Genomic DNA, 144,179 nt, shown 5'->3' with positions numbered 1-144,179 from the left:
GCTCCTTAGTCAACTCAGGCCTGCAGCAACTGGGGGAATGTTTAGGGATGCAAATGGTGCAAGGACTGAGGATGGCTAAGCAATTATTGATCCAACATCTGGAAATGGAGGAAGGTTCTAAATTAGTCATCTCTTGGCTAAGAAACAATACACCAGGACCTTGGATTTACAGGCAGATATGCAGGGAGATTTGTACAATAGATAACGAAGTTGGAGCTTCTTTTAGATGGGTTAGAAGAATGGCAGATTCTTTGGCCAAGCAAGAGGTGAACAGTGAACAATTATTTTGGGCTGAAATTGGGGTGAATTAAAAATTGAAAAGGGTGACTGGGGAACTTCCTAGCTTTATTGTACTATCTCATATTTTAAAATTAATGGAATTTTCTGTTGCTGATCAAAAAGGAATTAGACTCTTGATAATACAAATAGATTCTTGCTAGATTCCTTTGTGTTGGATCATGTTGTATGTGGAATAAATAAAGACATATTTGAATAGAGTCCAGACATTGTGAAGCTTTTCCTCTTTTAAGTTTGGGACAGCAAAAGCTTTGTCCTCCATTGTTAATGATCAAAAATAGAGTAGCTGAGTTACCTGAATGGAGAAGCTAGCAATCGCTTAATGGCATTAACTGAAAGAAAACAAATCATCTCTGAATGAAAAACCATGCCCAGGGACTGTGCCCCCAAATCAACTCTGCCAATCTGTCCAGTCTACTTGCCTCCCTAGCATTGCTGTCTACATGAAAGTTGGCAACCTTTTTATATTATGGTGATCTGACTACACTAGTACACTAAAACCAAACATTGATTTTCTCTACCGCAAGTCACAATTCCTTTTCTTTGCTTTTCTTTTCCTTTTGAGATGACTGTATTTACAAGAATATTGTGAAAGAAGTAGTCCTCAATACAACACAACCATGAAGTGCTGACCATTTGTTATTAACTCAAAATACAGAAAAGTTGAGTCAGAGCATGGATTATATAAATAGCATTTTTTAATAAAATTTTCATATAATATTATTCCTGTCATTACAGTCTTTCAGGCAAGAAATTCTGGAAAGGTATTTCCTATATCCTGTGCTATCTCTGAAAACACTATGTTAAAAAGGATTATTATGCTGGGTGACCTGTTAATTTTTCTTATGCTATCGTTTGATGGAAACAACCTATTATCATTTGTGTAATGATATCTTGTCCGCAGAAGGCACATCGAACTCTCATTACTGCACAAATTGAGCTGAAGCCCCCTCCATACTCACTGGTAAGATAGCAAATATTGCCTAGCTTTTATTAATTGGAAATCAAGGGAAAAGTTTACACCCATCAGCTGAAATTTCATGACCTCAGATTTCTCTCTTACAACTCTTGTTTTACATCTAAGGTTTTAGTTAGTTTGCATGTGTGCATATGACAGAATTCTTTGGAACCACATATGAGCCGTGAGATACTGGAATACCATTGGGGAAAGCATCATAGAGGTTATGTGGAGAACCTAAATAGGCAAATTGTAGGAACTGAGTTGGATGGAATGACATTGGAAGATATCATAATTGCTTCGTACAACAAGGGTGATTTCCTTCCTTCTTTCAACAATGCCGCGCAGGTATGTCTCTCTTAAGAACATTGCTATTGTTAGGGTCTTTGTCACTGATCTTGATGGACTCCTGGGAGAACCATCATAATTTTGTTTGGGAACCAGTTCTATTTGACATTTTTTCAATCTGAATCCTTTTTGATGAGCTATGTACTACTTAAATAAAGTATAAGCATGGATGGGTGAAGGATTCAGTCTACAGACTTCAATATTGCACTCCCCAATCATTTCTACAAATCCTAACTAGTTTAGGAATGACTAGGTTGATTTTGACCATCTTTACAGTTGTTCATTGTGGTAGTCTTCATATTTTAGTTATGCTTCATTCCATAGGCCAATAGGATTGATTTTCTTCTCGCAATAGTAATCTAATTCATGGCCCATTTGCAGGTATGGAATCATGAGTTTTTCTGGGAATCCATGAAACCAGGTGGGGGTGGAAAACCATCTGGGGATCTTCTTTATCTTATTGAAAGGGATTTTGGTTCTTATGAGAAATTTGTTGAAGAGTTCAAGTCAGCTGCATTAACACAGTTTGGTTCTGGCTGGGCTTGGCTTGCCTGTGAGTTGTTTCCATTATTTTGTAGATGATTTCTTTCTTCTTTTTTAGTTTAATAATCTACAATGATATAAGTACTTTGTATCCCAGATAAGGCAAATAGACTAGATGTTGGAAATGCTGTAAATCCTTGCCCGTCAGAAGAGGACAAAAAGCTTGTGGTGGTAAAGAGTCCCAATGCTGTGAACCCCCTTGTTTGGGATTACTCGGTGGGTATGCAACTTTTGCATTGATGAATATTCATAATTGTGATAGTTAGGAAGTTTGGAACCTTCAAATTTCTTTGTGCTACCCTTGTTAACAAAGGGCTGGGAGTTGGTGTCATGTTAAACAAGGACTGGGGTGTTATTGATAATAGAAAACCCATCTACCAAGAGACTCAGCTGTGTCACATGAGCAGGAAAAGGATACTCAAACACATCCATTCTCTCCAACAGTGGTTTGAATCAGCTGTAACCATCATCACAGTGAAGCTTGTGACACCAATAGTATTGGGATAATTTAGTGAGTCAGTATTCAATTTCAGAACATTGGGTTGGTTGTCCTAATATTATGGAGTGATCTCATGTATCTCCTGTAGTTCCTGTGACTGATGACAGCAGATATAAGCTCCTTCGGCGACATCTCTAAACGATACTGCTAACATTGTTTCACCCACAGCTCAGAACTTTTCAGGAAAAAACCATACTAAAAATTGTTTAAAGTAGTGTAGAAGATTATTAATAAAATCTTCTTTTAATGATAAAAAAAGTAGTGCAGAAGACTATAATTGGAACGTTGTTGTCTGCCATAAGAAACTTACATGATATTTTTTTTTGTCACAGCCACTTCTCACTATTGACGTTTGGGAGGTAATTTGCTCTTGCTTATCAAGTTCTTGAAAACATAATGATTTCTATTTACTTTTTATATTTTATTGCAATCATAAGTCTTCAACTAATCACTAATACCACATGGAATTTCATTTGTCTGGGCAGCATGCATACTACCTTGACTATCAGGTGAGTTACAATTATTTATTCCGCAATAAAGTAGCTTGCTCTTCCACGAAAGAAAAGATATGGTTCTGTATTCCATGTCAAGCACGAGTTTAACAAATGTACATTTGCTTCTCTTCTCACAGAACAGGCGAGCTGATTACATCTCAGTCTTTATGGATAAACTTGTAAATTGGGAAGCAGTTAGTTATAGACTTGAGATTGCAAAGTCTCTTGCAGCTGGGAGAGAAAGAGAGGAAGAGAGAAGAAGAATAGAAGAAGACGAGGATAGAATGGCAGACAGTGAAGCCATAGAGATGTACTTGGATAGTGAAAGTGAAGATTCCGAGACCGATTAACTTGGTTTGTTCCATAGGTCCATGAGTAGGTTAATCACTGGTACATCGGCATCCTTTTTCTACTACAGAGTTTTGGGTAGTAACATATTTATGTGACAAATGTGGAAAACTATTAGTTGATTGTCTTTAATGGACAAATAGCACTGTTTGCATTATTGCATCAGCAACGTTTTCCCTGTAAATTATCTTCCAAAATTTTGAGTCAAGAAGCATATCATATTTCCTTCTCAGTTTTACTGGGATTAAAGCCTCCAAGGAGCTTATTTTTTCACTTTAAATCAATATAAAGCAATTTCTATCCTCAAAGACATGAAAAAGAAATGCATGCAGCCAGGTCAAAGAGAAGTGCCTGATGAAAGCTCATAGGTATGCCAAAATTTTATCCTGGGATTATTTTTCTTCATTTCTCTAATCAACCCGAATCCCGAGGCTATAGTTGGTTTGGTAGAAAATAAGAATGAAACAGAAACACAGCCTAAGTGAAAGAATAATAAATAAAATAGTAACACCTTTGACTCTAGCACAGTTGGAGGATTGCAATAGCACATTAAGGTGGGTAAATTTTTTAGCAACTTATTGGGAAAGTCTACTCCTAGGTTGATAAGTTAATTTTTCTAATAAAGGTTTACATTAGGCAGCTCATTTCTACCAACAGAAATGATGTGCAGAATGCATATTATATCCAATTAAAGATGAAATGGAATGGAGATGGAATAGAGGGCTCGAAAAAGGTTTATATTAGTATGCATTAACGTATTTAGGTCCTCCATTTCCAACTACTCACTCAGTGAATAAATATACAGCGCTAGCTGGACTGGGTCTGGTCCAACTCTGGTGGCAGGAAGCCAATTCACCTTATGAAGTGGGAAAAGTTTGTACTCCTAAAAATAAGGATGATTTAGGCCTTAAGAACATTGCCTGAGTTAATGAAGCCAACCTTGCAAAATTAGGTTGGAAAATCCTAACTGATAACAATTTGTGGGTCAGAGTAATTAAAAGTAAATATCTAAAAGCAAGCAAGTTTTTGGATGCTAAATGCAAGATAGGTATCTCATGGGCATGGAGAGGTATCCTTGCAGCTAGAGAGCTTCTTATGAAGGGTTTGGGCTGGAAAATTGGCAATGGTTATTCAGTGAATTTTTTGAGAGATAGATGGAATGGAGATAAAGCTACTGCAGAGTTGGTTCCTCAAGAAATCATTGGTAATGAGGAACTCCTAGTGAGTGATGTGATTGATCAAGAAAAGAAAATTTGGAATAGAGTCAAAATATGCAATCTTGTTACTTATGATATTTAGATGAAGATCAAAACTATTTTCATCCCATCAAATTCTAAAATGGATGAAGTGGTGTGGTGGTATAATGCTAATGGGAAATTTTCATCAAATTCTGCCTATAGATTGAAATGTGATAGTATTTAGAACCCAATTGATAGGCTTAATTGGAAAAAGGAACATTTGGAAGCTTAAGTGCCCATCTAAATTTCAAGTGTTTTTGTACCTTTTGTTGAATTATCGGCTTCCCTTTAAGGCTCTCCTTAGATGGAAGGGGTTCAACATTAATGGTGAATGTGATGTTTGTGGTGAAGAAGAGGATGTGGATCATGTATTTAGGAAATGCCCTATTGCTAGGAGTTGTTGGGGAATTATTCTCCCAACTATTCAAGGGCTTGATGATCAAGATAGATCCTTAAAAGATTGGTGGCTGGACCTTTCAAAGAATTTGTTGCTTAAAGGGATTGGCAAAAGGAGAAATGTGTTTCCCTATTATGGCATTTGTGGAAGAGTAGAAATTTGAGGGTTTTTAAGAATCTTTCGCCTCCTCATTTTAAGTTCATTGATAAGGTCCTTGACCTGCTTATGAAATTTCAAGAATGTTCAAATAAGATTAATGAGGAAGGTTTAGCCAAAGACTATAAATACGTAAGGTATAATCCCCCGGATTTTGGTGAGATTAAAATTAATTTTAATGCATCTTAGATGGAGGTCGGTATGTGCACCATTGCAGCTCTTGCTAAGAATCACTTGGGTGCAGTTTTGGTTATTAAAGCTTATAAATTGGATCTTACCTCCATCACTAGGGCAGAAACTTGGGATGCCTGGGAAGCCCATAATTTGGCATTGAATTTCACAAATTTTCCTATCGTAATTGAGGGTGATTCCAAGATTGTGATTTCTTGTCTTAACAAGTCTAGTCCGTGCACGTGGAACCTGAGTATCATTCAAGACTGCTGGGAGCTCAAAAAGAGAAGCGGGAAGGGGATCATCTACAAGCATGTTTATCGAAAAGCAAATTAGGTTGTGAGTTGACTGGCTCACCATGCTCATGAAGCCCAATTGACGGGTGATAGTTGTGTATCTCTGAATCTTTGTAAGTTGCCTTGGGCTTTTGCGGTTCTGTTCTAGTGATTTGTGGGGATGTGCTACCCCCCCCCCCCCCCCCGAAGCGGGAAGGGGATCATCTACAAGCATGTTTATCGAAAAGCAAATTAGGTTGTGAGTTGACTGGCTCACCATGCTCATGAAGCCCAATTGACGGGTGATAGTTGTGTATCTCTGAATCTTTGTAAGTTGCCTTGGGCTTTTGCGGTTCTGTTCTAGTGATTTGTGGGGATGTGCTACCCCCCCCCCCCCCCCCCCGGAATTCGTTTCATGCTACATATAAGAAATTGAAACAATTGATCAGTATACTCAGAACGTCACGCCTTCCATGTGGACATAAATTCAAGGAAAGGCAATTTCCAAACTTGTACTTGAGATTTCGTTTCGGAACATACTGAAATAGTTCATGCTAAAACTTAAAAAAGAAGTTGTGCTTTCGTTTCAGTTGTAACCTCATAAAATGGGAGACAAGTTAAAGCCTCCACCTGTGAGTTCTACAATCCAAAAGAAGAATAAAATCTTTCCTCCATTTCTTGTTTCAGAAATTTATTCCACTCCCTAAATATCAGTATGATAAAATCTAAACAAAGGGAATACATCATCACGTATTCAAGGAAAATGAATATCACTTGGAGATCAGGTCTGGCTCAAGATGGTAACAGTCACTGAAGCTGATGAAACCAGAGAAACAACAAATGAAAACGCTGGAACAGCAGGACTACTACTAGCCCGTGAGTGCAGAGTTGAGAGCACTGTGGACATCCACCCCAATTTGGGCTTCAGCCTTTTCCAAGTCAGTCGTAGCTGTGCTAAGCTTCTGGGTGAACTCCGCGAGGCCCTTTTGAACCAAGGCTGGGTCAATATGGTCAATAGGAACGGCTTCTACGGCAACTATGTCTGCAAAAGAGTTTGCATGGATGAATGCAAACCCACTGCTGAGAAAGTACTTGGTCACATCATTCCCTTCATGTACAGATAGAATTCCAGGCTTCAGCTCAGCGATGGTGGCTACATGACCAGGTAAAACACCCATCTGCCCAGTTGTTGCTGGGATTATGACCATATCTACCTGAAAAGACAAAAAAATAATAATTGAATGCAAGGATGTTGATGTTACCATTATCTAGATACCTAATATTTGTTGCATATTAGAACCCTAGGTGCCCATCTAGAAGACTATAAGGCCAGGTCCATACAAGTATTCTTTGGGATCCAACCTGACGGTACTGTGCCGGAAACTGCAGCAAATCAGATTACCACTCATTTTCTTTCCTCATGCTCACCCAAAAGAAGTCAATTAACTTGGATTGTTGCAATCATCAGGCTAGTATGTGGTTCCTACCTGATTGATAGAACACTGCATGCTAGAATTATTTATATCAAATTCCAGCAAGTCCCAAGGCTTGCATACATCAAAATTTTGATTCAGCCAAGTCAAGCAATGAAAATGTATGATTCTAACTTCATTCAACTATTAATATGAAAAGAAACTCATTTAATTACATGCAAAATCTGTTTAATTGAATTTATATTCTTCCCTAGTTATATATCAAAAGTGCATCTTACCAAAAAATGGACACTAAAGATTGATTTGATGACATTCTGAAAGCCTTGATGACATCCAATGTTTTGGAAGAACATCATTACTTATTGAGACCGCTAAAGGTCAAACTTGACATTTCCAACTTGCATTCAGGTATAGTTCTAGAACTATTTCATGCAGCGATTTTATGCAGTAGCTGTGCAAATGCCCCTTTTGATTCATTAGCCTTTAAATATCATAACCAACAAAGTTTCAAATAGATCAGCCTTTTACACTCCTCTAACATGATAAAACAACATTATCCTCCAAGATGCTAACTTGTCTTTGACAGGTGCACCAAGGTATAACCTCCAAGTGACAAAGAATTCAAAAGGGAGAGGCATTTTATGTTCCTTAATGTTGGTTGATTTGTTGTCGAACCCTCTATAATCAGTTTGCAATAGGATTTCATGTCATAAGGTGACATAATCATCCTCCCTTGGTATACAAATAGATAAATAAATAGGTATCAACTTGATGAGGTGAAGAACATAACTTTGTGTTGTAAGAGGCAACTCAACCATCACTTCCTTCACTTCCTCTAGTGTGCCACTGGAAAGTATTCAGTTTCAAGGCCCTTAACCAAAGAAATATTATGTCTATAGACACTTCAGAGATGCTCCAAATCTTTTGAGCTTTTTTTTTTCCTTTTTTTTTCTTTCAAATTTGATTCTCTAATGCTCCCAATCTCATTGGGAGGGGAAGGGGTAGTGAGGAAAGCAATTGAACAATTTGAGAAAAGTAGAAGAGAAAAACAAAACAAAAAGAGTTTTATTGGAGAAGGGGGTGAGGCATGGGAGGAGAGAGATGAGGGGGGGGGGTTGAAAAAGGAATAGTTGACGAAGAATAAAGGGAGAATGCTAAAAGCTTAGAGGGAGTAGTTTTGGAAATTAAAGTTGAAGTTGAAGCTAGTATCATTGATGGTTAGGGGCCTGGGAGATGAAAGAAGAGGAATGGTTGTAAGGAATGTTCTGAGATAACACAATCTAGAGGTAGTGACAATGCAAGAATCAAAGTTGGTGCCTTTTGAGTTGAGAATGAAGAATTAACACTGGGATCCAATAATGGGGAATGGGCAGAAGTGAATATAGTGGTTTATCAGGAGTGTAGTTATCATCTGGGATCCATGGGTCCTTAGAAAGTCCGGAGAGAAGTTGGGAATGTTTTCAACTTTAATTTGCTTCCAAGTGGTAGAAGGGGAGTGGAGGTGAGGGCTCACAAATGTGGAGGGTTGAATAAAGGAGTGAGTGTGGAATTTTTGCAGACGGGGTCCTAGTTTTACCAGATTTTAGTCAAGTATTCAAGAGTCTGGGGATAAGCTTGGAAGTGTAGGGGTTTCATATGTGTAATCTGGATGGTCTGTTTTTAATTTGTATTTGAGATGGTTTTGTTAGAGTAGCTGGCATGTTGGTGTTGCCTTAACACCTGGATAGGATGTAATATTTTTGTTGTGTTTAATGAAATTTTATTTTAGTTTTGCTATAAAAAATGCTCCCAATCTCATTCCTTCATCACTTTCTGTTTACATAAAACATAATAAGGGCAAGAATATAATTTCCCTTCTAAGAGACAACTCCTTGTGCATCCGTAAGGCCATATAGTCTCAATGGCCCTCCAAGTTTTTCCAGTTTTAAAGTTATTTTTTTTTTTTTTTAAAGTCCATTCTTAATCATCATGCCCTGATTTCTTGCATCTTGAACATTTGAATTGTACCATCACAATTCACATCTGATATTTTAAAATACAGCATTCAACCCAAAACAAAAGTCATCAAGAAAACTGCTCAGAGATTCCAATTAAAGAAGCAAAATTGCAAAAGTGCTTGGAGTTCACCAAACATTGAAGTGTCAAACCTAATTCAGAGGAAACCATTTCTTTAAGTGGGTTAGTATAAGGTCGCCTTAGTTAATTATCATAATGATCCATTCAAAGGAATCATCCAACCTTCTCGAGTCAGAAAACCTACGAGTCTTAAACAAGCCAAGCCCATTCAGTTGAATAAAGGATTTAACATGAAATGTCAGGTACGTATGTTCATAGGGTATACATAAATTGATCAAAAAGCAAGCAATGGTGTCATCACTATTCAAGGAACCAGTTCCACCAATTAGGCAATCATAGAATTGGAACCAAACTTTTAAACCTTAAGATTCAAGTACAAAAGAGAATTAAGTCCAGAAATTCTACACCACAATTAAAGGTAGAATGTACTACATTGGAGAATCTGAATGCCAGGATATCCTACATTGTCCAATTGAGAAAGGAGAAACTAACTAAACGACAATCCCGGAAAACCCCAATAACCAAAATACACAAACAAGGTTCCTTTGAGAAATCCAAAACCCTATAAAGGAAACAATACCAAATTCAAACTTCTCTTAAGTACTCAAATCAGAATCCGTCTTCTTAAATCAACCTACAACATCCATAATCGCGTAATGGAACAAAAGAGATATAACATTTTAAAATTAATTGAAAAACATACACAGAGAAACAGAGATCCCGGCTTCATTATCATCATAAATATATTCAATAACAACGAAGCAAGCAAAATAAAACATGGAAAACAAAATCTAAAAATCCAATTAAGGGAAGCAATGAAAGATGCGATCAATCAATAAACTGACCTCCTTGGTTGAGAGCTCGGATTGGTAAGGAAGAACGAAGTTGACAGTGAGCTTCCCGGGAATCGTAGAGGGCGTCGGCGGCCGAGGTTGCATGAAAGAGAGGGGAGTCTTAGGTGGGTCGATGTTTGGGATCACTTTCTTCCACGCCTCCACAAACGAAGAATCGACCGTCTGAGCCGCCGGGAGATCGGTGGAGAAGGATCGAGTCCTCATCATGGAGGTGGCTCTAGCCAGTAGGCGAGGCGCTTGTCGAAACATGGTCGGGCGGGTCGGTCGCTCGGCTGCGCTCGGTCGGACTCGCTGACGAGATTGAGAGAAGGTGCTGTGGCTCCGCTGCGCTTCTGCGTTTCTCTCCTACCTTCTTTACCCCTAATGACCCAAATATGCTTTCGGGAGCGCAGTTTAGCAGTTCAGAAGTATGAAAGGCGCATTTTAAGCACGATGATTATTTGTCTATTTGATTCGTTTATATTCATATATTGTAAAGAGTCGGGACCGTGTGATTAGCGGTGGATCGGTTTGCAATCGAATTTTGAGTTGAGTCCGAGCATGATATATAGGCTCGTTTCCTAATCGGAGTGAGTCCGAGTCATGTGCAGCTCGGTTCGTGAGGTTTGTGAATCAATTCGATAAATAAATAATTATTTATTATATATAATATATAATAAATAATTTTTATTATATAATAATATTTTATATATAATATTTTTATTTTTTATGTTAATAGTAAATAATTTTTATAATATTTATTTTTTGTATGTTATATGTCTATTTTTTATTTTATATGTATAATAATAAATGATTTTTATAATTCTTAATTTTTTTGCATATAAAATAAAAAAATATTTTTATATGTATATTTTTTATTTTTAGAAAAAAGAATTTGGCTTGCAGTCGAGAGTTCGATTTGAGTCGAGCTCAAACTTGTAAACTTTAAATGGAGTCAAGTTCAAGCTCAAACCTAGTACAGTTTCAGCAAGCCAAATTCGAATAGTCAAGCATTCAGTTTGACTCAACTCGAATCCACTCCTACATGCGATGCACCAATTTTATTAATCGAAGGTGAAGTCAAATGAGAGCAATCGGCATCGTGAGGTACACAGATTTTATTAAGCAAAATTGAAGTCAAATGAACCAATGAAATTAACGTAAAAATATAGATGATCATGAACCAAGCTGAACCTGAGTCACCCAACTGATACGATCGTTGGTTTGTTCTAGCTAATGGGTGGCTGAATTGGTACAATAGTTGGTTTCTTTTAAGTGGGACTTGGAATTGAACCTCAATATCACCCATGATTTTGGGGTTATGGGTACAAGGGATGGACTACCTATTGTATAGTGTAATGAATAATAAATAAATAAATAAATAAAAGATCACAGGTCAAATTTTAATAGTGTATTAATAGTTTTTAAAATTGGCTGGCCCAATCCATGCCCCAAGCTTCTAATTATAGGAAAAAATATAAAAAAATTTCATCTAAATATCATGTATAATATTTATCATTTATGTATATAACTTCTAGGGTCAAATTGAGGGATTGTTTAGCCTAGGCCTAACCCACATAATGAGTAGGCTTAGAGCGGATCCAAGTTGGGCCTAGCCTAGAGGAAAATAGTTGTGTAAGCCTAAAATTTTGCAAGTTGGTTAGGGTCGTGAAATTGGAGTGATGACAATAACCAAGAGATGTGATTAGGGTGATTTTGGAGTTATCTATAGTACTATTAAAAGTATAAATGAGGTGTGAAACTTTTCATAACTAAAGTACTTATATTTGTGAATTTAGCTTCTCTTTAATTGTTAGTGCTGAAAACGTAATTTCAATTATTACTTTTTACCTCATTTAATCATTTCTTATTAAGTCTTATATTTAAGGTATTAATTCTCATTTTCTCTCATTAAATCCTATATTTAAATTATATTTTTCACTGTTCTACTAATTAGATCTATATTCAATACTTTTAAGAATACAAAGTCCATGGTTTTCAAAAACCAACTGAAAAACAAAACCATTATTCCATCCAAGTGGTGACTAAGAAATTCAATAATCTAAATCAAATCAATTAACCCATGATATCATAATTAAGTATTAAAAATTTTAAACTAGAAATAAATATAGCAAACTACGAAAAAAAAAAATAGAGAAAATTTAGGCACATTTCTGATATTTTACATTAATCAAATTAAAGTAAAATATGTGTGATAAACAAGAATTTCTTTTATTGACGATGAAAGTCAGAAACATATTAGCAGAGAGGAATTCAAAAAGGAAGATATGGTGGGGGAGAAGTGTTGTTTTAGCGTCATTGGGAATATTCTAACTGATAAAAAGCTAAGGGTAAAAAGAAGCTTGGAGAGGGCTCGAAATATGGTGAAATTGATGGAAGATACAAGGCGAAAATGTTAAAGGGAAGCATCTATGTTTTGGCTTTATAGTGAAGAAGATCAACGGGAGTTTATGAATAGATAACCATGGCTTATCAAGGAATACCTTTTGATGGAGCGCGATCCGGCTGGTCTTAGTTGTCCGCTGCCTTGCTTCCGAACGGGGTAGCAGGGAACCTGAAACGGAGGAGATGGGAAAGTTTCGGGGGGAACCCGGTGTGGAGGCTCCGAAGCTCAAGTTAGAATCCTTCAAAAGCAAGGTAATACCAGATAGCGCAAAGTTTGCATACCTCCGTTGTCGGGGGGCAGGGGGCTCTTATAGTCACTTCGTGTACTCGTCTCGAGGCCCTTGTCAGATCGGGTATGATTACCCTTGTGCTTGTCAATTCGGTCGTCGTCCTTTCTGTTGAGACAGAACCGTCACTGCCTAACTGTCTAACTGGAGATGACGGTGTCAGTGGCGGTGGCAGGTGGCCGTTTAGAGTGCTGCTGCCAAACGTCAGATCCCAAGTCAGTCAGGCGTTGCGCCCTCAGGCACGGACTTCCCTAGTGTCAGGCATGGTACGACTTGTTTGGTTTTGGTGCCCAGAAGGTGATGCGAAGTGCTGAGCAAGGCGGTCTTGAGCTCGGAGGTATCTATAGGGCAGGTCAGTTCGGCGAGGGATATCCCGAACTGTTACAAGGTGGGTCAGTTTGGCGAAGTGTATCCCGAGCTGTTACAAGGTGGGTCAGTTCGGCGAAGTGTATCCCGATCTGTTACAAGGTGGGTTAGTTCGGCGAAGTGTATCCCAAGCTGTTACAAGGGTTAGTTCGGCGAAGTGTGTCCCCTTGTTCCCGCCTAGGCTTGGCCCCTTTTGCCGAGCTGTTGTTTCTGCCACGTGTCACATAATAGAGAGGTCGGGCCAAATCTTCCTTCATCACCTTTTACTGTTAAAAGGAATGGGAGCCAGATTTGAAGCCAAATGCTATTATCAATAATAAACTAAAGATGTGGGTGAGAATCTTGAAACTCCTAGTGGAATGCCTGACAAAGGCCATTGGGGAAAGCTTAGCTAAACACATGATTATTAAAACCGGATCGGATCGAACGATCGAACCGAAAAACCGGGAACTGGTCAGGTGATTGGTTTCATTTTTCCCAAAAATCGGATTTCTCCCCAATAGAGATAGATGTTGGTCTCAGAGGTAAGCAAGGTTCCAAGTTTTTTTGTATTTTCCTACATACGTTTGGAATGATCTCTTGTGTTATTACTATGCTAAGTCTATCAATTATGATACTAAGTGTAGTATAGAAAAATTAAGTTAGGGCAAAAAGTATATAAAATTATTTAAAAAACAAGAAAAAAGAATTGTTTTTTTTTTTTACTAGGAGAAGGAAAGAAGTGCCTGGTCCTTAATTAAGTTATAAGCAAATCAAGAAAAAGAGCATCAAGGTACAAAATTAAAGAATTTTTTTTTTTTGTATATAGGGTAGGGGAGTATTATGGTGGATTTATTAATTCAAGATCCTACATGGTTGTTAGCATTTTATATGAATATGGTATACTCAAATGGGTGTGGGGGAGCTTCCCACAGTTAGAATGATAATCTTCAACCAGAATTGCCAAGGGTTAGTTTCTCCCTTGATAATATGAGTTTTAAAAAGAGCCATTAGAGATTTAAGGCCAGGCATCATATTTTTTATTGAAACAAAATGGTCCTTGTTGGTCTGTAAATAGAACCTTAAATTCTTAAGGAGGTGGGGCTATTGGGGTGTAGATTCGATTGGGTTGTCTGGAGGTCTAGCCATTTTCTAGCTCCATGAAACAAAGTTAAAGATCACAACAGCAAATGAGAGAGTAATCTAAATAGCTATATCAGAGAAAAAACATTCAAGCATGGAGAAACTAATAAGAAAAAAGGGTATTTTTTTGGAAAATTGGCAAAATTGGGCTAGCAATATTCATGATTCGTGGGTCTGCATTGGAGATTTAAGCATGGTGATTAGGAAGATAAGTGTGGAGGTAAACCTTGTTTGATATCCAAGATTACAAAAAATAGAAACTTTTTGCTGAAGGTTGGTCTAGAGGAAGTAGAAAGCTACTATGGCCCAATATCCACTTAGTCGAATAACAGAGATGGGATGGAAAAAAGTTAAAGAAAGGATTGATATGACTTTAGAAAATAGGAGATGGAAAGAAATGTTTGAGGAGGGTAAGGTGATTTGTCATGTAATTGGGGGTTTAGATCACATTCCAATACTACTTGAAACAAACCCTATTAAAAAGAGATGTAGACAGCCTTTTAGATTTGATAATGTATGGAGCGGAGCACTCATGAGGATTGTGCAAACTTGATCTTTGAGCATGGTCAAAAGGAAATTACAGAGACAACCAATATGCAATTGTTAAAAAATGCAAGTTATGGGGAATTTGGTTAAATGGAACAAGAGGGTCTTTGGTAAAATTCAGGATAGAATTAAGGCTACTTAGCTATAGCTAAGTGTGGAGAAGTCAAAGATTGGATGCTTTTACAATCATGTTAAAGTGAACTGAATGAAGATTTGAGAAGAGAAGAGATTCTTGGGGCCCATAAGTTAAGGAAAAATTAGCTGAGGTTAGGACACAAAAAAATACTTGATTTTTTTCATGTCTCAACAATGAAAAGAAGAAGTGGAAATAGAATAATATCCCTTAAAGTGGAATTTAGAAAGCATTGTTGAATATTTTAGTGAAATTTATAAAGTATTATTAAGCTCAAGTGATACAAGGGGAATTCTTGAAAAGGTAAATAAAGTTATTAAAGAGGCTGGAAATGTCACTTTGCAAATGGAGGTGAGTGAGGATAAAATTAGATTGGCTCTCTTTCAAATGCATCCTTAGAAGGCCCCATGACTCAAAATATTAGGACATTGTGGTGATGATGTTTGCAAGGCCATCAATGAGTTCTTTCAATCTGGGAATCTAAGTAGAGAGATAAATAACAGCTTCATATCTCTTATTCCTGATTGCAAGAACCCAGAAACAACCTCTCAATCCAGGCCAATAAGCATGTGTAACACAATATAAAATAATTGCAAAAATCTTAGATAGCAGGGATCAAACATATTCTAATGAGAATCATTCCTGAAAACCAAAGTGCTTTTTTGCCTGGTAAATTGATAGTAGACAATGTCTTAATTGTTCATGTGATTCTAAACTTTATGAATACTACTAAGCAGGAGCATGGTCAATAGCATTAAAACTAGATAAGAACAAGGCTTATGATAGAGTAAAATGAAATTTCTTTAAGTAATGATTAAAATGTGCTTTGGTCAAACTTTTGTGAATTCGACCATGCAGTGTATTAGCATTATAAGTTACCAGATTTTGGTGAATGGTAGTCCAAGAAATAATGTTTTTCTCACCAAAGGCCTGATACAAGGAGAACCCCTTGTCCACTTATTCCTAATTTGCTTGGAGGTGCTTTCTATCTCTCTTCAACACCTTCATTTGGAGGGTCATATTTCTAAAGTTAAACTAAACCGAAATTTTCCAAGTATCACCCATCTCTTTTTTGTAAATGACTCTTACATATTCTTAGGAGTTGACATCTCAAAAGGTTTAAAGACCGTTGAAGCATTAAAGGAGTATGTATCCCCATCTGGACAATGGGTAAACCTGTAAACCTCTCTAAGTTTGAAATCTTCTTTAGTTCAAGTCTCCATATGAAATCATAAAAAATTGTTTATAGGGCTTTGGTCTCCCCTCTCACATGGAAAGGTCAAAGCAGGAAAACCTAAAATTCGTATGTGAGAGAGTTGAGGATAAGGCCCTAAGTTGGAAGCAAGGTTCAAAATATCGATACATCCATAAAGGCTTATTGGAGTGTATCAATAGTTGTTTCTTTATTTTTTTAGTTTTTATTTATTTATTTTTTCAAATCTGGTTAGAGGAGTAAGTTTAAGGTCCATCCACTCCAATGAACCAACTTAAGACCCCAAAACACCCTTGTAGGGGGGTATTGGGAAGCCCCCGATATGATACGCATTGGTCGATACGGTCCAAAATGTATTGATATTTTGAACCTTGGTTAGAAGAGTGCAACTCTATCCCTTACGGGAAGGAGATAACGATAAAGGTGATGTTAACAGCCATTCCAACTTATGTTATGTCTTGCTTTCTATTCCCTAAAGGATTATATGACTTTTTAGTTAGAGCTCAAAGGAAATTCTTGTGGGGGGAGGAAGAGATAAAAAAAAGAATAAAATAAATTAGGTCAACTAGAAAAAGTTTCTGGTCTATGGGTGTTCCCCAACCTTTCAATAAAGCCTTATTAGGAAAGCTAGCTTGGAGATTTTGTGTTAATAGTTGCTTGTGGGCTTAAGTAATTAAGGAAGATACTTGTCAAACAAAAGTTTCTGGTCTATGGGTATTCCCAAGCGGTGATCTTGGGGTTTTAGAAGCTTTTTAAAGGGATGTGCTAAGGGAGGGAGCTTATTGGCAGATTGCAAATGGTGAGAACATTAGCATCGCATCTGGGATGACCCATGGCTAATAGGAATTCCAAATTTTAGACCTTTTGGTCCTATTGTTAATCCAAAGTCGAGGGTACAGAATAGAGGAAAGTTAAGCCTCCTATTTAGCCAAGAGATTGTGATGGTATTTGTAATATTGGGGTTCCCCATGTAGGAAGAATGGATAGGTTAATTTGGTTTTTGGATCCCAAAGGCAGATTCTCAGTTAAATTTGCTTACACTATAGCTCACAAGCTATCTTTTTCAATTGGATCTCTGAATTCTCCCCAATCAAATATGGAAATGTTGTTTAAATTGTATTGCAATAAAGAAAAATCTAGCAAAGATAGGTATGAATGTGAGTAATATCTACTGAATTTGTTAAAAGGGTTCTGAATCTATTGCTCATACTCTATTATTTTGTGACCATACTTGCGCATTCTGAACTGCTCCAGCTCCTACTTTTGTGAATGAATCTTTTTTATTAGATTATATGAAAGTTTTATTATGGTGTATATGGAAACCAAGAAATGAATATTCTTTCAACCATGTTAGTCCTAATCCATGGTTCTCTATCATTATGGCTGACATGGTGGTAAAGTGAATATAGCTTCTCTCAACTAGAATTGGAAAAATCTATTTGGAGACCAATGATATCTCCAGTATATCTTTTTGGGATAGGCCTAAAGCTGGTGTTGTTAAAGTAAATGTTGATGGAAGTATTATTTTGAATGAGATGGTTCAAGGACTGTAGTGGTTCTTTTTTGAGTGGCAAAATGGTCATTGTAATGCCCCATCATCAGCTGAATATGTTGAGCTTTATGGAATTAGGGACTGTTGTTTTTTGGCTAAGGAGTTGGGATTTCAAAAGTTAATTGTGGAAAGTGATGCGAAAAATGTTATTAGTGCCATCCAAACTAAACCTTTACTAATATTTTATTAGTTTAACCAAATCGGATGATATTAGATTATATAGGGGTGGATTTATATTTGATCCAATCATAGACAGATCAAATTGGGAACACCCTTAATGAGATGGGAATTTAATTTAATTCAGATGATCCAATAGCATTTATTTTTTGATACTTTTTTTAAGAACTTGGTTGAGCATATATGTTCTATTTGTGATACAGGCTGGATTTTACACCCTATTTAATTTAATATAATTTAATTGATCAGGGTCAGGGTTTTCGGGCCGGGTTCTTGGACCCAACCAGTTGACATCCCTAGCCCCTAGGGGTAGCCATCTCCCAAACCCCTTTTTGTCTATCTACCATGATAGTTAATTTATCAAGTTATCATAATGCTGAATCTAAAACTTCAATTACAACTATGGATGCAATTTGGGCGGGCCCAACATGAATCCAACCCAATCTAACCGAGTTTCTTACATAATTTGGGCTTAAATTTTTTTGTTGTGGGCTGGATCTGGTACGAAAATTTCTAACCTAATTTAGACTTGGGTTGAGGCTCAGGTAGCTGGAATTTACCTCAACAAATATATACATATATGCATTTTATTTGTGTAAAAATACATTTTTTTTCTAATTAAACTCTTAATACCACTATATGTTTGTCCCCATCAGGAGAAAATGGTGGGAATGGGCTGCTAAAAATCCTGCATTTTCTTGGGGCAATTGAAATATAATTTGAGTTTAAAAGGTTTTGAAAGTACTTAAATCTATGTGCATCTAGTATGTACTCGTTAGATCATCTTTTGACTTTGTATAGATGCCATTAAGTTGGCTTAAAAATTGGGGTTGTCAATGGGTAACAGTCCCAGATTAGGGGTGATCTAGTTTGGAATTGGTTTGCGCATTTATTTATCTGGTTGAAACCATACCTTCCCCATTGACAGCACCATTGAAAGTCGGTTCAAGTTTAAATATCAGTGGCTTTGGGTGATTATTATCAATGTGAATAGGAGTTTAACCAGTACATCCGGTTTAATTAGACTGCACATACTAATTTTGCATCCGTTTGTTTGTAAATATAATATGCATTTATTTACATGATGCAAAATTTGCACTACTTTCCTTCTACCTAATTATCTTTCACATAAGTGGGGATCACATGGATTTACTTCCTACCTTATTCCTCTCAAACAAATAATCTTAGCCAACCTCCATTCTCTTTCATCTAAAGTGGGAAGCACATAATCTTCCTATTCTTAAAACAAACAACACAGAGTCAAATCTAAAACAAAAACAGACCAAAATCTATACTGGATCCATTTGCACTCCTATGCATTTACACCAGTTTCATTTTCATTACAAACACATGGAGTCTTAGAGATTTTGTATTTTTGGATGCCTTGTGGGCCTATACCTCTGCAAGTTGATTGCCAGTGGGCCTATGGGCCTGCACATGCATCACCGCCACCACTAACCCACCAGTAGCTCGGTATGGTACGCATTGGCAAAATGATCTAAAATAAGAATCCATTGGTCTTGGCAGGCAGGCAGCCATAAAGCCTATAACATGATCACATAAATTTGTGATCTAAATTGATATATGTATATAGCTAAAAGTCTATAACATACCCATGATAAGGGGAAATTTAACAAGAAGAATCAAACGGGTCTAAAGCTCTATAATTTAATGGGTGCAATCATACCAGCATTAATGCATCGAATTCCATTAAAATTCCAAAATTAAGTATATTTGATTGAGAGTAGTACTAGGGTAGATAACCCCTGAGAAATTCCCGCATCGAATTCCATTAAAATTCCAAAATTAAGTATATTTGATTGAGAGTAGTACTAGGGTAGATAACCCCTGAGAAATTCCCGTATTATACACAATTTTTTTCCATAAAAAAAAAAAAAAAAAAAAAAAAAACTCCACAACTTACCATCTATCTTATGGGTTGGAGTATTGGAGCACACCATTAGATGAGTCATGTTTAGAGAGGTTGAGTAATGAGTTCGGCAAAAATTGAGTTTTTTAATTATTATTTTTGGTATTGGTGATACAGCCCTAAGCCCCATAGGGGAAGCGACCATTGTAGAGGTGCAACTTAGGCAAGTTGGGCTTTTCGTCAAAATTTGAATAGGCCCAAAAAATGTAAAAAATTAAATGCCCATTTGGCAAGGGAGGACTTCGTTCATGGCAGTCCAAGTTGCGCGCCCCATACAGGAGCCCCGGAAGGTGTGTTACTGCATAGTAAAAATCCAGAAAGTTGATTACGCAAATAGGAGGCTACAGGTAATTTATCCGAATGTGGGTGCTCTACAACCATTGGGAAGCCTTTCTCTTCGATACTGGGACCTGTGGGTTATGGGCCCACCACGCTTCCACTGCGCCATTTTGATTTGTTATTATATTCCGACAGAAAATATACTTCAAAGTACAACTCACATAGTCGAATATTCATTCTAGTCTTGTCTGATTGCCGAGACGGCCTCTACTAATTAGGATCTAAGGATTTTCAGTGACGATTAAGAAGGAAATTTCAATTTCATTGGAAATGCATTATATTCAATGTATTCGCAGTTGACTTGACGATCAAACCTTCGACCCAATAAGCATGTAGGCAATTGATTCCATAAAACTGCTGAATTGGTCAATGACATATTAACTCAAATGGTCCAATTGTCGATCCGTTCAATACATTCACATCGTTTAGTCTTTTTTATTTTAGTTTTTTTTTTTTTAATTTTTAATTTAGGAAAAATGTCCGATTAGTACCTATAATTTGGGTCTAATGCCACTTTGCCCCCAAACCTTAAAATGCAACAATTTAGTATCCAAACTTTTAAAACTTGACAATCTAGTACTTGTCCTTAACTACCAGGTAATTAGTCATTAAGTGACATTTGAAAAAAAACACAAATGCCCTCTAAGTGTTATTTAATTTTCTTTATCAACTATCTAAACATTGACAAAAAATTAGTAGTCTCAAATCTTTACCTTTTCGTTCAAGAAAGTTGGAGTCATGTTTGAGTGGGCCAACATTTTTAAATAGAACAGACAAGGATTTGAGACATATTTTTTTTGTCAATGTATGGAGGGTTGATAAAGAAATTTAGATGGCACTCGAAGGACATTTGTGTCTTTTTCAAATGCCGCTTAACAACTAGTTAACAACACATACTAGATTGTCATGTTTTGAAAGTTCAAGGATTGGATTGTCGCATTTTAAAGTCCGAAGACCAAAGTGGCATTAAGCCCAAAGTATAAGGTACTAATCGAAAATTTTCCCTTTTAACTTATTTGTTAGAATGGGCCATTCATTTGAACATCAACCAAAAACAAGTGGCCATAATAGTTCCAATAGTTTTTTAAAACATTGATTAGACTATTAACTGAGGAGGACCACAGAAAACAACTCATTGTGGATTCAACGTATTGCATATTTAAGCAACCATAATCTCTATCAGTTCGACCTTACAAAAGAGCCAGCCTAGACCAAAAAACAACTTAATCGTTGAGACTATGGAATCTGATGGAGTGCAATCCGGTCGGTCCTATCTGTCTACGATCTTGCCTCTGACTGGAGCAAAAGGTGCCTGAAACGGGGGAGAAAGTGAGTAGTCTCTGGGGAGGAACTCGGTGAGAGTGCTCCAAAGTTCAGGTTAGTATTTTCTCAAAGGCAAGATAAAAAAGCAGATGGCGCAAAGCTATCATGTACCTCCATTCTTGGGGGGAAGAGGGCCTTTTATAATCACTTCGCGCACTCACTCCCAAGCTCCTGTCAGGTCAAGTATCATTACCTCTGCACTTCTGCCAGTTCGGGTGTCATCACCTCTACACTTCTGCCAGTTCGAGTGTCATCACCTCTGCACTTCTACCAGTTCGGGTGTCATCACCTTTGCTGGGGCAGACAACCCCACTGCTCTCTTTGTCAGAGCCATCTCTGTAATTGGAGGTGGTGGTGGCAGGTGGCCGTTGAAGTGTGGCTGTCAAGCGTCAGATCCTAAGTCAGTCAGGTGCGCCGCCTCAGGATACAGACTCCTTTGGTGTTAGGTACAGTTGTTCAGTTCGACAGCCTGGAGACGAAGTGCCGGAGTGGTGTGCGAGGTGAAGTCTTGAGTTCGGATAGAAGTGTGACCCGAACTGCCCTAGGGTGGGCCAGTTTGGGTTGTTGCCCTTTGCGCTCCTCGTAAGGCTCGGGGTCAAAGGGAGAGTTCGAGCTCCTTTTGGGGAGCTCAGACCACTGGTTCCTCCTCTCGGAGCTCACGCCTTGAGCGCACTGCCATGCTGAGTTATCGCTCCTGTCATGTCAACCTCAGTTGCTTCCACGTGTTGGGTGGCCAAGAGGTTGGGCCAAATCTTCTTCCATCAATTGCCCCCCACTCCTCGCACTAAGGGCCTTGCCCTAGTGCGGGGAGTTCGCGAGGTAACGGGTGGATTTGACCCGTACTTCAAACCGGTTGACTGATGGCATGAAGTGTGTGTACGTCAGGAGATTTTTGGATTCCTTGAGCGCCAAAAAGTCAGAAAATGCGCCAATCCGTCTTTAAATGTTGGGAGATGTGACAACGGGCGCTTATTTCAAATTCAAGAAACGCGCCACTACTGCCTTCAATACTGGGGGACGTGCATCGACGACGCTTCAGTTTCCAAAGATCTGCGGCCAGTCACGTCTCGGTCTTAGGAGGCATGCGATCAGCTTGATCGTGAGCCGTTGAATTTGCCTCGATTAGAGCCGTTGGTTTTCGGTCACTATGGGTATAAATAGTGGGGGACCCCAGTCGCTTTCCATCGCCATTCTCTTGCATTCGCCTCTTGAGCTCGCGACCAAGTTTTAGCTCGCGTCAACCTTCCGTAGTTCGTTAGCTTTTATCGGGTGAGTCAGTACTTTCTTCCTGGTTTTCCTTTCCTCCCGATGTCTAGCTCGGATAGCTTAGACAACTTCTTGAGGGGGTCAGATGCAGGTTCCACGAACCTAGCTACATCCCCTAACAACCTTAGTGAGCCCGAGGTAGAACTCGAGGGAGAGCTCGAGGAAGAGTTCAAACCTGTAGGCCGAGTCTAGACCTGTTCATGGGCTGGGCCAGGCCCGGCTCGGGCCGGGCTTTTACTCTTCATTAACAAAAATATGTTAGGCCCGAGCCCGGCCCGACCAACGGGCCTACAACATGGGCCTGGCCCGATCAACGGGCCTACAAAATGGGCCCGAGCCCGGCCCTAATAAAAAGTTCGAAGCCCGAAGCCCGATCTAATAAAAAAATTAGAAAATTTTCCTATTCAATAATCAATATAAATCAGAATTTATTTACATTAAAAAACTATATAAATTCAAAATTTATTTATATTAAAAAAAATATATACAAAGAAGGGAAAGAGGATGTGGAGAAGAAGAATTCAGTTGAAAAAAGAAGGGAAAGGGGTGAAAAAAAGAGGGGTATTCAATTAGGGTTTTTAGGTTTATTTATAGGTTAAACCAGGCTATTTTGGCAAATTCCGAGTCAGGCTCAAATTTATTGCAGGTCGGGCTTTTTGGCCCGAGGTTAAGCCCGCGGGCCTATATAGGTGTTCAAGTCCGTCCGGGGACCGGGCCGGCCCGTCGGGCCACCCGGCCCATGAACAGGTCTACCTGAGTCACCTCGGGTAGTTTGGCATCCTTCTCCTATCGAGGTCGGACGTTAGACCTGCCTGGGGAGTATACTTACCTTATACCCTCGGGCTTCTTCCCTTGGGAACACGGTCCTGATGAGATCGTGATATTCCAGGAGCAGCTCGTCACCGGCCTGCGCCTACCTTTCCACCCTCTTATCGTCAAGGTTATGAACCACTTCGGTGTCACCGTTGGTCAGCTCCACCCGAACTCTATCCGCAATTTGGTTTGGACTATCTCCCTCTTTTGCGAACACATTCTGCCTTTAGACCTAGAGATCTTCTCTTCTATTCTCATGCTTAAAAAGCAAGCGGGTCCCCTTCCCGGGTGCAGGCGGGCGTACTACCTGTCTCTTCGCTCTGGGTTCAAGCTTTTACATGATCTTCCTAGCAAGGTCCCGGTGTGGAAATGAGACTACTTCGTGGTACAAAGTGCAATGGGGTGGCCGTTCCAAATCGGGTGGGGGTTGGTTGTCCCTGACTCCGGTGTTACGCTAGATAGGGAGACGACGAAGGGCCTCCGGGACTGGGCTCGACTCGGGCTAAAATGCCACCATTATCTGACGGAGGCCAAGCTCATCCAGGCCAGCCTGAGTTCGGGTAGGTTCCTTGCTCAGAGGCTTGCCTTTGTTTTGCTTTCCATTTTTTCATTTTCATGATATCGAGCTCTTTTTGCAGGTGTGATGGATGTAGAAAAGACTTGCGGTGGGAACCTGTTTCATGCCATGAAGAGGAGGAAGCGAGTTGCCAAACAGGCTCGTGCTGAACTTCCTCGAGATGCGGAGCCCGAGGTACCGAGCTCTTCGCTAATGGATCCGCCCAGGGAGCCCGAGATGTCCCTTCCAGTACAAGAAGCGGCAGGGGCCCCTTACGCTGAGGCTGCTTATACGGGGGCTCCTTACGCTGAGGCTGCTTATACGCGGGTTGGGCCTTTAGGCTCGGGAGACCAAGGCGAGTTTAGGAGTGTGCTATCGCCGAACCACGCTCTTCGAAAAAGTAAGGAGGTCGTTTACCCTAAGGAGGTCGTGGCGTGGGCCGAGCTTCCTTTGAACCACGTAGCCAGGCGTGCTGCCTCTTATGCCATGGTGGTAAGTCAGCGACTCCTTGTCATTACCTTTCTCGTTATTACTCTTTTAACGTTGTCGTTATTTTTCTTTTTGGTAGGTGAACTCCTCCATCCATGCTTTAGCGGCCCAAGCGGAAAGGAGCTTGAGGCGGGCATGAGCTGCCGAAGAGGCTTCTTGTGCCGCCGAAGTGGCTTCTCGTGCTGCACAGGCCAGGCTGGCGAGGTCTTAGAGAGATACTGAGGCCCTGGAGTGGTGGTGAAGCACATGGCGGATCTGAGGCTAGACTTGTAGCATCAGGTCGAATACCTTCAGGAGGATATTAGGGAGAGGACTGAGATCTTTTCTCAGGGCATCGAGGATGCCAAGAAGAAGGCCATCAATGACTATATCGCCTCGCCGCACTTTGACGACTCGATGGTGGGCTCGTACAGAAGGGGTTTTAAACTGAGTCGATGGATGATCAGGAACACGTACCCCGACCTTGACATCAGCGCCATAACTACTTCACGCATTACTCAGGAGATGGCCAACGAGACTGACAGTGAATCGGATTCTGAGGACGAGGCAGGACCCTCGGGTATCATTGAAGTGTCTTCCGAGGGTGAGGAAGATGTACCTCTAGGCCTGTGAGCTCACTTCTGTTTCTTTTTTTTTTTTGGAATGTAAATAGTGTATTTTGTAATGAAATGTTCTTTTGGTTAAGTGTTGTCGTATTTTCCTTCTTTGTCGAACTGATTATATTGTCAGACTGTTGGAATTAGGGCCTAGGGCGGATTAACATAATAAGGCTATATGCCCGAACTGGCAATATTGTTATGTTGAGAACCATACTTGTGTGGCCGCTTTCAACGTCAACACTTGGCCCCCGATGATGAGATATTGAGGTCCTTATCAGCTCGCTGTTTAGCGCTTTGCCTCATCAGCTTGGTGCTAGCATTTTGCCTTTGCTTGCGCCACACCGAGGTCCTTGGTAGTGACTTAGTCCACCTCGCTCGGTGATTTATAGGTAGTATCATCTCAAGTTGATGACGTTCCATGCTTGGGGTACTTGTTTGCCCTCTAAGGTTTCGAGCTCGTATGCTCCCTCGAGTGCTCTCTTTACTCGGTAGGGCCCTTCCCAATTCAGTCCAAGTTTGCCCACACCGGGTTCAAGTGCCATGATCTTACGGAGAACTAGGTCACCGACGTGGAAGTTCTGCTTTTTTTACTCTGGCATTGTAGTACCGAGCTACTCTTTGCTGGTAAGTTGTGGTCTGGATGTACACGAGGTCTCTTACCTCATAGAGTAGATTGAGGTTGGTACGTAGCTTGTCTCCATTTGTCTGATCGTCGTATGCTTCTAGTCGTAGTGTAGGTATTTCGATCTCCGTCGGGATTACCACTTCAGTGCCGTAGGTGAGGTTAAAGAGGGTCTCTCCCGTGGCAGTTTTTTTCATAGTTCGGTGAGCCCATAGAACACTTGGTAGCTCGTCCGCCCACAACCCTTTAGCTCGGTCTAGTCACGCTTTCAGCCGGTGGAGGATAGCTCTGTTCATAACTTTTGCTTGACTGTTTTCCTGCGGGTGTGCGACTGATGTGAAGTTCTGATGAATCCCATATCTTGGCACCATTCCTGAAATTTGATGTCCTCAAACTGCTTCCATTGTCGGAGATCAGTACCTGAGGTAACCCAAAGCGACATATTATGTTCTTCAAAAAGAAGTTCTATACGTTTCAAGCTGTGACTGTTGCGAGAGGTTCAGCTTCTACCCACTTTGTGAAGTAATCCACCGCCACCACTAGGAACTTCCACCGGTTGCTAGTGGGAATGGCCCCAGGAGGTCAATGCCCCATTGCGCGAAGGGCCATGGACTAGTGAGATACTTGAGGTCGGCGGCAGGGTGATGGTGGATATTAGCATGCTTCTGACACTTATCGCATCTTCTAACAAGCTCGATGGCCTCTGCCTTCATCGTTGGCCAGTAGTACCCTTGTCGAAGTGCCTTCTAGGCGAGGACCCTACCCCCCAAGTGTCCGCCGCACAGACCTTCATGAGTGTCACGGAGTACGAGCTCAGCTTCGGCAGGTCACAAGCAATGCAGGTAGGGGAAAGTGTAGGATCGTCGGTACAACCATTCATCTATTGTGACATATTTGGCTGCCTGACGCTGCACCCTTCTGGTTGCATTGCTATCTGCAGGGAGGGGCCCATCTAGCAAGAAGCTCGCGAGTGGGTCGATCCAGTTCGGCTCTGCTTTAAGGACGGGAGTGACCTCCTCTGCCCCCCCCCCCCCCCCCCGAGAATGCTAGGCTGAGGTAAGTCCTCTATGTACACGGTTCTCATGGCGTTGTGACTGGTGCTGGCTAACCGGGACAGGGCGTCGGCCTCAGTGTTCTCTGACCTCGAGATTTGCTTGCTGAAGTGTGGCTGAAAGTTGAGCAGAGCCTCCTTTACCTTTTCCAAGTAGGTGATCATAGTTAGCTCGCGTGCTTCGTATTCGCCCATAACCTAGTTGACCACAAGCTGGGAATCACTGTAGATAACTATGTGTTTCGCTCTAACCTCTTGTGCTAGGGCCAGCCCGGCTATCAATGCCTCATACTCTGCTTCATTGTTGGATGCCGTAAACTCAAAGCGTAGCGTGTATTCCAATTTCGTGCCACCCGGGCCATGCAGGACTATTCCAGCCCCGCTGCCCTGTTGGTTCGAGGAGCCATCTACGTGAAGGATCCAGGGCTCCTCATCACAGTTCACGTTTGGCCTAACTAGGAGAGATGCCACCCTGGCTGCTACCTCATGGGGTTCGAACTCTATTGGCTTGGGAGCTCCAGGCTCACCCGAACTGGGGATCTCGGGCTCAACCGGCCTGGGGACTTCAGAGCTGAACGTGCACTCGGCGATGAAATCTGCTAAGGCTTGGGCCTTAATAGCAGTTCGTGGCTTATACTGGAGGTTGTACTTGCTGGGCTCGATGGCCCACTTCGTCAGCCGACCGGAAACCTTGGGCTTGAGTAAGCCTTGCCTCAGAGGTTTGTCAGTCAAGACGATGATAGTGTGAGCTTGGAAATATGGGCGGAGTTTCCGAGCTGCAATTATCAGTGCGTATGCCAACTTTTCTATCTGCGGGTATCTCGTTTCTGCTCCCTACAAAATTTTACTAACATAATAGATGGGTCGTTGGACCCAATCTACTTCTTTTATTAGTATCGAACTGACCACCTCGTCGCTTGCCAAGAGGTACAATTCTAAGACATCGCCCTCCTCCGGTCTGGTTAAGACCGACACACTAGTGAGGTATTTCTTTAGCTTTTTGAATGCGAATTGGCAGTCTCGGGTCCATTCGAACCCTTTGCCTTTAATTGCCTTAAAGAAAGGCAGGCAGTGGTCTACGGATTTGGACATAAAGCGGCCCAGGGCGGTTATGCGTCCATTCAACCTTTGGATCTCCTTCAATTTTTGGGGCGGTCTCATGTCTATGATTGCCTTAATCTTGTCCGGGTTGGCCTCAATGTCGTGCCGGTTAACGATGTGCCCTAGGAACTTGCCCGAGGTGACACCGAAGATACATTTGTTTAGATTGAGTCTCATTTTGAATTGTCTCAGCATTTGTAATACAGAACACAAATCGTGTATTAATTCATGCGAGAACTATGTCTTGACGACCATGTCGTCTACATAGCACTCTACTTTGTGCCAATTAAGGGTTGAAACAGCTTATTCACAAGCATTTGAAAGGTTGCCCCAGCATTTTAATCTGAAGGGCATAACCTTGTAACAGTATAGGCCGAACTCTGTGATGAACGAGGTCTTTTCCTCGTTGGCCGAATCCATTCTGATTTGGTTGTAGTCAGAATAGGCATCTAAGAAGCTCAACAACTTGTGCCCCGAGGTCGCATCTACCAAGCGGTTGATTCTGGGCAGTGGGAAGCAGTCTTTTTGGTAGGCCCAATTCAGGTCGGTGTAGTCGACGCACTTGCGCCACTTGCTGTTGGCCTTCTTTACCAGAACGGGGTTGGCTACCCAGCTCGGGTAATGGACTTCTCTTACGAAGTCGGTTGTGAGAAGCTTTGCGACCTCCTCATCGACTGCTTTCCATCGCTTTGGGGATAAGTTGTGTTTCTTCTGTCTAACGGGCCTAACTTCTGGATCGGTATTAAGTTTGTGAGTTATAAGGTTGGGGTCAATACTGGGCATATTAGTCGCGGACTATGCAAAAATATCTAAATTTTGAAGTAAGAAACTTACCAGTTCGGATAGTAGAGGTTCCTGGATGGAAGCACCGATCTGTAGCATCCGAACTGGGTCTGCAACTGAAGTTGGGATCGTGACCGTTTTTTCTATGGGAACAACTCGTTCTTCACCTTGCTCTGTAGGCCGCTCCAGTTCGAGGTCGTCGGCCACCTTAGTTTTTCCCTTCAGGGTAGCAACATACCTCTTGCGGGACTCGAGCTGATCACCCCGCGCTACTCCCACACCAAAGTTTGTAGGAAATTTCATTGCCAAGTAGTAGGTGGAGACCACTACTCGTAGGACATGAGTGATTGGCCACTCTATTATGGCATTGTATGGGGAGGGGGTCGCGACCACTAGGAAATCGTGGTTAAGTCTGACCACACAGGGCCATGTGCCGACTTCCACAGGTACTGTCACTTTCCCGAGGGGCCTGACTTTCTCTCCGCTGAAGCCCACTAGAGGAGTGTTTGCGGGCTTCAACTCGCCTCCCTGTAACTGAAGCTGGTCAAACGCTGACTTGAATAGAATGTCTGCCGAGTTTCCTGAATCAACAAGCACGCGCTTGACTTCGAAGTCGTTGATCCTTAGTTTTATGATAAGCGCATCATCGTGGGGGTAGTGGACCCCTCGCACATCGTCTTCCATGAAGAAGATCGGTTCCTCCGTCTTCGGCTTCTTCGGAGGGTTCTGCTCTTCTCGGGCAACTTCACGAACTGACGCTCGGGCCGCTACTGAAGTATAACCCGCTACTAGCGAACTTCCCATTATCACGTGGATGATTCCCCAAACTGGCCTCTCTTCTGGAGGCTGTCTTTGCGACTGTTCGGCCTGCCTGCTACTGGACTCGGGAGCATCCTTACCGTGCTCCCCTTTCCGATCTGTCTTATTATTATTATTATTATTATTATTATTCATTATTATTATTATTATTATTATTATTATGCTGTACAAAATTTCTTAAGTACCCGCGATGGATGAGTTCCTCTATCTCGTCGCGGAGATTATTACAATGTTCGGTACTATGACCGTGGTCTCTATGGAATTTGTAGTACAAGTTCTTGTTCCTCTTGTTTGGGTTCCCTTTTAGGCGAGCTGGCCACTTCACATATGGGGCGTCTTTGATCATCATCAAGATCTCAGCCCGCTTCGTATTCAAGGGCGTGTAGTCTGTCCGACCTACCATGGGAGCTTGGAACGGCTGGTTTGATTTCGATGCTCGAGCTGGATCATTTGCTTGATTGGGGAGTTCTTCTCTCTTTCATTTTTCAAACCCGCCCCCGGTCCTTTGGTTGATCTCCTCTTCGATTCACATGAACTTGTTCGCGAGCTTAAGGAACTCAACAATGGTTGCGGGTTGGTTGGCCACTATGTGCCACTTGAACTCTTTGTGTGTCACCCCCATCTTTGCCGCCGCGAACTGAATTGCAGGGTCCAGGCGTGGGATCTGTAGGCATGCGTCGTTAAATCGGTTGATGTAGTTGCGGATGGGCTCCCCTTCCTTTTGGACCATGCTGAGGAGGCTCTCCTCGGTTTGGGGGCACCGCTTGCTAGTGACGAAGTGCGCGGTGAAGACCTGCATGAACTGGGCCCAACTCCTTATTGACTCGGGGGCTAGGTTCCTGTACCAGGTGTGAGCCACTCCTCTAAAGGTGGTAGTGAAGGCTACGCACATACAGGACTCGCTGGCCCTAGTTAGGTGCATCTGGGACTGGAAGGCATCAACATGGTCGCTGGGTTCAAAGGACCCATCATACTTGTTGAGTGGGGGGAGTTTGAAATCTTTGGACATAGGAACTGCAAGGAGTTCTGATGTCAGGGGGGAAGGGACTGAGAGGATAGGGGTAGCCTTTACCTCTTCTGAGCTCGCTTCTTCTTTACCTCGGAGCTCGGGCAAGATGCGGGTTGCAGTTCTGTGGCTTTTCCGACGGCGCCTCTACTGCTATGAAGGCATGGCGTTGGCACTGCTTGCCTCGGTGTTCCCAAGCTCGATGGGTCTGGACTGCTGGAGGTAGTCCGCGGCTAAGGCGCTGAACCGGTTTTCGATGTGTAGGGGCCCGTCTTGAGAGCGTCGAGGTGATGCTGACTTGATGGATCGGGTTCCTGGTCCGCCGGCGCGTGGCAAGGCGGGGGCAGTCGCTCTCTCTCTCCTGCCAGGGGATGAAGCCTGGCTTCTAGAGGGGCTCCGAGCCTGGGAGGCCCGAGCTTGGGAAGCCTCCTAGTGGGGGCACCCGTCTTGAGGGGAGGGCTTGGCTTGCCTAACGACGGGGTGTCGAGGTGGGAGTTGCGGCTGACTTTGAGGCAATTGGGGGAACTGCTGCTGGTAGTGGTATTGGGATACATGGTGCAACATCTACTACTAGTAGATTTGATGTTATTGAAGCTGCTGCATTTGGGCTTGGATGGCCCGCATGCCATGCACCAGGTCATCGAGCTGGTTCTGGCTAGTTGTCGGAGGAACAATGGTTGGTTCAGCAAAAGTGGTTTCAATAGAGGGAGGAAGGGGGACGTTTATGGCGGGAAGATTCACGGGCGCCATTGTTCATGGCGCATTCAGGCTGGGGATCCCATCCATCGAAAGGATGATGGTGAATTGTCCGATGCACACCACGGGGACTTGAAGTTGTTCCCCGGTGGCATTCATCTCCGTGCTACGTCCGGCATTGCTGGAAGAAGCCATGGGTGTTGGGGTTTCTTGGAAAAAAGATGCTATGAAAGTTTTAGAGGGAGGCTTTTAGAAGCGTTCCCACAGACGACGCCAATTGATGGAGCGCAATCTGATTGGTCCTAGCTGTCAACGATCTTGCCTCTGACTAGAGCAAAAGGTGGCTGAAATGGGGAAGAAAGCGAGTAGTCTTCGGAGAGGAACACAGTAAGAGTGCTCCGAAGCTCAAGTTAGTATTTTCTCAAAGGCAAGACAAAAACCAGATGGCGCAAAGTTATCACGTACCTCCATTCTTGGGGGAAGAGGGCCTTTTATAACCACTTCGCGCACTCACTCCCAAGCTCCTGTCAGGTCGGGTATCATTATCTCTGCACTTCTGCCAGTTCGGGTGTCATCACCTCTGCACTTCTACCAGTTCGGGTGTCATCACCTCTGCACTTCTACCAGTTCGGGTGTCATCACCTCTGTTGGGGCAGACAACTGCCACTGCCCTCTTTGTCGGAGCCGTCTCTGTAACTGGAGGTGGCGGTGGCAAGTGGTCGTTGAAGTGCGGCTATCAAGCGTCATATCCTAATTCAGTCAGGTGCGCCGCCTCAAGATACAAACTCCTTTGGTTTTAGGTATGGTTGTTCAGTTTGGCGACCTAGAGACGAAGTGTCGGAGTGGTGTGCGAGGTGAAGGCTTGAGCTCGGATAGAAGTGTGGCCCGAACTGCCCTGGGGTGGGCCAGTTCGGGTTGTTGCCTTTTGCACTCCTCGTAAGGCTCGAGGTCAAAGGGAGAGTTCGGGCTCCTTTTGGGGAGCTCGGACCGCTGGTTCCTCCTCTCGGAGCTCACGCCTTGAGCGCATTGCCGTGTCGAGCTGTCGCTCCTGTCAGGTCACCCTCGGTTGCTTCCACATGTTGGGTGGCCAAGAGGTTGGTCCAAATCTTCCTCCATTAGAATCCATTTAGGGGGCGTTCTTTTTTGGGATTTTGAGAGGGGGAAAGTTGGTCAATGGGATTTTGGTTCCCATTGGCCAAGAATCCCATGTTCTTTTTTCAGATTAATGTGGGGACTAGGGAAAGTATCACTTACCCATCTCCTAGGTGGGAAAATAACTTTCCCACTTGGGGGGAAAGTTTCCAACACTTGAATGGGACAAAAATGCCCATTTTAATAATGATATTTTATGGATCACCACTATATGTCTGCTCAAATGGCCAGTACCACCCTTGTTACAATAGCTAAAGTCTTTTCTACATTTTTAGCAAATTGCTCTTTTTCCCTTCCCTTCAATATTCTCTACTTTAAATATTTTCCAAACTAGGCTACTCAACTTAGCAACCCTCTTTTTCTTTCCCCTAGTATCAATACTAGGGGTGAAAGTTCTACTTTCATCAATATCAATAGCAACAATGCTAACACCATCATGATGTGATTGAATATTATCAACAGTGAACATGTTGGAGAATCAGTTTTGGGAAGAGTCGACCATTTTTTTTTTCAAATTCTAAAAAGATAAAAATTAATTTAATTGGACTTACCTGGATTGTCGATTTAGAATCCCAACTCGATTTCAACGGTTAAAGCCTTTCAATGTCCAAGCCTTCCAAATTGCTAACTTGAGATACTTGAGCAAGCATTCTTCTTGTTGAAACGTCAATAAAGATGGTACTTGAGAATTGAAGAATCAGACAATCAACCAATCAGAGTTACTCAGATTGCAGAGAATGTATGAGTATGAGAGAGAGAGAGAGAGAGAGAGAGAGAGAGAGAAGACATTAAGACAATTGTTGAATTAGTGTGATGAAATTGGTGGAGGATAGGGATATTTATAGGAATTAAACGTAATTCAATAACTCAAAATACCCTAAAAACTATATGTTTTTTAGTTGTTGGGAGGGGTATTTGGTCATTGTAAAGTTATCTATGACTTTACCTAAAAAGCCCCCCTTAAACTAGTTGTTATATAGCTATTGGGGGGGCATTTGTGTTATTTTTCCCCCCTCCATAAGCAAAATACATAAATACCCCCCATATATAGCTATTTATAGTCGTTAGGGGGTATTTATGTAAAAAAACCCCCAAAAAGCTAAAACTAGCCGTTGGGAGGGTCCCAACAGCTAGTTTTCGGACAGGTCGAGCGTGGCTTGCTACGAGCCCTACGGGTCGTGCTGGCCTATGGACTACAAACCCCTAGCCCAGTATGACATGGACCATTATGCCAGGCTTGACATGGCCCACAGGCTATCGTGCTGTACCGGAATACAAGCGACATAACCCGATTTACACCTCTAACTGCCACTACTAACCCACCAGTAGCTCGGTATGGTACGCATTGGCAAAATGATCTACAATAAGAATCCATTGGTCTTAGCAGCCACAAAACCTATAACTGATAAATATGTGATCATATGTTGATGTACTTATATGGCTAAAAGTCTATAACATGCCCATGATAAGGGAAAATTTAACAAGAAGAATCAAATGGGTCTAAAGGTCTATAATTTACTAGATACAGTCATATCAACACTAATGCATCAAATTCCATTAGAACTCCGAAATTATGTATAACTAGAAGAGAGTAGTATTAGGATAAATGACCCTTGAAAAGTTCCCATATTACACCCAATATTTTTCCATAAAAAAAGCTCCACAACTTACCATCTATCTTATGGGTTGGAGTATTGGAGCACACCATTAGATGAATCATGTTTAGAGAGGATGAGTAATGAGTTCGGCAAAAATCGAGTTTTTTTAATTATTATTTTTGGTGTTGGTGATGCAGCCCTAAGCCCCATAGGAGAAGCGGCCACTATTAGGGTGCAATTTGGGCAGGCTCGGATTGGGTTTTTCGTCAAAATATGAATAGACTCAAACAATGTAAAAGATTAAGTGACCGTTTGGCAAAAGGGGGGACTTGGATTTGTGGCGATCCAAGCTGGGCCCCGTTTAGGAACCCCAGAAGGTGTGTTACATTTGGTAAAAATCCAGTAAGGTGATTATGGTATTTCACTATTTCATACACAACTTGGGCAGGCTACTTTACGTAATTTATCCGAATGTAGGTGCTCAACAACCGTGGCCAAAACAAACATATAACAAGAAAAAGATATTGGGAAGCCTTTCTCTATCAGAGCCAGGTTTCGATCCTGGGACCTGTGGGTTATGGGCCCACCACGCTTCCGCTGCGCCACTCTGATTTGTTGTTAGTTTCAGACAGAAATTTTCTTTATTAAAATTATGTAGCTCAATTATTTGTCCTTCACGGTTCGTTCCACTTAAACGATCAGACCATTCGATCCAGGAATCGTTTTGGCAATCGATTCAGTTTTACTTTAAATCCAGTCTTTCGATAAAAACTGTTCAATTGGTTAATGACTCGTTAACCCAGGTAGTTGAATTGTCGATCCATTCAATATTTTTTAGTATTTTTTTATTTTAATTATTTTAAAAAATTTTTAACTTAGGGAAATTTCCCGATTAATATCTTATACTTTGGGCCTAATGTCACTTTGGTCCCCCAAACTTTAAAATGCAATAATTCAATACCCAAACTTTTAAAACATGATAATCGAGTATCTGCCATTAACTACTTGTTAATCAGTTGTTAAGTGGCATTTGAAAAAGACACAAATACCCTTCAAGTGTTATTTAATTTTCTTTATCAACTACCTAAACATTGGCAAAAAATTAATAGTCCCTAATCTTTATCAACTATCTAAGACTTGAAGGGCATTTGTGTCTTTTTCAAATACCACTTAATGGCTAGATAATAATTAATTAACTTCAAGTACTAAATTGTCATAATTTAAAAATTTGAATACTAAATTATCGCATTTTAAAATTCGAAAACCAAAATGACAATAGACCCAAATTACAGGTACTAATCGAAAATTTTCTTTTTAATTTATTTGTCAGAACGAGTCATTCATTGAAATATGGACCAGGTGGCCATAATGGTTCAGTTTCGAATCGTTTTTTAAAACATTGATCAGAATCTTAATCGAGGACCACAGAAAACAACTCACCACGGATTCAACGTATTGCATATTTAAGCAACCATAATGTCTATCAGTTGGACCTCACAAAGGAGCCAGACAGCGTAATCGTTGAGACTATGGAATCCATTTAATTGTGTGTCCTGATCCTGGTACTAGGGACACGTGACAAGCAATTGGGCTCGAGCCATTTCATGGGTCCAGTGGCCCAGGCCCAAAGGGGGCCTACCCATTAAGTAACGTTTAATATTTAGTCTAATAAAAGCAGAGGGTACCATCACAAGTCATAACTATAGTAATAAAAGAACTACCTAATGTTTTCATCACATCTTAATCTGATTATTTAGGGATATAATGGTTATGTCGGTATCATTATTGTTTTTACCTAAAATGTTTTGGGTTGATGAATACAAATTGGTACAAAATTTGTATTGTTACATTATATATAAGATTCACTTCAACTAAAAAAATGTATACGTTGGACTGATTATTAATGTTTATAATTTCTTTTTTTCGCTACAATGACATTTATGATTGAAACATTATTTGATGTTTCAGATAAAAATAACAATTTATATTGATTAAATTAAAATGTTTCCGGTAAAAATAACAATAGTAAAAACACAACCCATACTAGAAACCATAATATCATCACAGATGGCAATATGGATTATTTGTTCAAACCTTTCATGGATTGGGCCTTTTGGGTAATGGGCTTCGGCCCATCTAACGGAATGACCCATGGGATGAATATTCTTGACTAGATATCCAAAGCTCCCACCTTGGACATCCCCTCAGATTCCAATTAGGACCACATTTCTTGGGATTCTAAGGCTATTAGTTCAATTTATTCCTAGTACAACGTACCAACTGATGCCTACCATCTTCTGAGGCATGGACACAAGCATAGAAATATTTAATTAATTTTTTAGACAACTTGGTAAAATAATCTTCTTAATCTGAACCATACAGATATTAAGCCCATGTAGAATACCTACCGGATTGGGATCCTAGCGTGATCAGATAACTATCAAATAAATAAAAATTTTTACAAGGTTTGGTTTCATTTTCTTTTGACTGTTGGAAAATGATTCAATCTTGTAGTTGTTTAGAGTCATCCAATTAGATCAAAATTTTGGGAGACAGAATTCTTTAAAATCAAGATTATGAATTGAATACTTCTGATTATGGAAATATTTATATATCATGCGACATTAATGCAGTGTTTAAGGTACCAAACAAGGACTCCCTGGCTTCTGTTTGGTATTGTGGCGTTTATCTGTCATTGTGTTGAAAAATAGTCGTGAGTGCAACACATGCCATTCTTTTATATATATATATATATATATATTTTATATATATATTTTTTTTAAAACAAGTTTGATAAAAATATGTGCTGGGTAAGCAGTTCGGTGGTGTTTGGTTCACCAGCATGTTTGTGGTGTTTTATTTATCTCAGTTCTTGAATTTAAGTACTCTGATCCACTTAAATAGCTTATAGAAGTTATTCTTTAGATGGAAAATCAAACATGCTTTTTAAGTTCAATACTGATGGTAATCGTTATGAGTAGAAGAGATGTTTATATGTGATAATCAAACAACCCCTTAAGAATTTACTGAAAAGAAGGCATCCTTAGGTTGTGTTTGGTTTGAAAGAAAAGGTAAGGAAACCTATAGAAGGTTTGATCGAAAATGTTTAACTCTTTTTGGCCATTTGGTCAGCTACATGAACTCTTTTTGGCCTTTTGGTTCTGTTTAAAGTTATATACATTGTCAAACTGTTAAGCTGTTGACCCCTAAATCATTTCTTATCATTTCTATTCATGTCGCTTTTGTTTACTATTAGTTAGGGGTGGCAATGAGTCGAGTTTTTCATGAGCTGCTCAAGCTCGGTTCAGTTTCAGTCGTGTTCGAGCTCGAGCCCAATTCAGTGGCTCGATTGTTAAACGAGCTGAGCTCGAGCCTAGAGCTCGTGAGGCTTGCGAGCCAGCTCTCTCTCTCTCTATATATGATATTTAATATATATATAATAAAAATAATATAATTATTAATTATTATAATTCTTAATTTTTTAAAAAAGTGGTATAATAATTCAATACTAAGATCGAGCTTGATACTATTCGGCTCAGTTCGGCTCAAATCCACCCCTACTATTAGCCATTTTAACCTTTTCACTTGCAACAAATTACTTTATTCACACGCCGAAACTGATTTTTGTCTCTCATTTTATCACTTATTAGAACTACTTTTAAGTTCTTAGGAATGATTTTAACCGATACCAAATGCCTCATCATTGGTTCAGGTTACTGATAACTCAATTCATTATTTCCTGAGGCTTTTGTGCTAATGTACATTGCCTTGAAAAACAATGCCTATATTTGCACCCACATTTTATGGTTTGCTCTCTCTTTTCAATATTTTTAATTTTTATTTACGCCCATATAAAAGTATATGAAAGTAAATTTCCTTTACTTTGTTTTATTTGCTTTTGCAGTGCAGATGAAGCAATAGTACAAATGAAAATTGAGCAATAAAAAAAATCTGATCAGCAGAAGCCAAAAAGTAGAGTTGCAATGGCATTACCCTAGCATTATCCGGAGTTGACGAGCTGAGACGAGGAGTTTAGTAACTTTAGTTGATCTATAATTGAATTATATAAAGGAGGGTGACATTTAATTAGAATAAAAAATGATTGCGTGAAACGAACGTTAGATTTGAAGGGCCAGCTTTTCTTCTGTCGTTTTACTTCTATTTGTTTACTTATTTTAAGGAGAGGAAGCTTTGTAAGTACATATCCTCGACCAAGCATTTGATTGAGGGATCATGGGAGTCCTATAATCAAATCAAAACCCTAGCTAAAAACCCTAGAAGGACAATAGAGAAGACTATAATTTATTAAAACTAAATTATTCTCATGCTAATCATGATTAGTGTAGATAGGGTAATCAGGGTGTAAGATAGCAAACCTTTCTTTATTAAGAGAGTGTTTGGCGCATCTTTTTTGCACGTCTTTCATATCATTAAAAGCTCAAAAGATCAAAAAATGTTTTTTTTTTTTTTTTCCTTTTTTGATGTCCTATAAATCGAAAAACCCAAAAACGAACGCATGAAAAAACCAAAATAGCCAGAACCCAAAAATCGGGAAACTTAAAATGGAGCTTTTGGTTTTTCTACACTTACAAGTATGGTTTTCAAAATCGGACCAGAAAAACTGGTAATCAGTTCCGTTTTTCCAGAAAATCAGATTTTTCTTCAAACCCGTTGATTTTGGTCAACAAACCACTGACTCGAGTAATTAATCGTTTGAACCATTTGAACGGTTTTGACCATTTTTTATTTATTTTTATCAGAATAGACCAACCCTTGACTGATTTATTCTCTGAATCAGTTTTAAAAACCATGCTTACAAGCCTTCCAATCTATCTTTTAGCAGCCCAGTAGACGAAGATGCATATCAAACAATTGATGCTTGAAGATAAGATCTCAAAAAGCTTTTTTGTTTGAAAGATATATTTAGAAAGAATTGCCAAACAACACCTAAAATAATATGATTTGTATATTATTATTATATTGTCTTGCAGTAAAACTAATTTTTGTTATTAATGGGTATTCAGGCCTTCACTAACAATTAAAAGCTTAAAAAGCTTCTTGTGCCGACAGAGCCCTAATCATGATCTTTGAAGCATGCCTTGAGTGCAACAATTGGGAGAGAGAGAGAGATGGGATAGTTGTGGACCTTGTGGTGCTATCATCATATGCGTAGAAAGTGGGAGGTGGGGTAGATGAGGGAGGTACTATAATAGTATAATACCACGAGGGTCTACCAGAACAGGAATGCAAAATTCTATGCCCTCTGCCTACCATCAGGTAGCAATCCGGTGGTGATAATTCTCCATCTTTTGTTTAATCCCATTGCAATTATTCAAATACCCTTTTGCACCTCAACTAGTTGATATATTTTTCTGACACGTGACTATATAAGTTTAAACTTTTTTTTTAATTTTAAAAAAATAAAATGTGACTTGAGTCTTTGTTAAAAAAAATGCATTAAAATATTTTCAGTTGAAATAAAAAAGTGGCCCCCATAGTTATCTAAAAATTTATTCTCCTGCCAATCTGAGTTTCCAATTCAGTCCAAATAAAATTTAATAAAAAGCAAATTATTTAATCTAGTGTAAAGAATGATAAAAAAAAGCAGGGAACTTGTTCAAATAAAGAAACAGAAATGGATGCCACGTGGCAAAATCAGTAATCTTCTTAGATTCCTAAATTTTATAATCCTAGACAAGCAGTTGCTCTGTCCTGAGAGGAGATAATTGGCTAGAAATGGCATAAGGCGACAACCATTGGACTGGTATCAAATTATCAATGAGAGATATGACTATGTGAAGTAGATTCCAATCTGACGATGCAAAATGCCTCCTGAAAAAGAATGAATGTGGCCAAAGAAGATCTTTTGCAAATTTAAATACACCAGGTCGGTGTATTTTAACATGAAAAGTTAAAAACTGGATTCAATTCGAATAACATTGGTTGCTAAGGCCCATCAACGTTCAGACTCCCCAACTCCATGCACAGATAGAACTTGGAAGTTTTCTACCAACTCCACAGCTTCCATCACATCTGCAACCTTCGCGCAACACAGATGCCTGCCTCCACCAAACCCAACCCAACACATTAATCTCTCTGTCTTGCCTTGAGAGTCAAGCTTTCCATTGGTGGCTTAATGGCCAAGGCAATGGTGAAATTAAACTAATTAAGGGGTTTGGTTTGAATTTGGTTGAAAAGAATTTGTTGTAATCTCAGTCAGTTCTTGGAATACTACCAAATGACCATATCTGGGGATTAATTAATTTAGATTTAGAGATGTTTCTTTCACTCATAACTGGTTCAAAATCAATTCATTCACGTTAGATAGAATAATTGGTGCCACCAAAATCCCAAGTATAGGACTGGTCCAATTCTTTCAAATTTGTTTTAATTTATACTGGTCCAACCCAAACCTGGTCATTAACACGTATTTTCTTATCTTCTATCAATAGATTAGATATTTGCTCAATCCAACCCAATTCAATATAAATTCATTATGAATGAATCAGGTGCAGTTCAATTCAATAAACATTTTAGACCATTAAGTCTGAATTTGTTCAATTCAATTCAATGTATCTTATTGGTCCGTCTAATTCATCCAAATTGATTTTGGTTTGAATGAGGTCCAATCCAAAACCAGTCCATTGACACCCCTACTATAGATGTCTTCTATATTAATCTCAATTTACTTTTTGCCCATTATTTGATTGAAAATTTAGCCACACAATAAATCAAATTTGCAGTTTGTCCAAAAAGTAATCCTCGAGTTCTACAAACATCATTTAGAATTTTAGTTCAACCAAATGGCAAAAAGTAGTCTATAAGCAGAGATTGGTCCAAGTAGTTCTGAAAATTCACAAAAGACAGCACTTGATATCGGCAAGATGAGTACTTCAGTTATGACTTTTAACTCTTGTTTGGGAATGCCTATTTTTAATCATTTATTGAGAAAAAAATGTTTATTTTAGGAGAGGATCACACCAATAAAGACTTATATGCGTTTGGAAAATAAGTCAGAATTAGTGATTTTTAAGTAAATAAGGAAATAAGCCCATTTTGAATAAGTTCAAAAATTTGGCTTTTTAAGCACTTTTTTAGAAAGTGCTTATTGCATTTCTGCCCGTGTTGGTGTGCCATGTAATTATTAAAATACCTACACTACTCCTCTTTGAAAGAAGCACTTTTCCACCTAACACTCACAAGTGTTTATATTAGGAATAAGCACTTCCAAGCAGGGGAAAAAAAAACTGATTCTCTTGTGAAGAAGATAACTGTTTTCCTAAAGTATTTAAATTAATTCTATATAAATTTAGTAATTCTCCCACAGACAAATACAAAATATCATCCTCAAGAGCATCACAAGCACTAGAACTGATTCTCCCACTCGACTTCATTTGGTATTTGTGTAGCCCACACTAAGGCTATGCTTGGTTTGAAGGAAAATGCAGGAAAGGAAGGAAAAGCTTCTATTTTAATTTTCATTTGAATTTTCTTTCTTTTTTTTTTGGGGGGGGGGGTGGCTGATAGTTTGAGAATGCGAATGGTTTTGTTTCTAAAATGAAAACACAACCATGTCAGCAAAAAACACATTTTTGCTGATGTGGCAGTTGTTTTTTGGTTTAGAAAACAAAACAAGTTGCATTGTGGAACACCCTTAGAGAGTAGAGACTTGAAATATTAGTCAACTTTAGGGTCCTTAGTCTTTGTTTTTATTTAATTTAATTTGATTATCAGTTTGAAAAAAGAAAGTTGAAGTCAAGTTCAAAATAAACGAAGGGGTTCGTTTTCAGTTGTCCAAACATTAGAAATAATTTAGGTGGGCAAAGAAATATTAGAGATTGCGTTTGGTCTTTATTATATTATTATATGCCAAGACTTCTTGTGGAAATTTGGTCTTACCAATAAAAAAAATGGGGTTTTCTTCTTATCTTTGTGATAGGGACATAGGGCCAACATATTTGTGAAAAAAATTCTCTCCCCTTTTCCTTTTACTTTCCTCTCTCAATGCATACCCGTTTTCTTTCACCATACTCTGTTTCATTAGGCCTTTGTTTTAAATAATATTTATCCAATACATATCTTTAGAATTGATTCGAAATCATTCCAATTCTTAAACTAAGGGGATGTTCACCAACATGGTTGGTTTTATTTTGCCACATCAGAAAAAAAAAAACATATTATTTTCAAAAATCAAAATCAAGGTTATTATCAAACACCCCCTAAAGATTCCTTCAATGCTAAAGCCGAATTATTGAACTGAAAATCTCGGTTTTGGTTTTTGGATAATTCAATTCGGTTAATTCAGTTTTTAGTAATTTCGGTTTTGGTTTTCAGATTTAAAAATTCGGTTAACCGAAAAAATCAAATTAACTAAAATTCATTATATAATATATAATATGCTATATATATAATATATATTAATATATTATATATATTGTATTATAATGAAATAGAATTCCATAATATATATTATAGGTTATAATATATAACATTATATATTAATTAAATCCAGTTTTTAACCGAATAAAACGAATGCTCACCCCTAGAATTTAGAGAGGAACACATGTATGCAATCTTACCCATGCAAATATATAGAAAAACTATTTCCAAGATTTAAAACTTGATCATCCAAATCCAATTTCCTACTTATCACGACAATAAATTAAGAGAACTGCTCAAAATAAATTTTGAAGCTGCTATACATACCCTAAACACCAGCCACAAGGAATGTCTATTTAGTAATAAAATGAAAATGACGTGGACCCACAAGATTCCTCATAGTTGGTACTTAGGGCATTTTTAGAAGCCGTAGATTTTCTCTTCTGGTAACACAAGCATTGATAGTCATTTGAATAAGATCAGAAATATTAGGTACTGTCCTTTGTCGCTTTTTATTGGATATAGGGCAATCCCTAGCATCACGGGCCCTCTCCATCACAAAGAACAAAACATAATCATTAGATTTTATATAAACATAAATAGGGGATGGGGTTAAAAGGTGTTACATCTTGCTCAGGGTGTGGTCTTGTTTGACCTAGCTTGATGAGAGTATTCATAGAAAATAAATAAATAAACACAAACACATGATGATGTAACACGAATTTTTCCGTGTCGATTTTGAATTCTAACAATAAAACTGGGTTCTTTTCTCAAGTTAGACCAAAAGTATTTACTAAAAACTTAATCTCTAATTTCTCTCTCCCTTTCATTCTCAAACCATATATTTGTTATATACTCTTGTGCTTAATTAAGATTTACCGTCTGGGTAGACACAAAAATTCAGCGTGGTTTGATGGATAAAAAAAGGTCAAAAAAAAATGTCTTTTAAGGTCTGTTTGGTTCATGAGAATAAGGATCCGTAATTAGAATTGAAATGGTCCAATCGGTTTAGTTGGACAGTATCTAAATCTCATTTCCATTCCTGGAATGATACCCCCCTCCCCATGGGAATGGGAATACTGATTTCAATTCCAATTCTAATTCCTGTCTGAAGGAATAAGTCATTCCGATTTTGATTGCAATTCCAATTATGACTGCAAATCAATTAGTAGAAGTGATATTGCTTTTAAAAAAGGTAGAGGAAAAGAAAGAAAAGTAAATGGCTCTTCTATTCATGCTAACCACTAATCAATAAACAACCTATCAATCCTATCAAACAAAAAAAAAAGGGATTGCTCTCAAAAGTCTGCTCATCTAGTCTCTATGATTACTGGGGTGCTTTTCCTTGAAAGTTTCTATTTATATTAATGAGAATTTCTCTAACATTCTTCTAATTCATGCTTGCTATGTTTAGAGAATATAGAATGACAACATGCTTTCCATGAAAAATGCCCATCCTCTCACCCTCCTGCCTTGTGCCATCTTTCATCCAAATAATCCTTTTCCACCTGGAAAAGTATTACCCTTGTCCTTCATCAATATCAAGGACATTATTTGAGTTGTGTGGGGTACAAGACCTAGGCTGGTTTATTTTCCCAACTGGCTTGCCATGTTTTTGATAAATGTAGCCATAAGAAAAGAACTTAACACAGACAAAGCTCATGATCATGGAAAAGGACAAAAGACATGTGGCTAAATGGGACATTGAGGGTGATTAGGATTGGACTGTGTGACCCATCCTCCATAGAGCAACAAAGCTGCCATTGGGACCGATCAAGCTCAAGTTGCATTCATAGTATGTGCCTTTTAGATAATCTAAGTCTAAACTGAAAGACCTAGTCAGGAGAAGAGATTGCAACTTTTCACCCATCAAATTATGAGCAAGCAGTTAGGGAGGGAAAATCTCCTTTTGTGTGCGTTGGAATTGCTTTCATCACTCCAATTATACAAAGGTAGCTAGGCTGTCTGTCTTGTACAACTGAAACAAACGACAATCATTTGGGGCTAACTAAACAAGTTTAGACCTTTATGAGTCAAACCCTAAATTATTACCCTAATCACCAAACTTAATCCTTGATTTAGCTTGAGTAATGCTTCAGAGGCTTCCTTCGTCTCTATCTGGAGATCTAGACTCCAACCAACCCTACCAGCATCGTAAGGAGTTAAGGACCCCCCCCCCCCTCCCTTTCTCTCTCTCGTCTCTAAATGGGATTTTGCAAGCAGTAGGGGCTTTGTTTGATGTACTTGTCATCATCAAAGACAATTAGGTGAATGGAAATCGAATGGCTAACAAGCATTTGATTGTATATGAGAGGTGGGGCCAGGCCCATTAAATGTCCTAGCGTTGTATCCCCATCGTTTGAAGGGAAACTAGGTGTCCACACCACATAAACCACTGTGGACTGTAGCTTGATGGATGATCACAACCAAATGATTCCAGATAAGGTGCCTTTCACCAAAGTTTCCTTTGTTTTTCTTTTCTTCATCTTTCTTTCTCTTTTTTTTTTTTTTGGCCCATTGTCGCCTACACTAACACACCCAGACCCAATTGGTCATCTCCCACAAATTCTTCTTCAAATTCAATTCAGAAGAGCTCTGCTATTAGTACATATCATGGGCTGGGCTTGGGTTGGGCACCCTCTCAACAAAGAGAAAGAGATATCATTTATATAGTATCCTATCCCATTCCCCATGGGCGCATATTAGCGAGGCCTCCCCCCCTCTTCGTTCTTGGTTGTTCATTCATTGATTCATTCCCACGGCCACCAACCAAACAGCTCTAAAACCTTTGCATTCATGTCTGACTGACGCACTGTGATTTGCCCGTACAACTCATACAAGCAGATGAATCGGCTATCTTCAGTCCTTAGCTCTCCAACGTTCACGGCACGTGTCGCCCAGTTAATCGACTCGTGTTAAAACATCAATGAGATCGTCCGTCTCAATTGAATTCATCAATTGAATACAGCATTTAAACCCCGCTCGTTGCCCAACCTCATTTTCTTTGTTCTCTCTCTCTCTCTCTGACTGAAACTGAAGTTGATACTGGAGCTGTGTAAAATCCCAGCGCATCTTAGCTCCATCCTTTCTCTCTCTCGCACTGAATCCTCGGTGCAGCTTAGCGTCTGATTCTCGAGCCCTAATGGCTCGCCGTCTTGATCTCCTGGTTCCTCCTCCTCCTCCTCCACCACCACTGCAGAATAACCCAGGAGGAGCAGTTACAGAAACCTTTCGTTATGCTCGTAGTCATGGTGGCGATTCTTCGTCGAGTAATGTGAACCCTAGCGTTCTGATAATCTCTCTCATCATCACCTTCGTCTTCTTTGCTTCGGTTTCTATCCATCTCCTCCTCCGTTTCTGCCGCCGCGCCTCTTCTTCCGACGAGGACGTCGTCGCATCCGCGGAGCCGCATCCCGTTCCTCGCGTCTCCAGCCGTCAGGTGTTGCCGGAGTACCAGTCGCTGATCGACTCTCTCCCTCTCTTCACCTTCGACTCTGTCACGGGAGTACGCAGCTCGTCTCTCGCGGCCGAGTGCGCCGTTTGCCTGTCGAAATTCGAGCCACACGACCTTCTCCGCTGTTTGCCTCTCTGCTTGCACGCCTTCCACTCTCAGTGCATCGATAAGTGGCTGTCCTCAAACCAGACCTGTCCTATCTGCCGCTCTGCAATCCATGTCTCTGAATCAGAGCTTCTGTCGAAGTTGTCGTCTTTATCTACCGGTGGCGATAGTTTCCGGATTGAGATTGGGAGTGTTAGCCGGCGGAGATCACCGACGGGACCACCCAACGAGTCTAGGCGGTCATACTCGATGGGATCGTTTGATTACGTGGTGGAACAGGAGTGCGAGGTCGTGGTGTCGCCAACACACAGACGAGGAGCTTCAGAATGCATTTTAAGTGGGAAGGAGAAGGATGGCAGAGGCGAAGGTAGGGACGGAACAGCAGCCGCAGCTCCAGCTCCTCCTCCGAGTACGCCTGCGCCAGAGCCGCCGGGATCTGAAGTAGCAGCGGAGGTGGCAAGCGGGAGAACTTGGCTGAAAGACTACGTAGACAGATTAGCTTCTTCAGCATCGTCATCATTCTCCTCGCGCACTCTTTCGTTTCGCCTTTCCGGAAGATTCTTCACTGGAAGCAGTCGCCGCAGCGAAGTTTTCACGGGAAGCAGTCGCCGCAGTGACGGTGGCGCCGCTGTTTTCGGTGGCGGGAGCTGGGATTTGGAGGGAAACCGGGTGGGCGAAGAGATCACTAATTTTTTCCGGTGGTTATCGGGGGTATGATTCGTAGTTTTCATCTCAAAGTTGGGGCAATTTTGGAGAGAACAAAAAATAATAGAAATGGCCTCGGATCAGGCGGTTTTATTATATCTGTACAGGGAGTTAAGTTGGAACCTGAAGCCCGGAGCCTGGAGGTTAGAGCCAACCGCCAAGAGGGACAATAAAGTTCACAGAAAATGCCCTCGGGTATGAGACCTCTCCCTTCCTACTACAATGGATATTTCCGTCATTTTTGTCTAAGATTCATGAGCATTCAATAATTTTACGGAAATACCCCTAGAGGACAGAATTGTATTTTGGAATTTTGTAAAAAAGTTGCTTGTGATAATCAAACGGTTAAGATTTAAAGTTTGGAATATTAGATGAATCATCAGGGAGTTGAAAGTTAAAACCTAAACCATCATTGGGCATTTAATTGGAGCGAGTGAGATGTAAGCGAGGGACCGAAAGAGGAGAGAGAGAGAGAGAGAGAGAGAAGTGTGGATGGATGGATGGATGGAGAATGTATTAATGGGCGCTCATTTATGACAAACCAGCGATAGCTGGCTTCAGCACGTGACATTGACGTAGGTGGCATGACCATGATCGCTTGGGGTTTTATTGAAGTGTTTTTGCTTCCTCCCCCAAATGGGTGGTCCTGGTCCACAGAGGAGGTCCCTAGCCATTTGTATCGATCCAAGTTATCAAATGAATGCCAGTGAGTCATTTCTTTTTGTGTTTATTTCAGTTCTGGCTCATATTAATTGACACCAACAGTTTTGGTCCTTTTGGATGGAGGGGCACCCCTTAATCCACGCCCTGGTTTAATTTGAGCAAGTTTTTTTTTCTTGGTATATTGATTTGTGCATTTAATATGTGATTTCTTATGGTCAAGGAATTAAGTATATATTGATTGATGAAGAAATTCTGATGTCAGTGGAACCATGGTATGGGTGGTCAATGAAACTTGTATTGGGGATTGGGATCTGGTCAAAAGAATTAACTATCTATTGATTTGATCCATTGGCCTTTCAAAATCAGCACCATATAAGCTTTTTTTGGGTTTAATGGTCAATTTTTTTTTTTTTTTTGGTTAGAGACGGACTTTGTGTTAAAATAGTCATTATGGTGTCTCACTTTAGGTGGTAGTTTTGGTTTAATTTATCCCATTGTATAAAAAAAAGTCATAAAACATTTTGCCTGCCGTGTTAGGGTGTAGCTTCAACTTGATATTTCCTGCTCTGGGAAGCAAAGTCTCAGAACCTGATTAATGTGAGGCTGAACATGGTGGCATGGATGAAAATCACACAATTTTTCAATAAGCAACATTCAAGTACAAAACTACAAATACTGGTGAGTTTTTCGAGAAGTTATTTATTAGGGTAAATGTATTTACCCGTGTTTTTATTCAAGTAAATAAAACAATGGACAATTTTATTCCGTCAAAGTGGTTGTAATTTTCTTTCTCTATGGAAAAGTTATTTATCATCTAAGAATATGGGTTTAACTTACCTAGATAAATGATGCCCGAAAAAAATAAATTTTCAATAGATTCCACATAAATCAAATTTTCTTCTCGAACAGATTATAAATATAAACATGGGTTTGATTTTTTAAGTCAAAATATTGCAAATTTATTTGAAACATGGTACCAAACACGGGTCTTCTCCCCCATCAAATGTAACTTTGTGTATAAATTAATTGCTAGTTTTGATATTGGATTAAGTTGCTTCTCCCCCATCAAATGTAATCTATTCCTATTTAATGAACAAAACTTGGAAAATGGGTTCTTTTAACCACTTTAGTGGGAGTTTAAATCGGCTCCCCACAACGCTTTACAGCGTATTGAGAACATCTCCCGATGATGATATCATCATTTCTGGTGTTATCACCGGAAGATGTTCTCAAAACACAGCAGGAATGTGCTGTTGGGGGGCAATTGTGGGGGCTGATTTGATCTCCGGTACTATAGAAATTTGGAATGAAACTTTGATATGGGTGGATCATGAAATGCATCTCAGCATCTGAATCATTCTCCACAGTCACTGTCGTCTTGCCTTCTCTATCAAGTCTTCAGAAGGAATGCAAACGAAATATCGAGTGAATTAAGAGGAAGTTGAGACTATAGTCAATCAACTCTGGAACTTATGCATCAAGCTTGGGGGTTGGGAGACATCTCTATCAATCAACAAATAATTTTTAGTAAATCCGTCAATAGTTTTGGGATATTACTCGAATCTCAAAATGGGAGACTATTGACGTTCAACTAGAGAATGGTCAAGAGATTAATTAAAAAGTAATTCATTTATAGGCAAGAATAATCCTAGATTGTCCTGTTTGTCCAAGTAACTTCCTGGAAATTAAATTGGCAAATGCCGTTGTTATTGGATAAGTATTTCTCTATTAAGTTGAAATTATATGAGAAAATGAGGAAATATAAATTGCCCACTCTATCAGTACTAGCTATGTGTTAAAAAAAAAAGCTTCTGTTTTTAGCTGAACAGAATTTAAAAATAAGGTTTAAAGTATATTCTTCTTAAAATAGAATTTAAAAATAAGGTTTAAAGTATCGATATATATCGCATTGTATCATATGTATTGTATTGGTATTATGTATATCAATATTTTAAACCTTCATTAAAAAGTCTGGTTGTTTGGACGAAGTTACCCAACAGATAAGGTTCTTTGCTAAAAGGTTCGACTTTATTCGCAATTGTTGGGATATCAATCAAGACTCCTGCAATCACATCAGTCTATACAAATATACAACTTCATACATAACATGATCTCTCTCTCTCCCCTTGGTAAAAAGAAAAAAAGGAAGTTTAATTCATACATAAGATGATTTCTCCTTGTCAAAAGAAATTTAATTCTGATTCTTAATGAACAGATAAGTTATGCTTCTTATTGGGTAAGAGAGATAAATTGAGCTGTTTGTCAGACAATGTACATTCTTACATGCATACATACAATATAGATGTCAACTCATAAATGAAAAGAAAAAAAGAAAAATCTATCTGCAAAACTATTAAAACACATTTAATTCTATGAATACCCAATTGGTCTTCTCTAAGTGCTTGCTTCACATCATTAGAGAGATGTGCACCACCATTAAAAGCCTGATTCATCTCTGTATTACAAGGCTACTAGCCTCTTTTGCAAGCTCCATTACCTTTGTGAAAATTATACATCACAATGTCAATCATCTCCCACCTAGTATCATCAATCCTATATATCCAGACCTCACCACAAACACCAAGGTCTTTTATACCTATTTCCAATCATAGAAACTGTGGCATATGAATACAAACAAATAACAACAATTTTTTATTAACAAATTTACATGTGTTTTGCACATGGCCATTTTAAATGATGATAGTGATGATAATAACAGTGTTTCTACTTTTTTTTATACATTTTTTATTTCTATGTATATAAAAATAAATTTTATTTATCACATTTATTTTTGTTTAATATGATGAATATACAATATTAGAGATGCACTTAAATGTTTTCTACAAAATTAATGCATCTTTTCATTTTATTGTGTTTTTTCTTCTTTTTTTTTTAATTTTATTCTTTAATTATAACATCGCATGTTTACACATTTGGCCCAAAGGTTGAACTATTGACTTTCCACCAAATAGGAAAATAATTTATTTTTTTGGTTGGTTTTAAATTTTGTGTTTCATTTCCATCAATAATGAAAGTAATTTTTTATGGCACTTATTATTTAATTTGATTAATACAAAAAATATCAAAGATGAGCTCTTTTTTTTTTGTATTCATTTCTATTTTATTTTTATTTTTTATTTAACTATGATATAAGGGGTTGTCCCATTTGACTTACATCATTAAATTGCATATCCACCACCTTGACAGAAAAATGGTTTTGTTTTTTGGTTAAATTTAGAAATCATGGGCTTTATATTGTTAACAAATGTATTGTTCTTTATTTTTTTATAATTTGTATTTATTTCTATTTTAAAACTTTATTATTTGACAATGACATCATGATTTGACTCATTTGACCGGGAATAATTGATTGCATAACCACGACCTTGATTGAAGAATGATTTCATTATCATTAATTTAAAAAAAAGGGCTTATATTGTTAAAAATATTTAATGTAGTTCTAATTAGTAGTATTTATTAATAAAAAATACCTTAAATATAATATTTAATGAGATAGCATAAAAGTCAATAAATTAAACATAAGACTTATGGGCCTTCTAAAAAACATAGGACTTAATGATAGGGAATTAAATGAGTCCAAAAGTAGTAGTTCAAATTACATTTATAGAGCTCAAAGTTAGAAATGAACTAAATTCAAAATTATGGGTGTAAGTGGCCATCTTAAACCATAAAACATGGCAAGACTAAATGATGGGAATTTCTAAGAACATTAGCTGCACCACTATGGGGCTTTAGTCAGCTCCTACCATGGCCAGGCAAATGGGTTTTATATCTAAATCCTAAATCTTAAACCCTAGAACCTGAAACCTAAACTCTCTACCTAGAAACTGTAAGGTGTCAACTAGTGGGTTGGTAAGGTCTTCTGCTGGTTGTAGGGGAGATTCGGAATCCAATCCTGCCTGCACCTGGATTGGGGATGGGCTACTCCTTTGTGTAGCCCTTGAAAAGAAAAGAAAAAAAAAAAAAATCTCTTTACGACTGTACCCATAAACCCTAACTCTTAGATCCTAAAATTTAAGTGTAAAATGCATTTGATCGGATGCATGTCCGACGACTGGGTAGGAGCCAATATTTTCTCACAACTAGAGCCAGGATTACCCTTACAGCAATAAAAATATTAGTGTTATTGATTAAAAACCAAACAGGGGCTAGAACAAGAAACTCTTGGGGGCTTTTTTAAAAGCCTGACTCTGCCGCCTCGGGGTAATTAGTTTAATTTCCTGCAACTCCAGTCCTTCGCTTTGCAGACGAATTCCGAGAGAGGCAGGGAGAAAAGGGGGACAAAATGCTTCCCGTTTTCCTCGTTTTTCCGTCGAAATTGGAATATGATGCTACCACAGTGCTGTCGATTTGACACTTGGGATTTTACTAGTGATTTTGCAGAGGAAACTGCGTAAGCATCTTGAGGATTGTGTTATTGATAAGCATAAAAGCTAGGGAGGCTTCTGTGTAGTTTATCGACAACATAATCAGGCTAGGCGATATCTTTTACAGCTTCGCACAACTTGCCCCTTATTCAATGAAGAGATACCTCGGAACCCACAAGGCTCAGGGGCTTCCGGATGGGAGCTTATGGGTAGCTTTCCTCTCAACACAAGCAGATTCGTCTGGGATTCTGGGAGTTAGCTATCAATTTCAGAGGTACTCTGAGTCTCTGACAGTGGAATCTATCAGCGAAGGATGGGGAAATGTTTGTCGTTGGGGACCAACATCCATGTGCAGCCTTCACTCTTCACCCCCCTCAATCTTCTAAATTTTTGTTAATAGTCTGTGTTGGGGTTGTCAATTGCAAAGCAGACTGTTAAAAAAACTACAGAAATTTGGCAAAACTTACATTAACAGATCACGGAAATTCTCCTGGTTCATTAAGAAAACATGGCAGCAGTGACTTCAATTTAAAAAGGTGCACTGTTGTTCAGTAGAGCTCAAACGTATGGCCAATGAAAAATGAATGGGTAGTGTATTGGGTGGTACAGATTCTCCATTAAAGCTTGAACTTTTGTCTGAAAAAGAGTCCTCCTTTGTATTCTCCATCTGTCTACTTATTTCACTCAGCTTTTCTTGGGGCTCTGGTAGTGGCAGGTGCTGATACTGTTACAAACTGAATGAAGAGAATTCAACATGATAATGAATGCTTTTGAATAGTTAAGAGTTAAGACACTTAGGCCCTGTTTGGTTTGCGGGAACAGGGGTTTGGAATCAGAACCAGAATGGGTTATTCTGATTCCAACTGTTTGGTTGGGTGGAATCAGAATCCCATTTCTATTTCTGTTGGAATGGCATTCCCCATTTGAGGGAATGGCCATTCCTTACCCCTCCCTTAGGAATTTCTATTTATTTCAATTTTCATTCCCATTTTTATCTGAACCAAACAGGGAATAGACCACTCTAATTCCGATTCCAACTGTAAAACAAACGGACCCTTACTGTATCACTGTATGGATTATACGGGTGGTCTGGAGGAAATTTCTTCACTTCATTCCAATCTTTTAGACTGGGTGGCCATGCTTTTTTAGTCCAGCTTCTACATCCATTCTGAAGCCTCTGAGTCTGGCATGCTATGATGTTCCCATGCAAAACAATGGGCCAGGCGTAGTAGCTCACGGGTCTGGAGTCTCTGGACCAGCACATAGAGATTACGGACTAATTATCTCTGTTTGGCCTGGTCCAGTCTGATGAACTCCACAGTCCAGATTTCTTTGGCTAATGCTGCATAGAATGTGTTTCTTCTGTTTCTATTGCAGATTCTGATGGTGGGCTCTTTACAGAGCACAATGGGGTGGGAGTGTGGGACAAGATTCCTTTAGTTGATTTCAAATAGGTGGGAATGGGATTAAAGCTGAGATGAGTTGAGTGTTCTGCTGGTAATCATCATCTGTCTTATCCACCTAAGTGGGTCAGTAGCACCTCTCCTATATTCAATTCCACACTAAGGCATAGTTCCTGTTCATGAATGAACCGACAGATCTGTCCTCACTACCTGAACATGGAATGTTTTTGACGCTTTCCTTGTTCAGAGCCTTAAGTACCAAGTCAGTCATTTCTTATCTTTGATGAATATTGATTGATCTTGATTTTCCATGTCCTTTATGTTTAATTGTGATTTTCCAGCCAAGTTTTTTATGAGCTATTCCAGTTTGTCTAGGAAAAAGCTCAATTTTATTTGGACTAAACTGAGTTTTGAGCTGAGCTTGAGCCTAATATATATATATGCTTGTTTATTAATCAAGCCTAGTTTGAGGCTTGAGCCCAATAAAGTTAAGCTCATGAGCCTAATTGAGCTTTTACATATATATACATACATACATACATACATACATACATACATACATATATATATATATATATATATATATAAAATAATAAATATAAAAATATTATATATATAATAACTAATTTTTATAAGTCAAATAAAATATTTTTTTATATATACTTTTTATTTTATAAAATGTTTGACTCTCAATCGATCTTGAACCAAGCCAAGTTCAAACTTACGAGCTTTTGACTCGAGTCGAATTCAAGTGCAACTCTCTAGCTCGAATTGAGCTCGAGCCAGATAGTTTATTGGCGAACCAAGTTCGAATAGCCAGATGTTCAACACGGCTTGGCTCGAACCCACCCCTATTTGCCATAGAAAAAAAAGGAAAAAAACAGAAAATGAAATCCATATAATTAAAGTAGGGAGACGCTCAAGGCATGTTTGGTTTTCTCATTAGGGCCTTATTCTTTCAATTAGGCAAGAATGGGAAGAATAAATTACATGATAGTGTTTAATTACAAAATTCTAGCCATGGGTCTTACTCATTTTAGAATAAAAAAATGAGCACATGGTATAAAAGTTGAGGCAACTTGCATCAATAAAAGTATTAGTGCTCCATCTTAAGACCGTCAATATAGATTTTTACCAATGGATGGCTGACAATGTGAAAACTTATGCCAGTTGACATCGGTGTTAGCCATAAGTAATAAAGAGTTATACCAACGGTTTTTGAGACCTAGACTACAATTTAGAACCACCGTCACAAAGTTTCTTTGAAAAATGAAAATGGGCAAAATGATGCTTGATTATATGTTATTTTAATATATTTTATGACTTTCTTAGCATCAAGGTTCAAATTTTCGCAATGTATCGGCCCATATCAACTGACATATAATTTCAATAAAGACTCAATACATGAAACATATACAAGACCCAATACAAGTCGATACATTACCAATTAATAACTCTCCTTTCTTTTATTGCTAATTATTTCAATTAATTACTCTCCCTCTCTTTCTCTCTCATTAATTAAGGGGGCGTTTTTTTTTTTTTTTTTTTGATTTTGAGAGGGGGGAAAGTTGATCAACGGGATTTTGGTTCCCATTGACCAAGAATCTTATGTTCTTTTTTTCAGATTTATGTGGGGACCAGGGAAAGTTTATTTTCCTCGATATCACTTACCCAGGTGCGTAAATACCCATCTCCAAGTAAGTTATACCCATTTCTTAGGTGGGTAAATAACTTTTCCACCTTGGGGAAAAGTTGCCAACACTTGAATAGGACAAAAATGCCCCTTGTGATAATGGATTTTTGTGGCTAAAATGGTCATTGTCTTGTTTGCATGGAAAATAAAAGAACATGGGTAAATGCACTTACCCGGGTAAATCTTTCCTAGAAAACACTTACCCGGGTAAGTGCATTTACCCAAATAAGTAACTTACCAAAAAGCAAATAAAGCCTAAGGGGAAAAGATGAGTTTTCATTAATTGACTCAAATATACCTTGAACTTCTAAAAAGGACTTAAAGATACCTTGTAAAACAACCCCATTTGACTTAAACCCTCCATCAATGAAATATGTAAATTCATTTAAATTCTATTTTGCCCTTTAACAAATCAACCTTGTTGTTTGTGTATCTGTTCTACTATTTGAATAATAAGATGGCCTTCACTATTTTATTTGAAAAATTAATGATCAACAGTTAGCCTGGAAAATAAGTGTTACAAATGGTGCAAATTCATATCCATTGCATTTTATGGCATCCGTTAGAGGAATCTACACGAACAATTCCATTTTTCTTTTAAGTTAGTGTAGGTGCTCTTTAAGCATTATGGCTCATATAGAACCAAAACCTTTCAATTGTTAAATCTATTTCTTTTAAAGATGCATTTGCTTTTCGATCCTTATTTCTGTTTGGGCTTGTCATTTCAAATCTTCTTCTAGCTTTGTATATGTATAGCCAATATCTACTGCTGGTAAAATATCAAACATCAAATTCTGTATAGACAAAATTTAACTTGAACTGGGTAGGGCTGATTAATCAATCTCAAGATCTATATTAAAGCATCTCCTACCATTCTCGCTAATGGTTGGAGGGGAAAACGTGATGTTTTGTATTATTTTCATTTGCGTTCAAATTTGTAATCTTTTTTGTTCTTTTTGAAAATTTGAAAGGAAATGAAGGGTAAAAGAGTCACAATATATCTTTACTTCATTTTGAAAAACTCAGGGTATGTTTAAGCCTTTTACCCTTACTTTAATTACTCCTTTTCTCTCATTAAATTGCTGGTCCTTCTGATTAATTACTCTCTCTCTCTCTCTCTCTCTCTCTATTAATTACTTTACTTACTCCCTTTCTCTCATTAGTCTTTCTTTTATTGCTAATTCTTCTCATTAATTACTTCCTCCTAAATTTTTGAATTTAAATTTCAAATTAGGCATGCCACTTTAACGCCCAAATCTATTTTGTTGCTTACATTTTATGCATTTTGATCCTTAAATATTTTTTTTTTCTTTTTAATGGATGTTTTGGTCAAGCCTGAGAACAAAACCCGGGCTATTCAATTGCACAACTGCCTATTCAGTTCAGCAAATTAATTTCCTTTTAGCTAGTTTTAAATAGGTGCTTATTGCTTCCTTTAAATTATATTTTTATATTTTCTTTATGAAACCAAATGCAAAACATTTTTTAGTTTCTTATCTATTGTTATTTTTTATATTTTGTGTTATGTATAGCATGTTTTCACTATACTAATGAGTATTGTGTATATATCTATCTATATTATCATTTTGGTTGAAAAAATTGAATAAAATTAAATTCGTAACCAAACATGCTCAAAATTTATTCTCATTCATGCCACAAAAAGAATTCCTTTCTCTGAAAAAAAGGTAGTTTATTCGTAACAATATTTTCTCATTCTACCCATTCTTATCCATTCTAGAATTTTATTATTAGAAAGAATGAACAAAAATGAGAATTTAAACCAAACATGGCCTTAGGTGACGATACTCTATTCTCTTTCTAATGAAACGTTATTTTTCTAATCTTTCATTGGAAATTTTGTGGAATTTCTCTCATAAATGGTATTTGCATGTTATCTATCCCTGATCACATGGCCAATCTTCCCTTTTTTTCCCAAGTCCGTATATTTCCTCTATTAAAGATGAAGTGAGAGGCTTAAGCTTTACCTGATACTATATCTCTTTCAAAACCGATTTTAAGTATTCTTGTCTCTCATCAATGAGACAATGGTCCATAGTCAAGAATCAAGATGGTCCCTTGGCACCACTCCAAATAGGAGGCACGGGATCAAACTCATGGAACTCTTCATGGTATGGCCAGTGAGCTTCATCTTCATCCTACTCTGCCCCATCCCCACCCCTCTTCCCTTGCAATGTGTCCTATGTAATACCCCAAAATGAAGAGGAAAAAAAAGGGGGTTTTAGAGGCCATCATAGGCCAAACATATGTTTCATCAGGTGGAGACAACCCCAGAACATTAGTGGTTCGTTTAAGACTTGGAAGGATTGAGCCTCCGGCAGCTAGGGATGGTCAAGTAATTCATCAATTGTTATAGAAATCTACAAAAAAGACAAATGGGAGGTGGGGCCCAAATTTTGCTTAAAGAATGTAAATACTGGAAAAGTCACTTTAGACTTGTAAAGTAGAATGAACTGGTATACTTTACAACCAACTGGTTTGGACAGATTAGAATCAATTTGTGAAAAATCAAAAGTTTGGGGACTGGGGTAGGTGATAGGTCAAATTTTCCCAAGGTATAGAGCAGCTTTTTTGTGAAACATCTAGGAGCCTGTTGGGAGCGCTTATGGTTCTATGCTAATTCAACAGAAACACAAACTCAACCAGGAAGTCAAATTTTTGGGGCCATGTAAACTTATTTTCAGCTTTTTCAGATTTTTATCAAGCAGGCCTCTACCACTTTCTGAGTTTCTTGGCTCATACAACGACAGAAGCCACTGCATGAAAGCCCTCCCAAATGGGTACCAGATAGGCGTACTCCCACTGTATTTTTGTTACATTGAAACCCTACTTGTTTTTGTCTCGGAGAAATATACCATTATATTGGATTGGATCTAATTATGGTACAGTTCGTTTCCAGACACTGCCCAGAGGCCAGAACAACTGCACTAGTGGATTCCAATTTAATATACAAAAAGAGAAATACCGTTAAGCTAAAAGTTAAAACAGTGGAGCTTCAAATGAACAAGTTTACATAGTTTAAGACCAAAAACCAAAACCTGTTCATTCATATCATGCTCAGGCAAGCTAAGATCATACAAGTTTAAGCCCAGTATGGTTCTGTATTTAATCGACCTAGATGATCTTATGCCAGGCAGCTCTGATTCCTTCTTCGAACTCAGTCACGCTCGCTTATGGCTGTCAAGTGCTCATCAATCTCCTCAGTGGGCAACACTCTGAATACAGGATTTTCTTTTCTCACGACTCCCACCTACAAATACCCAAACGTCCCAGATGATTGTCCATAAATTTCTCAGTGAAACCACAAACATTAATTTTAGACAATATTCCATGTTCTTGCTCCCTTCTGCATGGTACTAGTTTGAACTTGAAGGCATTGGGGAATAATCCAATCCACCTGCCCCCATAGTTATATTGCACATATGAGCAATTAAACATCTCCCAACTCCCAAGTTAGTCAGTAAGTGAACTACCAAAATAAAATCTCCAAAAAGCGTGATTATTTGAAACAGCACCTTGGCCCATGTACTGGCCCAATAAGATAAAAGTTATTCCTGGATCTTTAGCCCTGGTTTCCAGGCCTTTGACTTTAAATACATTATATTATAAGTATATAATATTTTATATTATGTGTCATTAATATATATGTATGCATGCATGCATGCATGCATGTACTTATGTATGTATGCATATTAATTATATATATAATATGGGGTTCAACTATGATACTGGAAAACTTGTAATCAATCAACCAGTAACCGATCAGGTGGTTTTCTATCAAATTCACAGGAGGATTTGGTAAAATCCCTTCTGGTATCATGTCTTTCCGGCAGCATAGATTTTTCCTATAATATAATATAAACATAAATACATATGTATATATTGGGCCAGGCCCAGCCAAAAAATTCCTGAGCCTGATGTGGGCCCAGTGCCAAGCCAAACCTGGAAATTTATGAATTTTTTTAGTCATCTTGCTTCTTCTAGTCCCCAAGGGGTGGCTCTACAAATGAAAGAAATTTGGAGCAAGCCTACCCCACCAAAAATCCAAGCTTTCTGCTGGACCCTTTTCCTTGGTAAGGTAAATACTTGCGACTTGCTGCAGAAAAGGAGGCGTTCCACTAGCCTCTCTCCTCATATGTGTTGTTTTTTGTAGGAATAGTGGAGAGTCCCTCTCCCACTTATTGATCTCCTGCCCATTTGTACGTCGTATTTGGGAATTTTTCTGTTCTCTCTTTGGTTGTAGATGGGACCCTTCCCAAGAGTTGACAAACATTTTCAATCCTAACTTCTTGAGTAAACCAAAGAAGAAAGGGAGAATTATGTGGAAAGTTACCAAAGCGACTATTGCTTCAGGAGTATGGGAAGAAAGAAATAACAGAAAATTTTGCTGGAAAATCTAGAACTTTGGAAGAGGTCATTGACAGCATAAAACTGAGGGTCGCATTGTGGATAAAAACCTTAGACAGTTTTCAAGTTTTCTCTGTAACTGACATCCAAAGGGCATGAAAAGAGAGAGCACAGTCCTCTAGGGGCCAGGAAACTATTAATAGTTGAGTGGAAACCACCAGAGGTAAACAAAGTGAAACTAAATTTTGATGGAAGCTCTATGGGCAACCCAGGAGTGGCACGAATTGGGGAAGCAATAAAAAATAAGAATGCAAGATATTGGCTCTATCTTCAGGGCCAATTGGTATTACAAACTCAACAAAGGCTGATTTATTGGCATTATTACAGGGCCTCGAATTGGCAAAGTAATTGGGTTTCCATCAGGTGGAAGTGGAGGGGGACTCAAAAGTTGTAATCTCTTGGGCAAAATGTAATAGACATGTCCCATGGACCCACAAGCATATCTTCAGAGAAGTGAAGAGATTAGCAAAGGATATAAATGCTGATTTTAGGTGGATCAGGAGTGCAAATGGGTTAGCAGATACTTCAGCCAAACAAGGGGATACAAGGCAGCAACTATATTGGGACTCATTGTAACTTGGGTTGTAATCCTTGGGGATGACTATTGGGTCATCAGTCTGTAATTAACTCCACATATTTTAATTAATGAAACAATCTTTTTCTGATAAAAAAATGTGAACCAGGCTAGGAATGTGCACCCTTAGTTTCAGGACCAAGTCAGATATTTGGGACCATTTTCAATCTTGTTTTTCCATGGGCAGATTCATGGTTTTTTTTGATAAAAAAAATGAAGGAAAATGTCAAGAATAAGAAAATGATGCAATTGTCAAGGACTAAAATTTGATTGGTACTTGGTTTTTTTTTACCAGAAACAGTCAAGAATTATAATCTATTTGTCTTTCAGTTCACTCCTCTCACTTTTATTTGTTTGTTGATTGATTCCTCTCAAAAGCATATATCAGAATGCAGGATCAGTCAAGAAACAAGTAAAACCAAGGTGGATGAACTGAAAGAATGAAAGAGATTTAATTATACAAAGGAAAGGGGCTCCAAGTACGGGTAGTCATTGAAACGAAAGATAAGAATCTTTCATGGACAAGTTTTGTCAGAAAGCTTCCACTAACCCCAAAATCTCAACAAATTCTTGCTGGTAGAGAAGTAGAAAAACAACACTAGGAGATTTGAAAGCATTATCAAGTATCAACTAAAAGTAATAAAAGTAAACCAGGAAATGGTTGAAAAATCTGTGACAGAAAGCTAGAGACTTGTGCAAGTGCATAAAGTAAGTTAATGAGGAGTCAATAACAGCATGGAATAATAGTGGTACCACAACATGAGCAATGAAAAAGCTGCTTATGCTATCAGTGGTTCGAATGACCAAATGAGAAGTGATACCTCAATTTCAGTGGCCTTGAAATCCTCTTGTAGAACCGACTGCAGAGCAGAAATTGCAGTCTACATAATAGAGGAAAGGTGGCAAAGTTAGAGGATTGAATGAAACTAACAAATATATAAAACTTGACAATTAACTACCAATTGGAGGTTAAATAAAGTAACAAAAATCCTCTGCTACAGACATGTTGATCAATCCATGCTTTCTTGTCTTACTGTGTCAAACTCCCAAGTGTTAGATCTGATCCCCATGTCCATGTCCATTGGAGATGCGTAAAAGACCTATAGGTAATACATGTAGAATTCCATCAAGAAATATTATGTTTACCTGTACTGTTTCCTCATAGGAGAATGCAGGATCATTCTTCATTTTTTTCTCCAAAAAGTTAATTGCCTCTTGTTCTTTTAAGCCAACACTTGTAGCCTGATAAATGAAGTAGGTAAAATCAGAATATATACTAACACACACATGTGTTGTGTGCATATATAGACTAATTAAGATCAGAATAAGGTCAAAATTATGAGATCAAAATTAAATCAGAATATATACTAATATACACACACAAAAAAGTGTGCATATATAGATTAATTAGATCAGAATAAGGTCAAAATTATGAGATCACCCTAACTCAAGATAATTAAACATTTTCGCAGTCATACTATTAGGTAGAGGAGATTGCACTATAGCTAAGGCACTCTCATTTCTTCATGAATTACGCTTGCTAAGAAAAAAATGGACTGTAGTACAAAGGAAGTTCACAAGTGATGATAGGACAGATGTGAAATGTTAATATGCCTTTTTTATATCTCGTTCAAATGAATACAAAGGTAAGCCAACTCTCTAGCAAATTCATCAGCTACAGAAGAGGTAAGGATGGGAAAGCTATATTGCAATCCTTCTTTCAAGCTCAGGATAAGACTCTGTATGTCATTGGGAATTCAAATATGAGCTTCCTCAAGTCTCTTGTCCTGTTCTTGGGAATGACTATGTACTTTTCTTTTACCTTTTAATAAAATCTCGTCTCAAACTAAAAAGAAAGTGTTTTAAAATATGTATGAGGCTTACACCTTGAAGTGAAGTACAACTTTGAGTCTGACACCCAAAAATATAAGCCACATTCCTCATAAGTCACTTTTAGATGTGTGCATCTGTGTACATTTTTCTTTTTTTGAAAATAAATAAAAGGGAAATCTTATTAGAAGAAGAAAAGAGAGGAGAATACAAGAAAGGGTGATAAGATATCACCTACCAAAAAAGACAGTAAAAAACTAACTCCCTCCTGCCATCCATTAATAAGAACTTCCAAAGCCCCTACACAAATCTTCGAAGACATCAGAAGGCCTCCTTACAAGTCCCTCAATACATCCAGAAAATTCAATCTCACCCAAACCCAGAAACCAAAAATAATACTCCGCCCTGTAAGAAGCTGAAAAAAAAAATCTTCTTCCCTCGATTAAGCCTTATTTAATGCAGATTCCTTTTCTAATTCCATGAAGATTTTCTTTGCAAAATGCTTAATGGACCTCTGTTTCAACGATTTTTTTCCAGATCAACCTTCTTCCCTACGTTTCTCACTTTATCCAAAACTACCTCACCCTCTTCCTCTTGGTCTTTATCAATCTTTTCACAACCACTTTCCCCTCTTCAAATTAATTTCTTGAGAATCTGAAGCCATCTCCCTTAAGCTCCTCCTAGAATCTTCCTTCGAACTATCAAGTGAGTTGATCTTCTCAGTACCTTTCTGAATTTTGATTTTCATCTTCACCCCCTTCTTCTTATCCCAGAAGGCCATCCTTCAAATGATAAAAGAATTCAACCAAATGTCCATTGCTTGTACCTTTGTATTTCTTCAAATTTTCAAGCGTGTTGTCACCAATATTAGCCACTTCAATTCCATTCCCCAATCCATTTCCATTCCTTTTCCGCCCCAAACTCTTTCTACCTCTTCCCCTTGTTGAGCACTACAGACAATCTCCAAGCTTGTTGAAGCATCCAAATCTGACATCACTAACTCTGGGGCTTCAACATGAGAACAGTCATTCAGTGCCAGATCTATCAATTCCAAACTTACCATATTCCCTGAAGAACCCAAAAATGTTTCTTCACCATGAAACAAACGCTCATCCTGATGCATAACCCCCACCCCATCTTGCTTAGGCAGTCAGATTTGTGCACTAACCAGGGGCTGAGCCAGTAATTTTTTTTATGAGGGGAGCCAAAACCATAGGGAAGGCATGGCTCCCTGGGTTCTCCCCCCCCCCCCCTGGCACTGGCCAATTTCATGACGAAGAACTCATCCTACCATCTTCCACTGCCATCACTTCTTCAACGTTTTGAACAAACCTAGTGACGACCCATTCCCATCATCCTTCTCCTTTCCTTTCTTTGAAGCTAAAACCTTCCTCTGGTTCTTGAACAAGATTCCTTTCACCCCCCTAGCTTTGTATTACAAATTCCGTTCATTTTGTTTTCAACAAAAAGGCGATGGTCGACCAATATAATAGTACCTCATCACATCCCTAAAATGGTTCATCTGTTCCTTAAACATATCACGTGCATATGTGTACATTTTAATGTGCATCTGTATGCCATTGTACTTATATCAACATTTTTCTACTAATAATTCAGGGAATTTATTCATAAAGTGAAAAAGAATGGCATTTTCAGAGGTCAAGGATTTGGATTCTAGCTTGAATAGTTGAATACATCATGTAGTATACTTCAGATCAACAAATTATCTTGTTGAATCCCCAGCTAGGGAAGGATTTAATGGTACCCTGTAATGGGATGTGTATCCCCCAAATTAGGAATGGTTTTTTATTTCTATTGGGGCTTATTGTATATTGGGGCAAGTGGCAGAGGTGCAGCTCTTTTGCACAATAGCAGGGGGCTCTAAATCTCTTTTAATATCTTCATACATTCTGAAGGGTGCAACTGGTTGTAGCAGAGACCTTGGATCAAATCCCCCATCAGGGTGGGGGATGTGGGAGGGGGCTTTGATTTGGGTTCGGGCTTCATACATTCTGCACTATAACTCCTATTACTGATTCTAAAAAATCTTGATCAGTTACTGATCAGGGGAAAAACAAACCAAAGAAGCATCATGAATATCACATCTTAAGTATAATAACAGAAAGAAACAATTCCACAGGCACCTTATGACCAAAAAAGTGGCCAGCTGGATCACATTTGAAGAGTTGAGGCCCATTTTCTTCATCAATACCCAAAATCATAGTAGCTTCAAAATGCACAGATGGAAAGGAAAAAGGAAAAGAACAGAAAGATATATTAGAGACAGAAAATTTCAGATTAAAATAAATTAATCATTCGCATAATTTATTAAATGAAGTTTTACAATACATGCATATACATACAGACAGACACATAGAAAAGACCAAAAGCATACCTACTCCAAAAGGTCTCATATAGGCATGTTGTGTATAAATTTGTGATTTGTCTGCAATCCTGCATGCACACTGGGGGATGTCAACCAAAGCCCATCAAATGAAATTGCACTATATCCCCCTCTCCATGCTTTTATTATCTTTCACAAGTAAATGGCACTTCATGGATGCGGGACACTAGCAACAATGGCCAAGAAAAGATGTGTTGATTTGGTTTGGCTTGGATAGTTCTGCAAAGCTTTTTTTGTAAATTATTTACATGCTTTTTTTTGCCTGGAGATGGGGCGCATAAAATGGAGGTATAGCCATAATAATAACAAGCACAAAAGGAAAGAAGGAAGACAAAAACAAATTACAGTGTGTGCGTGTGTGAGTTTGTATCTTAGTCCTGGTCCAAAACAGGACTACAGAGGGAAAGGAAGCTCATGAGCCAACAAAAGAACATTCAATAAATCTAAACAAAGGACCAGCTATTTTACTGACTTCCCTCCTAAGTTGAAGATTAGATTAGGAAAAATCTATGGTGCTGGAAAGACATGATAACGGAAGGGCTTTGACCAATCAACCCCACCCCCTAATGAATTCTGACAAATACCACCTGATTGGCCACTGTTGGTTACATGTTTTTCCAGTATGATGCCTTTCCGGTATCATTGTCAAACTCTGAAGATTAAGATTGTATGTTTGGTCCTTATCATCAAACAATGTAAAATTAACTTGATCAAATCATATGAAGGCAAGAAATGGTTCAAAAGTAAAGTATAGAATAAAACCTATTGAAGACGAGAGACAAGGAAGATAGGAGGGAAAAGGACTTAGATGATTCCCAAGAGAAGGAGGTGGTTAGATGAAACACATCTTAGGTTTGTTTTTCATTGGGAGAGAGGAGTATGCAAGTAAAGCCTTTAAAGAGCTTGAAGAAAATAGAAGCCAATTCCTGAATAAGAAAGGGAGGGAGACAGGGAGTTAGGAGAGGATTGTAGTTCTAATTTAAAATAATAATAATAATAAAATAAAATAGTTTGTTGAACTAAAATAATCGATGGAAGAGAAGGTCAGGGTCTGGGATGAAGGTGAGAGTTGGGTACTTGTCATTGGTATGGTTCAGCTGTAAGGGTGGTTTTTGTAAACTGTTTTCTTATTGTGGGTGATTTCTTATCACTTCTTTTGTACTCTTTCTCTTATACTTAATAATTTTTTCTCTATTTATCACCAAAAACAAAATTAAGAGGCAGTTCACTCGTTTTTTTTATCAGCAACTGAAAGAATTTATTTAAGCTTTAAGAGAAAGAGATTACAACAAGAGGTTGTTAGGAATAAAACCCTTTACAACAAAAGAAGTCCCACCACCCTTTTAACATTGAGCCCAAAACAAATGATGTCTATATACTCCTTATTTAGCTTATCCATCCGCCAACCCATTAGTGGACCTCTCCTAACCCATCTTACTTGAACTTGCACTTGTCTTGACAGCAACTTGAACCAGCAGAATTCATTTCTGAATTTCCATAATGCCCCTTTTGCACCCCAACAATAGCAGCCATGGATTCAGCTCTCACTGAATCACCCTGATCAATAGTCCCCGAAAACAAACCACAAATTTTCCTACTAACATCTCAAATTACTCCTCCAATCCCAGAGGATCCTGGATTATCTAAACTACTTCTACCAAAATTAAGTTTCATCCACCCACCAATTGGAGAAGACCATCCATACCTCCAAGAGCTTTTGTTTCCTAGAGGAAGAAAGGGCAATCGACTCCCAGTTTCAAAAAAAGTCTTTCACTGAAAAGTCTGAACATAGTTTCTAAGTCTTCACCCAGTATGCTGTAATAGTCCCCAAGATTGCCTCCTTATTTCTTTCTCTATCCTCAAAGATTTTTTCCTCTCCTCCCAAACTGTCACACAACTGCTGCCCTTGCACACTTCCACAAGATTCTACCTCTTCTCTTTGTGCTTCTCATAAAAGATGGGCTAAATAGTCTTTCCAAACTAACAGGAGGGATTCACCTGCAACCAAAGAGAGAGAGAGAGAAACCATTCCTAAACACAACAAGCAAAGGGACAAGAGATTAAGAGGTGGAAAGCACTCTCACCATTCAACTTACACAAGATGCACCAATTGGGAGACAAGCATCAATTTGGCCTTTCTTTTGCAGTAGATCACATGTATTGATGCACCCATGATAAACATCCCAACAAAAGGCACTGACTTTTGGACGGATAGGGGCATATCAAACTTCTTTCACAGGAAAGGAATGGAAAGAGAAAGTGGGTAAGAGAAAAAGGGACTGAGAGAACAAACCCAACTATGATCCACTGAATCATCAAAAACAAGGTCATCCAAAATATTCAATAGGTTTGCTTCTTTGTAACTTACCCAGGTAAATGTTTCTTGGGTAAGATTTACCTAAGTAAGTGCACTTACCCATGTTCTTTTGATTTCCAGGATTCCTAGGTAAGTAACAGAATGACATTTATCCATATAAAGCTAATATAAAAATTGGCAAAGTTGTCCCATTATGCTTTATAAAATTTCCCCCTAGGCGGGAAAGTTATTTGCACACCTGGGAGATGGGTAAGTTTTACCCGGGGAAGTGGAGCTTATTTTACCGTGGAAACCATTAGTAAATGAAAAAAGAACATTGTAAAGTTGGTCAATGGGAAAAAGGTACCCATTGACCAACTTTCCAAAGCTTATTTACTGGTAAACAAACGGGGCCTAAGGATTGAGAGGAAATACAAAGAAGGAAACACATCTTTCAAGGGGAGATTCACAACCCACACTCATCCCAAAATCTAACCATCCCTCTAATGACGCTATGATGATTTGGTTGCTTTAAAAGGAATATGGTCTTGAATTTAATTTTGGTGTTAGATCTATTGGCAGACAAAGCTTATCACGTTATCAATTTGTGGCAAGTAATAAGGTATACTTCATTCGTTTTTTTTTTTTTTTTCGTTGGGGGGGAGGCAATTTCATTGGGTCAAGTTGTTTTAGCCTTGGAGGTTGCCTATCTGGTCCTTGGAAAGAACAATGGACTAAAATCCCTTGCGCCTTGCACTTTTAAAACACTACTATGAACCTAAAGTTGGACCAAGGCTTTGTTGAGTTCAGTTGACCTCCATTAGTAGTTAACATAATTGTCTAGTTAGAACTTAGAACCATTTGTCCGAGTCATTCATGTAGCCTACAAGATGCCCTAATAGAACTTCATAGGAGCCCGATAGTTGCCAATGTGTGTGTCATACCATATTCAATTTAGTACGAATATCTAATAAGTAAACATGGGATACATACAAAAGAGGAGTTAGACATGGGAAAAAAGTGTCTTGGTTAGATTTATGTAACAATCTCTAACAGTGTTATTATTATATGATCGGGTTGCAAATGAAAGCATCTTTATCATATTCAGACTGTTGCTTAGTACAACTTTTATAGTAATGATGGAGGTCATTTTCTTGATGAAACTCATATCTCCTTTTTTACAGGTAAAAGAATGGAATTTTATCCATATGAGCTATAAAAAAGAAGCATCTCCCCATAAAAGAGAATGGTACAAGCTGATCAGCCTATGCATGTCATCAAATGAAACTTATATATCTTCTCAAACAGTTCTATACATCTTTCAATAGGGATGACAATTTTCCCTATAAAACCAAGGCCCTGCCCCGAATAGGGCAGGTTTTCCCCAATCTTAAACTGGGACTGGAGGGACGGGGAAAATATTTTTGCCCCGAATCAAGGGTGGGACAGGGACAGGGTTTGCATATAGTTCCACAAACCCAGAGGTAAATTATTAAAATATTCCTAGGTTTAACATTAATTTTTAAAATACCCTTGAATTTCCCCCAAACTCCACAAAACCTAGGATCCCATAATCACATTTCTAAAATACTCCCAAATTCCCATAATCCTATTTCTAAATACCCCTGAAATTTGATGTATTTTTAGGTAGTTTCTTCAAGGTGGAGAAAATTCAAGGACTCCCCATCCCCAATGGGGGAAGGGTGCCCCGCCCCACCACTAGGGACAGAGTGGGAATGGGATAGGGGATTCTGGGGGATAGGGAGGGGGTGCCCCGCCCCGTTGCCATTTCTATCCTTCAAGTTTAATTGTTTTAGGCTCTATTTAGGAATCTGGATGCAAAATTAGAAAATTTGTACAATATCTACACCCTATGAGGCAATTATAAAATATCACTTGACCAATACATCCACAAAGCAATGTTTTTTGATCAGCAATGACAATCAAATTAATATTTTTTAGGCAATGATAAAGTACCACTTGGCCAACACATCCACAGGCATCTCGTATCCATATCTAAAACGAAATTCTGCTGCTTCATTTCTTGCTTGTTGAACTAAAGTCCTTGCATCAGCTGGAAATGATAGTAGAATCATTAGTATAATAGAAACACTTCAAGTCACTAAACAATACCCACTACAAATATACTTATTTGAACCCATTAATAATAGGAAGCACACAGATATTATTGGTTGCTTAATCTTTTGTTCATGTATGCAACCTAATACTTTAGTCAGACAGGTCATAGTTTTTTAAGGGAGATAAAAGGCAAAAAAATGGAGGGAAGAGGGAAAAATAAAATAAAGAAAATACAAACACAAGAATTCCTGCCTTAAAATAGAAGGGGAAGCAGAATGACCTAAACGAAGACCAATTATAAAAAGAACACAAACTCAAAAACAGTGTCAAGTGCATGACAAAAAAAATATGCACTAGGGGCAATTTGCGGCCAAGGCACAAGGCAAGGCAAGGCGCACACCTTTTTGAAGCAAGGCGCAAAAATACAAAAAATGCCAAAAATGCAAAAAAAAGTAAAAATATATACATTAAACATAATATTAGTAAAATATAAACTTAAATTTTAAAATAAATATTAAAAAACTGTCTAAAATTAAAATACATAAACACATAACATGCAAAGTGCATTCAAATGAAAATTTATAAAATAAAACCAAACATATAAAACACTTTCAAACATGTAAAACCCACAATTTCTTTTTTTTTTTTTCATTAATTGCATTACATCAAATAGCTAATGTGATGTAGAACATCTTGCACTCTTGATTCTATGAGCCACCTTTGTACCAAGCCCTTTAAGGCAAGCCCAAACAACTCTATGTTAGGGTCTTAAATTCTTAATCCTTCCACAGACACACAAAAAAAAAAAAACGATTTCATAATTTTAATTGCTTTTTAATGGTTTGTAATTAGTGGTTTTTCTTCTCTTGGGTTTATCATTCTGCCTACAACTTCTTGTTGTATATGCTTTTTTAATCTTATCAATAAATAAATTCTGCATTGCTGATTGTAAAAAGTTAATTGCCTTTTAAGAAAATAATTTACTAGGATTAATGACTGAACAAATTAGCAAATAGGGGGTGGGTGCCGCTATGTTGAAAAAAGAACAAAAAGAGCAAAAATAGGTGCACGCCTGGGCTGAAGTGCAAGGCAGACCAGGCATGCACACTTTGAAAGTGCTGTGCCTGGGGCTTAGGCAAGACGCATACCTTAAAATGCACCTCACCTAAGTGCCTAGTCACGTCTCAGGCATGCCTTTTAAATCACTGCTCAAAAATAACACATATTGCCCCAGGATTTCAGCTCAAAGGGTAGTTTATATTACTAATAAAAATAAATAAATAATCCCCAATACAAATTCTTCCTCAAAATCCTAACCCTGGCTAGACTGTTTGCAAATGAATTATTAGACAATGAAACTCAGATCAACAGGAATGTTCGCTTTGGATGCCAAAGTTCTATATTCCCTAACATGTCAAAATCACAATTAGCTATTCCTCTGTGAAAAGAATGGCACTCGATTAGTCAAACCTTCCCATGTGAGAATAGCATCAATATGTAGATCTTAGATTAATAGGTGCTCTTACAATTCTAAGATCTGTACTGATTTCTTTTCTCTGACTTTTTATTTTTTTTATTTTTTATTTTCTATATTTCTTCTTCTTCTCCCTTTTAAGAGGTTCACGTTAAAACAAGTGCAGATACTCTTCAATCTCGTCTTACTCCTACTTTTGCCCAGGAATGTTTGACCACAGACTTTTGGCATGATTTGGTGCATTAGCTCCGCTATAGTTCACTTGGGGTTCTCTTGTTACCTCTTATCTCAGTAAATGCATACAGACTACTTTTATGTGTTTTCACTTCATTTCAGCCCTGCTATTCGTATCCTCTTTATGAACTATAATTGAAGAGGAAAAACAGAAACGCATGCCAATTAAAACAAAAACATTGTCGTTTATATACCAACACTCCAAAATTCAACCATTAAAACCAGATGGGAGTGGGGGAACAAGTTTCACAACATCTCTATCTCTAAAACCTCCCAATATATACTGCGTATTTAGACAGCATCATTACTCAAAGAAGCTAGTTATGCAGAAAAATATAAGGAGGAAACCTGTCATTCCGGTGGCTAATAATCCAAGATATTTGGTAATGGGAAAAAGATGTGTAACACTAGTTTGGTCCAAAAGCTTATCCTGCATCAGAAACCGGGAACCAAATTAGGCACAACAATTCCAACTATAAATTAAAGAAATTTCGACATAATCTGCTAATTGAACCCACCGGGACCTTCTTCTGTGTGACAACGCATACGGAATCCTTTCCACGGACACCAATCGAGGTGATCCCAGAAGCCTTAACGGCCTTGAAAGCGTACTCTGTTCATCCATTCAAAGACCCACATAGCAAAAATTTCAATTATTGCGCTCTTGGGGTTGGGTGGAGGGGCGGGGGGTCGGGAGGACCTAGAAAACCTCGTCAAAAAGCATGTAAACAAATCAAGCAGTTCCGTGATGCGACAATTCAATGCAGATCTCAAATAAAACCAGAGAAAATCCATGCGTCTCAAATATTTGGGTACCGTAATTCTTTCAACCCTTTTTTAGGGGAAATGTCATAAGATACTGCAGTGGCGGACGAGAATACTTACCGACTTGAAAGAGACGACCTTCGGGGGAGAAGATCGTTATATGGCGATCATAACCACCTCCACTTCCACGACTCATAGTTAGGCTCTTCGATCGTTACACAGAGGAAATGCAGAAAGTTTTCTAGTTTTCTGTTTCAAAGACGAAGGCACCGCTTGGTTAAACTTGCGCACCAAGAAGGCAAGAAGCCAGGGAGAAGGTGGTGACAGGCGAGTATTTGAGTAAGCTAGTAGAGACAAAACTTGGGCCGTTGTGGCCCGTGGGCAAAGGGTTTAAGCAAAATAAGTTGACCGATAGCCCTAATTCTTAGTCCTTACTCCGAAGTTTAATTTATGCTGTCCAGGCCCAGGCTCCCGGCTCATATTCAGGGTTTATGAAGATTTTTGGTAAAAGACTTAAACCTCCCCTGAATTTCCATCTTTCATATTATGTCTAATGGTGATAAAGAAAATGATTTTTTTGGTAGAAAAAAAATGATTAATCTCTCTCTCTCTCTCTCTCTCTCTCTTTTTCTCTCTCTCATTACGGATTTTGAGTCTCCCTCTTTGATGGAGCTCCTTGGCCTTTCGAGCTTCCCTGTCTACGTTGTTGTCCGGCGACCTTCGATGGCCCTCTTTACACTGTTGTCCGAAGGAGAGCATATCTCCTCTTTGAAGATTCCAACGACCGTTCTGTTTTGCCCTCTCTTTCCCTATTTCCCTTTCGAGTTTCCCTGTTTACATTGTTGTTCGACGACCTTCGATGGCCCTCTTTACGTTGTTGTCCGAAGGAGAGCCTGTCTCCTCTTCGAAGATTCTGGCAACCTTCCTGTTTTGCCCTCCAAGATTCCAGCGACCTTCGATGGCCTTGTTTACGCTGATGTTCGAAGGAGATCCTATCTCCTCTTTGAAGGACGGTCTCAATGGTCCTGTTTTGCCCTTCAAGATCCATGGCCCTGTTTTGGAATCCGAAAGAGAGACTACCTTGTCGTTTTCCGGCGACCTTCCAGGGAAGTATGATCAATTATTTTTGCATGATGGACACGCGTACTACATGCTGCATAGATATTATCGATGATAAATCTGATAGATTATGTCCTCCCGTCACTTGCAGCAGTTCTCATCCAAGAATTATTTTGATGTATTTTTTTTTCCATGCTCGACTGGGATTAATAGTATAAAGTGTTTGTCTCTTTGTATTTCAATGGGATTTTTTACTGTATTGTTTTGCATGCTCGATTGGGAAAGTGTCTGCCTCTTCGTATTTCAGTGGGATTAATTGTGTAAAGTTTATGTCTCTTCGTATTGCAGTCAGTGTGTGATTGACTTGGTGAATAGCCATTATAATTTCATTTCCTTGGCAAATGGTTTTGTTTGTTGATCATTTTCTATATATACAACACTTCCTTCTTATATGAACTTCATACTACTGTAATCATCATTCTCTCTTTCCTCTTCTACTATCATTTTACTCTTTTGGTATTGCCTTTCACTATTCTCCTTTTATCTTCCTCCATTTCCACTTTTGTTGTTTGGGTTCTCCTGGTACTGCCTTTTACTCCATTGCAATAAAAATTAGGTCTGCATGTTACTAGATAAAACATTTAAGTCTGTTATTAGATACAAAACTCAACAATTTTATACTTCAAACCAAGTTTTTTTTTTCTATACTGATATTGAACTCTAATATTTATGACGTGTTGTCTTGTCTTTTCTGTGCCAAGCCTTCCACTGTTCACATTGCATCAACCTTCCACTATTCCCCTTTCTATCTTCCTCTCATACCATTAGTGTCGTTTGGGTTCTTCTAGTACTACCTTTTACTCCATTGCAACAAAAATTAGGTCTTTATGTTCTGTTTCTATAAATTTTGTCTAATTTTTATTGCTTGCTACACAAATACAATCATGCACTATACTGTTGACACTGTGCTACTCCCAAAATCTTTTACTACATTGTAATAAAAATTAGGTATGTTATTAGATACAAAACTCAACAATTTTATACTTCAAACCAAGTTTTTTTTTTCTATACTGATATTGAACTCTAATATTTATGACGTGCTGTCTTGTCTTTTCTGTGCCAAGCCTTCCACTGTTCACATTGCATCAACCTTCCACTATTCCCCTTTCTATCTTCCTCTCATACCATTAGTGTCGTTTGGGTTCTTCTAGTACTACCTTTTACTCCATTGCAACAAAAATTAGGTCTTTATGTTCTGTTTCTATAAATTTTGTCTAATTTTTATTGCTTGCTACACAAATACAATCATGCACTATACTGTTGACACTGTGCTACTCCCAAAATCTTTTACTACATTGTAATAAAAATTAGGTATGTTATTAGATACAAAACTCAATAATTTTATACTTCAAACCAAGTTTTTGTTTTTTTGTACTGATATTGAACTCTAGTATTTTTTATGTGTTGACTTGTCTTTTTTGTGCCAGCCTCATTGAAGATCACATTGCATCAGCCTTCCACTATTCTCCTTCTATCTTCCTCTCATTCTATTCTTGTCGTTTGGGCTTTTTTGGTACTCTCTTTGACTCCATCGCAACAAAAATTAGGTCTCTGTTTCTATAAAATTTTCCCAACTTCTCTTGCCTGCTACACAAATACAATCATGCATGAATGTTCTATTTCATAACACTGACTAATAAAAATAAGATATTTTCTCCCCCACAAGAGAGATCTATATCTATCAAGGAATAAAAGTATCAATTGGTATAAACTGATAGGCATTGGTTTTTGCTCCATAAAGTGGAAAGTAACAGGTAATATTGGGGATGACCTTTAAAGGTAGCCTTTTTTTTTTGTTTGGACTACCTACTTGAACAGAATTTTAAGTAGGGACAGAAAATAAGGCCTTTTTTGTTTGTGGAAAATAAGGCCTTTCCTCCTTTTATAGGTAGAAAAAATGAGAATAGTTTAATTATAGTCATTTGTCAAAGTAAAATTCTATCCAAATAATTATTTTGTCCAGTAAATACTTTGTCTTTTCCTGGGATTTGCCTGGTTTCTCTAAAAGAGATGTACCAGTCAATCAGGAAAAAAATGAATAGTTAAAAATTTGAACATCCTAAAGAATCATTTGATGTTACATTGTAGATTCAATTGCCATAGATTATTCCCATGAAGCCAATTAACCACATCATCATTTGTACCTTGTAAAATGTTGAACCACTCAGTTCAAAGATTTATGGTAAGACAAGAAATGATGCAATTCTGAAAATTGAAGATAAATTGTTGTACTGCATAAAAAGAGTTGAGCAACATCGACATTTTAATGCATATGGTTCAAAAGAGACCCATAAAATTTTGAGATAGTTTCACATGGTTAGTTGGAGTAGTTCACAAGTTTGCTGAACGTAGTTGTGAAATCCTCATGTTCGTTGTCAAAATTTATATGCTAACAAACCTATTCACTTGGACCAACACCATGAGGGACATCCAAAATTCTCCCCAATAGCAGAGTGATAGTTGTGAAATCCACTTATCACTCTCTTTTCTTAGATAAACGATATAAATTGTTGAGATAAAGTACAAGGAGACCAGGAGAGTAATACTACGCTTTTTTTAGTGCTACAAGTCACTATTATACATAGTATGGATAACATAAAATTGCACATCTTCAGGCCTAGAAATTAAATTGATTAACTAATCCTGCAATCTATGGGTCATTTTTCTTGTTGAAATGGTGAAATCTTGGACTAAAATCTGAGAATGATTCAAGAATGAGAGCTGAAGCTGTATAAAAAAAAAAAAAAACATCCGAAGTTAAGTCCAGGTAGTATAACTGGAACTAATATTGGATAAACAAAAAACCTTGTTGCCATGCCAACCATATTTTCTTACCATCCAATAAAAAGCTTAGAAAATGATTATGTTTATACCATAGGTCTATGTTACCCAAGTAAAGCATATGCAGCTAAATGAGGTTTTGGACATCAGATTTACCCTAAAAAGTTGAAAATAATCAACACAACATGGCACCAATGTGTAGGTATCTGATACATCGAAGGAAGGTACAAGTGTTTGAGTGTCATGATAAAAGTTTGATTTATGAGGTAAGGCTTTCATAGAGAATACTCATACTCTCCACATAATGATGGCAATTATGCATAACTATTGATAAAATGCAATCAAATTAGAACAAAAGAAAAAAGGAAATTATCTCATTGCTATTTGTAACGTTGCTATATGCAAAAATATGATATTAATGAGTTTGGTTTGAAGGCAAAATGTATTGGAATTAATTGAGTGAAAAATAACTTGCATGTGTAAATAAGGGAATATTTACACACCATTATAGTGAATATTCAGAATTAATTTATATAAAATTAGAGAGTGGAAGGCCTAACCAAGAGGGAGAAGTTGTCATGGAACATTGCTCCTATAACAGTTGTTCGGTGTGTATGGTGTGTATAGATTTATAGTTGATAATTGAACTCCTTTTAAAAACATATGCAATGCTATCTAAACTTCCAAAAATCAAAAGAAAAAATTTAATTAGAGGTAGCTAAAGTAGACTAAGGCTAAGAGTCAAGCTGTCTTGCAGGATTCGAGTCTTGCAAGTCATTGAAGGAGAGCTATGCAACGTAGGAGCTGTCTTGCAGGATCCCAGCATAGATGCGGATTCAAGTCCCACTACCATTGACATTGAAGGAGATCTATGTGTGATGTTGTGTTATTCCCAAAAATGACAAAAAAAGAGAATTAAGGCCCCTATTGGGGACCCAAGCGTAGGTATAGATATAAAAAAAAGTGAATCACCAACTATGCAGTGTAGGGGGGAAGAATTTAAGTTTATGGTTGTGCTATTATGACTTTTGAGAAACTAGTTGTGGTCTTGTAGTAACTAAATATGATAGTGTTTTTCTTCATGATGACATGTGATCCTTTAAGGTATGTTTATTAAGGACTTTTTATATGATGGAAGGCTGCATCTTCCCTCTATTTTGTAGATAAGAGGGGTGGGGTGAAGGAATCATGTCAATGATGTTTCTGTCTGCTATGTATATAGAATTCCACCATCATTGCAACCACCCCTTTGCTTGTGTTTGGGTATTTATACTCACGTGTCAGTGACATGCCAATGCCTTTATTCAGGCAACCCATGTATTATCATATCTAACTTGTGAATGGTTATTCTCAATTCTCCACATGGCTATTTGTTTGTATGTGATACATCATTTAAGGCTCTTCTAATTCTACTAATTAAGCTCTTCACAAATAATCCGTCCAAATGTTTTACTTGGTCTTAAAATCTACACTCCTCTTTAGAATATTGGCTTATTGGTGTAGAATTATGTTGCACACTACACAAATATGCAATACTTTTAAATTGTGGGCTGACATCACTCATTTCTCATGGGTTGACGTCACCTACATTTCTTTGAGTGGCAAAAAAAACTTAGCAATCATTTAAATTTATTTCACCCATGTGGAAGCATTTCCATGTTATTTATCAAATTTAAATTCTCTGTGTTTCAAAAAATATGTTATTCAATATATCTTAAACCTGAAGGTACCATCTGCCACCGCCAACTTAAGTTCTCAGTTTGAAGGGAATTATGTTCACCTTTCTACACAAAAATTTAGTAGTAATGTGGTAGAAAAATGTCTCAAGGTATTATGAGAGGAGAATCGGTCACACATCATTCATGAATTGCTCTCATTGCCTCAATTCGAACACTTGCTACAACACCCATTTGCAAACTATGTCATTCGGTCTGCTCTAGGAGTTAGCAACGTTTGACTATGAACCTGCGTTTGATTTACTTATTTATGTAGTCATTGGCATTTGGAGTGAGATGAGTATTTTTGAAATTTCTTTACCCTTTTTCTCTAAATCTTTTTTGTAAAACCAAGGTCCTCTCCATGCTTCCTTGGTTGATGCAATTCGGCTCCATGCATCCATCTTACGCACCAACCCATATTGCAAGAGGATCTTCTCACGAGCCCTTTCGAAGAAGTGACATGCATTCTTGTGGTGGTACGAAGTGATGTTGTTCTCCATTATTACTAGCATAACTTCGTTATACTACAATTTTCTATCTATGGCTACCAGATTTAGAATTCCCAACTACAAAGAGTCTTGTGTTGATAATTTGAACATGATTGGGATGATTCAGGTTGCATAGGCATGACTTCCATGTTTTTGTATAGTGTAAAAAGAAATAAGCAATTTCGCTTTCATCTTCTTAATTTTGGATACACAGGTGTATCATTCTATTGTCCTAGTTATCACGATTGTGAATTGTCATCTTTCAAAAATGCAGTGGCCACTGCATGAGGTTGTACGGTGTGGATAGTTTTTTTGGTTTTAGCTTACCAAATGCAGGGGTATGAATTTATTGATGTTCTTGATTTGCTCCATTCATTGTCTGACCTGAATGTATGGCAGTTCTTTAGAATGTAGAAACAAGAAGAAATGACCCTTACCACCCAAGGTTCAAGTATTGATACGCACAATACGCAATTTTCATGTATCATGCAATTCAAAGGGACAACACACATAGATATGAATTATTTTAGGTTTCAAGCTTTGAATCAAACCATCTATAGGAAGTGTATTTTTCTTTGAATATGGCCATTTATTCCAAGTCACTGTAATAAAGTGGAAATTATACACATGTTTAAGAAAACATTTTACCTTCCACTTGTCCTTGCAACGCAGGGCCTCTCCGCTAGTATATCTCGGATTAAATTTGAAATTTACCTAATTGTAATTAATAGTCATCATTTTCAACTTTGAACTGTGAAAACCTTACCATCGTTTTGCTACATCCCATTGCCGCTGACAGAGCTCTGGTCACGTCTTACATGGGACTATTTTCTTCTCTATGAAAACCAATACCTATCTCGATAGTCAACTTAGATCGTCTCTTATAATTGAAGTTGCAAGTTAGAGATTGAAGTTACACAAGTTTGCTTTTCTCTTAAAAGTTAAAGATGGTTTATTATATTTTGTTTATCCATTGTTAAACTTAAAAATTCATTTTTGTACTTTTATCTTTTATTTATTATATCCATGATCTTATGCATGTTATCGGAGGACAATTCAATTTCAGAATGGTCCAAACGTAATCTTAATTTGAAAACAATAAACAAAGTTTTACCGTTTTTTATTGCGTATACTTGAAATTCAAATTACTCTTGTTTATTTTTTGTTATACTTTATTTACATTAATAGACGAAATAATATTTTATTGAGATGAATGGGCAATAGGTATAGCTTAGAATGTTAGGGTTGTAGAGTTGACCCCCATGTGTTCATTAAAATGTGTACACTGGTTACTCTACCAACACCCAATTAGCCTTCCACCCCTCATGCATGCACTCTAACACCCAATGCCCACCCCCTTGCTCGCACGCAAGCTCAACCTACCCACCCAGCCATGTGCCAGCCCGCAAGCCCCCCTGTGTGCACATGCTCAACCCCATGTCCCATACCCTTGCCCAGCCCCATGCCCCACACTACTTGCCTAGCCCACTTGCCACGCAACCCCCTTCCCCCACCATACACCATAAAACCCTAAACCCTAAATATATACTACACACTAAAACCATAAAACATAAAACACAAGGCACTAAACCATACACTAACAAGTGTTTGATGTAGGTATCTATTGAATTTGCATTGGAACAAAAGCAAATGTGTATGCATTCAATGGATTTGAGTAGTAATAAGAGTGTTTGTTGTGTGCTTTCAATGAACTTGATATGTAATATATGTGTTTAATTGGGTTGGCATGGTTTTTATCTATTGAGATAGCCATTAACTTTGTGGTACCCTCTCTGTCTCAATCTTGTCTCTTCGCTTTAAATTCTTTAATTGATTAATTGATTTTCAAGCAATATTTTTGAGTTGGGAAGGAATTTGTTTGTTTTTCACTTTAAATCAATGTTCTTTTTTCATGTTGAAATCGAGCTATTTACCATCAAAATTAATAAATTATTACATGAACTTAATGCAATGAGAAGTTTGACATATGGTTAGTTTTTTTTTTTTCTTAGGATTGAGTTAGACGTGGAATGAGGATTTGTTTTCACTTTTTAAATCACTTTCTTTTGCAGAAGAAAATGGAATTTGGTGCATGCTTTTTTTTTTTATGCTTGGTGGTGGATGCTTTGAAGCGAAAAGAGTCTTCAATATCTTGGGTTTTTGATAAATAGAATGATAGTGATTGATAATTTTAAACTAGATGATGGTGGATATTTGATAGCCATTGTTGGATTTCTTACAATTTTTTCTTTATTTGACTTTGCATTAATGAAATTTCTTATGCAAGTGTTATTATTTCAAAAATCTGTTGTTTTATTTACAAGTGCAACATGGAAAGGAAGCTTGGAGTGAATTTGTTGTGTCTACAGGTTACACTAAAAAGAAGTTAAAATGTTTGGACATTGTCCAGTTGGGTTGGGTTGACTACCTACTTGGCTCTAAGCATGCAATCAGCTTGTTGTTCAAAAAAATTGTCATACTGTTTTTGTTTGAAGCCAAAATTATAGCTGATTTTTTAATAGAGAAAACTATAGCAGAATATGTTTTTGATAGAGAAAACTATAACAAATTTCTTTAGCAGATTTTCTTTGCTTCTAGGTGGTGCAACGCTCCACCTTATTGCTTCTAGTTAGTTGTATCTTTGTTAATAAATATTTTTTTATTATTATAAAAATGTTGGGAATACACGGTTAATTAAAGTCAGTATTAGGCCTAAATAGTAGCCTACTATTTTGGATTGGGCCTAGGTATGGGGCGGGGAAAATCGAGGATTTTCCATACCTAATGGGGATGGGGATGGGGATGGGGTAGAGAATTTAGGTAATGAGGCAGGGACAATGAGGGGTTGCTCTACCCCCATCCCACTTCATTGCCATTTCTGATATAGTGACGATTATGCCATTGCTTACCCCCAGGCACCCTATACTAGTCTATCCAGGGCACTAATTAAGTAATTGTGTATGCATTTGCTCCATACATACTCCTTGATATGATCCAATTCATTCATGTAACTGGCCTAAAAAGCACTAACCCTCCATCCACCTTGCGGAAACAATATTTCCTTTAAAATGAATAGAATGATCAATTTAACCTCATGCATCAACTCAACTAAATCCATTGTGATAATCTTTTTTAGCCTATGCTCAACCATATCCAACTCTACATATTTAACTTGATTTTTTGACATACTGAACAGTGTCATAAATAACTTCATATTATGATTGCCCATAGAGAGATCAACAAACCTACCCTTCAAGTTAAGTCATGTGATTAGAGCTATGTTTTGCTTTATGAATGGGATGCTTCTCCTATATAGGTTAAAACAATAGGATTTAGAGTCCAACAACTATAGTAGCTCACCAAGCAAGACATTTTCTACAACCACGTGCGGTGCATTTAAGAAATGCCCAAGCGGGGTCAGTTCAAGTAATGCTTTGTGTTTGATCTTCAATGCAATTCTAACTATCATGTCCTTGAACCATTTCATTGAGGACCTAGAACCAACTTTGTTTCCTACCATAACCTGCAATGAAAAAACAAAACAATATTATCTCCAAATTTACTCATAATCATAATGAAACTTGTGTTTAAAAGGAAACAATTATGGCACATCCCTCTTGGCACTACCACTCCAAATCATGCAATTAAAGCACACTAAAAATCACAACACCCAATTCAAACCAATTGCATTATTAAAGTCTATAGACTTGTTCTAATCCTTTACAACCCAAGCATCAATAAGAGATATTATCAAAATAAAGAAAAGTGAAAAAAAAAATATAGATGGGTAGAGCTTAATGATATGACTTACCTTTATTTGCCTTTAACTATTTACTATAAACTATCTCTACCTTGCCATAACTTAGAACTTGTACCATATGACATACTCCAAGCAAGGTACTAGTCATTTCTAAGCAACAATTGCCATACTTGCCTATCAACCACAAATATTGCCATTCTATCCAAAACAATAATTCATTGGTTGATTCCTAGGCAACATCAACAATCATTCATAGATGCCATGTTCTCACACTTATAGAATTATCAACATCCAACGATATTTATCACTTTCAACAACAAGTGCCACGGGAGCAAAAATTTATTGCTTTTGTTGACATGGAAAGCAGTGGATTTTGTTTTATAAAGCAAAACCATCAACACCAGCAACCCCCCTTAAGTTATTGAAGTTGAGAGTCTTGAGACCTAACATAGCATTGCTATGTCCATCATGCCATCAATGCACATATCAATGATTTCCAAATCCTCAAAATCACAGATTCTTGCGGAAACGAATGTGATAAATAGATCTCAACAACTCAACCAAGCAACCATGCATAATCCAAGTTTGGGCTATAACCTTGTTACATATTATAAGAATGTCCGTGTTATATATATTTCCAATATATTGTTAAGTTGAGATCTCTTCCCAACAAAAACCATTCCAATGCTCTTCCAACATGATCGGTATCTACACATCTCACCATGAGATTGGGATCCACCATGCATGAGATGTATGGTCATAGATTGTGTTGGAACCAGGGATGGCAATTTTCCCCATTTCCCAAATGGGGTGGGGGTAGGGAAATTTTCATCCCCGTCAGTAGGGACGGGGAGAGTACTCCTTGCCCTATGGGGCCCCCGATTCTAGTCCCAAAGGGATCCCTACTTATATATATGTATACGTGTATGCTTGTATCTATATATAGGGGTGATCACAATTCAACTGTGGGCTATTTTTCAAATTGAACCGATCTAATCGGTTTTTTAAATACCCAAATCGAAACTGAACCGATGCAATCGATGAACCAGTTAGCTGGTGGACCGGCTAATTATGCTTCAATTTTTTTGGTTTTTTATGCACTTAAAATAAATAAATAAATAAATAAACTAAAATTGTTGTAGTCAGTGGTTGTTCTCGGTGCCGATGGTTACCATCAATGCTAGACTGGTTAGTATCGGTGGACCGGTGGTTGCTGTTGAGTGTCGTCTGAAGTGAGAGCTTGAGACTTGAGATATGGTGCCTGGCAGAGACACTGAGAGGAGAGGTGAGAGAGAGAAAAGAGATACAAATGGCGTTGTTGGCAAGGCGGTGACTGGTGTTGCCTCCTGCTGTGCTATTGGTGGTTGGTGCGGGCCGCGCGATTGCTTGGTGGTTACTATCGAAGAAGACAAGAAGTTAGAAGAGTTAAGAGAATTGAGACCAAGACGTAGAGAGGAGAGGTGAAAGAGAGAGAGAGAAGAGAGATATAGATGGTGTTGTCGGCGAGGCAGCGATTGGCATTGCTGCTTGGTATTGCTGCCTGCCATGCTGTTGGTGGTTGGCACAGGGCCGCGCGGTTGCTATCGAAGAAGACAATAAGTTAGAAAAGTTAAGAGACATCTAAGAGAGTGAGAGAGAAAAGCGAAAAAGAAACTGAGAGAGAAAAAAGAGAAGGGGCAGTTTGGGCTCTGGGGAAAAGACAAGACTGCCAATTTTCAAATAAATAAATCGGTAGGCTGAAAGTCTCTCAGGCCGCTGAATTCGATTTTCAAAAAAAAATTAATAATATATAATATTATGCATATATTATTGCATATATATCGGTTGGTCCAGTTAACCACCATTTTTTTAAATGGTTAATCGAAATTGAACCAAAACTATCGATCTTTTAAGAAAATTGAATCGAAATCGAATTGACCGGTTCGGTTGACCAATTTTTCGATTTGATTTCAGTCATTTTTTTTGATCGGTTCGGTTTTTTGGCTTTTTGCCCACCCCTATCTATATACATATGTATAATATTTTTAAGAGAATTTTTCTTAAACTACCCCTATTGTTTAGCTAATTAACAAACCGTATCCTTACTGTTTAATTATTGTCTTAAACCAACCATATTGCTTTTGACAATTGACTAGCTCTACCCTTTCCCTTAGCGTCTATTAGTGTTACGTCAAAATCCATACACACATGACACTATGTGACATAATTTTTTTTTAAACACAAATTTACCCTTCATCCCTCTCCCTCCTCCTCCTCCTTCACTCTTCTTCCTTCTCTTCACACTTTCAACACATGGATGAAGAAAACCACTGATATCAGAGAACACAAAACAAATCAACAAAGCCGAGTCGATTCAATAGGATCCAATCTGATATCTGCATTAGGCAAATTTCTGAAGCCTGTAATAGTAAGCTTCTGCCCTTATGCTGTGGCTATGACAGATTAAACTGTAAATATCAGCCCCTGTTGATATTAGGGGTACAAATCATTTCATTTTCACAAGAATAGAATGAATTTGGAATGATGGCTTAACCTTTATTTTATCTTAAAAGTTGGAAGAGGATTGAGACTTGACACTAGGATTGAGGAAGACTGATGGAAGCTTGGCGGTCAGAGTTCTAAGCATAAAAAGTCATAATAGAAAAAGGGTCGGCAAAGGCGAGAAATAGAGCTTTCAGCAAAGGCCCAACTAGGAAACCAGGTGCTAAGAGGATATGCTATTCGTCATCCCTAAGACCTTGGAAGATTATTTGATGGTCTCTATGGAGGATTGAATAGGGTTAGGAAGAGACAAGGTCTTGGGTCAAGCACTGATTCTAGTGATGGCAATACAACAACGATGAGGGGCAACTGTTGTGCCGTCCCCTGTTCCACTGTCAAGAAGAATGAATAACGAAACAAACTATTTCATCAAGTTTGTAGAAAGACAGGGAGAAGAGGAAAAAGACCCCTTTCTTTTGCATTAAATAGAGAGCCAAGCTTTCAGGCTCTGGCAACCGGAGGTAGAAAGGGTTTGTCGGGGACAACTTTCCCTGCCTACGGTCTTTCCTGTTCGACTGTACATACTCCATCTCTCTTTCTCGACTTGTACTCTCTTTCCCCTTTTCTGGTTTCATTTTGAAAATTTGAAGAAAAGAAATGGGTAAAATAGTCGTTTTTGTCTTTCCATTAACAAAAGGTTTCGGATAAACGTCAGAAAACTTAGGAATAATCTAGGACAATATTGTCAATTAGCTAAATCATAAGGAAAGAAATGGGTAAATTTTAACTATTTTATTTTTAATTTGGTATTATAGAAAAATACAGAGAGTGGGGGGTGGGGGATAACCTTGTCCCCACCAATGAGGATATGAATAGGTCCGATAGGAATTTTCACAGGAACGGAAACGGGGCCCACCCCATTGCCATTCCTAGTTGGAACAATTCTTTTGTTGAGAGAAGATAATTTATCAATGCTAGGGAGAATGCAAACAAAGGTCGAGTAGTTTTGATACCATTTGATAAGAATTAATTTGTGTATTGAAAATGACTTCAATCATGGAATTCAAGAGGCATTCACACTCAATTTTTTTTTTTTTAATATAAAAAATGGTGGATTTCGGTCTCAATTTTGTATTTATACCTATCACAATTATTAACTCATTTGGCAAGAGCACAAAATTATTATTACAAAACAACTTTGCATTTTTATGAATCACACATACGAATTTGTATTGAACATTTCTGTATTTGTAGCTTTGTACCTTGCAGTTAATAGTCATGGACTGGTTTCGGGTAGACCCGGATCTTCCATCCACAAGTCACAAGACTCACAACCTAATTGAGAAGTTGAACCTGAGGGGCTGAAACCCTCCTCAAGGCATTTTCCCTCTCGCCCGTTTGTGGCAGGGGTTGAAGCCATCTCTCTCCGTCATACTGAGCGTGGCCACATTTAACTCCTTTTGATGATCAGAGACTCTCATGGCGCCACCGCCATGGCCACTGCCACTGCCACTGCCACTGCCACCGAAACCTCCTTCTTTTAACGTCTAAAAACAAATCTGCAGGGTTCTTTCTCCATTTCTGTCATCTATGGATTTGAGAAGAATCGCTACTTCCATAGAGCCCAAACACACACCTCTGGTCTTATCCTTCATCCGTTGCTCGTCTCGCGCCACCTCTACCTCTCAACAGCAATATCCTCAACAACAACAACCGCCACCGCCGCCGCCGCCACCATACGATCGGAGTATTCTAAATAAGGTAGCTTCAATCCTTTCAAACAAGTCTCTCGATACCTCCAAATGTAGAGGAGTCCTCTGTCATTTGTCACCACATCATTTCGATCGTCTCTTCTTTGACATGCGAGACTCTGTGAACCCTAAGACTGCTCTGAATTTCTTCACATTTGCATCTCAATCACTCGGTTTCCGTTTCACGGTCAGATCTTATTGCCTTCTAATTAGTCTGCTTGTTGGATCGAATACCATTGTGCCCGCTCGGTTGCTTTTGATCCGTTTAATAGATGGAAATGTGCCTGTTATATTTGACAATCAAAATGACAGGCATCTTGAGATTGCCCGGGCAATTGCTGGTTCGAGTTCGACAACTTCGGTGTTTGATTTGTTAGTTCATGTATACTGCACGCAATTTAAGAATTTGGGATTGGGGATTGCGTTTGATGTGTTTCAGTTGCTGACGGGTCACGGTCAGTTTCCATCTTTGAAGACATGTAATTTCCTGTTGGGTTCGCTTGTGAAGGCGAATGAACTCGAGAGTAGTTATGAGGTTTTTAGGATAATGTATAAAGGTCTCTCATTTGATGTTTACTCATTTGGAATTGCAATTAATGCATTCTGCAAGGCTGGGAAAATTGAAGAAGCTACCAGGTTGTTTTTGAAAATGGAGGAGTCGGGAATATCTCCCAATGTAGTTATCTATAATACAGTTATTGACGGGTTCTTGAAGAAAGGAAATTTAGAGGAGGCTTTTAGCTTCAAGGAGAAAATGGTTAACAGTGGTCTGAGCCCTAGCCTTAAAACTTACGGTATTTTCATAAATGGTCTGATGAAATCTGAGAGGTTTGAGGATGTAAGCTGCATTTTAAGGGAAATGTCAGGGAAGGGAATTTCTCCAAATGAAGTTATTTATAACACAATAATTGATGGGTACTGCAAAGTAGGGAATTTTGAGGAAGCTTCAAAAATAAGGGTCGTGATGGTGTCCAAGGGGATCTATCCAAATTCAGTAACTTACAATTCACTTATTAAAGGTTTATGTAAGGTTGGTAAGATGGAACAAGCTGAGAGAACTTTGGAGGAGATGTTATCTGGAGGGGTTTCCATAAATCCTTTTGCCTTTAATTCAGTTATCCACTGGCTATGCATGGAATCTAGGTTGGATTCTGCGCTTTGTCTCTTTAGGGAGATGGTGCTGAGGAATTTAAGACCCAATGATGGGATTCTGACAAAGCTGGTCAGTGAGCTTTGTAAAGGGGGGAAGCATTCTGAGGCAATCAATGTTTGGTTTAAGCTATTGGAGAAAGGGCTTGGAGCCAATACAGTAACCTCAAATGCTTTGATTCATGGGCTCTGTCAGTGTGGTAATATGCAAGAGGCAGTTAGACTTCTGAAAGAGATGCTTGAGAGAGGACTGACACTGGATAGGATCACATACAACACACTCATCTCGGGGTGTTGCAAGGAGGGGAAGTTGGAAGAAGGGTTTAAGCTAAAGGAAGATATGGTTAAGCAAGGATTTAAACCAGATATCATCACATATGGTGCACTGTTACAAGGGCTATGTCATACAGGCAAAATAAATGAAGCTATTGGTCTTTGGGATGAGTGCAAAAGAGATGGCTTGGTGCCTGATCTTTCAATGTACAGCATCATGATAGATGGATTTTGCAAATCTAAGAGAGTTGAAGAAGGGCAAAGTCTCTTCAATGAGTTGGTTAACCAAAAGTTGGAGCTGAATTCTGTTGTATATAATACCTTAATTGGAGGATACTGTAGAAACAAAAATATATTGGAGGCCATTAAGGTTTGCAATGAAATGAGGAATAAGGGTATCAAACCAACTGTTAGGACATACTACTCATTAATACATGGGATGTGCGAAGTTGGCCAGGTTGAGGAAGCTAAGGACCTTCTTGATGAGATGAGAAAAGAAGGCTTGACACCGGAAGTTTTCTGTTACACTTCGCTGATTGATGGGTATTGTAAGTTAGGAAAGATGGACAGAGCTAGTAGCATTTTGCTGGAAATGACTGCATACAGAATAGCTCCAAATAAGTTTACTTACACTGTTATGATTAATGGATATGCTAAGATGGGTGACATGCAACAAGCAGCCAAGATTCTAGGGACAATGGTGGAGAATGGTGTTGTTCCAGATATTGTGACATATAACATATTGACATACGGATTCATCAAAGGAGGGAAAATAGAAGAGGCTTTCAGAATATGCGATCAGATGATGCAAAGAGGCATTACATTGGATGAGATTACGTATACCACATTGGTTCATGGTCTGTGTAGTTCAGGCTTTTCAAGAGAAGCTACTCTAATATCAGAAGGTATTATCAAGCGGGGTCTGCTTCCAGAGAATGCTAAGCCAATTCAGTCCATTAATGAGCCTTCCAAACTTGAGTAACAATCTCCGAGTAAAATCTTGACCTGCTAGTGGAATACAAGGATTTGCTAGATTTGGAATTTCAGATCTATGTTAACAGTCTCAGTGGGTTCTCAGGCAGCAGCAGAGGTTGATTTCTAAAGCTAAAGATGAACTTCTGCAAAATAACACCTTGCAAGGAAGCCCCATTTTTTAAGTGGCATTTTCTTGTACTCAGTCTGCATCAAATATTTGGTTGCACTACTGAGTAAAAAGGTATTTATTACATTTCTGTATTCTATATTCCATAGACTAGATCTTATGTCGTGTACTTTGCCTTGTTCTTTTTGCAGGCAAGTTGTTTCTTGACCTTGCATGGGTTCTGGCTACAGAAGTATCCTGTTTATGACTAGATCTTTGCTTCTATGAGGTACTTTTTATTGTTTTTTGTCTCGCAAAGTCTCTGCTTATTTTAATATTTGTTTAGTATCTCCTTGTCATTCTTGTATAAGAGTGTTGTCCCAGAGGAAGTGAGGTTTATATCCTATCCTAGGCCTGATGCATATCTCTCTCTTTCTGTGCCTTTTTCTTGCTTTTATCTTGGAACTGTAGGCTTTGTATTTGATTTTACTCAAATAGTCAAATGCATATACATCCTCAGTACAGCCTATATGAGGCACAATATATATTTGATAAGACTCCATTTGGGAAGAGTGCAAATACAAAAATGTATGGTGCAAATACAAATATGTCTAGCTGATAAAAATGCAAAGTTGGTTTAGTTTTGCAATGATAATTTCATACTCTTGCTAAACAATTTTTAGTTGTGATGGATGGAAACACGAATTCCAAGACTTGATATACCTTTTTTACAGTAACCAACTTTTCAGTGGAAAAAAAGTTTGCATCCATTTTTTGGATGTAGACTTTGCTCTCATTTTGAGCGCAAACATGTTTTGGAATTCATGATTGCTATCATTTTCAATATTCAAATGCATTCTTATCAAACACCTACAAAACTGAACCAGAGTGCATTAATGAATCAAACCGACATTTGCACTCTTCCCAAACAGAACCTAAGAAACTGATACTGCATACACACTTATAGGCCTGTAGGGGATACATACTTTTCAATCAGTGTTTATATAGGATACTTTTATAAAACCATACTATAAACTTGTAGATATTAGAAGTCTAATTAAATTATAATCATTAAGAAATAATGATACATAGCTTGGAAAGCTAAATATAAAACTTAAGTCTCAGTGTATTAAATAGGATACTTGTACCTGTATCAATGTGCTGGTGGAGGTGATTAGGTTGGGAGGGGTGACAATGGATACCATTGTGGGTCTTTCATCTTCCCCTACCTGTGTTTGTTCAGAAGATGAGGGACCTGGTGCAAGTAGGAATTTGAATGCCAGTTCTCAGGGAGCAGAGGGGGAATCAAATGAAAAGGAAGAAGTGAATGGGATTGGAGTGCCATGACTTTCTCTTGATGACAAGGTATTGCAATGGTTGGTCGAAGGGTTCAGGGAAGGGTCTAGATTAGTTCTTGTTTATAGAAGGGAGGGAACTATGAGGTTGGAAGGAGAGGAAGGGAAAGAGGAAGAGAAAATGAAGACTACAAGTGATGAGGAGGATAGTTTGGGGGAGGTGCAGGTAAAGAATGGTCTTTATAAGGAAGCATAATTTTCAATGTGCCAATGCGAGGCTAGGCGACAAGGCCTAGTTGCCTAGGCGATGGATTTTTTCAAGTAAAAATGTGTATCCTAGGGTAGTTCCCTCGATTCCATAATCATATTTCCTTAATAAATTGTCCATAATTTTCATGAGAAAAGTATAAACTTCATGTTGAAGTATAGAAAATCAACATATTCCAACATATTCATGAGAAAAAAAGAAAAAAGAAAATAAATTTTAAAAAATATAAGGGCTGAACCCCTATTTCTGTTATAGGAAAAGAAGAAAAGAAAAGGTGGAAGAAGAAAATTGGTATATAGTATAGACACACAAAATTAGTAAAGAAAAAGAAGTAAATGTGTTGGTTAGACAACATTTTAAGTTCTTTCTTATTGGTTCAGGTTTTGAAGTCTTTCAGGGTTCAATACAACATTTAGCAATGTTTGTGTTGATTAAACCCTAATAAATAAGAAAATAATAAAAAGAAATTAGTATATAAACACACGAAATGAATATTTTAGTTTAGAAATGCCTATTTTAAAATTATAACCTCAAAAAATTAAGAATATAAAAGTTTTGTCTCACACACAATAGAAAACTGCTTGGCGATTAGGCGAGGCGAGCCTCCAAGGGCGCCTTGTCGCCTAGGTGTCACCTTGACAACTATGTAAGGAAGCGGAGGAAAAGGAAGGAAGCAAAGAGATTGAAGTAAACAAAACAAGGGGTCTACTAGAGAAGAAAATACAGAACAACACCTTTAGAGGATGGTTCAGAAATGGAAAAGGTTGAGGATGATGAGGTCGTGCTAGATGAGACTCATGTAGTTGGAAGAAATGCCGATTTGGCAATGGTTATTGGTAAAGAGATGAGGTAAAGGGTATCTGGCAAGGAGATCCCCTATCACCTTTTTTATTTTATTTTTTGATGAATGCCTATCACCTTTTTTATTCACCTTTGTTGCCAAGGTCTTTAGCAGATTGATTTCAAAAGCTGATGAGATGGGCATAATTAGGGGATGGAGAATAGGAAGAGAGGAAGTGGTGGTCACCCACTTATAGTTTGCAAATGATATTATCATTTTTTGTGAAGCTGAGGGAGATCAATGTGCTAGAGACCAAAGACTTTTAGTGAGGCTTTTTGAGAAGGTGACAAGCTTAAAGGTAAATCTGAGCAGAAGTGTGGTAGCAGGGGTCAACATGGGTCAAGAGGAGATAGATATGTGGGCTAGAGAACTAAGGTGTGGCTCAAGCGACTGGCCTTTGAAGTATTTAGGACTCCCTCTTGGTGCTAAGTGTTAACCCTAGATCTTTGAGTTTTTGGGATCTAGAAGTGGAAAGATTTGACAAGAAGCTCTCTACCTGGAAGAGAAACTACATTTCATTAGGGGGTAGGATAACTCTCATTAAATTTTAGTAAACCTCCTGGTTTATTTTCTCTCAGTGTTTGAAATGCCTCAGCCCATTGTCAAAAGATTTGAGAAGATCATGGGATTTTTTGTGGGACTTAAGGGAGGAGAAGAGGGATCATCTCATTAGATGGGATATTGTGTGTAGAGGGAAGAAGAAAGGTGGCTTGGGTTTGGGTAGGATTAAGGATAAAAATAGGGCATTATTAGGCAAATGGTTGTGGAGATTCCTATGGGAGACAAATAGACTTTGGGCAAAAGTGGTGACTGGCATTCATGGGCTCTTTGAGAACGGGTGGGATGCTGGGGTCTCTAGCAGGGCTTCTAGAGCTGCACCATGGAAAGCAATCTACAAGATCCTTTCACTTTTCCTTAATAACATCAGGTATGATCTCAACTTGGGAAATAAAGTAAGATTTTGGGAAGATCTCTGGGTGGGTGAAAATCCCTTGAAGATTACATTTCCTTCTCTATTTGCTTTATCATCTCTCAAGGGTAAACCTATTGCTGACTTCCTATTCCCTTCTCCTTCACTTTCGGGGTTTGGGTGGAATTTGGGTTTCTGGAGAAATGTCAAAGATTCAGAATTGATTCATGTCTCCAACCTCCTTTTGCTGGAAGGGGTGTTCCTCGACGGCACTAGAGTAGACACTTGGGTGTGAACTGGTAATCCCTCAGGGGCTTTTAGTGTCTCCCCCTTTTTAGAAGCCTTGGCTGCCCCTCTCTCCCTCTCAGCTTCTTTCCCAGTTAACGAAGTTTGGTTTTGTTTTGTTCCCCCAAAAGTGAGTGCTTTTTGCTGGGAAGCTTGCCATGGTGCAGCACTTGCAATTCGATGCAAAGGAAAAGACCTAGATGGTGAATCTGCCCTTCATCTTTTTATTTCTTGCCCATTTGCAGATTATATTTGGGATAGAATTTTTGCTCTTTTTTGGATGCATGTGGATTACTCCAAGGAGTTTGGTAAGGTGAAGCACAAAAATGGATGGAATATCAAAACAAAAACTTAGTGTGGCTGGCTTCATCCACTGAATCGGTGCTCTAGAAAGAGGCTCGTAGGGAGGGAGATGAGAAGGTTGAAGAAGAAGAGCTGCGTGGCAAGAAAGGGTTGGAGGATTCAAACAAGAAAAGCACTTTCACTAAAATGGAAAAACAAATGCTGGAGAAACAAAAGGGTAGCATTCAGGGGGTGGGATTTTCGTGTGTGGAAGTAGTGAACAGTCTGGAGGGTGGCAGGTCCTTTGCACAGGTTGTAACCGGCGCCAATCTGACTTGTTTGAACAAGGAAAAGGGGTTGGTCCAAGGAAGAACCGAACCGAGACCTGTTAAAACCAAACCGAGCCTGGGGTTGGACGTGCGTGACCTTCTTAAAAGTCACGTGAGCTCGCGGGTGTTTAAGAATGGGCCAAAGCAAAACCCATGTGGACTGCTAGTGGTATTTTTAAAGGCCCAAACAAGTCAGTGGGCCCGACCCAGCTTGTTAAAAAGGCGCGTGAGCCTTTAATGAAACACATGACTGGGGTTTTGACTAAGATAGACAATGGTTATGGTCTATCATCGTCCCCAGTCGCTAGGCAAAAGGGGGAATGCGCGCAGCGCCAGAAACCAGAAAAGAAGCGGACTTTACAGTGGGTCTCCTGACGAAGTCTGAAGGAGCTTAGCCCCTTGCGAGGCTTCTCAGAGAGGCCGAAGCCAAGTTTCACTAGGGGAAGAACTGAAGAGAAGAAAGAGAAGATTGAAGGATGGGTGCAGTGCAGTGAAGGCGGTAATGAATCGGAGGACCTTTCTGTTGATGGTCTAGTGTGGGAAGTGTAAACGATGAAGGCAGCTGTGCTGGAGGTGACATGGAAGGGTGGAATATTGTAAGATTATTTCAGGGTGAAGACTGCAATCGGCTTATCTCATTCCCAAGACCACAGAGTGTGCAAGGTTTATCAGAAGGGGAAAACCGGGAGAACCGGAAGCAGAGTAGGAATACGCCATCTAGGGGTGACCCAGGGGTAGAGTGGAAAGATCACCAGGTTGACCAAAGGACAGAAGTACTTCCCAACCAACTAAGGTTTACCAACCTCCGGAACAAGAGAGGGAGGCCGGGAGCAGTCCTTTTCTAGCTTGTCCATCAGTCCCAGGTAACCTTGTGATTTCTGTTTGTGCTACTAATGTGTCTCTTGTGTCTTTGGTTCTAGATTCCGTTCCTGTACCATGTCTTGTAGCCCATGAATATGCAGCCGAGCTAGTAGGCGAGCTCTCTGAGGAGGGGGAGAGGGGAAGGAAGGAATGTGGGAAGGTGCGGGAAGAAAGGTATAGGAGTGGAAAAGTGTGGGAAATCATTGAAAGAGTGTTTAAGGAAGTGGAAGGGAAGCTGATCTAGAGGAGGGAAGGGGAGGAAGGAAGAGAGGAGGGGTTAGTGGAGAGGAAGAAAGGAATGAGGGTAGAGATGGAGAGGATTACGGGGAGAAAGCATGGAAGGAGGGAGGTAACATTAAAGGGAGGAAGGTTGGAGAGGAAAGAACTGAGGTGGGACTAGAGGAGAGGAAGGAAAGACAGGTGGACAGAGATGAAGGGGATTCTGTAGGAAGGGTAGGGGTGGTGGAATCGGTGAGAGAAGACACGATAGCAGAATTTGTAGGGAAGTTGGGCTGTAGGCTGGAAGATTTGAACGAGTTGAAAGAAAGTTTGCAGAAGAGGAAGATGCAAATCATAACAAAGAAGAGGAGGTTGAGTGGAGTAGAGAGATTAAAGAGAGATGTAGAAGGAGATAAGAAGCTCGAGGTAAAAGGAGATAGAAGGAAAGGGGTAAGTAGTGGGTAGGTGGCAAGGGGTTTTTAAAAAGAAGCGGAATGAAGATTCTTAGTTGGAATGTGAGGGGGATTGGGAGTGCGAAGAAGAGAGCAACAATAAAAGAGGTAATAAGACGGTATGTCCTAGACATTGTGCTGTTGCAAGAGTCTAAGAGAATGGAGTTTAATGACAAGTGGGCAAGGAGCGTATGGAAAGCCAGGGGGATTAGCTGGGTGGCGGCTCCATCGTGGGGTGCTTCCGGGGGGATTGTAACAATGTGGAAGAGGGATGTGGTTGAAGGTCTGGAGGAGTTGATCAGAAAGTACTCGGTTTCCATGAAGTTTAAGCAGCAGGAGGATGATTATATGTGGGTGCTCACAAATGTTTACAGACCGAATGACTACAGAGAGAGAAAGGAGCTATGGGAGGAACTGGCTGATGTTAGAGGGTTGTGGGATGGGCCTTGGTGCATGGGTGGGGATTTCAATGTGATTAGATTCTCGGAGGAGTCCAATAAGGTTAACCAGAGGGTGACAAAAAGCATGAGGAAGTTTAACAGTTTTGTGGATGCCTTTGAGCTTAAAGAGATTCCCCTAGCACATAAGGCATTTACATGGTCAAATCTCCAATCTAGACCCATTTGCTCTAAGCTGGATAGATTCCTGTTCTCTTTGGATTGGGAAGAACATTGGGGAACCTTGGCTTCTAGAGCTCTCCCAAGGGTGACCTCGGATCACTGGCCCATAGTGTTATGTAAGGAGGAAAGAAGGTGTGGAGGTCCTACCCCCTTTAGATTTGAAAATATGTGGTTACTTCATCCAGGGTTTCCTAACAAAGTGAGGGAGTGGTGGCATGAGTGTGGCCCGCTGGTGGAGTGGGAGGGGATGAGATTCCATAAGAAACTACAATTCTTGAAAGCAAGAATCAAGGAGTGGAATTTGATGGAGTTCGGGAGGATAGAAGAAAGAAAGGGAGACTTGATGAAGAAGATTGAAAGCCTTGACTTTAAAGAGGAAAAGGGAGAATTTGGAGAGGAAGACAATGACCTCAGGAGAGAATTGAGAAGACAGTTAGAGGATTGCTTGCACAAGGAGGAAATTAGCTGGAGGCAAAAATCTCGGTGTAAATGGTTGCAAGAGGGAGATAGAAACACTAGGTATTTCTACTCTCTAGCAAATGGCAGGAGAAGGAAGAACTTTATCTCCAAATTGGAAGTGGATAGAGTTGAGTTAGTACAACAAGAGGAGATTGCCAGGGCCTGTGTGGAGCACTTCAAATCTATTCTAAGAAGGCCTATGAGTAGAAGGGTGTGGGTAGAAGGTTTGGATTGGCTAGATGTAGGGGTGGAGAACAGGAGAAGGATGGAAAGAAGCTTTAATCTAGAAGAGATCAAGGAGGCTGTGTTTTCTATGGATAGAACAAAAGCTCCAGGGCCGGATGGGTTTACAATGGCTTTTTATCAAGATTGTTGGGATATCTTGAAAGATGATCTCTTGCGGGTGTTTAAGGAGAGGAATTGTCAATCCGGGTGTGAACTCTACATTTATAGCCTTAATTCCAAAAAAGAAAGATGCATCCCACCCGAAGGATTTTAGGCCAATAAGCTTGGTTAATAGCTTGTATAAGATCATTGCAAAAGTGTTGTCTTTGAGGCTGAAGAAGGTACTGCCAGATATCATTGCACACTATCAAGGAGCTTTTGTGAGTGGAAGACAAATTACAGATCAGATTTTAATTGCTAAAGAGAGTGTGGAGAACTTTAAGAGGGATAAGAAGAAGGGAGTGGTTTGTAAGCTGGACTTGGAAAAGGTTTATGACTTGGTGGACTGGGAGTTCTTGAGGAAAGTCTTAACTAAATTCGGGTTTGGGGCTAGATGGTGTAAGTGGATCATGGGTTGTGTCCGGAATTGTCATTATTCAGTGCTAGTGAATGGGACAGTGGTAGATTTCTTTGCAACCAGTAGGGGTATAAGACAAGGAGACCCCCTTTCTCCTTTCTTGTTCATTTTAATTGCGGAGGTTTTGGGGAAACTGATTCACAGAGTAGATTCTAGGGGGCTCGTTAGAGGCTGGAGGGTTGGGAGGGTGGGATCCCCCCTCACTCACTTATAGTTTGTTGATGACACGATTCTGTTTTGTGAAGGCGGTGATGTAAGGTTTATCAGAAACTTAAAGTCGGTGATACAACTGTTTGAGCAAATGTCCAATTTGAAGGTTAACCTTGGGAAAAGCTGTGTAGTGGGGGTGAATTTGGAGGAGGGAGAGATCAGGGAGAGTGCTGAAGTGCTGGGGTGTGAAGTTTCGGGGTGGCCTTTGAACTACTTAGGATTACTATTAGGTGATAATCCCAAGAGAGAGAGTTTTTGGAACCCGGTGATGGAAAGGTTTGAAAAAAGATTGGTATCCTGGAAAAAGAACTACCTCTCTTTTGGTGGGAGATTTATACTAATTAAGGCCACGCTTGCTAACTTACCCATCTTTTTTATGTCGGTGTTTAAAATCCCAGTGAAGATCGCTAACAAATTAGAGAAGATAATGAGAGATTTCTTGTGGGAGCCTGGAGAGAAGAGGGATCATAGAGTTAGCTGGGAAATAGTGTGTAGGAGTAAGTTGTGTGGTGGTTTGGGGCTTGGGAGTATTAGGAGAAGGAATATGACTCTGTTGGGGAAGTGGTTGTGGAGGTTTCCTATGGAGAAGGAGAAGCTATGGGCTAGAATAGTGGAAAGTATACATGGGCTGGAGCACAATAGATGGGACGTTGGAATCAGAGCTAGGATCACAAGCAATTCTCCTTGGAAAGCCATTCATGACCTGCTACCAGTTTTCTTCCCTAATATCATGTATGACTTGAATTCCGGTAACTCCATAAAATTTTGGGAACAAACCTGGGTGGGGAGCGCCCCTCTAAAGGATCAGTTTCCGTCTTTGTATGCTCTTTTTGATTTGAAAAATGAGCCGATCTCGTCTTTCACCACCCCGTCCTCTTCCACTTCTGGGATTGGGTGGAACTTGGGTCTAAGAAGGGATTTGAGGGACTCAGACTTCGACTGTATTTCGAGCCTTCTTGCACTTCTTGATAACATTGTTTTAGACCCCACTAGGGCGGATTCTAGAATTTGGACACCTACCCCCAATGGCATTTTCTCTTGTGCTTCGTTCTTCAAAGTCTTAAGTCAGTCCACCAGTCCTACCTTGTCCCCTTTCCCTGTTGGTGAGGTTTGTTGCAGAGCTATACCTCCTAGGGTTGGTAGTTTTTGTTGGGAAGCCTATCTGGAAAGAATCAACACTGGTGATCTACTCCAAAAGAAGAGACCCAATATTTGCTTGTCACCTCAGTGGTGTGTTCTGTGTAAAGCAGATGGGGAGACTGGTTTTCACCTAATGGTGTCTTGCCACTTCGCGAGGTCATTGTGGGATTGGGCTTTCTCCTTATATGGATGCAACTGGAATCCCCCTTCAGACATGCAGGGCCTTTTCTCCCCTTCCTTTTTCAGGTGGCAGTTAAAAAGGGAAAGGACAATGTGGAGAGGACTAAGGGCTGCAGTATGTTGGACACTGTGGGAAGAAAGAAACTCCACTGATAAAAAAAGGCTGGGGTTATTCTTCTTATGTGGAGAGGATTTTGCTAGGAATGCTTTCTTGGAAGTGGAAGCTGATTTTGGTGGGCTATCAAAGGCCAATAAGGATATAGTAAGTTCCAGTGTTGGAGCTTGAAAGGGTGAATAAACGGAGATAAAAAGATTGGTGGAGGGGAAGGCTTTGTGAAAATAACATTTGAAAAGTTTGAAAAAAAGAAATGAGAGGAGAAGAAGAAGAGGGAAGAATATTTAGAAAAAATAAAGGGGTGGGATGAGGAAGGAGGAGTGAGAGGAAGGGTTGGACGAGCTCAAGTAATTTGGGGGAGGGGGAGGAAGATGAGGATTCTTAGCTGGAATGTGAGAGGGTTGAGGGATGGAAGGATGAGGGAGAATGGGAAATAGTAAGGAACTTGTTTTGAAGCTTTAAACCAGAGGTGGTTTAACACATTTGTTAAACTTTGATATGTAATTGAAAAATGAAATATGGGGGAAGAGGGAGGAGAGTGGGTGGAGCTTAAAGCTTTGGGTCTGTTAGGGGGAGCTGTAATTATATGGAATTCTGGGGTCTTCAAAAAGGCTGGGAAGGATGTTGCAATGTTCTCAGTCTCAGTTTGCTTACAAGAAGTAAATGGGGGTTGAAGATGGGGTTTAACAAATGTGTACGGGCCAAATGAGGAGGGGGAGAGGGAGAAGATGTGGGAGGAATTAGGAGGGATGGGACAAAAGTGGGATGGGCCTTGGTGTGTAGGTGGGGACTTCAACATGGTAAGGAGAAAGAATGAAATGAAGGGGGGAAGGGAGAGAAGAATTTCTGTAGGTATGAGGAGGTTTGAAGAATTTATAACCAATAATGAGCTGATTGAACCACCATTGGTTGGAGGGAGGTTTACATGGTCGAATGGCCAAATTCCAACCATTCTCAGAAGATTGGGCAGGTTATGTGGGAGAAGTGGTTCAGGAACCATTAGGAATCCATGTAGTTTCAATTCCTTTTCAGTGTAATTCTGTTAGCAGATGGTTTGTCATCTAGACAACAAGTATTTTGAGATGTACTGCATTTTTTCAATTTAATGAATTTCCTTTTTATTCTTCAAAAAAAAATGATAAAAAGTTTGGTGAGGGTCATCCTAACGCAGTTAAAAGATTTAGGCTTAAAAAATTCAACAGATTTGTGCCAGTTTTGAAGGTGCTTGTAAGATTGAAAGGGGGCCTATTTGGGTGTTTGGGATGGAAGTGGAGAGGTTTTGCTAGTTTGGGTTTGATTTGTCGTTGTTTGTTTGTTCTGTTTGTGGTGATTTCTTATCACTGTTTGTAGTCCTCTCTTCTTTCTTAATAAAATTTTTCTTTATTTATCTTAAAAAAACTTGTAATCAAGCACTATTGGGAAATGGGTTTGGAGGTTTGGATGGGAAAGAGAGGGTTTATGGAGGGGGGTTATTTAATTTGGGTAAGGAAAAGGAAGATTAAGGGGGCATAGGTCGAGTTGGGCCGCGAAAAAGAAAGTCTCAAAATTTAATATTTTGAATTTAAGGGTGGGCCCACTTTCGAGCCAGTGAAAGGCCAAACCCATATCAATATGAAGAAAAGGATGTCACTGGGTCCAGTTTTATTAGATCCTAGTGGAGGTTTTTTTTGGGCCAAAATTTGGGCCCATTAAATAAGTTGGAGAAGGATGTGTCATCAGGGTCGCGTGATAGTGGTCATGTGATGCATGATCCATCTTTGACTAGGGACTGAAATAATCGTCCATCATGATCCCAACTTGAGTCTGGCTAGCAATTGAAGGTATCTTCTTGTCTATCATTGACAGATTGTCTTTCCAATGGTTTCCAAAGCCTAGGGCTGCCACTGTTGCTTCCTCTAGAAAGGAGGATGATCGGCCGAATGGCCCGAATCCCAGGTATGTAAGGATTAAGGAACAGATCAGAGGATGATGATGATGACGATGACAATGGATGGGTGGACTATGACCAATTGGAGGATGAGTATAGTGGTTTTGATTTTGAAGCCAATTCATTAGAAGAGAGTTTGGAATAGGAAAACGGTTGTAGTGAATTTGGAGGAGGATTTGTGTGCTGACATCTTGTTTGTTGGAGAGATGAAATGCAATCAATAGCGCCTCATCTTTGATTTTTTTTATCAATGGCCTCATCTTTGATTCTTTTTTATCAATGGCCTCATATTTGATTCCAATGGCAAATGGTGTTGGTTGTCTCCAGGCGGAGTTTGTTGAGGGTGTTGGGGATTGAAACCAAATTCTATTTAAGGGGAAACCAAAACCATATTCTAATATTAGATAGGGTGTCCGTAAGAGTTTGGTGGAGGCTAACTTGAAGTCAAGTAGTGGGATAATGAGAGAGGATAAGCCACAGAACAATGGGAGTAAACAGATTGTTGGTGCTACTGGTATAAATAGCAAGCTCCAATCTATTGCACAGGAAAGTTGTCTGGCCACGCGTAAGACAGTTGAGCCCCCCTAATTTCTCAATCTAGGTAACCTTGTGAATTTTGGTTTTGTGACTAACCCTTGCTCTTGCTCTTTGACTGATGCCTCCTCTCCAGGTTCCCAGGAGACTTTCACACTGCAAGTTGAAAACAGGGTTGTGAGTGAGGAGGAAGTAGTTGTGGAGGAGGAGAAAGGGAGGAAAATCTGGAAACTGATAGAGAGCTTTTTTGGAGGAAACGAAGAGAAAAGAATTAGAGGATGAGGCAAAGTCAAGGGAGAGATTAGTAGAAAATATTGTTGGTGCTATTAATGGGGAATGCTCTGGGGATCCTAGGGTGGAGGGTGGTGTTATAGAGAAGGAAAAATCAATTGCAGAATTTGTTGATAAATTGATATGCAAGTTAAAAGAGCCAAGTAACTTAAACACCTTGTGAGGAAAAAGAAGGAAGTGGGTGGGGGAAGGAAAGGGGGTTTGAGAGAGGTTGAAAGACTGAAAAAAGATGTAGAAGGGGATAAAGAATGCAGTGGCAGAAAAGGAAGGGTTAAGGGCGACAAGTAGGGAGGATTACGATCAAGGGCCTTAAAATTGGGTGAAGATGAATTGGTGGGCAAATTTACATCTCAATAAAATTTAGACAAGTTACAGATGGCTTTGAATGGGTGTTGATAAATGTATATGGTTCCAATGGATATAGGGAAAGAAATGAATTCTAGGAGGAATTGGAGGACATTAGAGGGTTCTGGGGTGGGCTGTGGTGTCTTGGGGGGTGCTTCTAATGCTGCTAGATTCACTGAAGAGACTACTAGTCCGAGACAGAGAATAAGCACAAGTATGATGAAGTTCAGTCAATTTATTGAAGGATGTGAGCTTAAAGAGTTGCAGTTGGCCTACAGTAAATTTACTTGGCTAATTTGCAGTCCAATTCGATTTGTTGTAAACTAGATAGATTCCTTTTCACATTGGATTGGAAGGAGCTTTGGGGCAACCTAGTTTCTAGAGCCCTACCTAGGATCACATCCGACCATTGGCCTATTTCTCGTTTTTAAGGAAGATTTGGGTGGAAGAGATCTGCACAATTCAGGTTTGAGAATATGTGGCTATGTGCAATTGGATTTACAGAAAAAGGTTAAGGAATGGTGGGAGGAAAGCAAAATTAAGGAGCTCAAAGTCAAAATTAAGGATTGGAACGTCCATTGGTTCAGGATACTTAAGGAGAGGAAGCAAGATCTAATTAGTAGGAATTGAGGATCTAGATGCAAAAGAAAATTCAGGCACGTTTGAAGAAAGGGATAGAGAAGAAATGTGGTTTTTAAGGAGACAACTGGAAGATCTTTTTCTGAAATAAGAAATTAGTTGGAGACAAAAATCAAGGAATAAAGGGTCCTGTACCCATGACTTCTAGTTGCTTCCTAACTTATGAGTTTATGCCAAGGCTGTCAGTGTCCTTTTGCATGAATGACTTGTATGTACACATGTAAATCAAGGGTGATAGTAGATCTCTCTCTCTCTCTCTCTTGTGTGTCAAAACATCATTGGTTCATGTTATCTTTCTTTTTCTACTACTTTAATAGGACGAACTTGGTTCAATCAAGCTTAAAATGGACACTTAGGTAACATTTGGAATATAAGTAGAAGTTATCAAGGTTTTGAGGAAGGTTGAGTTGGAATTAAACACTAGAGGAAGTTCCAGCTTCTTGGTTGAAGTTCTAACTCCAACTAAAATCCAATGTTACACCTAATGGGTTTGATGCTGACTCAACATCTACAGAAGCTAGTTCCATTTCTCAATATGCTTCCACTAATATGAAAAGAAACCATGTTTTGCAGGCTGTAGGATGGACAACCATCGTACATCTGGTTTAGCTTCTGCTACTGCTGCCACCATGCCACTACTACTGCCTTTATTTTGAGCAAGGTAATTTTTTTCCTTTGATGATTAAACTTTGAATTATGCTTCTCTTTATTTATTTATTTATTTACTTTTGCACACTGAAATAGTTCTTTTCAGTCCAGGGATGGGGGATCTGATCGGCATCTCAACAAAGATGGCAAAGTTATATCTGCTGTATTGATTCATATTGTGACCTCAAAAATTGCAAACATGTGGAAGAGGCAACTATTATATGATGAGGAAGAAGATCACTTCTTTTTACTCATTTAAGCCTAAGATTGGAAGAAAAGTGTGTTGCAGTGTATATCTCGACCAAACTGCAAGGTATTTGATTAAAGCAAGAAATGTATGTGTTCCAATAATGATTGGTGGTTGATCTGGCTATCCAAATTGTAATTCCACAAGTTGCTACATTATTCTCTTTGTTTTCATTTCTTTGCATTTTGGGAAAGGCAAAGATTTTAAGATGTAGAAGGAAGATCTTAGTTTACCATGCAGTGTAATGCCCTGCTGTTGGGAAGTGTATAATGAAAAAAATGTCATTCTTTTACTGCCTTAACCGGAATGGGATAAACAACTCTTGGGGTAGCAGCAGGGCACATGTTTACGGTTTACCAGTGGGCTGTCTGATTGCATGGAAAACAAGGGAAAACGATTGATTTTCTCAGGAAATGAAATCCAGTACGAAAAATTGAACCTTCCTAATTTTCATTTTCATGGTGTTTGACTTTACTGTAAATGTAAATCTAAGTACTTGAGAAATATCTGGGTGTTGTGAGGTTTGAATTAGGGATGCAACCCTTTTTGGAAAGTTAATTTATGGGCATGAGGAAGATTATTTTTCTTTATCTAAGCTCATTCTGGAAAGTGGAAACATTAATTTTTTTTCCATGGCCACTTTATATGCAACCACACCATAAAAATAGTATTGTCTGTGGAAGTAGTCCCTTTTTTATTTTTTTTCATTTCAGAGCATTCAAATGGAGCCGTGATGGACTAGGTAGTAAAAGTAAACTTTTTCTGGCCTTGTATACACACTATCTCCGAGTCTCAATCTCTACTGAATCAAAACAACTTTTTATGTCATGAAAAAAAAACTTAAAAAAGAGTTACAAATGGTATGTATAAACCCAAATTCAATTTTTTTATTAACTCTATCCATTTATAAATAGGATCAAATAAAATCCGTCCCAATCTTATCATACTTGATATCAAAGTCCAAAATATTGTAATGCATGTAGATGTATATTGTATGATACTTATTAATTTTTTAGTCCATCTACACACTGAATACAAGGAAATAGGAAATAATGACACGTGGCAGTTTTAAATAACATTAATATGTAAGTATTAGTAGTAGTATAATTAGCCATCGACTGAAATTAATATAATGGAAGGGTATCGATGAGCCCTTATACTAATAAATAAATTTTTAAATATCCAACATACTGATACTTTCAATCATGGCTGATATCCATATAAAATTAAGGACAAACTACATAGTAATGCTCAAGTCCCTCAACTTTTATTTGCAACTGAGAGATACCCTGTATATTTAGGTTTCAACACTCTGCTCCCATTTTTAGCATTCTATATTTCTATCAGTTTAACTTTTATGAGATCATTTTGCATTTTTGCCTTTTCTTTATTGTGTCTCTTGGGCGGTTGGGCCTAATAAGTTTCGAACTTTTTTTTCTCTACATTTATTCTGAACTTTGAGAGAGAGAGAGAGAGATATGATAAAAAATGATGAAAGAGAAGATAGGAAAAGAAATAAAAGCCTTTTTGAGCTGGAGGAGAGGGCAAAATGGAGTCTCGATCTGCTCCTCACACTGCTTCTAGCCACACATTGGGAACATCTCCCATACTTTATGTTGTTATTCATAAGGAGATGTTCTCAATACACAGTGGAATAGAGCTGTGAGGTTGGTGCCAACTCTACGAGGAGCAAATGATTTGGCAAAATGGTCTTAAAAAATGAAAATAGCAAAATAAATAGAAGATAAGAAAGGTTTAAAACATGGGTAAAATGATTACATGAAAGTTCAAAGATGATAAAATGCTTAAAGGAACAATGTCAAAAGTACAAGATTTTCTATGACAAAAAGAAAGTTTTGGGACCTAAGTGACACTAACTCAAAAGTTTAGGGTTATTTTCAGTATTTTTGGCCCTAATGATAATTTATATTTATTAGTATTGATTTAAATGATGTATATTTATTTAAGAGCCTTTTTTTCCTTGTATGTACTATCAAATTAATTTTTAATCCATTTTATTAATGATATATAATATTCTGATCATTCTTAATTTATTGCATTAACTCTTTTGAATATCCTAATCAAATTACAATCCGATATAATAAGATTCAGATCCAAATACTGATATTGGCATTTTGATCATAATATATCCGGTTCAATCCGATTCGTTTGCAACCCTTCTGTTGTTGGGGGACTATAACCAGATTTATTACTCTTCAAATCTGGCGCTTGATCCATTAGGATTTCGGAGTCCAAAATGGCATGAGCTCCGAAATCTCAAAATAACAAAATTGCCCTCGTAATCTCGACCACAATTCCACAAAGAATCTTTCGAACAGGAACCGGCGAGCGGACCACAAATCATCTGCTTGTCAAATTGAAATTGCAGTAGCGTGCGGTTCACGCATCATAAACGACAAAAACAGAAGCAGCGCGTGCATCGCACGTAAGTTCTATTCCCATCATCTTGCTTTCTCTCCGGACCTTGGCCTGAAAAAGAATTCTCAGACACGCGAAGCCGTCGCCGGCGAGGGAGACGGAACCTAGCACCCTCGAGGTGTCTCTCTCTGTTCGTAATTTCCTGGAGGGTTGTTCCTTTTCCCCGCTGTAGTGGAATTAGACCTTACATTCGTTTGATTGCGGGAACAAGATTTCTTGGGTATGATTCTGTTCGGGTTTCCGCGGATTGGCTATCAGAAGCTCCTAATTTGATGTTTGACCTATCAGTTTCAGAGCAGAAAATACAGTTTATCCGGGTGCAGGGTCTGTGAGTTGTGGATTTCAAACAACCCCCCAAACCCTATTGGGTTTGCGGATAAGATTGTGCGGAAGCCAAGGTACAATTTTAGTCTCTAGTTGTTTGTTTATTTATTCATTCTGTTTCAGATTTCAATTCAATTATGTCGCAGTTGAGTGTGACAAAGTCAACAACCACTCTGTACCTTTCAGTTAGTATCTTTTAAGGAGATAAAATTAGCTTTACTTTGAGAACAAAATATAAGGTGAAAGGAGCCTGATAACTGAATGTAATCAGTGGCCTTAGTTTTGAACTTGTTTATTCGAATATGGTTGTTTGTGGAGTCATGTGGTCTGCAATCTCGTATGTACAGTTCCTATTTGTCTACTCTGTGTTATGAGACCCTCCTTATGTATGATTGTATGTCATTTAATTTTGGTCTTGTTATATCCTGCATATATTATTTGTTATGCCATTTTCAAAACTATGGATGTTCACTGTGTTTCACTACTTATTTTTTCCATACTTTTTTTTTGGCATAGGACAGAGGGTTCTATTGATTCAAAGGTTGAGGTTTCTACATGGAAATAGACCTTGAAGTAAATGCAGATGAACATGAAATGGAAGACTCTAGATCTAATGGATTTGGAAATACAATGAGTGAAGGAGAGACACAAAGAGAGGATGAATTGGCGTTGAATTTTCCATCTGTTGATCATGCTTTTGCTGAAGAGGAAGAAAATTTTGAGCCTTGTAAGGGAATGGAATTTGATTCTCATGAGGAAGCATATCTGTTTTATGAAGAATATGCTAGGTCATTAGGATTCACAATCAAGAAGAAGAATACCCGGCGTTCAACTCTGACAGGGAAGTTCATTGATGCACATTTTGCATGCTTTAGACAAGGAAGCTATCGTCAAAAGGGTGAAGCTGTTAACCCACGACCTTCTCATAGGACAGATTGCAAAGCAAGCATGCATGTGAAAAGAAGACAGGATGGAAAGTGGGTTGTGCATAATTTTGTAAAAGAGCATAATCATGAGCTTTTGCCTGCTCGAGCATTTTTCTTCCGACGGCGCAGGAGCATGAGTCTAATTAGCAAGAAAATTTTAGATATTTTACACATTGCCCAGATACAAACAAGTAATGTATGTGCTATGATGTCCTCCAATCAACACAGTGGATATCAAAGTGTTGATTGTCCAGAGGACATTAGGAATCAAATGGATAAAGAAGGGCGTTTGGCTATAGAATCAGAGGATGCACGAGCTATGCTTGATCATTTTATGCATATGCAAGAGGAGAATCCTAACTTCTTCTATGTAATTGATTTGAATGATGAACAGCGTTTGAGAAATGTTTTCTGGGTTGATGTTAAAGGAAGGAATGATTATTTCAGTTTTGCTGATGTGGTTTATTTTGACACTACATATCTTGCAAAGAAATATAAGGTTCCTTTTGTTCCTCTTGTTGGCTTGAATCATCATTTTCAGCCAATATTGTTTGGATGTGCTTTACTTGCGGATAAGGCTAGACCAACGTTTATTTGGTTAATGCGTACATGGCTCAAAGTAATGGGTGGTGTTTCTCCAAAAGTCATAATTACTAACCAAGAAAAAGCTGTGAAGGCAGCTGTTGCAGAGGTCTTCCCAAATATACACCATCAATTTTGTTTGTGGCATATATTAAGGAGTGTTACTGAGAAGCTTGGTCATGTAATTGAAAGAAATAAAAACTTTATCGAAGAGTTTAATAATTGTGTTTTCAGGTCATGGACAGAGGGCGAGTTTGAAAATCAATGGTTGAAAATGATTGAAAAGTTTGAAATTCGAGAGGATGATTGGATTATAACATTGTATGAAGACCGGAAACATTGGGTGCCAGCTTATATAAAAGATACTTCTCTCGTCGGGATGTCAAGCACCCATCAATCTGAGAATATAAGCTCTTTCTTTGACAAGTATGTATACAAAAATACCCCATTGAAAGAATTTTTAGTGCAGTACAAAGTTATTCAACAAGACAGTCATGATGAGGAATCTAAAGCAGATTTTGATACATGGCATGGGGTACCTACTTTAAAAACTCATTCACCTTATGAAAAGCAAATGTCAACAATCTATACACATGAAATATTCAGAAAGTTTCAAGTTGAAGTTTCGGGAATAGTTGCATGCCATCCTAGAAAGGAGAACGAAGATGGGACCAAGATAATATATACAGTCCTCGACTATGAGGCACAAAAGGAATACATAGTGGCCTGGGATGAAACAAAGTCAGAGGTGTCTTGTTTGTGTCATTTGTTTGAATATAAAGGCTTTCTTTGCAGGCATGCAATGATTGTTCTCCAATTTTCAGCTGTGACTGAAATCCCATCTCAGTATATATTGAAACGGTGGACAAAAGATGCAAGGAGCAGGCATGCCATCGGACAGAGATCTGAGGAAGTAGACTCCAGGGCAAAACGCTGCAATGATTTGTGTCAGCGGGCCATTAATTTGGGGATTGAGGCTTCAATATCTCAAGAGAGTTACAATATTGCAGTTCAAGCACTTGAGGAAGCTATAAGAAAATCTACAAAGGTAAGTAACTCTATAAAGTATACCACAAAGCCCAGCGCATCAGCAGCTCATGGTGGTTTTGGCACTGACGAGACCATGCAAAGGCCGGTATGTTCAACTAATTATTATGATCATTGTGGAGTTGCACAAAATTGTAGTTTTCCTGATAATATGTTTTTCAAATATAATATAGTAATCATTGGTTCTTACACTGTGTTTCCACGCATGTAGGAGCATTTAAGTTCAATGATGCCAGCTTGTGATGACCAGTATGACATACAACAGAGATTTTGAGGGTTGGTACCACATGCTATAACTATGATATAATTATTAAGAAATTTTGTTTTCTGTCCATATGCAATACTTCTTATATATTAATCTCCATTTTTGTTTTTGGGATTTCACTTGTTACAGGGATGATTAAATGCAATTCTATTAACACTTAAAAGTTACTATGGAAATCAACAGAGCATGCAGGATGATAAAATATGGGGTTGAGATATTTACCCAATTTGGTTTTTGATTAAACATTAGATAGATACAAACTTTGGCAAGGCGGAAAATTTGTAGAGGTGTTAAAATTGTATGGTTAACAGTTTTTCCTTGATTAGCTGCTTGCTCTTTGTATGATTTAAATTTGCCAACTATCTTTCATGACGTAATCAACTAATTATGCCAACTAAATTGTAGCAGGAAGCCCTCCATTTTGTACTTAGCCATATAGGCTATTGCACTCACAAAAAATGATGTCAAAGTATTGTGATAATGATTTGAAATTTTAATCATACCTCCTCTTGTCATTTGTTTAACATTGCTGTCATTAGAGCAACTGAACAACTGATATTAATTGATTGAATTTATGAGAGAGAACAATTGGTTGATATTTAGAAGGATTTTTCATTTTGTTTTGGTCTTCTTGGATTAGTGAAACAGTAGTACCAAATTTTTGTTTTCCAATTCCAAGGGTTTCAGATAAAAAGAATTTGGGTGCCACATCTTGCTACTTAATGCTAGCATCCCTGTCATTCATTCAAAAGGTTGCTGGCTATGTGGTTACTAACAATCCTATTAGTGAACAATCATCCATTGAATAGATCGGTAGTGAATGATGTGTTGTCACTGCTGTTGTGGCTTAGATGGGCCTAAGAAGAGCTTGAAGTGTTTACCTAAGCACAATAAACTCTAACCATGTGCCTAAGAAATATTTTAGGAGGTTATGTTATGCTGATCAGAAGGGTCTGGTTTCTATACCTATACTGAGGTGGCAACCAGTAATGTTTTATGTGTTTCATTAATCACCTTTTCATGTGGCAACTTTTGGAACAGTAGTTGAATTTCATAAAGTCATAGTGAGCATTAGGTAGGGCAACCTCATTGAAGTGTCATGACTGCATGTTTGCACTAAATATGTGAATTTACTTTGACTCCTGAACATGAGCGGCATCTCTCCATTCACTTATTTGTTGCTTGGTGTCATTGGTGGTATCCATTTTGGCTAGAGGTCCTGTAATACTAACTTGTGATTTCTGTAAGGCAGTTATGAACATGAATAGGGGCCATTACTTGGTGTAATGGTAAAATCTCAGGCTGGCAAATATGAGAATGCAGGTTCAAGTCTAAGAGCGGCCACTTGCAAAAAATGCCAAAGGTTAGGACCGTATCCAGTCTACCCCTCCCAAAACCCCAGATAGCTGGGATTAACATTGGGTAATAACTTTGTTATTTACAAACATGAAGTGCTTTTTATGAAATGCATGCTTCCATTTGATGTTGGTTATTCTTACACAATTTACTCGTGTAGTCTGTACTCAGTACCAAGCTGTATTACTTTACGTTTTATTAATAGCCATATTCAGCTATTTTTCTATGCATTTTTTATTTTCTATTTTGTTAGCTGTCATGGTATTTAACTTGTTTCATATTATACTTATAAATGCCATGGTACTTTTTGAGCCTTTTGAATTTGCAAGAGAATAGGCTGTGTAGTAACTTGTCTAGGAAGAGCCCTAAAACCTCTGACCTCACTAGCAAACCTTCTTGTCCAGAGCATAGTTTTCAAGGCGCCAAGGCGAGGCTAGGTGACTGGGGGCGCCTTGTCACCTAGTCACCTAGGCGATGGATTTTTTATGTTAAAAACATAGATCTTAGGGTAGTTCCCTAGGTACCATAACCATATTTATTTAATAATTATTCATGATTTTCATAAGAAAGTATAAATTTCATATTGAAGTATAGAAAATCAACATATTCATTAGAAGAAAAGGAAGAAAGAAAATAGAGTTAAAAAATATAGGGGCTAAACCCTTATTTTTGTTATAGGAAAAGAAGAAACTAAAAAGTATTGGTAGTAGTAGAAGAGGAAAATGTGTGATTAGATAAAAATTTTTAGTTCTTCCTTACTTAGTGGTTCAGGTTTTTAAGTCTTTGAGGGTTCAATACAGCATTTAGCAATGTTTGTGTTAATTAAATCCTAATAAATAAGAAAATAATAAAAAGAAATTAGTATATAAACACACAAAATGATTATTTTAGTTTAATAATGTCTATTTTATAATTATAATCTCAAAAAAGGATTAATAAAAAAGTATTTTATAGTAGGAAGTAGAAAACGATTAGGCAATTAGGCGAGGCGAGCCTCAAATGGCGCCCTGTTGCCTAGGCATTGCCTAGGCGCCCGCCTTGACAACTATGGTCCAGAGCACATGATTAAAATTTGTTTGGTAAATATGTAGATTGAAAAATTAAGATTCTATGGTTTGGGTTTTAAATATATAACTGTTATTTTATGCCATAAAGTAATTTCCAAGAGATAGGTATTTTTGGATAGCCTTCTATTTAGAATATGCTTCTTTTTCTAAGTAATTTTCAGATTTTTTTTTTTTAATTTGAGTTTAGGGTTTTGGTAATAATTCATTTAAGGAAATTTGTATTTTTGGATAGCCTTCTATTTAGAATATGCTTCTTTTTTCTAAGTAATTTTCAGATTTTTTTTTTTTTAATTTGAGTTTAGGGTTTTGGTAATAATTCATTTAAAGAAACTTCATATTTTGAGCTATTTTTAGCTCATGTTGAGTTGTTAGGGATGTCGTATCCCTGGCAACTGTGTTTGATAATTAAGGTTAAAAACAATGGTTTAACTGTCTTCCATTATAAGAAAAACAATGCTTTAAATCGGCACTTTATAGCGAGTTGAATTAGACCGCATTTAGATCAAATAAAAAATCGAAATGGAAGTGGAAGTATGGGATCTGGGTCCAAAAAATGTATCCCGTTGATCACATTCATATTTGAAGAATGTTATCAAACCAAAAGGTCTCTTATTAAATGGACATACCATATTTGAATTTGGCATACAACCATATTAGGCACGAACTACATTCCTCACAGCCGGGTGAATAAAAGAAGGGTCGTGGACCTCGTGGTGGAATCCTCCTTGGGTGAATGGCAGAGGATTAAAACCGGGGAATTGGATCATTTTTAGAACTTTTTGCTTAGGTGAATTGCTAGAAAAGGCTACAACACATTAAGGAAGAACCCAAACTCTGATATGATTATTCCAGATGCTATAATGTAATTCCAAGTTTACCCAAAAAAATGCTAAATCTATGGTTTGTTGCATTGTGCAGCAAGTATATATTGTTAAATGTGAAAGTACACTTTGTGAGATGATCATTGAAAAGTAAATACATTTTTACATATTGGTTGAGATCTAGATTTAACATGCAGCCAATATTATAGTTGAACATGGAACTCTCAAAAAAAGAAAAATAAGGAAGCTAACCAAAAAATATATCTAAATATTTTAAAGCACAATAATGATTATAGGCCATTGTACAAAAACCTTTCCTGTTTTATGCCGTGAAATCTCTCCATAGCTTTACATAATATGTTATATCTCAAGGTTAAAATTTGTCAAGTAGATGGTTTTTGGACTGAATTCCCATGGAAGGGTGCCAACGACCGGTTTTTGGATTGGACGGACCAACAAGACATATTGGATTTGACCAATTCAGTCCAAAATATTTATTAGATTGGATTGGACCTGGTCTGTCCATAATAAATTTATATTGGATTGGGTTGGATTAAGCCAATATCTAGTCCATTGATATAAGATAAGAATATAGGTGTCAATGGACTTGGTTTGTGTTGAAACCAGTCTAAATCAAAATGAATTTGAACAGACAGTCCACACATTGAATTGGACTGGTCCAAGATGTTCATTGGATTGGATTGGATCTAATCCATTTATAATGGATTCACATTGGACTGGATCGGATCGGACCAAATCCAGTCCAATTGACACCCCTATTCCCATGCTTTCAGAATTCAACCGGTTTTTCCTCGCCCAACAAGCAACATTCATGAAAATACATGTCCCACTTTGTCTCCAAGCTTATCATTTTTGGTGGAATGCCAATCTATACTCATTAAGCCCTTTCAACTCTTCTGATATTCAAAGAGGCTTAAGCGAACAGTCTTTAAAATGACTCAGCCGATTTGGGTTCGTCTTATTTTTTATCAAATATATGGTTTATAGGATGTCCATGTGGAATTCATTTTAGAAAGCCAAAAGCCACTGTATTTCATACAGTATGGGCATTTATTCAAAGACACTGAAGTGGACAGCCCTTCAAATGACTGATTATCAGCGGGAGGGCTGAGTTGAATATTAATTAAGTTGGTTCAGCTACTTTGAGTACTCTTGAATCTTGATAAGCTATCTAAAAGAGATGAACAACACAGCCCAAAACATAGCCGACAGTCGATTTGTCCGATTTTTCACCAAACATATACTTAAAGGCTGTTTGCATAGAGTTCACCTTTGGAATACCAAGTGGGCCCTTATGTGGGCCTCATATGGTTTATTTATTTTTGTAATTAATGGCAATATTCCTGATCCACACTGTTTGGGTGGAGGTGATGCATGCTTTTTAGTTTGGAAAGTAAAAATAACAACGCTTTGTTTTTTTTTTTTTGAAAGTAAAAATAACACTACTTATATAGCCAAAAATATTGTATATCAAATGTTAAAACCAGGTTGGTGAAACCACCAAATTCTGTAACCGACAAATATTTTTATAGACAAAACTTAACCAAGGAAAAAGATTTAAATAACTTAAAACCAACATCCACCTTATAAAGACCAAAAACAATCTTGACCAAAACCGGAGCAGGCATCTATGGCAAGGAGATGTATGTGAGGCTGCAATTGTTTGCAGTGTAAATGCCGGTTTGATACATAAATGCATTCGTAGTATGTGAGGTTGCATTTCTTTGCAGTGTAAATGCCGGTTTGATACATAAATATATTTGTAGTTTAATTTTGCAAGCGTTTGGTATGAATACATTTATCCATTAGAATTGACAGCTATCACAACTTTTAAGACATTTTTATATTCAAAATGAGAGCAAAGTTTGTATCAAAAAAATTGATACAAACTTTGAACTCAAAATTGGTTAATGTAAAAAATGTAGATTTCAGTCTTGGAATGTGTATTTGTACTCATTACAACTAGGGGTGTTTATGAAAAACTGAATCGAATTGAGAAAATCAAACTAGAAAATGCGGTTAATCGATCCGATCGATTTGGTATTTTGAAAAACCGAAACACTGATTCGGTTTTTGGTTACCCTAAAAAAACTGATAGTTAACCAAACCGATCGTTATATGTATTTATATTTTATATATATTTTAAATATATGTCAAATTTTTTATATATTATATATAAATATATATGCATTATATATACATATATTATATTTATTTTTATAATATTTATAATATATATTTATATTACAAACAAGTAATGTTTGTGCTATGGTGTAGAACCACTAATGATTGTCAGTCCTATCGGTTTATTGTAAATAAAAATTTATATGAACCGTCGGGATGTCAAGGTTTCTACATGGAAATAGAAATGGAAGAGGATGAATATGAAATGGAAGACTCTAGATCTAATGGATTTGGAAATACATCGACTAAAGGAGAGACAGAGAGGATGAATTGGCGTTGAATTTTCCATCTGTTGATCATGCTTTTGCTGAAGAGGCTAAAAACTTTGAGCCTTGTAAGGGAATGGAATTTGATTCTAATGAGGAAGCATATCTGTTTTATGAAGAATATGCATATCATAGTATCGTTGTTCAGACAAACCAGCAAGGTTCAAAATATAGATACATGGCGTATTGGGCCATATCGGTATTTTGTTTTATATATATATATATATTTTTTTTTTGAAAACCGGTTCAGATGGGTCAGTTTAAGGCTCCTTCACCCCCTGTCGATACATTGAACCTTGCAAACCAGGTTCCACACTGCGCTCCAGAATGTATGTCTTGTGCTTGAAGTTTCGATAATTCACACGGCTTTGTCAGCATGCATTATTGTAGCATCCAATGATTCTCCAATGATTGAGCTTTGCAAAAGGTTCTCAAGATCCACATGATTTCCATCACAAGGCAGATCATTAGATCCAAACACAACATTAACTGTAGGAAAGGATAAGCTTGGAAGAGTTGTCTTGCCTGATTTGGCGGTCACACCTCCATTTAGGAAATGGGTGTAGGTCCACCTTCATTGATATTTTCCAGTTAGAACTTAGAAACAGTATTTCCATCATTCTTTCCTGTATCATGCAAAATCATGAGGGAGATAGGAATTGCATTAATCTAAAGTGTTCATACAGTTAGAGAAACACAATCAAAGAAAACTAATGAAAACACTACACAGAGAAACCCTTGCACACTAGTCTGTTAGCCACGGAGAGGGCAAAAAGAAATCTAAAAGACTCTTACGAACGAGCAGGCGTGCAGCCATGTTGCAATTCCTACTACTAAAAGAGAAAACCACAGTAAGATACTTAGCCAGATCCAAAATATCCTGCAAATGGAACAAAATGTCAACTTCTACATGTAGACTAGGATGCTGAAGCCAAGAGATTGCTACTTTGTTTTTGCTTTTTACTATCACACAATCCATATTCCAATGCTTAGCACAAACCAAAATCCTTGAGATTTATAATTCAAATCATGAATCACATTGTAAATTGTAAGATTTTGACAACCATGTTTTCAGCATCATATATGCAGTCCATCTAGACCATTTAGTGGATGTTGGCCAATGTATACGAACTGGACACACCTTAATTGATGGCTGATGTATTGCAATCCCCAGAAATTCATCTATCAAAGGATCTAAATGGTTGAACCCACACCATAGTGTGAACTATTGGCAATCACAAAAACTCTGGCAAAGAAGATAGTTGGAATATGATCTGTTATTTCCAAGTTATGGACCACTGATGGACAATTGAGCTATGTTTGGTTTGACAGAATATGAGAGAAACAGAAAGTTGAGGAAAAGTTCTTAACAAATTTTGTAAAATTCCCAAGAACTTTCCCTCAACTTTCTGCTTCTCTCTTATTTTCTATCAAAACCAAACACAGGTTGGTTGCATAGACCTATATTTGGACAACTAAAAATGGAAAACTAGACAGTGTATAAGTCAGAATGCGAATATAACAAAAATATTGTTTCTATTTTCCACTTTCCAGACTTTGTGAACTAAATAACAGGACAAGTTCAGAATATGTTCATAGAATTGAAGATATGCTGAAACATGGCCCCTGTCCTGGTGAGCAATGGGTTATTGTCAGTTTATGCAAAGTACAGATGTATTGATTGTGGTCATACTTAAGGCAAATGAGAATTTTCATTTGTTAATCCATGGTTGAAAGACAAAGGCCCTGCAAAAGCCTTTTTTTTTTATTTTAGAATAGGTGAAAGTATTTCCATTAATTATGCAAAATAATTACAGTATCATCCATGCATAAAAGCACATTCATTGTAGTGTTTTCATGGCATCATGGTACCACTGATGTAACAGATAAATATAATGAGTATCACACTTAGGGTGTTCAAGAACAAATCAATCTCGTCTACCCCGCTGCACTGGATGTTGGTCCCACTGAAACATCCTCTCTTCTGCTTGATGCCTCTTCCACCATCTTCAAGGACAAATGTAGAATTGGTCTGACCACTGCTAAACAAAATGCACCAAAAGAAAGGACCATGGTTATTCCCAATAAAGCCTACCCCTACTTCTGTGTGTCCTTTGCTTATCAATAAGGATAGGGACTTTTTGTCCCGGACAAGAATGTCAGAGAAGGCTTGTGATGGTTCGATGTGCTTAAACTGACATCCTACCATGCGGCCAGATATGATGTCAAATGTGGGCAACTCTACACCACAGTTGGGAGCAAAGATCTCAGTGAAGTCATCATCTGCAGGTTGGCAGCTTAAGGTGTTGTTGCTAGTACAGTTTGCTTTGCACTCCTCTGCATACTGCAAGGCCATACACCCAAGACCAGGATTGTCTTTTAGTATGGGGAGCTTTTGGGCTGTTCTATTCTCATTGATGATATTAACAAGCTCATTTGCAGGGTTTCCTGTATAACAATTGCATGGAATAATCCAAGACAAATAAGAGTACATCAGGAGGAATGGTATGTTTTCACATGTTATTTACCATCAAGGTATTCAGAAATCAAATTACAGATACCATATAAGTTTGAAGATATCAAAATACCATCTAAAAGGCCACTCAAATCTTTTCCTGTTATCAGCAAGGTCCACCGGGAACCTTATTTCATGGATTTGTAGGCCTGTTAGCTGGAATTTTGAGGAAGAGTGATGTTCACAATGGTAATCTTCACCTGAACTATATGATCACCGAGTTTGTAATTTTCCTGGGACTATTCAAGATGTAGTTCCAGGATTTTCTTGTATGTCTAAAACAATCATCAAATAAAACAGAAGAGCAGAGATTTAATGCTGGGTGTACTGGCAGTAGCTTGTTCGTGGTTTTAAATAAGATCTAAATGGCATGTTACACAGGAAACTATAATCTGGGATTCTGATGGATATAATAATCTGGCTTCAAGTGAACAGTTTCCACACCAGTAAATGGGCAGATGAACTGATCTATGAAAGGCTGCATAACTACAACAGTAAATGGGCAGATGAACTGATCTATGAAAGGCTGCATAAATACTGTAATATGCTGCTATCTTAAACTAGCATCACAGTTATCCGTATTGCTTGGTTTCCTCACTCACCTAGGCAGGAGCTCTCAACTCTTTAAGTGTACCATTCTCATTCTAATTCCCATAATCCAGCACTTTCCGTGTCAATAATCTTGTTTGATTTAATTTTTATTTATTTGGGCTTCTTCTGATTCATCATTCATTATTTTCTGTTGGCTGACTTGAGAAAAAGCATTAAGAATTAAATACATGGGAAAATGTGGGAATAATTAGCTTAAGAAGAGGTACTGAGAAATTGGAATAACAAGAAAAATCACAAAATTCTTGCAGGAGGAATTACTGTCACTCACCCACACAATAAGTGCATGTCTTGTATGTCTATGATATGACTTCAATAAAAGAATAATTATATTAAAGTAAATGATTGTAGGACCCTTGACTTTTCTGAGGCTGCAACTTCTTAGGGAATCATATATTTATATCAATATATTGGTACATACTGCATTGAAGAATATGCCCATGTTTTGTTCTGCTTACTCCTAGGAAAAAGGACAGCAATGATGGTAAACAGTGTTTACTGCTTTAATCAACCATTAAAATTAATTTATAGTAATTATGCCAGGTAAAAGGACATAAAACTGTCCTATCTATCCATCTAATAACATCATTTGAAAATGGAAATAAAAAAAAAAAATCAGGTTTATGATGACTTAGGCTGCATGGAGGCCTATTTTTCAAACAATTTAAGAGATTGGATTGAACAATAGATCAATTGGAGGTTTCTCATACTGTCATACATCAGACAGGAGAACACAGGAACTTGAACAAACAATCAATGAATACATGAAAAGAGTGAAGTGAAAAAGAAGAACAAGAGTGATACATCTAAAATCGAAAAAAAAAATCTGTGTAAGAAAGAGTTGCACACCGATACAATGTATGAAACACTGATTTTGCAAAATCTGAAAACTTACACATTTACAAAGTTCATTTCACAAGTTGAACTCTACAATTTACAAAATAATGTAAGAGAATAGTGGATTGTCAAGAAACAGAAACTAATAATGAAATCTGTAAATCCTATGGCTGGAATCATCTAACCAGACAAATCTGTGGCTTAGAGATATCCATAATTGGATCTAAAAAGTTAATCCCGACAACTTACATTTCTACCATACAATTTGATATAATCTATCCCATTTCCACCAGATTGTGCATTCTGTTTAGGCTGAATTCCTACTTCATCCAGTAACTAAAAGAGGAAGTAGAAGAAATCTAACTACATCCAGAAGTCTTACAACAAACAAACCATATTTCCCACAAAAACAAGAAAAAAAAAAGGCTCCCGAGACATCAAACTGCTTCTAATTTTAAAACAAATGCAATTTGAAAGAGCTAGGTTGGTACCTACCGTGATTCATGGCGGAAACCACAAAGACAAGCAGCAAGTTAGAAAGAATGAACCAAATGCAGCAACAAAGCTTCTTCTTCATCATCATCACTACCATCACCAACACTGCACAGGTTTTGCTTTTAAGGATTTGAAAAGAGAGAAAAATGAACAAGAAATCCGAAGTTCTTGAGATGTATTGTATCCTGCTTACCTTCTTATGACTAGCTAGTTATATTTATCTGTTATTAAAGGAGAGGAAATTGGACAAGAATGGTAAAAGTAAGGACTTTGCTTCTCCCTCCGAAATGGCCTTTGTATGTGAAGAAAGAGAGCAAAAAGAACAATTTCTGAAAATGGGTTCTTCTCTGCTTTCGCCTTTGTTAACAAAATTATTTCCCAAGAAACTAAGAAAAAAAAAAACAAATGAAAGGAAATAATAGACTTGTTTTCACAACTGGGTTTTAGGCTTTTAGCTTCAATGAGCTTTCTTTATGAAGAAATTCAACAGAACAAAAGAATTTAAAAAAAGCTCCAACTTCAGTAGATAAATGGATTTGTTTGTGAAGAAACAAGAAAAACCAAGCAAGAAACGACATTTCAGGAAATTGGATATTACTCTCTTAATCTCTAGCAATGCAGCATTTTGGTGCAATGGTGGTAATGGTGGAATCGACTGCAAGTTTCCCGGCAAAGGAGGGATGGTCGAGACGACATGATTGAAAATTGCAGACCCGAATACGAAAAGGAGAGACTGCTGGTCCCAGCTAGCCGTTTGTATGAGGTGGCCTCGGATTTCTTTTGATGGAGCGAAATCTGAGTCTCCTATAGTCATAATCCTACAGCTTTCAAACGTGAGATGGGTTCACGGATCATCAGAAGCTAATAATATAATAAGAGGATAACAGAGCACTTCGAATCCACAACGGTAACCGGAGGATACTGGGCAAATGGCAATACATCACGTCAGCATGACGCGTGGGACCTACGGAGTTGACGTGGTATATAATGATTGGCCTGGTATTACTAGTAAAACTGTAGAGGATCTAATAGGGATATTTATGATAATATGATAAGATGGGTTCACGGATCATCATAAGCCCACTAGCAGAGAGTCCGTGCTAAGAAGGGCATGCAAATTACACTCGAAGGCTGTGTTTGGTTGCACTGAATTGAGTGATTTTCTTGAAAAATCATATGTGAGAGCAAAATGTATTCTTTATTTGGGGGAAAAGGCAGAATTGCTAGGAAATATATGAATCAAGACGACCGATCTGATTTTAGAAAGTAACTAGCGGAACCGTGCAATGCACGGAATTTATTACGCTGAAGTTAAATAATGAAAAGGGTTATTTATTAAAATATCCTTTATAGTTTTATGAATTTACTAAAATTTACCCTATAGTTAAAATTTTACTAAAACATCACTTATAATTTGCAATGGATTTAATGAATCTTCCATTAGATGATAGTGGAAAATGACAGTGTTGACCATAATGTTCGATTAAATAAATTTAATCAAAAGAAAATAAAAATAAAAATACTATTTTTTTTCCTTTATAAGACATGAACAATCACTCTATTGACTATATTTGGTTAATTTTGTTTTTTATACAAAAAAGTGTTAAGGGTATTTTTGGAATAAAAAATCATGGACCTAATGGAAAAACAAACACTCCTCAATAAGTAAATAAGTTGTAAAATATATAGGATGTTTTAATAAAATGAAAACTATAAGCTAGGTTTAAGTAAATATGCAAAACTGTAAGATGTGTTCTAGTAAATGACACTAACAGAATCACATAAGAGTATAAAATTGTTTTATATTTTCAAAATTTTAAATAATTAATAATTACATATTTTATATACTACTTTTAATAATTTTTTTTTAATACAAAAAAAAATTTAATTTCAATTAGGTTTATTCATCAAACTGATGAAATCGACCAACCTGATCAACTCGACCCAATTTGTTTGGTTCTCTAGTATTTTAGGTCGGCTTTGGTTAAAAAATTTCCCAGTTCGACTAAGTTGGTTCAATTTCACTTTGGCCATTTGTAAGCCAACCAAAATCGAACGACCTAACCATGGATATATATTAATATTTTATATTTTAAATAAAATTTTTAACATGAAAAAGTGGAACATTTCCCATATTTCTTAATCTAAAATGTTTTATATCATAAATCTAATTTTTAAATTTATTTTTTAATAATTGCACTATAATTTTGAAATTTAAATCTCTTAAACCGACTGATCAAACCAAAAAATTGACCCAAACTGATACAATTTGAGTGGGTCAGTTTTCACAAAAGTTCAGTTGCTTTTAGTTAACCAACTCCCCAACCTGACCAGGTCAATTTGGTTGGCCAAATAGCCTATGACCGAAACAAACCAATTCATGAACACTCATAATTCTAGATAAATTAATAGTATCATCTCTGATAAATAACAATAGTTTAATCTCCAATAATTATTTAAAATTTATAGTGAAAATACACAATTATTAAAAATATATTGATAATAAAAGAATACAATAGGTACTAAAAATATATTAACTTAGTCAATATATAGTATAATCTCAAATAATAGTTTAATCTCTAATAAATATTAATCAATAAGTTATAACAAAAATACAATAAATACAATAAGTATAATAAATTAAATTTAAAAATTTCAATAATAGTAGTTTAATATCCAATAATTATTGATAGTTTTTTGTTAAATAACAAAATAAAATAAATTTATACATAATCATTGAAAATACATTTATCACGAAAAACAATAAATAATTACTGAAATACAATAAATATTAATTTTAGTATATATAATTATATAAGAAATACAAATTAAGGGTTTAAAATTATTATTAATAAATGTTATTTTTTGAAAGTTATTTTCTCGAATTATTACTTGATATAAGTGAAATTAGTTATTTATATTATTATGTTAAAATATTAAATTATTATTAATTTCAATATTATGTTATAATTATTTTTCTACTTTTCATAATTTTTTTAAATTTATTATATAATTTATTTATTTTGTCTATTTAAAATCTAGTTATGTTAAATATTTTTTTTATTTAAATACTTAAATAATATGTAAAATATCTAAATTTTAAAATATTAATTATTTATTGAATTTAATTATCCATAAAATCATAATCTATACTATTATTACATAATTTCATATTAATCTTGTAATATATTAAATTATTATTAATTTCAATATTATGTTATAATTATTTTTCTACTTTGAAGAAATTTTTTAAATTTATTACATAATTCTGTTATTTTAACTATTTAAAATCTAGTTATGATAAATATTTAAATAATCTAAAAAATATTTAAAATTTTTTGTTATTTGAATTTTATTTATTTAAAGCTATTACATATTGATGTAACCGTTTCTGGTCACGTACCAATTTTTTTGTGATGTACCAATTTTTTGGCTAAGTACCTCATTATTTGACCTGCTCCCAGGTGGCCTATGACTCAGAGGATGATGGAGCCCCCTGGTGGCGAACTGCTTGGTGATGAGCTACTTGGTGGCAAGCTCCCTAGTGGTGAGCTACCTGGTGACGAGCTCCCTGGTGGAGTGCTACCTGGTGACGAGCTCCTTGGTGGAGAGCTACTTGGTGACGAGCTACCTGGTGACGAGCTACCTGGTGACGAGCTCCCTAGTGGAGAGCTACTTGGTGACGAGCTCCCTGGTGGTGAGCTACCTGGTGACAAGCACCCTAGTGGAGAGCTATTTGTGATGAGCTCCCTGGTGGAGAGCTACTTGGTGACGAGCTCCCTAATGGAGAGCTACTTGGTGACGAGCTCCCTCTAGTGGAGAGCTACTTGGTGACGAGCTCCCTGGTGGTAAACTACCTTGGTGGACTCGTCATTTGACCTGTTCCTAGGTGGCATGTAACTCAGAGGATGGTGGAGCTCCCTGGTGTAGCGCAACCCAACTGCCCTCTGCATGAGGTGATCTCCTCTCCTTTGTGGGTGGCGGGAGTTGAGGGACTTGTGAGAACTCTTTTCCTCATCTTGGTAGGCGGCGAGAGCTTAGGAACCTGCGAGAACTGAACCAGGGGGGCCAGTAGGGACTCTCCGATGCCTAAGTTAGCACTCTGATTGTCGAGAGCTTGAAGATGATATTAGAGGAATGAGAGAGATAGAGAATAGGGATTACCTCAATTTTTTCATTCTCTCCCCTTGTCTTTGGGGGTTGGAGTCCTTATATAGTGGTGTCCTGTCAAATCAGGCGTAATAGCCTCTGTCAAGTCAGGCGTAACTGCCTCTGTCTCTCTGCCGCAGCCGTTACTGCCAGAGCGAAGGTGGTAGGTGCAGGCGACTGCTGTAGAGTATGGCTCTGCCAGTCAAGGGATAGCTCTCAGGACTGGTAGGCACGACGCCACCTAGCGAGAGACGTGGGCGCAGGCCTCTAGATCTGTCAGGTACGGTTGTCAGGTAAGAGATCTTCCTACGATACGCCGAGCTGCCCCTAAGTGTCGAACTACTTATGTCGAGCTGCCCCTAAGTGGCGAGCTCTTTGTAAGACGCCAGGCTGCCTACGGAGTGACCAGCTACTTGTGGCGAGCTGCCTATGTCGAACTACCTGTAAGTGCCGAGTTGCCCCTAAGTGGCGAGCTCTTCGTAAGACGCCGGGCTGCCTGCGGAGTGGCCAGTTGCCTATGGCGAGCTACCTATGTCGAGCTGCCCCTAGCTATACCGAGCTCCCCGAGCTATGTCGAGCTGCCCGAGATGCCTAGTTGTTAAGAGGCTGCACTTGGTTTGCATGAGGTGCCAGGTGTCACAATTTCACTAGAGGGCCAAATCCGCCTTCATCACATATTATTAAATATTTGAAATATTTAAATTTATAATCTAGAAAAACATAATTTAAATTGTTAGTACATAATTTCGTGATATATTTTGTAAAAATATAAAATTATTTTTTGTGTTTTCAATAAATATTTTAAAGTTATTATATAATTTTGTTAGAATATTTAAATAATTCTTAAATTTTTTAATCCAAACTTTCTTTAGATAGATATAGATAAAAAGTAGGGGAGAAGATAAATAGGAATTAGAGATAATTTAGAAGATAAATTGGAATTAGAAATAATTTTGGAGAAAGTGGGGGAGGTAGTTTAGGAGAAGTTTTAGAAAAATAGATTATTTAAGTTGTGGGGAAATGTATCTCATTGGTTGTTTAATCTAATCAAGATAAGCAATGATTACTATTTTATATTTTTAGAATAAAAGAAAATAAGAAAAAATACAAAAAATGGAGAAAATAGATAAATAGCTTCTTTCAAAAGAGCGCTGACATGGTAGGACCAGTTTTGATACATACAGATATATATATATATTGTATAGGTTTCCCTACTTTTTCCTTCAAACCAAACATAACCTATAGAAAATAAATAAACACAAAATTGAAGGAAAGTTTTTTAAATCAACAGGTGGGTTTTCACCAAAGTTCGGGGAGGGGGATTGGTCAAAGCCTTTTTAGTATAATGTCTAAAACTTTTCCTCAAGTTTTTTATTTTATTTTGTTTTCTATTCAAGTCAAACACTCTTATGGAAAAAAATGACAGGCAACTCCCATTTTTCTATAATTAGCAATCACACAGTACTCACTTTATGGAAAATGATTCATTTTTAAAGCCATTTTATGTGCAATCACACAGTAAATTAGCAATCTTCAAGAAATTATTCTCTCTTTCATTTTGGGTGCAAACAGAATTGTTGTTGTTAAGATTTGCAACAAGGGAGAGGGTTGAAAGACGTAGGGCTTTTGCAACTTGCAAGCATAGAAAATGTGAGAGACCCTGGAATTGTTCCCTAAGGCTCAATTTAGAATGAATAGGAATACAAATATGTAGAGTGTAAATACATACAAAATAATACAAAACATAAGGTTTTGCGCTCTATATATTTGCATTTGTACTCCTTCCAATTTGAAAAGAATACAAATATAAATATGTAAAATACAAATATATACTACTTATAAAAGATTCTCCTATTGCGGTTAGATCTGTTCATGGGCTGGGTGGCCCGACGGACCGGCCCGGCCCTAGGACGAGCTTGAACATGTTTATAGGCCCGTGGGCTTAAACTTGGGCCAAAAAGTCTGGCCCATAATAAATCCGAGCCGGGCTTGGGTTTTGTCAAAATAGTCCGGCCCGAGCCTGGCCTGGCCCAACCTAAAATTAGACTTAAAATGAGTTTTGTGATTATGTCCATTTGAATAAATTTTTTGATTTAAGAATGTAAACTGTGTTTTAAAACATAAAAGAAAGGGAAAAAGAATCATCTTGTAGGCCCATTGTTCATTTAAATAGGAAAAAAAACCATCTGAATTTTTAATTCTAATTTGAATAAGGAAAATTATAATTTTTTTTATTAGGTCAGGCTTCAGGCTCGGGCTCAGGTCTAGTGTATTTTCATTAATGATGAGTAAAAGCCCGGCCCGGCCCGACCCATGAACAGGTCTAATTGCGGTACATCGATTTCTTTTAGGAGTGTGGAGTGCTTGACACCCGATCTTTTGCAGTTTCCCCGCTGTGTTTTCTTCTTTAATCTGTATTTCTTTAATCGGGTTGTTCTTCCCTTTGTTTTTTCTGTTGTGAAAGCTTTGGGTGAAGTAAAGTAAATCGATGGTGGGGTTTCTACCAAGGTGGGAGTTATGTAAGCTCGACCTTTTCGCACGAGTTCTCACCAATAAACCTTTGAGCATTGTTGGGGATGTGGAGCGCATTAAAAGTTTGTGGAAAGCCCCAAAAGGTTCAGAGGTGGAGTCCATAGGCGGGGACGTCTTCTAGATTAGTTTTAATAGAGAAATTGACCTCGAAGACTTCCTAGACAGAGGCCCTTGGCTTATTAGGGACTATCCTCTTCTTCTTCAAAAATGGTCACCTGGTGTGAATGTTGGGAAAATTTTACTGTTCACTTCATGGCCGATTAGACGGAGTCTCCACCCATCAGAATGAATAACCGGGAGTGGTGGGCCTCCTGGATTTGTATTTCAAAAATAAGTTTGAATTTTATAGTGACACCATACCATTCAACCTGGACAAGGCAGACAAATCTAGGTAAGTTAAGAGAGAGAGAGAGGGGAGGGGTTAGACACCCCTCTGGTTAGTGGGAATGCCAAATCCTTTTCTTAAATCAATATCTGATTTGGAGACTCGGACCCTCCAGTAGCTCGACAAGATGCACCCTTCTGCGTTTCTAAACCATTCATCCTTTTGGACGTAGAGGTTTGAGCAAAAGGGTGAGTGATTGTTCCCTCACCCCTTTTCTATCAGAGCCACCACCTTCAGATTCAGCTGAATGGTTTAAGAAAAAGGAAGAACACACTCTCAAAATCTAGAGGATTCACAAGCTCTCGTGTTCGGATTTGAATACAAGACCCCAAAAAGAAAGAAACAAAATTATGCCAATAGAGAACAACCACAAGTAATAAAATGTAGTGGAATAAAAAGATGAATAGACGAAATGATACTGGAGCTGCATTTGAAATATTGAATCGCATTTGAGTAGAAGCTTGCAAACATGAGGTAATCGATCTTTACCTCTTGTGACCTTTGCAAGAATGGACAATGCTACGAGATATCTTTAGGGTTTAATCTCCCTGGAGGGTGGTTTTGGGGCAAAGAAACGTTGGTTCAACTTTGAAGAAGCGGCTGATGATGCCCAAGACACTAATGGCGGGATGTGTTTGATGAAGGACAGAGTAGAAGAAGCTTCGCATGCTGAAAAATCCAAACCATCAGTTCAGTTCTTCAGAACACCTCCTCCTCTGTATGAACTAGCTTTAGCTTCCTCTTTCGTGATTTTCTTCTCTTCTAATCTCTCTCTCAAACCATCTATTCAGTTCGGACGAGATCTCCCTTCTCTCCAAAAGTCCTCTCTCTTCTTTTTTTCTTTTTCTCTCAAATCATACCTCTGGATTGAGAGGCTCTTTACCAGTTCAACTGAACTCTCCTCCCTATTCAAGGGCCCTCTCTTGCTACTCTCTCTTCTCTCTCTCTCTCTCATCCTAGCCAGACAACTCCTCTCTCTTCGAGCCCTGCTCCTTGGGATGGGTGCCTCCTATTTATAGGAGGGAAGGGATTTCCAAAGAAACTTAAAAGTGAATGGGGGGTTTGGGGTAACTTGGCAATTAGGGTTTGAAAGGACTCATTTAGAGTGGTATTTGGGTAATTTGGGAAGGAGGGTATTTTGGGAATTTGGGCTGGGGGTAAATTGGTAATTTGGGATAAAAGGGCAATCGGGTAACTTTGAGGCAATTTTGGTGAATAAGGGTATTCTGGTAATTTTGGTTAAAAGGGCATTTTTAGATGGAGAGTATTTTGGGAGATTTAAAGAAATGGGTAATTTAGGAATTATGTCAAGGGTATTTTGGTAAATAGTATAAGGGGCTATTTTGGGAATTTGGAATGAGTGATTTGGGAATTTGGTGATGGGTATTTTGGTAATTTGGAAGGAGGATAATTTTGGCAAATTGGTCAAGGGTATTTTGGAAATTTGGTCTAGAGGGTACCTTAATAATTTGGAGGAAGGGTAATTTTGGTAATTTGGTTAATGGTATATTTTGGAAATTTGGAGGAAGGGTAATTTTGGTAATTTAGAAGAAGGGTTATTTTGGATAATTTGGGTAAATAGGCATTTTGGTAATTTGGCATGATAGGGCATTTTAGGAATTTGGTGAGGGGTAATTTTGTAATTTTGGGAAAGTTTGGTCACACCTGGTCCAAGGGTGGTCAAATTGGGATTCTAGATGGATGGTTGAGATTTTGGGTCAAAACAAAGGGTTGAGGTGGGTTTGATCACTAAGAAGAGCTTTGTGTGTGTAGACCAATAAGGTTAACTGAAATGGAATCTTTCTAGATGTATGGGTAAATGTGGGTATTTTTTATTGAAGTTTGGTAGGGTGAGACTTTTGGACATTTTGAGTTGATTGATGAGGTCACTTTGAGCTAAATGAGTCCAGATCAGGCAAATCTGGAAAGGGCTTGATTCAATCAACTTAGAGCCTTGAAACGAAATATGCATGTGATCGAGGGGCAAATGGGGGTATTTTGGGCTGATATTTTACAGGTAAGTGTTTTAGGCGTGACTAGAATCCAATGATATGGTTTGATCGGTTTAGATGTGTTAAGATCATGGAAATCTGGCTTCCAAGTGTTTAGGCTAATGGGAGACGTCGGAACAAAATCTTTGCTTGATGAGAGGGTAAATGGAGAAATCTTGAGTTGAAATTTTACGAATAGGTATTTCAAGATGTCATAAGTTTGATGTTGGTGTATGGTTTGAGGATTAAGGTGTGATTGCTGTTGATCGGGGGTTATCGGATTGGTATCATGCAGATTTAACGATGGATTTGTGGGATTTTGGGTTGAAATTCAGGTTTCTTGGGTTTTTAGATGTTTCAGAAAGATCGAAAGGGTCCGATCGGGAATTTGGGGTGAATTGAGGGTTCAAGTGGCAAACCGAGCAAAATTCCAGTGCTGGCACCTAGTATAGATCCGTAGAGATTGGTTATTGAAACTTGGGATATTTAAGTAAGAATTCTCAATCTGGTGATAGAACGAAGGTCAACCGCAAATGCTATTTCTCTTGGTAGCCAAGTGGGTATCGTGTTGGATCCTAGTGATGATGATTTGAAGAAAGGAAAAATAGTTCGATGGGAGAAATATTTTAGAATCAAGGTAAGAATCTCTATCTTCAAACCACTAGTAAAAGAAGTGAAAAATGAGAAGGAATGGAAGCTTTGACTGACTTCCAGTTGAGTATGAGAAGTTATCTATTTTTTATTTCAAGCACGGACTCATAGGACACAATGAAGGAAATTGTCAGTCCAAGTCGGAGGGCGACATGTTGAATGAGATTATTGATAGACTAGCATTGTAGTCAATGAATGTTGGAGGGGGCCGATTGGGCTTCGGTCCCTGGATGAGAGTAGAAAAAAAAATGAGATCAAAAATTCCTAACACCGATTATCATCCAAAAGGAAGTGAGTCTAAACTGCCTAAAAACAAACCCCTACAGCCAAAGACTTTTAAAGCAGTTCTGTAAAGAATGTAACTATAAATCCGATAGAAGAAAGAGAACCACCCCCAAGCACCCCAAAAAGTCAGATCAGGGAGAGGAAATGTGAAGTTGAGTTCTATGTTGTAGAGTACAATTCACCTGCGAAAATGATCTACAACAAGTTGTTGGTCAGAAAGGTGGTAGATTGGCCCTTTCTCCGGCCAAACAGAATCCTCAAAGTTCACTCCATGCTGAGGACCAAGTAGTGTGGTAAGCGGCGAGACAAAAAACTTGCAACCAAAGCATTTCCATTTTGGTGAATGTAGGCTCTGCAATAGAAAAGAAATTTTCTTTCGGTCATGTTTCAAGTAACATAGCTCTACTCTCTAATGTTCGAAACCAACTAGGCTTTAATGTGGCTGAAGACTTTGACTCTAGAGATAGACCTAGCCCAATTTCAAAAAAAGCGGATGAGGCAGACACTAGTGTGACAGGTGGCCTACAGGTTGAACTGGTGGGAGTAGTGAGAAAAAAGGAACCGGGCTAAGACTTTTCAACAAATCCAAGATTTGGTTGAATCCAGCTATAAGAAGCCAAAACAACAGCAAGAATGGGACCCTGAAGAGGAGTTAGCGAATATGGATAAGGAGAGTGAGAAATTTGGGAGAGGTTTGTCTTGAAGACTTGGACCCGAAAGATCGACAAGCCTTTGAATAAATGAATTTAGAAGACCCTAGTTGCAAGAAGCCAAAACTATCGCAAGAATGGGACCCTGAAGAGGAGCTAACGAATATGGATGAGGAAAGTTTGAGGAATTTGGGAGAAGTTTGCCTTGATGGCTTGGATCTAAAAGATTGACAAGCTTTTGAAGAAATGTATTTAGAAGACCAATTGACTAAAGAAAGACTAACATATGGTGATGATGAGTCTCATTGTATAGAGAATAGCACAGAAATGAGTAAGGTATTTCTAAGTCCTTTGTTTAATTGCTTTTATTGGTAATGCAAACACAAACCACGCTTTTTGCACTTGTGAGACTGGTGTCCCTTTAAGTTTGAACCCTTGAAAGCCTTCTGCAACAAATTTGAAAGGCTTACATTCTCTGTACCATTGAAGGGGCAGGATGAAAGTGACCATAAAACCCCAAAACAAGAGTAATAGATTTAGGAAAGTTCTTTTATCTCACTATAAAAATTTTGCTCGGGTCAGCTCAAACCTGCACTGTAAAAGGATGAGGCTGTTTAAAAAGACATTGAGAGCTTTCATACTAAACCATGGGGGTAGTAATTTACTTTTTAACCGCAGGCTTGGATTGAGGGCTAAATGTTGTTGTTTGTCAAAGGGTTGTTCCTTATCGCAACTAAATAAGTGGGTTCAGGAGGCTGTCCCAAAACAACCCCAAGGTTGCCAATGTTAATATTTAGTTGGAACTATCAAGGGATCAGCTTTAAAAGAAAATTTACGTCTGTTGAAGCCAATCATAGTTTTTTGATGGAGACAAAATGTTCACTCCTTGATTGTAAAAATAAATTGAGGTGTTTCAGGTCTAGGGGTTGTTCGGGTGTTGACTCTAGGGGTCTTGCAGGTGGGGGGGGGGGGTTTGGCCTTGTTTTGGGATCCAAATATTAAAATCTGTATTCTAAAAGCTAGTGACACATTTATTCATACTAGAATTATTGATGAAGGGAAAGGAGATTGGCTGTGTAGCTTCACCTATGGGGAATCTTCTAAATAAAAAAAAGAAAGATTTCTTTGTGGAATGGAAGGATTTGTGAGAATGGTTCATAGCCCATAGCTATATATTGAGGATTTCAATTTAATTGTGAACAAGAAAGATAAGGAATGGGGCAAACCGGTTAGCTTTGGGAAGTTAGGTACAAATGTTGAAATCCTAAATGATTGTGAGCTAGAGGACCTAGGTTTCCATGTGCCTAGCTTTACTTGGAACAATACAAGAGATGACCGAGAAAATGTAAGGAAAGATTGGATTTAGCTCTCTACAATTCAGACTAAAGATGCACTTTTGATGAGGCAAGTTTGATCCATCACATTTCAAATGGCTTAGACCATCTTTCAATAACTCTTGATACCTGTCCAATAAGAGAAAAGCTATGGAGGCCGTTTAGGTTTGAGGACATGTGGTCCACCCAAGAGGAATTTGAAAACCACATTAGTCAAGTCTGGGGAAAAGATTTCAAAGGTAATTAGTAATCCAATTTTAGAAGGAAATGTAGAAAAGCTCAGTGGTTTACTGAAGAAATGGAATAATGAGGTATTTTGGAAAGTTCAAGAAAGAAATTCAATGCCTAAAAGAGAATATTAAAAAGGAGTTATCCAAAGGAAGCAGTGATTTCAATCGGACAAAGTTGGTTGATCTTGAATGCCAACTAGACAAGGAGCTGAAAAGGAAAGAATACCTATGGACCCAAAAAAGCCGCCAAAATTGGTTCCACTTAGGCGACAAGAATACAAAATTCTTCCGCTTAGCAACAATCAAGAGAAGGGCTAGAAATAGAATAGTGAAAGTAAAAAATCAAGAGGGTGATTGGGTGGAGGGGCAAAATGAATGTTTCATCGATTCTAATGGAATTCTTCCAGCAATTCTTTCAATCTTCATCCCCTAGTAATATTGGGGTTGTAACTAATATGATAAATCACTGTATTTCTAAAGATATTAATATGAAGTTGGAAAGGGAGGTAGAAGATTCTGAAATTTCTTAAGTGCTCTTTCAGATGGCACCTAGGAAGGCCTCGGGTCTTGATGGCTATCCAAATTCTTTTTTCCAAAATCACTAGAGTATGGTGGGAGGTAGTGTCAAAGAGGTTGTTAAGAGTTTCTTTAGGTTTGGGAGTTTATCAAGATAGTTAAATGAAACTTTCATACCCCTAACCCCAAAGTGTAAAAGTCCAAGGATCCATCTCAATTCAGACCAATAAGCCTCTATAATACCATTTACAAAGTGATAGCAAAAATTCTTGCTAACCGTTTGAAGCCCATCCTGGCTGAGTCCATAAGCTCAAACCAAAGTGCTTTCCTTCCTGGTAGATTGATAATCGATAACATCCTCATAGCTTATGAGGTTTTTCACTTCCTAAACAAAACCAAGATGAAAATGGATATATGACTACCAAAATGGATATAAGTAAAGCGTATGGCATGGTAGAATGGGATGAACTAAGGTCTACTCTCACCAAAATGGGATTTGGGTCCAAATTTGTGGGATGGGTCATGGAATGAGTAACCTAAGTGACTTATATGGTTCTAGTAAATGGAAGCCCAAGTGGGGTTATTGTGCCTACAAGATGTTTAAGACAAGGGGACCCGCTCTCTCCCTACCTCTTTCTCATTTTCTCCGATGTTCTCTCTTCTATGCTCAAAAGGTTAAATTCAGAAAGAATGGTTATGAGCATTAAAATGAGAAATGATTGCCCAGTTCTCACCCATTTGTTCTTTGTAGATGATTCTATCATGTTTGCAAAGGCTAATTTGCAAAAAGGGAAACATCTCTTGGAAGCAATTTAGGATTATGGAAAGGTTTCAGGTTAATGGGTGAATTTCTCGAAGTCTGAAATTTATTTTATCAAGAACCTTCACCATAGACTTCAGAAAATCATTGCCAAAACTCTCAAATTCAGAAGAGTTGGCACACCTTCGGTCTATCTTGGTCTCCCCTCTGAATTAGGAAAGTTAAAATCAAAGACCTTTTTCCTTCATTAAAGAAAAGGTTCAAAACAAAACCAAGGCATGGAGTGAGTCCTTTCTGTCTTTTGGAGGGAAAGAAGTCCTGATTAAATCTGTGGAAAGATGGTTTATCAATTCTATTTTCTATGTTAGTTCCATCCCTTTTATGAGGAAAAATGGTCTCAAAACATTCTACATCTTGAGACTCTAAGATAGTGTTAGGCTCTACAATATTCCCTTCAGATTTTAATATAGGTTGTACTATTTTGTGCATATTAGGGGTGAGCATTCAATTTAAAACTGAACCAAAAAAATGGAATTTTAATAGTCAATTTATCATATGTATAAACCAAACTAAAACTAAACTTTGTTAAAATTGACCAAATAAAACTGATTTTTTTTCAGTTATTTTGGTTAAAAACCAAATTAGAATTTCACACCCAACTAGAAGAAGAAGAAGAAAAAGAAGAAGAAGAAGAAGAAGTAGAAGAAGAAAAATGTTGCAGGTTGCAACCTTGCAATCTCTGTCGTCTTGTTGTAGTCGTTGCATTGCTATTGGTCTTTTACTCTCTTCCAAGTTTGAATTTGTGGGTTTGAAAGGTGAGAGTGAGATCATGAGAAGAAAAGTTGGTTGGGAAGAATGCAATCCTAGTCTCTGGCTTTCTCTGCACTCTACAAGGACATTGATGAGAAGAAGACAAATAGACCTCAGAGGCTAGACAGGTAGATGTGCTCACTATGGAAGGATTGAAAAGTTTTTTATTTTTTTACTTTTTTTAGTTTTCCCTCTTTAGTTAAATTTCTCGAGTATTGATGTTTAAGTTTCCTATTCAGCTTTACAATTTCTACTTTCCACCAAGTATTTAATTACATGCAACCAAACTACAAGAGACAAGATAGGACCAAAATTATTTTGTGTCCCATGCATCGAGGCATCAAGCTAAAAAGTAGAAACTACCAATAATATTAAAAAATATAACTTTAAAAAATAAATCATTTTTTTTCAGTTAACCGATTTATGAACCATGACAACTGAAATTGAAAACCGAAATATACTTAAATCGATTTTCACAATTGAAACTGAACAGAAAACTGATTAAACCGAACCAATTGAACCGAATTTGAAATTCTGATTTGGTTTTTCAGTTTCAACTAAAGTATGCTCGCCCCTAGTGCATATCTAATAAATGTACAATCTACACTAACAAGTAATATGAAAAATAATCATTTATTGAATAATTAACGATAATTATTATTAAAAATTTTTAACAAATTACTAAAATTATTAATATAATTATCAATTCCCATTGTTTCACTTTTCCTTGATAAATCCTGTGCATCGCATGGGTCTCTGCTAGTATATATTGAAATGGAATATGTCAAGCTTGGACTTAGATTAATTTAATTATGACTAAAAAGCTAATCTATAGATTAATTTAATTATAACATTTAATGATTAATAAAGTAAGCTAAATAAAGTAAAACATGAACAGATAATATGAAAAAATAATTATTTATTGAACAATTAGCAATAATTATTATTAAATTGTTTGTATAACAAATTACTAAAATAAAGATTACTGAAATTATTAGTATAATTATCAGTTCCCATTGTTTCACTTTTCCTTGATAAATCCCATGCATTGCACAGGTCCCACTAGTATAGGCACTTTCCTGTTCTATAGTTTCTTCTCAAGTCACTATTTTTTTTCTATTTTTTGAATTATCTACTTTTAAAATTGAACAAAATAATTCAAGCAATGACCAATCACCTTTTAACACTTTTAACACTCCTCATTAATTCTTTCTCTCTCTCTCTCTCTCTCCCCCACTAACTTTTATAATATCTCCTCATTAATCATGCCATTAACTCTCTCCTTCAATAACTTTACCTATATCTATATCCATTTCAATTTAACTATAATTATATATATATATTAGATATATTTGCATTAAATTATATTTATTATTAAAGATTAATTATACCAAAATTGTGATATTCAATGATATGATATTACACTAAATAATCTACTTCCATTTAAAATTCTAATCCATTTAAAAATAATAAACATTAATTAACCATAACAAAAATAATTTAGTAAGTTAGTTAAATAAAACAAAAATAATTATTAATTATTGCTATGATAAAAATACTTTTACTAATATAATAAATACAACTTAATTAATAAAAAGGAATAAGATAAATTAAAAACTAAGTTCTACTGATTTAAAACCAACTTAAGTTCTATTCAAAAGATAAAAACTTAATATAGTTAATTAAACTTCATTGGAATTTTAAATTTAATAAAAACTTAATACACTTAATTTAATTTAATTTTACTAATTTAAAATATTAAAATAAAATACCAATTTTAAATATAGTTTAATTATTTTAAAATCAATTTGTATTCCATTTAAAAATAAGGAAAATTATAAAAACTTCATTGGCTTTTCTAGCAATCCTATTTAGTTCCCTATTGTTTTGACTTGAACAAAAACCTCCCTTATTGTTTTGAAAAACGTGCAAATACCTTCCTTTAGTCATCATTCAAATAAAAAGTGTTGATGTAACACATTAATTTTACTTCACTTCAACCTTTTTCCTTACTTTGTCTAAGAAGAGTTAAGAAGAATTATTATTTGGCAAAAAAAATTAGTGAAGGGTAAAGTTTAAATTTTAAATTGTGTATGATAATATTTCGGATCTCCTATACCCACAACAACCCTACCCACACCTCACTATAGTTGTACACCAAGAACATCTCTTGTATTTGCATGTTACCATTCATGGGGAGATGCTCCCAATGTATAGCTATAGTGTCATTTGGGTAGGAGATTTGAATTTGTATGATAATGCATTAACAATGATATGAGTATTTTAGTAACTTTCAATGTCTTTGTAATTAAAAAGCAAGGAGGTATTTGCACTTTTTTTTTTCAAAGCTATAGGCTGCATTTGGAAACATGCAAATATGTAGATGTAAAATGGTTCATATAAATTGTAAAGTTTTTGTATGGACAAATTTACCTTTTTACCAAAGAGATTTTTAGATTAATGGATGCAAACATGAATTACAATAAAGCATATGCCTTTATTATTGAAAGCCCACTTGAATATAAATTTATTTCTTCTTTATTGATGTACTTTTACACCTTATTATCAATATAAATGTGCATTGGAAAATGTGTTTTTTTATAATTTGTCAATGCATGAATGTAATGTTACCAAATACGGGCAAAAGTGAACCAGAGTGCAAATTTATCCTAGATCGGAATTTACACTCCATTTGCATCGCTTCCAAACACAGCCATAAGGGAGGACATTGTTAGGATCAAAACGTAAAGGTAGTTTATAGAATTGTTATTTATATGTTTTTTTATAATTTTACCTAAAACTGACATAAAATAATATTAAGCTAATAAAAATTAATATTTTTTCAAAGAAATAAAAATGAACATTAAAATAAAAAAATACAAATTCATCTAAAGAATAGAAAATTGGCCACTCTCACTAAAGTGCAATTTAGATTATGATTGAATAAACTGCATATAACCCAAAAGTAATAATTGAATTGAGATAATTGTTCTTTCAAATAATTGAATTAAATGCAAAATGAAAATGTCATAGACCTCCATGCCCGTGCATCGCATGGAAAATAAACCGAAAAACCGACCGATTCGGTTAATCGATTTTGCGGTCCGGTTTTTCACGAGAACCAGCAAAATGTCAGAAAAAGGCTCAAAACAGAAAATTTTCGTCCCGTTAAAAATACCGAAGGCGCAAAAGACCCTATGTGCGTAAGTGCTGTTTGCGTTTTGCAACGGAACTCTCTCTGGTTAATTTCAGTTGGAAGAAAATAAAAAGAAAAGAAAATTAAAAGAAGAGAAAAATGGCGGCTTCTTCACCGATTCCGAGCACTAATAACAGCGATACCACCACCACCACCGCTACAGCTACCGTCACTACAGCCACTACGCCACAGCGTTCTGACCCACCGAAGAACTTACGCGGCCTCAACAAGCCCAAGTGCTCCAAGTGCGGCAACGTAGCTCGTTCCAGGTAACTCTCCTGCCCTTAAAACCCTCTCACCAACGGTAAAGAACAAAAACCAAGCAATTGTACCGTGAAAACCCTAGCATTCTTTTTCTAGGGTTTGTTTAGATGCTTTTCTTCGCAACAAACGGTATTTTATCGTCGGTTTGAAGGTCTGAAAGTGTTGAATAACTTCCTCATTTTTTTTCTTGATTGAAAGTTTAGCTCAATTGGAGAATTGATGGTTGAAATGGTATTCTTTTCCTCGTTCTCCAGAATGTTTATGTATTTAAATATGTTCTGGTGTAATGATGACTATGATTCTCGGGGATTTTAAATTTCCACTTTCGATCGCGTACGGATTGGTTGCGTTCTATTACCTAGATGACGTGGAGAATACCATGGACTTCACTTGTGTGTTTTTTCTGATTGTTCTTTACGGTTCACACTAACCTACTGACTGAAAGTGGTTAGTGATCTGAGTTATAATTTGACAGAAAACCTGGCTCTTGTAGAGAAAATGACATGACGAGATTTGTTAGCCGACCCAAAATAGTTACGAATTGGGGTTAAGGCTGAGATGAATTGAGTTGAGCAGATAGACTTAGTGGCGAATCTACAGTTGAAAGAAACAAAGAGGGTATAAGAGTACAGTGGCACTTTCTGAAGCCATTTTTCTAACTTCTTTTATAATGGCCTTATTATGATCAAGGGTTAGGCCTCTTATTTTAATTATGAACTCAAAATAACAACCTTCGAAGGCCATTTCCTGCAGTATATTGACTGTTATTCCATTACTTTGGGGACCTTGTAACTTGTAAGCTATAATGGCATTTCATTATATACTATTCTCTCTCTCTCTATCTCTCTCTTTTAAACCAATCTATTTTATACTTTTTTGATTGGTTATATTATACTATATTCTATTTATTTTCTACTTATTTCAATGTGAATATTTGACAATAGCAACAACAAAAAATATTTAATAATAGAAAAAAAGTTGGAAACTTTTCTTGTGACTAGCTTTTGGAGCTTGAATGGTGACCTTGAAGAAGAAGTATATATGGTGCAAACCCTAGGTTTTTGTGCTCGAGGCAGTGGGCAGAAAGTATATGGGCTGAAGAAGTCTTTGCATGGGTTAAAACAATCACTGAGGGCTTGGTTCAATAAGTTTCATTTAACGGTGCAACAGATAGGCTCTAAATGGTGCTAGACAGGTCATACAGATAGGCTCTTAGCAAGCAACTAGGGCTGAATTCGAGCCGAGCCGAGCCGAATGTCTGGTTATTTGAGCTTGGCTTGCCAAAAAACCATGAGGCTGGAGCTTGATTTGAGCTAGAGACTTGAGCTCGAGTTTGGCTCAACTCAGAAGCTTGTATGTTTGAGCTCGGCTCAGCTCGAGCTCAACTGTAATCTAAGTTTCCTATAAAATTAAAAAACTTATGTATATTATATAGGCTCGTTAGCCTCATGAGCTGAACTTTATTGGGCTCGAGCTAGGCTCGAAGCTTGGTCTAAACCAAGCTTAATCAAGCTTTTCACGAACTGAGTTCGAATAGCTCATGAAAAGCTCGATTCATGTCCACCCATATAGGCAACTGAACAACAGTCTTCCAATTCTTGATGTCATCTCTATGTTGATTGTGGGTTCAGGAACTTCTGTTGATTGCCTAGATGAGATTATATATTTGGATTTTGGCTATTTCTGTAAAATGGTTTGCATCCATTATCTTTCCTTGATTGATGCGAATAGGCAAAAGTCAAATTAATGAAAATCTCTGCTACAGTTTTGGACCTCCTCTATCTTCTGTGTTTCTCATGAGTCCGAGGCATAGGCAGCTTTTACAATTCCCCTTTCCAGAGGGGCTAAGCCATGATATTTCCAACATCTAGATTCATTTGCATTAACACTTAATGTTGAGATCTTCCCTTTTTATTGCATTTACTGAGAGGATGAAACAGGTTGCTCAAGAAGCTTTGTTGATAGAGCAATAGAGCTTGCTCTGTAGATTTTATCCAATGGAAAGTAGCTGCTGCATCTCTTTTCCATATTTAAGTGAGTTTCAGAATTTAAGTAATAGGCATTAAGCGTATTCTCTATCATGGTTTTTAGACTTAAAATTTCGGGGAGTATTGGGTTGGGTTCTAGAAAAATGCAAAATTAATCTTGCAAAGGGCACATTCTAGACTTCTTAATAACCACATGACATCCGAATGACTGAGCCAAAAATTAATATTCTGAAAATAAAAACAGAGATGCATGCTGAGCTTGGCATGTGCAAGGCAGCATCATTGTGTGCACAGCTGAAGTTGTGGTGGGGCTTGGATTACATTTGCATTAACGTATGTACAACTTAGCCACATTTGAACCTCCTCTACAATAAAGACCTCACTTGTATTAATATTGATGCACAGCCCTGAATGCATCTCAGATATTTGGGAAAAACTCAGGCTGTTTGGGAGCTTCATGTGCTTGATACATTATAAAAGGGTATTTGCAATCAATATTCTCTTAGACAACATTGACTAAAGTTTGTTTCTGCTGACTCTGATAAGTTTTATCTTCTTTTCTTCTTCATAATGTTTCACTCTCCTGTCCTTATAATACTCAGTCCAGCAGCCCAACATTCTAAGCTATAATCCCATCACTATTTCCTTTCCTCCTCATAATCTAGTCCCTTGCCTCAAGACACCTACACCTTCTGCTGGCATGGGGAAGGTCCTTGATGTAAGTGGTTTTGTGTTGGAAATCCTGATGTTAATTTTTTTTGATAAGTCAACCTGATGTTTTTGCATGTATTACTTATTTTATTTTGATAAAATTCTCACTTGTGGCTAAAAAATTGCCTTAAAATAGAATGAAGAACCATTACTGGCTCTTGATGCTGGAGCATGAGCACTTAAATTTAGGTTGTAAACTACCTCCATCAAGACTACTACTGCAGTTTGAAATCCTAATATTTCCATTCCTCCAGTTAGGAAGGAGCCCTTCTAATGTTGAACAATTTTCTTCTGTATGGTCTTACCCAATAATTAAGAGTTTTGTTGAGAAAAATATGAGATTAAATGTTCTTGGGACTTGAGGAAATAGAAGCTCCCTTGTGCATAAAGATGCCCTCCAAGATTGACTTCATGACGTGGATGGCATTTTAGAAAGATGTGTTGCAAAGGATAAACTGCTGTCCCAGAGAATGAACATCCCATCATCTAAATGCATCTTTTGTTCTTGGCTTGCCACCTTGAAACAGGTACTCAACTGTATATATGCTCGTTATAGGGTGAGCTGCAGGGTTTGGTCTTTTTCCCTTCAGCAGTTAAATGTTAGCTTATATACTCCCAAGACTCTCATGGAGACTCTTGTTTGCTAGCTTGTTAAGGAACTCTGGAAGTGGGGTAAGCTAGCCTGGTTCTCTGTACAATTGGTAGTGATTTGGGGTACAGGTCTGAGGTATGCATTTTTTTTTTAGTTTTATTCTTCTTTCTTTCCTTCTTTCTGTTGGTATCTAGACCAAGAGAACAAGGAATTTTCCTGTCTATAATTCAACACCAAAGAACACCAGGAGCCTCATCTTTTGTTTTTGTTTATTTGGTCAATAACTGAAAATTTTTCATTGAATTAGTAAAATGATTACTTCAATTGAACCAGCGAGAGATAACCACTATTATCTCTCCCTGAACACAGTTAAGTACAAATTTCTTCAATTACAGTTGAGCCCGAAAAAGCTGAGTTCTTCCTGTCCCCTGTCTAGCAAGAGTTTCCACAAATGAATTTGCATTTCTCTTCACCCAGTGTACTCTCACCTCCAAATTCTGTGCTAACCATTTAATCTTTTTTCTTTTTGTTATTATACAACAACCAATGACTTGGTTCTTTATTTTGCAGTTAATTCACATCTTTTGTTTTTGTTTTTTGTTGATTTTTTTATTTTTTATTTTTTGCCATCAAGAGTGATAAGAACCTCTTAGTTTATCATGTATAAGTGCTCTGCACTCTGCCCCCTGTGGTTTATACTTCATGGAGGGCTTGTGCCCTCCTTTTATTTATTTTCGTCAGTAGAAGTTCATTTAACTAATTCAATTAAAACATTTTTTTGACCAATAACTGCATATTTTCATTAATAGATAAAGACAAATTACAAAAGAGGAGAGCTAAAATCTATTAACTCTCCACAAAGACTATTATAAAGTTACAGTTGAGCCCAGAATAATGCTCACCCCTACCTATTGGCCTTGAAAATAGACCATTAATTCTGCCCTCTTTGTTCCTGAAAACATAACCATACCTAAAGGACCTGGGTTGCTTGCAATCCAGGAGACACTTGCCTGGATAAGTGCATTTACCCAGATAAATGACTTACCAAGATGCAAACGAGGCCTTAAGGTGAGAGAAAAATTTACTTCTCTTAACAAAACCATTTTGTGAGCTAAGATTTCCATCAATTACCTTGGTTCATACCTTGCTTTTCTTAGAGAATGTTAAGATTGTATCAATTCTATGATTCTATCTCCTAATAATTCTTGTGGTAGTGCTAGAGAAAATGCTCTTGGATTGTATCTCTGAGTGATAAAAATCTTAGGGTGTTTGAGATTTTCACTTTGACCATAGTGCTGATCTTGCTTTCACTTTTCACTGATAATACATTTTTTGTCTGCACTTTGACTATTTGCTTGGTTTTCCTCCTTTATGTGCAAGTTTTTCTTTGTTTCAGATATGGAGCTTAAGTATTTGCTAATAGACTTGTATGAAGGGGTACTCATTATGAGGCTATATTTCATATTTGAAGATGCATGCAAATATGTTACCTATTATTTACATACACACAAACAAGAGATCTAACCTTATTCATAATTCATTTATGGTATCATGGTTTGTTATTTATAATTTTCTTTTTCATATAAAAATTAAAGGCAGCTGGTCTAATTGGCCACAAAGTTGCTAAACAGATTCACAATGCTTGGGATTTGGGAAAATGTGATCCTAACAATTCAATGAATGGAATCTTCTGCAATTGTGAGTATAAAATTTAAAGCATAAATTTTTAGTGCATGTAATGAAATACTGTTTACTTCATATAGGGCTTGTTTTTCTTAATCAATCTTAATATAGGGATTGTTGAGATGTATTGATGACATAGAGAAATGATGCTTTTTGGTTATTGATAAAAAAAAATGATGCTTTTTGGTTTGGCCTTTTGATGATTAAACTATTGATGTGTAGGTGTCCTTACAAGTCTTGCAAGAGTTGCTGCGCAAAAGCTCAAAATCCATGTCATATACATGGTATGCTAACTATTTTTTCATCATAGATTGCTGATTCCTTGAAATTGCCTATTCCTTATGTTTTTTGTATATGAAGGAATGCCCATCGCTGTTATGGATACTCCTCAGGGAACCAAAGGCATAGGGTGATGGGGTATCTTTAGGATGTTGTGACAAGAAATTGTTGGCTTATTCTGGTCCTATAGGGAATGGCGATTCACTTCAAGCTAAAGGGCAGCCCAGTGCATGAGGCTCCTGCCAATGTGGGTTCTGGTGATTCATTTCAAGCTGAAATAAAAAATATTGTTCCAATGTCTTTGGTTGATGACAGCTATAGGTGTACAAAAGGTGTAGATTTTGGGACTTGTAGGTGGTTCAGGAATGGATATTGGTTCATTGAAATAATGTTAAGAGGCTAGAGCTTTGGTATCTACAGAGGTTTGTTGTTGCCAGGATAGTACTTATTGAATGTTTATATTTAGTTTTGGTCAGCCTTCTTAATCGAGAGGATCCCTAGGTGACCAGTTGATTGTGTACCTATGTCTGTTTTTAATGCCTTAATAGAGATCATACAACCCAATCATCTGTCAGTAAACTATAAAAGCATTAGGCAATTTCTGTACAAAAGGGCTCTTTCCACTTCAACTTTGGCTAGGCCATATGCATTTGAGTTCATTTTTTATGGGATTCTATACAGGTTAGGATAGATAACAAGAAGTATGTTGTTTTAATTAGTTTGGCAATGAGAATTCTAGTAATACGAGTCCTAACTTCTATTCTAGTTAGTCTGGAGTTCCTACAGTTTTTCCTTACACTTCCTACTGTAATCAATCACTGCATGGTAGGTGTTCCATCATGTGTATAAAGACCTATAAACATGAGAGTAACTGGGCTTTAAACAAGTCCTGGACAATTGTCACATAATGGTTGGTCAATGCAGGAAGTGTAGGAAATCCATTCTATGTTTTAATTGAGTCTGCATCAGCAGTAGCACCCTGAATGCCCAAAACATGCTGTTATCCTTGTTGAGTGAGGACCCCCTGAATGCCCACCCCAAAGTGAGCTACAATCAGTTGAATTTTCTCTTTGTTTGGGTGTAGGTGGAATGTTCCAGTGGAGATTAAGATGCTGTTTGATTCATCAGCTTTTGCTTGGCCGAAGAGAAGGGGAAGATTAATGTGGAGATGCACTAGAGCAGCAATGATTTGGACTTTGTGGGAAGAAAGAAATGCTAGGATCATCCAGCAGAAGGAGAGAAGCAAACAAGTTATTGTGTGATGACAAGAGTTATACATTGGCTACTAACTTTGGATTTGTTTAGATAGTACTCAGTGGTTTCAAGCTTAGTGCAGAAGGTTAAAACAAGGTTGGCTTGGGTACCTCCATTTGAAGATTTTCTGAAACTAAATTTGATGGAAGTAGTTAAGGCAACCCATGTCCTTCTGGAATTGGAGGGGCCATAAGAGATCATGGAATTTAATGGAGACTCACTGAAAGCTGAACTGTACGCAATCTTACAAGGTGTTCAAATAACAAAAGTGATGAATTTGGAGAACCTGGTGATAGAAGGAGACTCCAAGGTGGTGGTGGGCTGGATAAAGAATCTGGATTCGGTGATATGGTGCTATAGAGATGAAATGAAGAAATTCAAATGGATAACACAACATATGAATCTGGTTATACAGTGGGTGGGGAGGGAATCTAATATTTTGGCTGATTCTTTAGCCAAGCAAGGGGTAATAAGGGATCATTTGTTTTGGTTACAGTTGTAAATCTCTTGTTTTTTCTTTAAGAGTGAGGCTGCACCTCATGCCTCCCTTTGGGATGCTTGTAACAATTATTCTTTCTGGTATCAATGAAATTTTAACTTTTTTTTTTATGGTTTATGGTAATTTTATTAATTAGAATAAAAACACAGTATACATCATACAACTCCCCACAAAGAGTGGTTGCTCCTCATAGAGGAATGAAATTTTAACTTTTACTTATCAAAAAATAAAAAAAAAAGGATTAATACTTGTGAGAATTTGCAAAGAAACAATAGTGGTTGCTCTTCAAATCCTCATTTGCAGAGCATATATGGTGAAAACCCTTTCTGCCTACCGAACTCCTGTAGATTTGTGTTTGTTATTTGGAACTTTTTTCTTCTTCTATTGGAAACAGGTGGGTTCTTCCTACTCCAGAAACCCCATTTTTGCTAATATTGTATATTCATCCTTCTTAAAAGTGTTTTAAGATCCAGATTGGACACAAAACCAGAAGTCTTTTGGGTCATGGGTCAAACGGTTTGATTGTTAGGAGCCCATTTCCAGCAGCCAAGCCAATAATACAACAAGTGTATTCTAGAAGGAAAAAGAAGGGAGCCACATTAGCAAATTCAGTTGCAACAGAAATGTAACCACCAAGTCTTGATTTTGATCTTGATGTAATACTCTGTACAATATAAACGGTCAAGAGGAAATAAGAAGGGAAGACAATCATTCAAACTCTCTCTCTCTCTCTCTCTCTCTCTCGTCTTTCTCAGTAGGTAGCACCTCCTCGAAGTGGTGCCTAACAACTGGTATTGGAGCTGGCAAGCCAAGATGCCAAGCACCAGATTGGGAACTGTGGGAGATCGTATGGATCGAGTGGAGCGAATGCAGAAGATGTCCAGCAACCTCCAGGAGCTGAAAATGATCTTGGCAGCGGTGGTTCTCCAACTGGAAAAGGGAGCCTTTGTGAGCAACAGGGAATAAGAAGGAACTGGCGGAGACAGTGGTGAAGGCGGCATGTCCGGAACAGGAAGAGGACCGGTCATCTCTCGACTGGATTTTCCCACCCTCAGCGGCGATGATCCTGTGCCATGGATCTTCAAAGCCGAGAGGTACTTCAAATTCCATGAGACACCTAGTCATCAGAGAGTCCTGATTGCATCCTTCCACCTGGAAGGAGAAGCTATTTTTATGGTTTCAATGGTTCTGTAGATCCCATCCCCAAGTATCCTGGGCAGATTTTACAGAAGCTCTCTGTATATGCTTTGGACCAGTAGGGTTCGAAAACTATGATGATTCTCTATCCAAGTTGAGGCAGATAGGCTCGGTGCGAGAGTATCAGTTGGAGTTATAGAAATTAGCTACAAGGGTACACGAATGGCCAGAGACAGCCCTCTTGGGCTGTTTTGTCAGAGGGCTTAAGGAAGAGTTACGGATCGAAGTGAAAGCCATGCAACCAGCATCCATGCTAGCTGCGGTTGGGCTTGCTCGATTGTAAGAGGAGAAATTAAACCGACTGAAAAAATTGGGAAGATTCCCAAGAATCGAACCCATCCGGGCAGAACCTGTGCAGTTCAAGTCGGACCCAGCTTCACACCCATTGCTCAAGAACCCGCCCCGGATCGAGTTCGGACAAGGTAAGAACACTAGCCAGGCCCTAACCCCATATAAGAGGTTGACATGGGCCATTCAAGCTCATAGGGACCGGGGTCTATGTTACAATTGTGATGAGAAGTTCAGACCCAACCACCGTTGTAAAACCCAACAAAGTTATTTGCTGCAAGTACATGAAGGTGAGGAGGAGCAAGACAAGTCCAATAACCCAGGACCTGAAGGGGAGGAATGGGGGAACCCCTGAACCCAACCAATCTTGAAATATCACTACAAGCCTTACATGGGCATTCCACACCCCAAACCATGAGAGTTGAAGGGGTATTAATGGGTTGACCTGTCTCCGTGCTAGTAGATAGTGGCAGTACCCTGAATTTCATCACCATAAGCCTCACCAAACAATTGGGCCTACAAGCCCATTACGTCTCCCCTTTTGGTGCGTATGTGGCAGATGGAAACCACATCAAGTGCAAAGGAATTTGTAAGGAAGTAGCCATCCAAATTCAAGATTATATAGTAAGAGTTGATTTGCACCCATTAAAATTCAGCAGGGCAGACATTGTGTTGAGAGTACAGTGGCTAAAATAGAAGGGCCCTGTCATATGTGATTGGCAACGCATGACAATAGATTTCGCCCTAGAGGATAAAATTTATCATTTACAAGGGGTTCAACCAACCCCCCTCTAACAGC

General features: G+C 38.0%; 8 protein-coding genes, 1 long non-coding RNA gene and 1 other non-coding gene across 19 annotated transcripts in view; 6 read left to right on the top strand and 4 right to left on the bottom strand.

Annotated features, from left to right (window-relative positions):
* The window catches only part of LOC148848429 (superoxide dismutase [Fe], chloroplastic-like), a 17,015-nt gene extending 13,296 nt beyond the window's left edge, over nucleotides 1-3,719 (top strand). For 2 of the 4 annotated variants that reach the window (XM_088951872.1, XM_088951874.1), the window contains exons 3-9: nucleotides 1,205-1,261; nucleotides 1,415-1,603; nucleotides 1,985-2,156; nucleotides 2,244-2,362; nucleotides 2,978-3,004; nucleotides 3,131-3,154; nucleotides 3,277-3,719. In XM_088951872.1, coding sequence (XP_088807998.1) covers nucleotides 1,205-1,261; nucleotides 1,415-1,603; nucleotides 1,985-2,156; nucleotides 2,244-2,362; nucleotides 2,978-3,004; nucleotides 3,131-3,154; nucleotides 3,277-3,489 — 801 coding nt within the window. In that variant the 3' untranslated portion in view covers nucleotides 3,490-3,719. Of the gene's footprint in view, nucleotides 1-1,201; nucleotides 1,262-1,414; nucleotides 1,604-1,984; nucleotides 2,157-2,243; nucleotides 2,363-2,977; nucleotides 3,005-3,130; nucleotides 3,155-3,276 lie in introns of all 4 variants that reach the window. The other 2 variants (XM_088951870.1, XM_088951873.1) reach the window with 1 other exon arrangement.
* A 2,566-nt stretch (nucleotides 3,720-6,285) lies between these two features.
* LOC148848428 (ATP synthase subunit delta', mitochondrial-like) lies at nucleotides 6,286-10,605 on the bottom strand. The gene is made up of 2 exons (XM_088949464.1): nucleotides 10,079-10,605; nucleotides 6,286-6,938 (listed from the first exon to the last, which is right to left on the bottom strand). The coding sequence occupies exons 1-2, from the start codon at nucleotides 10,334-10,336 to the stop codon at nucleotides 6,594-6,596; spliced, it is 603 nt and encodes a 200-aa protein (XP_088805590.1). The 5' UTR covers nucleotides 10,337-10,605; the 3' UTR covers nucleotides 6,286-6,593.
* Nucleotides 10,606-34,551: 23,946 nt separating this feature from the next.
* TRNAM-CAU (transfer RNA methionine (anticodon CAU)) lies at nucleotides 34,552-34,623 on the bottom strand. The gene has a single exon. It is a non-coding gene; the product is annotated as a tRNA-Met (tRNA).
* A 10,775-nt stretch (nucleotides 34,624-45,398) lies between these two features.
* On the top strand, nucleotides 45,399-48,135 carry ATL4 (TOXICOS EN LEVADURA 4). The gene is made up of 2 exons (XM_088949402.1): nucleotides 45,399-46,849; nucleotides 47,855-48,135. Exon 1 carries the CDS (start codon nucleotides 45,533-45,535, stop codon nucleotides 46,664-46,666), a length of 1,134 nt encoding a protein of 377 aa, XP_088805528.1. The 5' UTR covers nucleotides 45,399-45,532; the 3' UTR covers nucleotides 46,667-46,849; nucleotides 47,855-48,135.
* A 9,576-nt stretch (nucleotides 48,136-57,711) lies between these two features.
* On the bottom strand, nucleotides 57,712-71,966 carry LOC148848425 (proteasome subunit alpha type-6-like). The gene is made up of 9 exons (XM_088949400.1): nucleotides 71,003-71,966; nucleotides 70,636-70,730; nucleotides 70,466-70,547; nucleotides 68,308-68,404; nucleotides 64,026-64,084; nucleotides 63,775-63,857; nucleotides 60,947-61,042; nucleotides 60,622-60,681; nucleotides 57,712-58,069 (listed from the first exon to the last, which is right to left on the bottom strand). The coding sequence occupies exons 1-9, from the start codon at nucleotides 71,076-71,078 to the stop codon at nucleotides 57,977-57,979; spliced, it is 741 nt and encodes a 246-aa protein (XP_088805526.1). The 5' UTR covers nucleotides 71,079-71,966; the 3' UTR covers nucleotides 57,712-57,976.
* Nucleotides 71,762-75,911, top strand: LOC148848424 (uncharacterized). Its single transcript, XR_016100690.1, has 2 exons — nucleotides 71,762-71,992; nucleotides 75,540-75,911. It is a non-coding gene; the product is annotated as an uncharacterized LOC148848424 (long non-coding RNA).
* Nucleotides 75,912-84,530: 8,619 nt separating this feature from the next.
* LOC148848423 (uncharacterized) lies at nucleotides 84,531-101,683 on the top strand. Of its 2 annotated transcripts, none has more exons than XM_088952567.1 (4): nucleotides 84,531-87,618; nucleotides 87,696-87,772; nucleotides 101,061-101,148; nucleotides 101,242-101,683. In XM_088952567.1, the coding sequence occupies exon 1, from the start codon at nucleotides 84,820-84,822 to the stop codon at nucleotides 87,382-87,384; it is 2,565 nt and encodes an 854-aa protein (XP_088808693.1). In that variant the 5' UTR covers nucleotides 84,531-84,819; the 3' UTR covers nucleotides 87,385-87,618; nucleotides 87,696-87,772; nucleotides 101,061-101,148; nucleotides 101,242-101,683. The 2 variants fall into 2 exon arrangements, with proteins under 2 accessions (XP_088808693.1, XP_088808694.1); XM_088952568.1 differs by having other exon boundaries at nucleotides 84,579-87,618; nucleotides 101,247-101,683.
* A 2,050-nt stretch (nucleotides 101,684-103,733) lies between these two features.
* LOC148848422 (protein FAR-RED IMPAIRED RESPONSE 1-like) lies at nucleotides 103,734-108,562 on the top strand. Of its 5 annotated transcripts, none has more exons than XM_088952274.1 (4): nucleotides 103,734-104,219; nucleotides 104,667-106,788; nucleotides 106,912-106,976; nucleotides 107,095-107,465. In XM_088952274.1, exons 2-3 carry the CDS (start codon nucleotides 104,701-104,703, stop codon nucleotides 106,972-106,974), a joined length of 2,151 nt encoding a protein of 716 aa, XP_088808400.1. In that variant the 5' UTR covers nucleotides 103,734-104,219; nucleotides 104,667-104,700; the 3' UTR covers nucleotides 106,975-106,976; nucleotides 107,095-107,465. The 5 variants fall into 5 exon arrangements, with proteins under 5 accessions (XP_088808400.1, XP_088808403.1, XP_088808399.1 ...); XM_088952277.1 differs by lacking the exon at nucleotides 107,095-107,465 and adding an exon at nucleotides 108,218-108,562 and having other exon boundaries at nucleotides 103,768-104,219; XM_088952276.1 differs by having other exon boundaries at nucleotides 103,789-104,219; nucleotides 104,662-106,788.
* Nucleotides 108,563-114,410: 5,848 nt separating this feature from the next.
* LOC148848421 (uncharacterized) lies at nucleotides 114,411-117,978 on the bottom strand. 2 transcript variants are annotated; one of them, XM_088952271.1, is made up of 3 exons: nucleotides 117,735-117,978; nucleotides 117,137-117,241; nucleotides 114,411-115,128 (listed from the first exon to the last, which is right to left on the bottom strand). In XM_088952271.1, coding segments are annotated over exons 1-3 (699 nt in total). In that variant the 5' UTR covers nucleotides 117,736-117,978; the 3' UTR covers nucleotides 114,411-114,535. The 2 variants fall into 2 exon arrangements, with proteins under 2 accessions (XP_088808397.1, XP_088808398.1); XM_088952272.1 differs by having other exon boundaries at nucleotides 117,330-117,863.
* Nucleotides 117,979-134,455: 16,477 nt separating this feature from the next.
* Nucleotides 134,456-144,179, top strand: part of LOC148848420 (electron carrier/iron ion-binding protein) — a 23,136-nt gene continuing 13,412 nt past the window's right edge. Inside the window, exons 1-2 of the mRNA XM_088948161.1 lie at nucleotides 134,456-134,894; nucleotides 140,086-140,147. Of these exons, the coding sequence (XP_088804287.1) occupies nucleotides 134,725-134,894; nucleotides 140,086-140,147 (232 nt within the window). The 5' untranslated portion in view covers nucleotides 134,456-134,724. The remainder of the gene's footprint in view (nucleotides 134,895-140,085; nucleotides 140,148-144,179) is intronic.

Source organism: Nelumbo lutea, chromosome 6 (assembly GCF_056320005.1).
Source record: "Nelumbo lutea isolate HS-2025 chromosome 6, American lotus-T2T, whole genome shotgun sequence".
NCBI classification, from domain to species: Eukaryota; Viridiplantae; Streptophyta; class Magnoliopsida; order Proteales; family Nelumbonaceae; genus Nelumbo; species Nelumbo lutea.
Note: the sequence above shows the minus strand (reverse complement) of the source record. Positions and strands in the feature narration are given on the sequence as shown.

Coding starts and splice junctions, on each gene's coding strand:
- LOC148848428 (XM_088949464.1), bottom strand. CDS start 10,336: ATGTTTCGACAAGCGCCTCGCCTACTGGCTAGAGCCACCTCCATGATG. Junction 6,939..10,078: donor CCGAGCTCTCAACCAAGGAG/GTCAGTTTATTG, acceptor TTGTCTTTTCAG/GTAGATATGGTCATAATCCC.
- ATL4 (XM_088949402.1), top strand. CDS start 45,533: ATGGCTCGCCGTCTTGATCTCCTGGTTCCTCCTCCTCCTCCTCCACCA.
- LOC148848425 (XM_088949400.1), bottom strand. CDS start 71,078: ATGAGTCGTGGAAGTGGAGGTGGTTATGATCGCCATATAACGATCTTC. Junction 70,731..71,002: donor AGGTCGTCTCTTTCAAGTCG/GTAAGTATTCTC, acceptor ATGGATGAACAG/AGTACGCTTTCAAGGCCGTT. Junction 70,548..70,635: donor TCACACAGAAGAAGGTCCCG/GTGGGTTCAATT, acceptor TTTCTGATGCAG/GATAAGCTTTTGGACCAAAC.
- LOC148848423 (XM_088952567.1), top strand. CDS start 84,820: ATGGATTTGAGAAGAATCGCTACTTCCATAGAGCCCAAACACACACCT.
- LOC148848422 (XM_088952277.1), top strand. CDS start 104,701: ATGGAAATAGACCTTGAAGTAAATGCAGATGAACATGAAATGGAAGAC. Junction 106,789..106,911: donor ACGAGACCATGCAAAGGCCG/GTATGTTCAACT, acceptor CCACGCATGTAG/GAGCATTTAAGTTCAATGAT.
- LOC148848421 (XM_088952271.1), bottom strand. Junction 115,129..117,136: donor GGTTTCCGCCATGAATCACG/GTAGGTACCAAC, acceptor ATTGTTATACAG/GAAACCCTGCAAATGAGCTT.